This window comes from Lynx canadensis, chromosome B1, assembly GCF_007474595.2.
Source record: "Lynx canadensis isolate LIC74 chromosome B1, mLynCan4.pri.v2, whole genome shotgun sequence".
NCBI classification, from domain to species: Eukaryota; Metazoa; Chordata; class Mammalia; order Carnivora; family Felidae; genus Lynx; species Lynx canadensis.
The window spans coordinates 121,054,580-121,198,758 of NC_044306.2; the positions used below are offsets into that span (position 1 = coordinate 121,054,580).

Here is a 144,179-nt window from a genome sequence, read left to right on the forward strand (position 1 = left end):
AAACTGTCAATACCTGACTTCTGTCCCCTATTTTTCTACTTGCAGTCATATACTTAGTTATCTTTTGACACTATGGAAAAAAAATACCTAACATTCAGAACTATCAATAACAGAAAGAAGACAAAATTAAAAAAAAAAATTAATGTGTATTATTTCTTTTATAGGGAGAGAGATAGAGTGCAAAATGGGGAGGGGAAGAGAGAGGGAGACACAGAATCTGAATCAGGCTCCAGACTCTGAGCTGTCACCATAGAGCCAGGTGTGGGCTCGGACCTTCCAACCACGAGATCATGACCTGAGTCAAAGTCAGACGTTTAACTGACTGAGCCACCCAGGCACCCCAATAAATTTTTTTTAAGGAATGAAAGGTTTTTCACCATACTGGATTCTTAATCATATTCTCCACGTATGCGGTGTGCTAGCTGGATGTCTTTTGGCACAATTGTTCTGTGTTTGGCGTGGGTAGCACACAGGTTGGTGTCTTCAAAAAGGCCCACCAGATAGGCTTCGTTTGCCTTCTGCAAAACACCAGTAGCTTCAGTCTAAGAGCACAGATCTGTTTTGAAGTCCTGAGAAATTTCTCGCATCCGACGCTGGAAAGGAAGTTTGTGAATCTGATGATGTCTAATTTCAGAGTGCCACAGTACTAGGTCTGTAACGATGAGGTTTCTTTACCCCTCCGGTAGAGGGAGCACTCTTGTGAGTGGCTTTTGTAGCCAGTTGCTTCCTGGGTGCTTTATCACTGGTGGATTTGAGGCAGTTTGCTTTGTACGGGCCACGGTACAGAGACCTCCTACTTAACCCCCTTCTCCTTCTCCTTAGGCTGCCGCTTAGCTGCAAATCTCCATATGTAACTTTCGACTCCCCCCAAATTTAACTACTACTAGACAACTGCTGGCTGGAAGCCTTGCCAATCAAGTTGATTAACAAATACTTTGTATGTTATATCTATTATATACAGCATTCTTATAATAAAATAAGCTAAAGAAAAGGAAATCATAAGGAAGAGAAAATACATTTAGAGTACTGTGCTTAATTCTTTTAAAAATGAATCCATGTATAAATGTATTTCAAACCCTGTTCTTCAAGGGTCAGTAGTATAATGTATTTCATGTCTTCTTGAAGTTAGTCAGAAAACCAGGTAAATAGGCCCTCCAAAATCTAAATATTGATTTATTTGAAAGCAAAAAAATAAAAATAAAAAGTTAATGTTTATTTTTGAGAGAGATAGAGAGTAGGGAGAGAAGCAGGGGAAGGGCAGAGAGAGAGGGAAATAAAGAATCTGAAGCAGACTCCAGGCTCTGAGCTTTCAGCACAGAGACGGACATGGGGTTCAAACTCACAAACCGTGAGATCATAACCTGAGCCAAAGTCAGACACTTAACCGACTGAGCCACCCCGGCACCTCTGAAAGCAACAGAAATTTAACATTATGAGAAATATTCACAATCATATAGGGAAAAAAAAGTTATCTCCTGGGGCTATCTCAAGAAAGGAACTGTAATCCATTAGTGCAGAGTTAATTACAATTTTAATTCTCTTATTGCCAGAGAAAACATTTGTTGTCACTTGCAGCATGGCAGTAGCTTAGCTAATTTAAATTGTTTTCTTATGACAATGCATAATGTTCTGTCAAGTTAGTTTAATGTTTTTACTTATTTCTGAGACAGAGAGAGACAAAGCATGAGTGGGGGAGGGGCAGAGAGAGAGGGAGACACAGAATCAGAAACAGGCTGTAGGCTCTGAGCTGTCAGCACAGAGACTGACGCAGGGCTCGACCCACAAACCGTGAGATCATGACCTGAGCCGAAGTCTGTCGCTCAGCTGACTGAGCCACCCAGGCACCCCAAGTTAGTTTAAAGAAATAACCCGGATAAAAATTGCCTAACATGGAAGAATGACTTTCTAATAGTGAAATTTCAAGCAGAAGCTAAAGTAGGTTGTTATTCAGCAAGTTTTTCCCCAGCACTCCTCCTCTAAAAATCTCTAAAATGCTAGTATAAGATAGACATTTGTGGAGAAGGAAAAGGGAGTGATCCAATAGTGCAAAACTGCTCTAAAGGATTTTATTGTATGAACTATATGTGTCAGAGGAGCTAGCAAACATTGCCATATAGCATAAAAAGAAAAATGTACGTATAAGCAATGCAACCAACTATCAGAGTGTCATGCCAAGTAAAACACCAAATAAACCTTGAGCAATGAAAAAAAAAAAAGAGAAGAAAGTACACACAAAAAAAGAGAGAGGGAAAGGGGAGGAGGTGGAGGGCCTGGTGGGAAAGAACCACTGAGCGCTCATCTTTATCTTAACGGACTACATGGTCTAATCACCACTGAGCACTCATCGTTACCTTGGTTGCCTACAGCCAATGGAGCAAGATGGGGCCCATGTTCTCAAAAGTGTGTCACATGAAACTACAGCATTAAGCCTTTTCAATGTACTCTCTCCACATATGACAACCCACCCCATGCTTACGCTGAAAGGTAATGAGTGCCTCTTTTATGACCTCTCTTCATTGTTCGTGGCCATACAAAAACTTGTGTTGGTTTCTTCTGTTGAAAGTCAAAACTACGAAGCAAATTGGACAATACTGGGGGTACGTTTTAAAAGACAGAAGGTCAAGAAGAAAGGCAAGAAGAAAGAACTGAGGAGACAGTAGTTTTGTGCACTGTCCATGTGCATCTTCCATGGAGGTTTAGAAGATTTTTTTTAATTTTTAAAACTTTTTTTAATGTTTATTTATCTTTGAGAGAGAGAGAGAGAGAGAGAGAGAGTGTGAGCAGGGGAGGGGCAAAGAGAGAGGAAGACACAGAATCTGAAGCCAGCTCCTGGCTCTGAGCTGTCAGCACAGAGCCTGGTGCAGGGCTCGAACCCACAGTCTGTGAAAACATGACTGAACCAAAGTCAATTGCTTAGCCGACTAAGTCACCCAGGTGTCCTTAGAGGAGTTTTTGTTTGTTTGTTTGTTTGTTTGTTTGTTTTAAATAGCTACCATAGCTACATGGATTCTTCTCATTCACATGATGTCAACAAAGAAAAAAGTGATTTATATTCATTATGATATTGAAAACTTACAGTTATAGAAAAATAAAATCATAACTGATCTTTTGTTGATCTAAAGTTACAGGTCATGTCTTTACATATAACTCTTAGCTGAGGAATGAGGTTTGAATATCCTAGAAGGAGCCAAACTGAAATAAAAAAGACATAGCTGGGAGACAGAGATGACTGCTAAAATAACAAGAAGAATATCCTAGGTGATCACCTGCCAAAGTCCCAAATAGACTATGATGAGTAGAGTCAAAAGAGGGAGTAGATCAGCTGCTTGATCTTATCTAATACCTCTAACATCTTCTTTGGATAGACTAATAGGAGAGCTGGAATTAGAGCATGGGTTCATGGACACCCAGTTAGCACCTCTTTCCACGGCCTCATGCTGCAGTGCCTACATATGATATATTTTTTAAATCCCCCCCATCCTTGTCTAGTATAAGTGACAAAAGTGGAATAGATGTAAGATATATGACTTGATATTTTGACACACATATACATTGTGAAACAAGAGCTACAATCAAGCTAATTAACATATCCATCACCTCACATAATGAAATGGGGAGATGTTGCTACAAAGTTTCTGTTATGCAAGATGAATAAGTTCTGGAAAGCTAATTGCAGCAATGTAAATATAGTAAACAATATTTTATACTTGAAATTTTCTAGGAGAATAGATCTTAACTTAAATGTCCTAACCACAAAAAAACATTGGTTTTAATATTATATATATATTTGTATATATACATATATATAAATGTGTGTGTATATATATATATATATATATATTTGTATATGCCTACATACATATATACATACATACCTACATACATATACATACATATGTTGCTATTAAATATGTATGTTACTATTATGGTTATTAAAGTACAAATTTACTTGAAAGCATTACAACATTTTAAGTAGCATTTTGTATTTTTTCAACAAATGGAGTGATTCTGTGGAAATATTTGAAATTTGGAGATGTTAAAATTGATCTTCTTGAGTAATAAAAGTTGGACCGTTTTCCTTAGGTCTAGTCAGCATGAAAATGTAGACCCGTATAATGTATATACTTTTTAATTGAAGTACAGTTGAAAAACAGTGCTATATTAGTTTCAGGTATACAACATGGTTATTTGACGAGTCTACGTTTTGCTATATTCACCACACGTATAGCTACAGTCTGTCACCATACAACACTATTACAATACCATTAACTATATTTCCTATGCTGTATCTTTCATCCCCTTGACTTATTCATTCCATAATTAGAAGTGTGTACTTCCCACTCCCCTTCTCCCATTTTGCGCATCCCCTTACCTCCTTCCCTTATGTCAATCATCAGTTAGTTCTCTTTATTTATGGGTTTGTTTCTGCTTCCTGTTTGTTGGTTTTTTTCTATTTGTTTTGTTTTTTAGATTCCACATGTAGGTGAAATCGTATGCTATTTGTCTTTTGCTATCTCACTTATCTCTCTTAGCATAATACCCTCTAGCTCCATCCACGATGGTGCAATGACAAGATCTCATTCTTTTTTATCTATCTATAGATAGATAGATGAGAGATGATAGATAGATAGATAGATAGATAGATAAATAGATTCACACCACATCTTTTTTTCCCCATTCATCTGTCAATGGCACAGGTTGCTTCCATATCTTGGCTATTATAAATAATGCCACAATAAACATAAGGGTGCATATGTCTTTTCAAATGAAATGGTTTTGTTTTTGTTGTTGTTGTTTTTGTTTTTTCAAGACAAAATTTGTCTTTTCAAATGAAATGCTTTTGTTTTTGTTTTTTTGGTAAATACCGAGTAGTAGAATTACTGGATCATATGGTATTTCTACTTTTAATTTTCTGAGGAGCTCCCATACTGTTTACAAAAAAACCTAAAATAATAAAAATAGTATGGTACTGGCATAAACATAGACACATTGATCAATAGAACAGAACAGACAGCCAGAAACAACCCATACTTATGTGGTTGATTAAATCTATGACAAAGGAGGCAAGAATATACAGTGGGGAAAACACAGTCTCTTCAATAAATGGTTCTGGGAAAACTGGACAGCTACATACAAAAGAATGAAACCAGACCACTGGTTTACATCACACACAAAAATAAAATAGATCAAAGACCTAAATGTGAGATCTGATACCATAAAACTTATAGAAGAAAACAGGCGATAATTTCTTTGACATAAGCCTTAGCAAAATTTCTCTAGATATGTCTCCTCAGGCAGGGGGAATAAAAGCAAAAATTAATTATTGGGACTACACCAAAATAGAAAGCTTTTGAACAGTGAAGGAAACCATCAACAAAACAGAAAGGCAACCTAATAAATGGGAGAAGATATTTGCAAATGATATATCTGATAAGGGGTTAATATCCAAAATATAATATAAAAAAATATATAAAGAACTTATACAACTCAATACCAAAAAGAAACCCCCCAAAAAACCCCAATCTAATTAAAAATGAGCAGAAGACTTAAAAGGACATTTTCCAAATAAGACGTAGAGATGCCAACGGACAAGGGAAAAGATGCTCAACATCACTAATCATCGGAAAAATGCAAATCGACCACAATGAGATTTCACCTTGTACTGGTCAGAATAGCTAGAATAAAAAAGACAAGAAATAACAAGTGATGAGGGTGTTGACAAAAAGGAACCCTCATGCACTGTTAGTGGGAATGTAAATTGGTGCAGTGACTGTGGAAAAAAGTATGGACATATACCTATATAATATTAAGTATGAAATGATGTTAGAGACATATTCCTACTCAAACTGTTTCTGCTGCTGAATTTAAAAGATTTCAGTGGAGAATATGAATTTTCAGTGACTCCAGAAAAACTTATTTCTAGCAACAGAATAAGAGCTAAATATGCAATACTTTATTTTACCTCTCATTTAGTTTTCACCATTGTTTTCTGGAGAATATGCTAATATTTCTAATGGATAAATGTATCCATTAGAAAGAATATGGTCTCATATATTAGATCATTTGTTGATATGTCCCAAGCATTCACTTTCAGATTCCTCCTTCTCCAGAAGAGCTCACTCTAGAAGGGGGGACATACTTGAAATGAGAGATCTGCCACCTGACTTCCTTAGCTCTGGTCTCTCTCATGCCTATATCTTTTGGGCTTATTGTCTTCCAAAATAATCCTCATGAGTTGCCATAGTTTAAGAACTTGTTTTTTAAAATCTCTTCTATTTCTCTGTAGAATCTCAGACATTTAGAAGAGACAGAGACAAAAATAAAAGCACCCAGATCTTCATATAACAAGGGATAAAAAAAGAAGAACATGGGATTCCCCTCCACCACTAAGCCCACTATCATTCCTGGTGATGTCAACAACCACAAAGAAGTCATCACATACTGTGGCTCCTCACACCTGCTCATCTTTTCCTCTGCTTCCCCCTTTGCCACATACTCTCATGTCATCACTAATAACTAGAGTAGCACCTCTGAAATCTCAACGGCAAGCCAATACTGATTGCCATCTTCTATTTTCTTGCTTATTAGAGAATCCAAACTGCTGTAACTCTTTGACTGTGTTGATTCCCCTTATTCATTGAACTGCCATTTTTTGTCTGCCCATCTCATTCGGTTCTTTGGCTTAATGTACTACCTACCTGCTGATGACTTCCAAATTTTGAATTTAGTTTGTGTGGGTGACTGCAATGGGAGAACACTCTTAAAGTTTTTAGATGTCCCCCTCTTCCAGATTGCACAAGCAATCCCCTTGTGCAATACCCTTTAGCAAAGTGTTGCCTAGTCACTCACACAATTTTGTATTTATCCACAGGCCTCATTTGATTGAGAATTTTTTACCAGCTGGAAGAGAGGGGATGAGAGGTGATTTACTTTTCAACCCAGCAAGTCTTGGGTCTTGTCTATTTTCTCTAATTTCTGCTTGCAAACTGATTAGTTCCTTCTACCTTATATGTTTCTTCCTGTATTTTATCATATACCACTAAGAGAAACAAACTGATGGCTACCAGGTGGGGGTGGGGGATGAAAAACATGGGTAAAGGATAGTGGGAGGTTCACACTTACAGTTATGGAGTAAGTCAAGGGAATAAAAGGTAAAGCATAGGGAATATGGTCAATGCTATTGTAATAGTGTTATACGGTGACAGATGGCAGCTACACTTATGGTGAGCATAGCATAATGTATAGAGTTGTCCAATCACTATGTTGTACACTTGAAACTGATGTAACATTGTGTGTGAACTATACTCCAATTAAAAAGGGGGAAAGAAAATACAGTCTGGGGGCACCCTATCGAGATGAGTTTTCATCTCCAATGGCAACTCTCAGAGTCTCCTCAGATAAAGACTATCCACTTTCCCTCAATTCTGTTTAGTTCAACAAATGTTTATTGAGTACTCGCCATGGACCAGGAACTTTATAAGGATCCTGCATTTAAGTTTTATGGGTGACGAGGGAGAAAGATACAGCCACAGATATGGGTTAAAGTTGAGACTCTTAGAGTAGCAAAGATATGCAACAGTCCATGTGAGAGATTCTGAGACCCATGGTAGGGATGACAAGTGAGTAATCAGACTGAGAAAAAAATTGGGAAATCTTAGATTATTGGGTATTTGGTGAGGGAGGAAAAAATATTCAAAACTGAAATTGAGATATTTTTAGCTTGGGGTATCTAAATGTGTGGTATTGTCCCCCAAAACAGTAGGAAGTATAGACTGAGAGCATGTTTGGGGTTTGAGTTTATTTCTGGACAATGTCGAATATACGTACAGCCATATCCAGGGGAAGAAGTGTGGCAAGCAGTTCCACAGTGGGATCTAGTCTAGATGTGTACCTTGGAAGTTATCAGTTGGCAACATGACAGTTACACCCAAGCCCTCCAGAGCTCTGATTTAAACACCCACACATAGTCACACAACTTCTTTGCCTGGTGTAAAGGAGATATGAGAAAGTTGTGGAGATTCCGGGGGTGGTTCACTCCCTGGTGCTTCAGGCAGAGCCCAAGTACCCCGTTTAACTAAATTATTCCTGCTGTTGGCACTGACATTTTAAGTTACATAATTTTCCAATTCGACTATCCTATTCTTAAATTTATGTTTCTGTTGATAGGGATAAATTGAAAAGATGATATTGGCTATTTTCTAATTTAGGACCAACTGCTTTTTTTAAATACTTAAACGACATGATGTGAGTATTAATTATGGAAAATATAGGGCAAATTTACATTGGTTTTATGCTTGTCATTATGATATACACTTTCCTACCATATTAATTAAACTCTTCCTAAATCTTTCAAGGCAGGCATTATTGCCACCACTTTACAAATGAGGAAACTGAAGTTAAGGGAAATGATTTAACTTTCTAAAAATCATAATGTGTGGGCAAGATACTTAAAATATCGGCAAAACAACATATTTCTAGAGCTCTCCCTTTTTAAAAAATTAGTTGCAATGTTTACATTTCATAGACCAAAATTTACCATATGACTGAATACTGCTTTCCCTTAACTGAAATGTCACTCTCCCATCAACTGTTTTCCTTCACTTTCTTCCTTCTTTCCTTCACTTTCCTTCACTACGTTTGCACTGCTGACTTTTATAGCAGATTCAAATTCTTCAGGTGTCTCAGTGTCTACCGGACATTTCTATTCTGCTTCACGTTACATCTTCATTCTTTTGCTCACTGGAAATTTCTGCTGGAGGCCTCACAAACATAGTACAGTTCCCTAAATGAATCATCAAGCTGTCCATGCCTTTGATACCTCAGATCCAATGGCCCGTCTCTTTAAATGCATTCTTGTCTAATTGATGACTTACCCCTCCCTTGTCATTTTACCACATGTGTATAAAACATAATCTCAGCTGCACCAATCCACCAACTCACTTTCTCCCTTCCTAAACAATAGCTACTTCTGAGTCCTACTAGAGAGATATATACAATCCTGCACATTGGTTCCCTTACAAATCCAGTTTCCAATAGAAGATGGCATTTGAGGCTCCTCAGAAAAACCTTCCGTGTGGCCTCACTTCCCTCTTCCATTCCTCAACATCTGTTTTCCATTTATTTTTTAAACCTTCTATCCTTTTCCTTTTACCTTCAGTCTCAGCAGATAATCTCAATACCTAATTCACAGACAAAACAGTGATGTCCTAAGTACCTACTTCTTGTTCCATTTATCTTGCCCACAACCTGCCTATACCATCCCCATCCTTTAGACAGACCTCTTTCCTCATGTGTTACCAGATGTGGTTCTCTCTTATTGATGGCTAACCCCACAACTGGGCACTGGATGGCATTCCCATCTCCATAACTCACATGTCTAGATTTCTCTTTGACACGTTCCTTCAAAATAACAGTTTTTGAAAAAGCAGTCTAGACTTTGCTTTCCACTTTCTAACTCCCCAATGACTCTTCAAACCATTACAATCTAGCTTCTATCCTCACCACATCAAGCTAAAATGTCTTCATGATGTATTCTTGTTTCTCAAAACAATTGGATTTGGTATGGCTTACCCCACCAGCTTCAGTTACAATATGGGCAACATTTTTCCCTCTAAAAATAGCTAAATACAATATTTCTGTTTGTAAAAACAAACAAAACAACAACAACAACAACACAAACAAACAAAACAAAACAAACAAAAAAATCCAAAAACAAAATCTCAAAATCAGGGGCAAAATTATAAAATCCAGGTAATAAAAATATTTCCCAGAATCCATCTGAGTTTGTTTTAGAGAAGCAGGTGGCTTTTGTTTTTTCTTTAGACTAGTAATGTACAACTCTACTTGAATTATAACATCATAGGAACAAAAAAAAGTGTTTGCTATAGAATAATTTTTTCACTTTTGGGTAGCTAAGTATAAATTAAGACCTGTGTGATTAACCATGACAACTCTGATAATAAATTTAGATTTAAAATGATTTTTTGGGCTTACAGATAGAATTTGTGTCATTTATTTTGTCTTCCAGCATTGGAATAATTTTTCCAATTGTATTATCCTGCAATATGCACAAAGAATCAGTTATTCACTCTAGTTTTCCTAAGTAGCCTGTGTTTGCTTCTTTGGAGAGGTTCTGAGTATTTCTTTCAGGGAAACATAATCCATTGGAGGTTGCCAATTATAAAAATCTGAAAATCTCAAACAGTTATCCTGAAAACGCAGGATAAGTTGGGATGTGACAGGTGGGAGTAAGCTTGATGTCCACGTAAGAAGTAGTAACCTAGTGGGACACTGACTGTATTGAGATTAATAATATCATCTTACATAAGAAGTAAATCAATTTCTGTCCCTCAAGATGGGCAAATTCCTGGAGTACAAAGAGTTCCTGAAAACAGTTTGTGGCATCTCTCAAGAAAACTAACTGACTACTGTAACAAGGATGGCCCTAAAATAGATCTCATTCCTGATGAATAAGATTTTACTTATGGGATGGTAATAACATTAGCAGAAGCATTTGTTGACATGAAGTCAAAGTCTAATTTTTATTAGCCTGAAGTTTGTGATGTATGAAGTCAACATAAGTGCCAAGAGGTACCTGTGAAAGTGAATCTACTTCTGAAGCGTTTAAAAGCATGGCTATTAAATTTTGTCAGTAGTCAGTTAAATCAGAGCAGTAGATACAGTGTAAGAAAAAGACACCACCTGAGACTTCTGATCTTTCTTAATTGGCAGAAAAGAAGGATCAAAAGTAAAAGGGTAGAGATGATGGTCCTATTGAGAACTTTTAGTTGGTAAATAGAGAATGACAAAAAACAACAATAAGCAAGATTGGTGGTAAAGGGAAGAAGTGCTGAAAAATCAGAGAATTAATCTTGTTCCATTGTTTTGAGCAGAAACTGCCAACTTTTGTAGTCAGCAGTTTGTCATTTTGGGCAGAGGTTGTCCACTTTATATAGTCAGCAGCTTCAGAATTCCTAAAAATCATCAATTTAGGGTCTCCTGCTGGAATGGAAGTCCGGTAGTCGGAAGGAATTGCTGTATATATTTCAATTTGAGAAACGTGACCCCAAGGATCAACACCTTGGAATTTTACTGCAGTACCAGTTGTTAACAGTACCTTTAAGTTTTTTTTCTGTTGAGGTTTAAGGGCAGGTTTTGTTTTTTTTTTTTTTCTGATGCCTTTTTCAGAAGCTCAGATCTCCAGGTTTCAGATCATGCAAAGGCTGCTTAGCTAGGCATTTTGGAAATACGGTTTTACCTATTGGTGATAAAGCTAGAGGTATCATTTGAGTCTCCTGCATAATTGGTCACCTCAGCTTCTAAGAGAGTAGAATCTAGGCTAATTTATTTTTTCTAAGTTTTTTAATTAAATATTTTTAATTTATTTTATGTTTATTTTGCTATTATAAGCCATACCATGAAGCTTTTTTGGTACATTCCTTTATCATGACAATCTCCTTAAATGATAGCAAACAAGCTCCAATTTGTTTAGTTTGTCATTCATTTTCTAAGGGTTTCTGTAGCAGTCACAAAATTTCAATAACTCAAGCATTTCAAAGCAATGGACTAACATAAAATCTTATATCCCCTTAAGTATAAATAGTCTTCTACCTTTTTTTTCCTCCAGAAGGCAGGTCTGAGCAATAGCAACTAATTTAGCTACCTAAATTGACTTAATTCTGTGAGACACTTAAATTTTAAGAAAAATTCATGCCTGATAAAATAACCTACTTGGAAAAAAATTTTTAAGAATCAAACATTCATAAACATAAGTAAATCAGAATTGTCCAAGAGAGTCTCAATCTAGGAAATCTGTACGAGGTATGGAATGTTCCCTGAGATAAGCTAAATAATCATGGGATTCTTCTTCCTGTAAAGAAATTGTGGTTTATATACACAATGGAATACTACGTGGCAATGAGAAAAAATGAAATATGGCCTTTTGTAGCAACGTGGATGGAACTGGAGAGTGTGATGCTAAGTGAAATAAGCCATACAGAGACAGACAGATACCATATGGTTTCACTCTTATGTGGATCCTGAGAAACTTAACAGGAACCCATGGGGGAGGGGAAGAAAAAAAAAAAAAAAGAGGTTAGAGTGGGAGAGAGCCAAGGCATAAAAGACTGTTAAAAACTGAGAACAAACTGAGGGTTGATGGGGGGTGGGAGGGAGGAGAGGGCGGGTGATGGGTATGGAGAAGGGCACCTTTTGGGATGAGCACTGGGTGTTGTATGGAAACCAATCTGACAATAAATTTCATATATTAAAAAAAAAAAAAGAAGAAGTTATCCAGCTTTAGAGCATTGCAATGCTGAGCAATTGCATGTGAATGGAGAAAGCAACATTATTTCATAGTTTGACACCTGGCCAAAAAGTACTCAGGCATTTTGTCAATAGAAGAATTTGTATAATATGGGAAACCATTAAGCTTATTTGGAATTTTAAAACGAAATCAGCTCTGGTTTCCTTAAGTTTTTCTATTCCTGTATCACTCTTAGTCAAGGGGATATGTTTTGGTTATTGAATCTAAAGAAAGACTGAAATAACAGGCTTCTGATGATTTTCATGTTATTGAATCATACCCCTAATGTTTATTCAGACTTTAAATGAACAATAACAGCAAAACAAAGAGAGACAGAGAGAGAGAGAGAGGAGAGAGGAGAGAAAAAAAAAGTTTTTAAAGTGAGAATCCTGGAAACAAATTGCTTTGGTGACTGTTATATACCTATCTTTGAGCTGAAATAGGAATATGTTTTATTTTTTAATTTGAAAAATATTCAATCATTAAAAGATCATTTACATCCACATATTTACTAAAAAGTCAAGCTTTCTTTGAATTATCAGTTTTTTAAATATATATTAAGTATGGTAGACAAAACCTTTCAAAACAGCTTTGAATTAGTTAATATTTGTAGAATTTTTAGGCAAGCCTGATTACTTTTATGGTCCTTTCTTTTACAGGGTGAAAGGGGAAGCATTGTGTTACCCAATGACCATTTTGAAAACCCAAAGATAGTGTAGTCATAAAGCACATATTTATCTTTATTTTATTTTATCAAATATTTTGAAATATTTTACTTAGCCATTGTTGATAATTTTGCTTCTTAGGGCTTTGTTGGTATTTAATTATTAAGGCAGATCAAAGGCAGTGAGTAGTCAGCGAGGGCCCTGGGGGGATAAATCAGTATTAGCTCCTGAGGCAACTGCCTGCGATATGGTAACTTTAGTTCAGAGGAGGACTGAAGGAAAGAGAAGGCCCTTCCTCCAGTATGCCTGGGAATTTCAGGGGAAGATGGAGATTAAAGATCTCAGTCTCAGCCTGTATTTTCCCAAGTGTCTTCGACCCAGATCTCATGGTCCCACTTCTTTCCACCAGTGTCCCTGTTTTAGGGTGAGAGATCTGCGGGGACTGAGCATTTAATTTGGGGCTGAAACTCTGCAGGCATACTTCCAGATATACAACCTCAGGAGAGGAGGAAGGCATTCCAAGTTGCCATGGGGCCTTCCAATCCCATGTTCTTATTTATATGTTTATGGCTCCTAATTCCCATTTACGCTTGCTGAGGCCCAAAGAGGAAAATGACAATGTGAGGAAGGGAGATTCTACCACATGCCATAGATTACTCATGTCCCTTTTATCCTGGCCAGGAGGTTATCCCTGAGCTCCTTCAAATGTGAATCACCCAAATCCTGACACCCATCTTTAAAGAACATTTCTTGGGCCCACTTATAGTATGAAATACCGTATCAGCCAGGTTCCCACCAGGAAGCAGTTGGTATGCTCATGGTAGAATAGCTCAAGGAGTGTTTATCTACTAAAGGAGTATTTACAAAGATGTTGCAAGACATAGTGGAATTATAAGGGCTGGTGCAGGATCCTGGGGCAAATAAGAGCTCTTATCATCCCTCAGCCTTAAAGGATGAGAAAAGGGAATAGTTACCACAACCTGAAAAGAGGATGTTGGGAGAAAGGACCTGTAGCCATAGGACACAGACTTTCTGAAGTAAGCTTGAAAGAAGGGAGGCAGGAGAATAATTCTCCTAATGTCACTCTTCTCCCCACCCCTAATCTACTGGTACTCTTCATGGGCCAAATCCCACTGGAAACGGGAGGACAAGGAGGACCTCCAGTGCAGTCCATTCAAGTCGGCGTCCTGGGACAGAAAGCAGGGAAGGGGAGATGAAGAAAAGATCTGGAGAGGAAAATAGATGAAATGTGGCTCACTTATGTTATGGGCATTTCACTGTGGTCCTATTTCATCTCTACTGGCAACTAAAATCATTGTTGGGGGCTTCCATGAAATCCTATACTTATAGATCTCCTGAAAGAGCCTTTTCAGATCCTTGCTTTTGCAGCTCTTCCAATAGTTATCTAGCTCAAATTCTTGATATTAATTTTCTTTCCACTAACTATATCTTGAGTGGCTTCTGCTTTCCCAACCAAATCTGTCCGATCCAAGAACATTGCATCCCTTAAAAAGGGCTCCATAGCCAAAAAGTAAGCAATCAGAGAGAAACGAATCCAATGTTTCTTTCTCCAATCCCTTTGGTCAGAAAGATGAGGAAAGCTGAACAGAGAGATTTTTTTCTTTTGTTTCCTTGGACACTCATGAAGTTCATGGGAAGTTTGAAATGACATTTTTAACCATATTTAAGAACATAGCATTTTAAGATCAATACATTCAAATGTGTATATATAACACTAACACAGATAGAACAGAGTTTGTTAAGGCAAGTTTCCTATAAAGGAATGTTACTTTTTAACTCTTCCTCTTTCTGGGCACCAAAATCTAGACTGCAGCAAGTATATGGAAACTAACCCGAATGGATCTTCTAAACCTGGAGAAGTTTATTAATTCAAGACAGATGAAAAGTAAGGACTGAAAATAAATAAACACATACTTTAGAATAAGAACCATCTGTAGGACACGCTGCAGTTAATCTTGATGTAAATCTAGACAACAAAGAACAAATCTTATGTTAATTTTTAGGGACACTGCAAAAGCCTTTAATCCTATCTCTAGTTCAATCCATGCTGTTTCTCCTAAATCTGAGAACACTTTTGTTTGCCACACTTGTCCTTCCTCTTAGTGGTCCATATTTCAGTGGAAAGCTTTTGCTTTCAGACAGTGCACATGTACTTGCAAAAAATTAATTTTAGCTATAGCCCTTATCAGTGATTTGTTGAGGCAAATAAGAGCAGCCCCAAACTCTAGAGCCCTTGTACGCATAGCCTTTAATCAGGCATTTAATTAAGGATTCTACATGCATTATACAACTTAACTCTCACAGCAACTATGTTAGTTCATTTGCTGTCTTTTTATTTCCAGTTTATAACAAAGAAAATGGAGGCTTGGTGTTCCTGCCTAAATCCATAAGTTAGAATGTGAATGCAAGTCTGATCTCAAAATCATGTCATTAACCTTTATATTGTGCCCCTTCTTCCAAGCAAACCCACAACCTATGCTGGGAAATGCTTTTTCTCTTGGCTTCTACCATGGTGTTGTATTTCTCTCCACCGTGAACTGATAATTCTATTTCTTATGTCTTTTCTCCTGTATTATTCTATCTGCACTACAGCGAGGGAAAGGATTACATGCCTCCAGTGTTGTCAGGAAGAATAACTTACTGATTGGGACCAAGGCTAAAAATCTTTTCTCATATTAGGAGACATTTGGGTGCACCCCTACTTCCTGTAACACTGCAACACTTCCCTGGAGACAGAGCTTCTTCATAGCCATTGTTATGGTGGATCATGAGTTGAATTTTTCTCATCCTCTAACACCTTTTCTTCCATAATCTAGAGCAATAGCCTACTTGCATGGACTCTGTGAGTTCACAGTGAACAATGATAACTATCATAGCTTACGGCTTACATGTCTCAAAGGCTTGCGATTCCCGCTTCACCTTATTCGTTTCTAGAAACGGATCCCATCCTCATCACTTGCTTTCTAGGAAGGGAACACCTCATATTTATCTTTTGTTTCCCCCTATTTACCACAAAGAGTAGTTATGAACTAAAATAAAAATAAAGAAAATCCATACATGAACACATACTCTAACAACTAAAAATGTTTTCTGTGAATTGCTCCTTTGGTCCAAAGATCTTTAAAGTGTTTATAAAAGACAACTAACTAAGCTTTACGATAGTCTTATATACTTGCCAGCTGCTCTAACGCACCTTCTTCTTACAAGTTTTTGAAATGTTCAAGGAGAGCTTTTAATCCCACTGAAAGCCAAAAAATACGCTGTACCTTCATGCCACTTATTGGCAGAGGTGAAAAGTAAATATACTCTGAAGTGTACCTGAAATCTTTTTCAGTGATTATGTGAAGCTTTCTAAAGATTAAGAGATAGGGCCTTCCTTTCTAGCCAATGGAAGGTCACAGAACACCACTCTGCCATCTGCCTCTTTTCCTTTTGTTTAACAAGTTTAAAAGAAATGTTTTATGGGGTACCTGGGTGGCTCAGTCAGGTAAGCATCCAATGTCGGCTCAAGTCATGATCTCACAGTGCATGCGTTCGAGCCCTTCATAGGGCTCTGCATTGATGGTGTGGAACCTGCTTGGAATTCTCTCTCTCCCTTTCTCTACCCATGTCCCACTCATGCTTTCTCTCAAAAAAAAAAAAGTTTTGTGTTGAAGAGTTTGACCAAGATCTCCTGCAAGTGATTCAAAATCCTCTCCAGTTATCAGAAAATGATGAAAAGTTTGAATTCAGATTGAAATCACCTTGGTTAGATATAATTTAAGTCCTTGGTTTGGGTTTAATTCATTCAGTCTTGGTAGAAAGATTTATGTATCCTGTTTGGGGAAGCCTGTTTGCAGAAGGCTTTTCTGGGGCGTTTTTTTTGTATGCTGTTCCACATGCTGGTGAATTTGTAGATTGAAATGTCTTACTTGGAGGTGATAGCTTTCTTATGCAAGTAGGGAGAATGAAATAAAGACTTTGATTTGTGCACATTTCTCAGGTTTCTTATCTGATTCCACTGAAAGTTCATATTTCTGTACTACATTTTTAAACGCGATGGCCTTAATTTTACACTTATTTAATAGGTAGTGCAGAAACCCTGAATAAATTATGGATAGGACAATAAGTCCTTACACTCAGGGAACTGTTACATATACACTTATACTCTCTTCCAAACTAATCTAAAGTGGAACTTTCCCAGCAATAAATAAATTGTACCAGTAATGAGTTGAGTAGCTTTATGGCTTATTGGTCATTTTCTTGGTAATATCTCTGATCATTTCAAATACCCACACATAAAATGAGTTTTCAAAATTGGAAATAGCACTGAACATTAGGGTAATGGGTTCAAAAATTGAAAACCAGATTTATATAAGAAAAAAATATATTACAATTGGTTTAAACCTCCACATTTAATTAAAGGATGTTCTTGAAGAAATTACTACCATATCAAGAGCTACTAATCAATTATGCAAGTATTTGTTCCCAAAGGTGATTAATATCTAGTACAAGTACTTAATGCAGATGTATAACTGACAAATTGAAGCTAATTGGAAATACCAACTCTAAAAAGTTAAACTGGTATAATCCAGATGGCCTACCTAAGAAAAAAGCTTTGTTAAAAACAGAAACATCAAATAATATTGTTTGAAAGATGGACCTATGAAGAGCTCATTATCTATTTGTAATATTATTTTGAGAAAATACCATTGAACTGGAGGTATAGTGAGTCATATCTTGATGATCAGCACTATAGAAAAGCTAAATAGACCATCAAAATTCTCTTATATTTGAATATATATATATATTTTACTTTCACTTGAATATGGACTTAACTTCTGAGAATTCACAAATGTTAAAGTAATTCACATATTAGTATATCAGAGTTCTTGCTAATACAGATCTGAGCTTGGATGAAGTTTATCTATACACTTCCTATAAAAATAGAATTTTATTAAGCAAATTAAAATCATAAGTGAGATTATAGAGGAATAGATAGCATGCTAAATACATTGTCTTTAAGTGTTTTATAATTATACTTACCTACAAGTATTTTATTGAATGTTCAGCATTTTGCATTTATTATATCCTTTAATTCTCATAACCTATGAGGCATACCCAATTTACAGTATCCCCATTTCATAGATGAAGAAACTTCAGTTTAAAAAGTCTTACTTCCACCAAGCCATTCAGTCACTAGATAATGGAGTTGGGATTTGGAGAGTGTTAGACTCCAACCCCTCGCTTGCACCACACTCCTTTTCAGCAGACCCTGAAAAGCAAGCAAGCACTAATGGTGTGAAAATGTGGGTGGAAAGGGTACTAGAAATAGGGAGCATTTCATTGCTTCCCTCTTTACTCATATACTATCACAGCCTTGTATGAACTATGAGAGCACCTGCCCAACCTGCTGTCAGTGTGAAGAGGTGATCTTCTCAGTAAGAACAGTCATTTGTTCATTAAATGCCCACACTGTCAGGCATAACTCTAAATGTTTGGGATACATTAATCAACAGAATGGGTAAAGGTACATATATAGCAAGGGGATACAGACAATAAACATTGAAACAATAAATAAGGAGATTACATAGCAATTTAAATGCTGATAATTGTCAGAGGAAACAAGGCCTGGTGGAGGGAATAAAGGGTTATGGGGTGGACTGTACTTTCAATAAGGTGATTTCCTTTAAATGCTTAAGCAAAAGAAATGCCGGTGCAAGGGCATTGCTATTAGATCATGCCTGGCTGTTCCACGAACAAGGAAGCGAGTATGACGTGGTAGAGGGGTGGGTGGGACAAAGAGAGCTGGAGGAGAGCAAAGATGGTGGTGGTGAGCTAGCAGGCTCCTCGCGCCTTGGATTTTGGTTTCTTTTCTAAACAAAATGAGGAGATATTGCTGAATTTTGCGCAAAGAAGTGACCTGATTTTTCCAAGATTGCTGTGGGTGCTGGGTTGAAAAGAGACCACAGGGAACAAGGGAAGAAGTAGAAGGACAGTTGCAGAAATCCAGGTGAGAAATGATGGTGGCTGGGATCACGTAGTACCAGTGGCAGTAGTAAGAAGTGGTCAGGGCTGCACTAATTTTGAAGGTATGAGGATTCCATAACAATTGGATGTAGACTGGGAGAGAGATAAGTGAGTCCAAAAAAACAAAGAAGCAGCCTTAAAAAGGAAGGACATTCTTGCATATTTGATAACATGGATGAACCTTACACTAAGTAAAATAAGCCAGTCACAAAAACACATTATACTGTTTGATTCCATTTATATGAGGTACCTACAGTAGTCAGATTCAGAGACAGAAACTGGAAGGCTTGTTGCCACAAAAGGCATGGCTTGGGGTGAGGGAAATAGAGAACTGTTGCTTAAGGGATATAGTGTTTCAATTTTTCAGGACGAAAAGAGTTCTGGAGATGCTTTGCACGAAAGTGAATGTACTTACCACTACTGACCTTTACATGTAGAAATGATTAAGATTACAGGTTTTATGATATGTGTATTTTACCATAATTAAAATTTTTTTAAGTTTGTTTTGTTTTGTTTTTTTAGGAAGCAAACTAGGGGCACCTGGGTGGCTCTCGGTCAGTTAGCCATCAGGCTCTTGATTTCAGCTCCAGTCGCAATCCCTGGGTCATGGGATCCAGCCCGGCATCAGGCTGTGCTGAGCATGGAGCCTGCTTAAGATACCCTCTGCCCCTCTCCCCCACTCATGCTATTTCTTTCTCTCTAAAATATCAATCAATGAAGGAAGGAAGCAAGCAAACTCTAAGTCAAAGATGACACCCAGTAAGGCGCCTGGGTGGCTCAGTCGGCTAAGCATCTGACTTCAGCTCAGGTCCACGATCTTGCAGTCCATGAGTTTGAGCCCCGTGTCAGGCTCTGGACTGATGGCTCAGAGCCTGGAGCCTGCTTCCGATTCCGTGTCTCCCTCTCTCTCTGCCCCTCCCCCGTTCATGCTCTCTCTCTCTCTCTCTCTCTGTCTCAAAAATAAATAAACGTTAAAAAAAAACAAAAACAAAGATGACAGCAAGGATTTTAGCACAAGCAAATGAAAGAATGGATATGCCAAGCTTAGAGAAAACCTAGCCCAGGTGTTAGTATTCATCCTTTCCAAGAAATTCTCAGAAAAATCAGAACAGAATTCTCCACAGTCTAAGGTAGGGTGATTCTCCATCAAAGTCATAGCATTGATACTTTTAGTTAAATTCTCCTCTAAGAGGAGTTTAATATATTCTTTCTGGGCATTCCTTCTTGGTGCTGCTGCTCATACCACACTTTGTCATTTTCTACATGCAAATAGTGAGTAAGTATATGCTCCTATCTTAAACATTCTAGTTTAATATGAGCATGATCACGTGGTTCTTCATTTCTATAAATACATAACAGCAATCACTATGCTTTATTTCTCTATTTTGACCACTTATTAACATCATGGGCCATTACCTCATATTCCAATCAATAGCTTATCCAGTCCTGTTGCTTTACACTGCATCTTAACTTTTCTGCCCCTTACAGTGACTTGACAACCTTTATTAGAAAATCTCTTTGGGGCACCTGGGTGGCTCAGTCAGCTGAGCATCTGACTTCAGTTCAGGTCATGATCTCATGGTTTGTGAGTTCAAGCCCCACGGTGGGCTCTGTGCTTACAGCTCGGAGCCTGGAGCCTGCTTCGGATTCTGTCTCCATTTAAATAAACATTAAAAAATAAAAAAAAAAGAAAATCTCTTTAACATTATTACTTCCAAGAACCAAATATTTTATCAAGTGCCTAGCATCTTGGTATTGCTTTCTCCCCTTTTCCCCACTGTTTTTACCTTACCATGGGCATGAGGCTTTAATATCACAGTCTTGAATCTCACTGCTGCTTTCCTGAGTGAATCACCATGGCTTGAGCTATATGTGTATATGGAAGCTCCCCTGACTGTTTGCTCTGGAGGAAACTCTGTTTCTTTGGGACCATCCTCTTTGGCTAAAGGGAACATGTTGGTCAGGTTGCTGGGGAGGAGTGGAGGTGGGTGTTGCTCTGACCCACGGTAGTCAAAAATGTCAGTAAAAAACATTCATTTCAATTAGTAATATTAATGAAACTTTTATCTTCAGTGTTTCTGTGTGAGATTTTCTGAATTCTTTAGAACAACATCATCAATTAAAGTGACAGTTGTGTTCTCTGTTGGATTGACTCAGACACCCTTGATTCCTCCCTTTTTTTCTAGAGTGCCTTCTTATATTGCTGCACACTCTAGAAAACCAAAATCCTATTTCTCAGACTCCTATGGATCAGGGTCCTGAAAGCAAATTGGGTTCCATCAATTATATGTGATCAAGTAAATTTAGAAGGCAGAAATGCACATGAAGCCGTATTTTGCTTCTTTGGACTATTCTAAGGAAAGGCAGTTTCCGTGGTGGCAACTTTTTCTTGATCTCAGCCTCCTGATCCCTGAGTGACAGCTATGAGATATGTTTTGGAACTCAATATTGCAGGAATAGCTGGAGAGCTTGCAGGAGAGTTCCCATGGCCTGTCAAGTCTGAGATGCTCCTCGAGGATCACCCTAAGAGCTCTAGCTGTGCCAAATAACCTCTAATGGTTTGTAAGTACAGAGCTCGCTGTATGAAACCCCTGCCTCCCCAAAATGCAGTGGTTTCCGTTTTCAGAGATGAACATTGAGTAATGCATGCCCACATATGTGCAAAGAGATGTATTCAAAGTTGTTCATTGCAGTGTTGTTAGTAATGGCAAAAAGCTGAATATCAACATGTAGAGACTATATAAATAGGTATCATAGCAACTAAATAGATAATTAGGGGGATTCTTAGGTATTAATGTGGCATAATCTCCAAATTGTCTATTTAAAAATTTTTTTAATGTTTGTTTATTTTTGAGAGAGACAGAGAGAGAGAGAGAGACAGAGAGACAGAGCATGAATGGGGGAGGGGCAGAGAGAGAGGGAGACACACTCTGAAGTAGGCTCCAGGCTCTTAGCTGTCAGCACAGAACTCGACGCGGGGCTCAAATTCATGAACTGTGAGATCATGACCTGAGTCAAAGTCAGATGCTTAACTGAGCCGAAGTCAGAAGTTTAACCGACTAAGCCACCCAGATGCCTCCAAGTTATGTATTTTGGATGAAAGAAGGAAAATGTAGTGCAGAGTATATAGTATGCTACCATTTGTGAATATTGATATAAGGAAAGATACAGATGTGGAAGTGTATGAGTAATCTACACTTCGAAACTAATCACTTTGCTTCTGGAGAAAATATCTAGGTGACTAGGCAGAGATAGGATATAGAATTTTTACTATGATTTTCTTTTGGCCTTTTGAATCATGTTATTATAGTTAAGTACACGACATCTACATCCATCCTTTCTCTCTTATTATCCAACTTGTGAATATCGTTTCTCTAATGTGTCCCGGTCAAACCATGTGTTTTCTTGCCATTCCTTTCTCATCTCTATCCTGTAGTTTTAGTAGTTTTCCAGGCCAAAGGTTAGGAAAAGTTCGAGGAGCAATGCCTCAATAGAGTAATGGCTGAAGAATTTTGAGAAAGGAAGAAAGCTCTAATTTCTGGGACTTGGTGGAAAGAACTGTACAAGAAAAGCTGAATGTTTGGTGAAGTTTGCTCCACTGAGTCTAATTAGAATGCAGAAAGAGATCCTTGAAGAAAGAATTGGGTGGTCATTGTTTTATTGAATGGAAATCTGAACCCAGTCTGGGTCATTAAGAACCATTTCTAATTCTGTTTCCAGTTCTTATTTTGTGGTCAAGTACACTGACCCACACTACGCTTCTTTTCCTACACAGATGGCAATCTGTTCTCTTTATTTCACCAAGATTTGTAATTCAGTGAGCAGGGTTTTCACCAAGGGCTAATATGATATATAATAGATAGCTGAAAAGTTTTAAATTTAAAGAATAGTATGAAGTAACTACCTTCATAGTTCCTCATGAACTATGAAGTTCATTTTTTTTTAACATTTTTTTACTTATTTTTGAGACAGAGAGAGACAGAGCATGAATGGGGGAGGGGCAGAGAGAGAGGGAGACACAGAATGGAAACAGGCTCCAGGCTCTGAGCCATCAGCCCAGAGCCCGACGTGGGGCTCGAACTCACGGACCGCGAGATCGTGACCTGAGCTGAAGTCAGATGCTTAACCGACTGAGCCACCCAGGTGCCCCTGAAGTTCAATGTTTCATGCAGATATTGTGTCCTCCGAACAATGATCCATGCTATTAGAAACAGGAAACAATAGGAGCACAAGATAACTTAGAAAACATTCTAATTACATGCCCAGTTAAAACCAGATAAGAGCATATATAGGAGTGGAATCAGTGGTGATTGTGACTAGACAAATCACTTAATGCAGAATTTCATCGCTGTGCAGTGCACACAAAATAGTATGTATGTAGATACAAGAAGGGTGACCAATGTCGTAAGCCATTAGATTCAATCTCCTAATTTTAATACAATTATGCTGGTAACAACAACAACAATAATAATCTAGCTAACGTTATTATATGTTAGACATAGTGTTGTTTGCTTTATTTATTTCATCTTCCCAAATTCCCATGCAGTACATAATATCATCGGTACATATGGGGAAACTAAGATTTGGGGAGGCTAAATTGCCTAGTGTTGCACAACTAGCTAGTCGGTGGCAGCCTAGACTTTGCTGGATGTCCACGTTTGAACTCTTAACAACTACGTCTGGATAGCAGCTATGTTTCTTTGCTTTCGTTTATATGACTTCTTCCATGTTCTAGAGTGACAATGTTATAGGAGGTTAAGAGATGCCCTTACAATCTTCAGGCCATCCTATAGGGAACCAAGGGAGAGAGTCCATTTCCAAAAAGCTTTTTCTTCTGGGGATAGAAATGTTTGCACCCAGGGGTACCTGGGTGGCTTAGTCAGTTAAGCGTTTGCCTTTGGCTAAAGTCATGATCTCATGGTTCACAGGGGTCGTGAGTTTGAGCCCCGTGTCAGGCTCTGTGGTGACAGCTCAGAGCCTGGAGCCTGCTTCAGATTCTGAGTCTCCTTCTCTCTCTGCCCCTCCCTCATTTGTGCACTGTCTCTGTCTCTCTCAAATATAAAGAAACATTAAAAAATTTTATATATATAAAAAAAGAAATGTTTGCACCCACCCCTACCGTTTGACAGGTGAAAAGCCAGATTACATAAAAATTCATCATAAATATACTATTTTTAGTTCTGAGACTTAGATCATAAATCATATACATCTGGAAGGACATAAGGACTGCACATAACAGAGACACTGTCTGCTACCCCTTTGGGGAAACAGCATGTTGAGCCATTTGCAAGAACATACACCTACTTGGGATATTGTCTGGGGAAGGAAGATATAATCCAGGGTTTGCATTCTTGGCAAGTGGGAAGTTCCTGGGCTTCTGGATATTTTGCATTTTCAAATGAAATAGAAAGAATATGGTTATTTTCTTTCATTTCCCTTCATGGATTGTGTAAGTCTTTACTTATTTAAAACACAGTTTTCTTTGGGTGCCTGGGTGGCTCAGTCAGTTAAGTGTCTGACTTCTGCGCAGGTCATGATTTCATGGTTCATGAGTTTGAGCCCCACATCAGGCTCTCTGCTGACAGCTCAGAGCCTGGAGCCTGCTTCAGATTCCGTGTCTCCTCACTTTGCCCCTCCCCCACTCACACTCTGCATCTCTCTTTTTAAAAATAAACATTAATAAAAATAATTTAAAACACTGTTTACATATAGGGTGCTTTCACTGTCTTTTAAGATTCTGGAAACTCACATATATGACAACTGTAAAACTTGGCTAAGGGAGTGACCAACCTCATTCCTTGTCCCCCATGCACAGACATGCACAGCCCACAGAGCTCTCAGAAGTCAGTTATTTAAAAAAATATATTTTTTAAGTTTATTTACTTTTGAGAGAGAGAAAGAGAGAGAGAGAGAGAGACAGAGGCATGAGTGGAGGAGGGGCAGAGAGAGGGAGACACAGAATCCAAAACAGGTTCCAGTCTCCGAGCTGTCAGCACAGAGCCCAACACAAGCTCAAACTCAACAGACTGCAAAATCATGACCTGAGTGGAAGTCTGACGCCTGACTGAGCCACCCAAGTGACCCTCAGAAGTCAGTTATTTCAAAGTTTACTTTGACTTGTATTTATCTTTTACCAGTAGCTAACTCGGAAGTCATCAGAAAATGTAGCGACTTTCACCAGAAACACTTGCTAATAAATAAAGTAAAGCCACAAGGGAGGTTGTATCTCAAAAGTCAGTTTACCCTATGATTGGCATCTTGCTTTCTTGAAGCTTTCCAGAATTCACAAATAGGAAAAAGGAGCAGGATCTGTATCCAGGAAGATAGTACCTACAGGCTTCAAGATCTAAGAATTTGGTTGGCATGCTGGATGAATGTTTCTGGGGTAGAGAATTCAGTGTTTTCATGTTCCTTAATATGAAATTGATACATCATAATTCGTTTTTCAGAAATTTTATATATTTATTTATTTTGAGAGAGAAAATGTAACACACATGAGCAGGAGAGGGGTAGAGAGAGGGAGAGAGAATCCCAAGCAGTCTCCGCACTGTCAGTGCAGAGCCCAATGCAGGGCTCGATCTCACAAACTGTGAGATCATGACTTGAACTGAAATCAAGAGTTGGCTGCTTAACCAACTGAGCCACCCAGGCATCTGATACATCATAATTCTTGCTTACTTCCTTTTGAAGATTACTTTGATAATCAACAGAAAATATGTCAATAAAGAGAAATCAACTACTGATTACTTCCCTTCTCAGAGCTCAGATGAGCAAAGCCATGTGCCCTTGCACAGGAGGAAAGAAAATATCCCCTCCATATGATTCTCTCTCTCTCCCCTAAGCCTCCCAAAAGTTAAGGAACACGAATTCACTTGCATTATTTTCTTGTTATATTCGAATAATTTTGCTTTTGGAGAAAACTCACAGTATTTATTATGAATAGACTTTTTTGGATTTTGCACCTATTAGTTCTACAAGAAAGTACAAGAAGAAGAAACCAGAATGCTAGAAGATAGTATTGGCACAGTATTGGTAAATGCATCACTCTCAGTAGATAGACAAATTGATCTTTTCAATGTCAATCATTGTATAGTACATTCTTCCTTTCTAGGAAACATGATAAGCTGTTCCTAGCGATGAGAAGAGGCACTTCAGCAAGAAGACTGTGGGAGCGACTAAATTCATGTGTATGATATTGCTCTAAAATATTTTAAAGTGAAATGTATAACAAAGTCTTTGGTGGTTGTTAATCTGCCCAAAGCCTTTCATCCTGAAAAACCTAGCTTCATTAAATTAGAAACATTACTACTGCTCCTGTGTATTCTCTTGGGCTAAGCACCTATGCACATTTTATGAAGAAAAACTATGAATAGAAAGGAAGGAAATTAATGTTCTGTCAAGCACTTTGTATAGTTAAGTGTTAAGTATAAAACCTCTGAAAAATATTAGGTCTTGTTCAGGTTTAAGATTCAAGTTCAAGTTTTAGGGACTTGATTTTCTCACTTGGGGCAGGAAAATCTTACTGCGAAATATTAGTTTTAGCCCATCTAGTTTGTGCACCTCTTCTTAGTAATGTCTAAAAAAGTAAACCCTAGATTAAACAAAGTCTTAAGAATAATTAGATACATCCACTGTAATTTAGTCTTTATGCTTTACCAAAGTCAAATACAACTGTATGCTTATCTGTATGCACATACATATCACACGTAGAAGTAACAATTATCCCTGCATACCATATCAGTGCTGCTAACACTCCCTCACATATTTCATGACAACCCACTTGACCTCCACATGAAATGGCGGAAGCCATGAAGAATTTCTTACTAAGGATGTGGAAATCTGAAGGGAAATACAAGTGACTGAAAGCCTAATGAGAAAAACATAAGTCTCTGATACTGAAGTCCTCAGAGCAGGCCCAATTCCTGTCAGTTTCTCCAGTTTGACCACCCATTCCAGACAGACCCTGACGTCCTGTCTATATACTCTATGGTTTCCGTAAGTAGTTGGAGTCAGGTTGTTGCATGCAAAGAGAATTCCTCAGCAGAGCCGTTATCCATATAGATGCATAGATGTGCCCCTATATTATGTATGGCTGTCATTACAAAATCGTTTTCTGGGTAAGTAGAGTTCTGCTCACTAAAGAAATGATTAAATGCTGAGCCAGGAGTAGCTAAGTGGGATTTTGCTGTGAAAACAAAAATGGTAATAGTCCTTAGGTTTTCAATAAATATTTTAATCTCTTTGAGCCTCAATTTCCTGAGCTGGAAAGTGGGCATAATAATACCTGTTTCAAAGATTTCTTATGAGGATTAAAGTTCTTCAGGTAGTAGACTCTCCCTCTGTACTGGAATCACTTATTATATCATCTCTTTCTTCATCATTCTTATCCTGTGTGCTTCTATCTAGTCAGCGTTACATACCAGACTGGAACCATGGTTACTCTATCAGACCAGAACTGATACTGCATTTGCTCAAAGTTCAGACTTCAAAAAGAACAGCTTAATTAAACTCTATTTTGAAAACTCTAACTACTTCATACCCTATAGCTCTCCCTATCTGCATGGAATGCTGATACTCCAACCAAGTAAACTAAATAAAATCACTTGAAGCAATTGTTCTGCACCTCATGCAGCAGTGAGCATTATTTTTTAGACCACTTAGGATTTTAGGAGGAAGAGAGCAACTTCTGGATTAATTACTACCAGGGAAAGTACTCTCTCAATACTTGGTGACATTCTGCTCTTTCTTTCTGGATTTTGTTTCCAAGTTCCCTCTCATTTTACTCCAGCAACAGTCTCTGTCCTTGCCCCCCAAGCCAGCCTCAGAAATCACACAAAGCCAATGGAACTATGACTACTGACTTCAATATTTTTGGCATGTTGATGGATCCACCCACAACGTTCGCTTAACTTTGAAAATAATTTTACCCTATCCTAGATGGTTGCCAAAGACATTTCTGCCCCAAATCTTTGAGTCAGTGGCTGTATGTAGGCACAATTTAATCTGCTGTATGAACTCATACATGTTAATTGACACTTTTGAGTCCATGACTCACCATGTCATGTCAATTTCTATGAATACTCCTTTGTTAGTGTATGGATTGAAAAGAGTGATCAATAGGTCAATTGTAATATTGGGTCATTTTATTTTGCTTTCACTTCCTTTTTTTTACACTGTTTTATCTATGGTGAATGACCACTTCTATTGTTTCTAGCAAAAGAATAATGTAAAATGAAACATTTCTCTTCAAGTTCTAACTGCCAATTTTTTTTTCCTTAAGCTTTTGCTGCTTTTTAAAAAAGTTTATTTATTTATTTTGAGACAGAGAGAATGATAGTGAGTGAGCAGGGAAGGGGCAGTGAGGGAGGATGAGAGAGAATCCCAAGCAGTCTCCGCACTGTCAGCACAGGGCCCGATGTAGGGCTTGATATGACAAATCATGAGATCATGACCTGAGCTGAAATGAAGAGTTGGATGCTTAACTGACTGAACCACTTGGGCTCCCCTTTTGCTGCTTTTAAAAAAAAAATGCCAGCACAAATTGGTTTTTTGTTTTGGTTTTGGTTGATTTTCCTTAGGGAAAGCAAAGATTAGTATTGGTGAAGGCAGGTCATTTGAAAAATGGCAATGATTATTAACTAAGTTTGTTTACCTTAAGTAAAAGAATTGTGTTTAGAATTAGATCAGAATGGGAGTAGGAAATCATAAAGCATAAATCATCATTGAAGCTATGAAATAGAAGAATTAGAAGGAATTTATTAGTTTTTCAAGGAAATTGTTCAAGGGGGAAGATGTTTTTGTTCCATTGCTTTCTTCCATCTTTATTCTTGAAAAAAAAAATCTTAGAATAGAAATTGGAAATTTTGCAGGTAACTCCCTTGCTTTAAACCTATGTTTAGCAAACAATCCTTCCTAATTATTATGTGATTTCCTGAATTCACGTACATATTCAAATTCCAGATCAGTACACAACACAGAGGAGGGTCTCAATGAATATTTGTCAACAGGAAAAAGAAATAAAGGAGGATATAAAAAAATGACCTCATTTGTTATGTCATCATTTACCAAGTGGGAACTGTAAGTAAAGGAGTGAGAAAAACTCAGTGGACTTCCTCATCATTACAGATGACTAAAAGTAGGTGACAAAGAGTGATCTTCAAGTTAAACAAATTTTTAAGACATTCTGAGGGAGTAAACATTGGCTACTAAATGCTTATATAAAACAACATTTATTTACCGCCTATTGTTTTTAAAGCATCATGAAAAGAAACTCAAAAGAATGAATGGGCTGCTCTATGCCAAGCAAAATCTGTTGGAGATGGCAAGCAACAATTACATATAAAACACAACAAAAGCAAAAACCTATATGAAATATTTCCATTTAAATATATAAGAGTCATAGTAAGGAAGGAATTGTTAAATCTGAGATTAAGGAAGAATTCTGGAAATACAATAGTCAGCTTGTACCATACTGAGTATTTTCCCCAAAAGAAAAAGAGGACTTATGGAGAAAAGCACTGTTAAAGTATAATTTCAAAAAAAAAAAAAAAAGTAAAAATCAGGATTTTCATACAACTATGAAATGAACACATGTCAAGGATTTTATTCAATTCATTAATTAGTGAGAGAACTTGTAAAATGTTATGACCAGGTCAAGGAGCATTTGAGAAGCTACTCAGATGTGCAATTAAATATAGAACTGTTAGGTTAGACTAGCTGGGTTAGAAACAAAACTGATTTATTTCTTAGAAATCAGTGAGCCATATCCTTTGGGGTTGTCTCTTCTACAGGAAAGAAAGTATCTGCATCTCTACCAGAGAAAAATCTATAGGCTAACCTCAGCCCTACAGAACTGTAAAAGAGGGGCGCCTGGGTGGCTCAGTCGGTTAAGCATCCGACTCTCAGTTTCAGCTCAGGTCATGATCTCGTGGTTTCATGGGTTCGAGCCCCACTTTGGGCTCTGCGCTGACAGTGCCAAGCCTGCTTGAGATTCTCTCTCTCCCTCTCTCTCTGCCCCTCCCCCACTCACACTGTCTCTGTGTCTCTCCAAATAAATAAATAAATAAATAAATAACTTAAAAAAAAAAAAAAAAAAAAAAAAAGAACTGTAAAAGAGCCCAACCTCTAGAAATCCAGCTGGCACTATCGTGAAAGCACATTCAGCATCTCCTTTGTTTACAAGTTTAAAAAAAATTTTTTCCCAAATATAACCTCTACTTAAGTGAATTAGGTGACCCAAACACACACGCACGTACAGATTAGAGAACGTAGAGGAAGAAGTCTCAAAGACAATCCCCTCTGCTATCATGCACTCCAGTAGCTCTTAGTACCACATGCCTAAACAAGTGTAAACTAAATGTAGTATCCAAGGAGTGATTGTATCTATCAACTTTCCTTCCCATAACTGAAGATGACCACTTGGCAGTTTTGGGCAGCAAGGATGAAAGGTTTACATAGACCACCTTGAGGATATGTATAAATTAGAATTGGCAAACTATTAGGGCAAGCCATTGCTGGAGATGGAGATGAACCCAAGCTTCTCCCTCTCTTCCTCCGTCTCTTCTTCCCATCCTCCCTTCTCATGTTATCTTTTTCTCTTGGCCTCTCTGCCTCTTGTTGAGTGTATGATCTGTCTTCTCAACATGAAAAAAAAAGGCCATCAATCTAACACATTCCGTATAAATTCCACAGAGAACAGGAGTAATTGGGATATCTAAGTACCAGTTCCTACGTTAAGAAAACCCTTTATACCCTGACGAGTTATGGATTCCCACAGGCATGTGTTGAACACATTTGGATCAGGTACATTTCCAGTCCAATCAGTGCCTATTTGTGTGCAAAAGAAACAGTGTTGCTCCACTGAGATATGGAAGTGAGGTGCACTTTCGGGTAGAGAAGGATACTGAACATGGTGGCCTTGTGACTGATGGGTCCAACACAAAAATGTAAGAAGTAGGTTTCACTCCATGTTACTTTCTATAAATTTAAAAATAATTTCTTACAGCATGTATATAACACCTCTCGTATTTCTTTTCATTATAAACAAAAATACATATTCATTTTACAGAATGTAGAAGTTACAGGTAAGAAGTCATAGCTTATAATTCTTTCACACAGAGGATGCCACTACTGTTAAAAATTTGTTGAGAATATATGCATATGGATTGCATAGATAAATATCCATATATATGTGTCTATGTGTGTTTGTATATGTATACATATACAAAAATAATTGCTAACCTGTTCTTTCACTTAACAACAGAAAAGAAATTTACTTCATCTCATTTAGCACTCATCAATAACATAATCTTATTGTCTGGTATCCCGATGTGTGATTCTAACTGAATAAGTTTATCTATCCCATATTGTTGACATATAATTGGAGCCCAAATTTTTGCTATTATAAAGATAATATAATTAAACAATTGATGGATGTCTCTAAACATTAATGATTATTTATTTAGGTTTCATTGATAGAATTGCTATGTCAGAAATAAGTCAGTTTTTAGACATTTGATATATTGCCAAATTGTTCTCTAAAAAGTTTATGCCGATTTACATCCCCACAGAAAATGCATAAGAATGGTATTTCCCACACATTTAATTCCCACACATTTTATAGGTTCCATTTTAAACTTGAATTCTTTAATCAAACAGTATGAAATATAAATGTAAAAAATACAAATGATAATAAACCGATGAAAAAATATTAATTTTTTTCTCCTGTGAGTTGCTTAGGCATACTTTTTTTTTGATTTGTGAAAGGTCTGTTATCATAATGATATTGATTCATTATCTAACATTAAAGCAGCAGGGATTTTTCATAATTTATCATTTATCCTTTAATTTATCTACATAAAAATAATTTTTAATTTTTATGTAGTCAAATAAATCTGTTCTATGGATTTTATCTTTACATGTTAAAGAAATATTTGACTTCTCTGGCTTTAACAGAAATCACTCTTTAATTTTAGCTAATGCCTTTGGCATATTTTAAAATAACATTATATTTTAATTTCATCTATTAAAGTGATGTTATAATAATACAGATCCTATTGCTTAATAATTCTTACATATCTTGAAAACAATCTCACTTTGTAATTATTTATTTTTCTTTACACTGTCAAATTAAATGTTTTTTAAATGTGTAATTAAGTGTAACATATAAATGTAAAAGTGCACAACTCATAAGTATACAATTCAATGAATTTCCACAGGTTGCATCAGCTTTGTAACCAACACCCCAACAACAAAAAAAATGAACATTACCTACAGTAAAGAATTCCCTCCATGTTCCTTCCTTTCCAATATGCCTCTCTTCATGAGAAATCAAAATCCTGAATCTTAAGACTAAAATTTTGCTTATTTTTGTACTCAGGCACCACAGTTTCTTCCTTTTACCAATGAAAGTAAATGTTTACACTGATTAAAAGAATACATAGAAAATCAGAATTGGTTTGTAACCATGCTAAAAACTTTGATGAGTAATTGAAATATTTTTACAAAGAAAACACCAGGCCCAGACAAGTTAAAAAAAAAATTATGCCAAATATTTCAGGAACAGATAATCCCAATCTTAAGAAACCTTCCAGAAACTAGAAAAAGAGGAAAATGCTTCAACTTTTTTTTACCAATACTCCAAAATTGAAAAGCCAAATACAACAAAGGAAAATTACAGGCAGTTGACTCCGGTGAATATAGATACAAAAATCCTAACCAAAATATTCTAAACCAAATCAAAGACTCTATATAAAAGAAAATATGTCATGAACAATTTAGATTTATCCAAAAACTTAACACTGGCTTGATACTAAAAAATTTGATTAATTTAATTTACACATTAACAAATTAGAGGAGATAAACTTGGCAAGGTCAAGAGATGCAGGAAAAGAGTTTTGATGAAATTCAAAAACATATTCATGGTAGAAACTTTGAGTAAATTAGGAATTAGGAAGAAAAGCTTCTTAAAATGTTTATTTATAAAACTATAAAGATCATAATTAACAATATTTGTAATGACAAAGCATTTTGTTTAATATTAGGAATACATTAAGTATATCACCACTTTTTTCATAATGGTCCTGGAAGCCCTGGCCAGAAAAACAGAAAGAGAATAAGGTTAAAAAAAATAAAATTACAAAGAAGGGGCACCTGGGTAGCTCAGTTCATTGAGCGGCCAACTTCAGCACAAGTCATGATCTCATGGCTACCAAGTTTGCGTCCCTCATTGGGCTCAGTGCTGACAGCTCAGAGCCTGGAGCCTGCTTCAGATTCTGTCTCCCTCTCTCTCTCTGCCCCTCTCTCACTCACTCTGTCTTTCTCTCAAAAATAAATAAAAACATTAAAAAAATTTTAAGTAAAAAAAATTACAAAGTGCTATTATTTTCAAAAATGCAACCAAGGATGTAGAATCCTAAAAGAAACTTAAGAAAATATTTGAATATGCAATAAATTGCCCAAATAGTAAATCAATATACACAATCCAATTATATTTGTATATAACTTAAAAAAATCATTCAGAAAATATCATTTTTAAAAGATGACATTTAAAAAATAACAGAAAATAAAAAGTAATCAAAAATAAATCTATCAAAAATATGGTTTGTGCTTGTCATAAAGAAAATTATAAACTTTATTAAAGCACATTAAATAAGGCACCATAAAAAAGCAATGCTTAACGTACACTAGGATAGAAAATGGAGGTCTTAAAAATGTCAGTTCTTTCCAAACTGACCTTAAAATACAGTTAAAATTTCAACAGGGTTTTTCAACAGGGTTTATATAAAGCTTGAAAATGAAATATTAAAATTAATGTTGAAGAGCACATATCCAAGAATAACCAAAAAGCTCACAAAAAAAGGAAGGATAGTCTGAAGAAGACTTCTTTTTCAAGATATCAGGGCTCATTTTCAAATATTGTTGCATAAGACAGTGTAGTATTGGAACAGAGCAAATGAATAAAGCAAAGGGTAGAATAAAGAGCCTAGGAAAAGAGAGAGTCATGCATACATATAACTTGGTTTATGGACAAACCTGGCATTGTAAATCAATGGTAAAGGGACAGGTTATTCAATAACAAGGATAGCAGATGCCTAAAAACTTTGAATTTTAAACATAGCTTATTATTAAAATGTTTGAACATACTTAAAAACTAAAATATAGTAAAATGATCACCTATATCCCTGTATTAGTTATTGTTCCCCAAATAAATGGAACCAACAGGATGTGGGGAAAGAATGAGAGAGAGAGAGAGAGAAGAAGAAGAGAAAAGAGAGAGAGAGATTTTAAGGAATTGGCTCATGCAATTATGGAGACTTGGTGTGTCCAAAATATGATGGGGGAAGCCAAAAGACTAGAGACTCAGAAGAGTTGCAATTTGAGTCCAAAGGCAGTCTGCTGGCAGAATAACTTCTTGCTCAGGGGAGGTCATTTTTTGTACTATTGAGACTTTCATCTATCTGATTGGATGAGGTCCACACTCATTATGTAGGGTAATCTGCTTTTTTTATAGTCTATTAAATGTTAATCTCATCCAAAAAAACACCTTCACAGAAACATCAAGAATAATGTTTGATCAAATATCTATATACTGTGGCCCAGCCAAGTTGACACCTAAAATTAACCATCACTGTAGCCCTCATACAAATTTTCCTCTATCTTTTTCTTCATAAGTTATTATTTCTACCTTATCTGAGCATGTAAAACTAACACTATTCTGCACCCATACTTATGACAATAATTGTTTTAGACATTTATATTTAGTACTCAATACCAATTTTTCCCCCAGTTATCACTCTGGCAGGTTTCTCAGGAAAAGCTCATCAACATAATATTTCCTTAGATTCTGCATGTTCAAAATAGTTTTTCTCTAGTCTTGAACCTGGAAGGATAGCTTGACTAGATATTATATCATTAGCTTATTATTTCCTTTCACATATTGTAGATGTTGCTATACTATTTTATGATAAAATATTGTTGCTAAAAGGTCAGATGCCAACTTGCTTTGATTTCCTTTGAAAGAATTTGGTCCTTTTGTCAGAAACCTAGAGAAGTTTATTGTTATTGTCTATTTAATGCTAGGATATTCTCCAAGTTGACAATTCAATGTATAGATTCAATCTTCCATAATTTCAGGAGAATTTTCTTGAATTACATTTTGAAATATTAGTTCTGCTCTATTTTTTTTTCTTCTTTAGGGTTTTCATTTACATATTTATTAGGTTTACTTTGCTTTTCTTGCATATCTATCAATTTTTTCTCAGATTTTTTGGTCTCTTTCCTTATATCTGCATAGTTTTCTTGACCTTCCTAATTTCTGTCATGCATGTCTGTTTATTGTATAGTTATATTCATTCATCTTTGTGTGTCAATAATTTATCTTAATTTTGGAGATGATTTTGTCCTTTTAAAAATATTTTTAGTTCTCTAAGATATTCTTTTACATCTTCTTGATGTTTCAGCCATTCTTCTAATTTGTTTGCATTTTTCCTTCCTAATGGTTTTCTGTGTGTTTGAATGCTTTATTTTTATTTCAGTTTTATTTTTGTTACAATTTTCTTGTGTTTTGTGTCTGAATTTCTCTCATGTACTTTTATTTGCAAAATAATTTTTAATTTCATTATCTACTATTTTCTTATAGTCTTTCTGCAGGATTTGCACGTTAGTTCGGGCTTTTTGGTTTTTATTTTTTTAAAGATGTTAGATATTCCTGGTATTTTAGTTGGAAAGGGGATTCTATGGATTGAAGTATAGCAGGTGATTGAAGTGGCTTTTCTGATTTTTCAGCTTGAAGATTTCCTCTTCTGTTGCTACAACTAAGGGAAGTTGTTATATTGCATGTCATTTTTTGTGGCCAGCCTTTCTCTGGCCTTTCTTTTTTCATTCCTATCATATTCTAGAAAGGCTACTTACCTTTTTAATCACTGCTTGCTGTTTTCAAAGGACACCTCCAATTTCCAGGTTGTTACTCTTTCTACCCAAGAATTGATTCATTCCTAGGATTGCCAATTCCAGTCCCATGCACTTAGAAGCCTGTTCCATTCAACTCTTCCATTGTAAGTCCTCTGAACCACCCTATCACACATTTGCTCTTAGCAGTTCCCTTAGGGTGGGACTCCTACCTTCTAGAAGTAAACCCCTATAGTGATGTTTTCTGGCTTCTACCACTGCCGGTATGCCTCTGTACTTCACAGTATTCTGTGAAATTTTTTCTGGGTTCTATGCAATATTAGGGGTTCTGGCAACAACTTTGTCTTGTGTGTTTTTCCCTAAGTACACGCAAATAGGAGTTTATAGTTGTCTCAGTCTCCCAGGTACCGTATGGTAGTTGAGAGAGTGTTAACTTGATCTATTTTTACTGTGTGTGGATTTTGGTAGGATGTTTCAGGTGATTCCAATGTAGGTTGCTGCTATAATCTCAGACAGCCTGAAACTCCTAGAATTCTTCAGCTTCATTTAAATGAAAAAAAAAATCCATAATATTTAGAAGAAAATATAGCTGATTATCTGTACAAACTTAGAATACGAAAGACTCTTTAGCAAGACTCAAGAAGTTTTATTAGTTTTCTTGGGCCTCCATAACAAAATATCATAGACTGGGTAGCTTAAACAACAAAAATTAATTTTTTCCAAGTTCTAGAGCTGGAAGTACAAGACGGGGGACCAACATTGTCAGCTGGTTCTGCTGAAAACTGTTTTCCTGGTTTGCAAACATCCACCTTCTTTCTGGGGCTTCAAATGGCAGAGAGAGAGACAGAGAGGAAGAGAGAGAGAGAGAAGTCTCTCTGGTGTTTCTTCTTATAAGGTCACTAATCCCATCATGAGGACCCATCCCTGTAAGTCATCTAAGCCTAGTTACCTACCAAAGGCCTCATCTTAAACTACCATCACAGTAAGGAATAGGGCTTCAACATATGAACTTGGGGTGTTGGGAAGACACAACTTAACCTATATCAAAGTGGAAGTCATATAGGAAAAGATTAATAAATTCAACCATATTAAATTCAAGAATTTTTGCTCTCCAAATGGCAGCATAAACAGATGAAAAGAAAATAACTGAAAAAATATGTCTAATACATGTCACTGACAAGAAATTGGTAGCTAAAATACATAAAGAACATCAAATGAGTCAATCAGGAAATGGCAAAATATGACAGAAAATTGGGCAAAGACATAAATAGTTTTTTTTTTACAAACAAAATACCATGGTCAATGAACATGTGAAACAGATTCTAAACCCCATTTTAATATAACCCATGTAAATGTCATCCATGTAATAAGGAAATACTACTTAAAACCACAACGAATATAAACATATACCCACAAAGATCAGCAGAATGTTTTATAAGTGAGGGACTGTGCAGCATAAAGAAAGGAGGTATTAAGTCAAAAAACAACACGGAGGAAATAGAAATCAGGACAGTCATATATTGGGAGTGGGGGAGGAGAGCAACTGTAAACGGGTATGAAGAAGTCTTCTGGGATAATATTCTGTTTCTTCATCTATATGCTGATTATTCAGCTATAAGTAGTAATGTACTTCATAAAAATTTATTGTGCAGTAAAATATGATTTGTTCATTTTTCTCTATGTGTGTTATACAATAAAAATGTTGAAAAGTTTGAAGTTAACTTTAGAATAGAAATAAAGTACAAAACTACAAAACCTCAAGGTTGGAAGAAAAAAATAGCTTATTAATTCAACAGAAAATAATACAGGAGTAAAAAATCAGGTACAAGTAAACATAAAAATATGACAACAATTTTCAGTAAGTCAATAAGCACATGTCAGGTTGATGGAAATCCATTTCATATAATTTATAAAAGGTTAATTTAAAATAACATGACAAAGAATAATTGAATGTAACATGAAAATGCTAAGATAAAGAAAGAAAGAGTGGCAGTTATGACCATAAAACAAAATATAATTTAATTTTTAAAAGCAAGCAAAAAAGACTCTTAAATACAGAGAATAAACAGGGTGGCCAGAGGGGAGGTGGGTGAGGGGATGTGCTAAATGGGTGATGGGCATTAAAAAGGGCACTTGTTGGGATGAGCACTGGGTGTTATATATGTAAGTGATGAATCACAAAATTCTACTCTTGAAACCAATACTGCATTTTATGTTAACTAACTTGAATTTAAATAAATAAATACAATGAAAATAAAAAAATAAAAACCAAAAACAAGAGAGCAATTATACATTGAAAGATAAGTATAGTCTACTAAATAACATAATAATAATAATAATAATAATAATTAATTCTATGGACCAATATGTTTCTGTTGTTGTTGTCTGGGAAGAACATTTTAGTTCTGTTCTCCTTGAACCAACTTGTTAAGATGCAATATTGCCTAGTCATAGCACCTTTCTTCTCTGAACCAATTCAGAAATAGAAAAAGATCAGACAAATGAAGATTAAATTATCAAAGCTGATATTAGGGAAAATGGCCCTTTTCTGTGGACATGTAGGCTAATGAATCCCATTAATAGATACTCATACCAAATCAGTCATCAGTATCATTAGACATCATTGCAGGCCTACCCTGAAAGGTCTGATTCTTTACCATAAGCTGATCACACCTCCATGAGCAATTGAGCACATACTATGTTTACAGAAAAGGGGAAAGGAAGAGGCAGAACTGTGCGTGGCCAGTTCTTCATCTCTAAATCATCAATTACTGATGTTCCTCCCCAAAAGAAGGATGAGTGAGAGGGGTAAAAGAAGGTCATTGGTAATATGCTAATGGCTTAGCCTCCAATTGGCAGAGACTAATTGTCAAAAATATCCACACACCCTTTCTTTAATAATAATTTAAAGACATACCTTCTTATTTTTACTGGGTAGATGGATGTCCAAGTAGACATGACATTTCCAAAGTCTTCCCTGCAAGTTGATGAGGACATTTAACTGACAAATGGAATGAAAAGGGAAGAGATATGTGCCACATAGTGATCAGCCTTTCCATGTTCTTGTATTGTACTGGCTGGGAGTGGATGAAAACTATAGACTCAGAGTTGCAATAGCCCAGAAGTAAGTGGCTCAGCTGCCTTCAGCCCTGCCACCCTCAAATCACATGTATCAGCCACTGGATTGTAGGCTGCCTTAGGTATAGCTACTTAGCCTCTACCTTAAATACCGCGATAAAAGTACCTGAATGTATAGTGATGTCAAAATGTAAGCCTAAAAGCATTAGGCTGGCTATTTATTAGTTGGTAGTGAAGGCAACAATACTGCACGACGGCAAGTTGATATTTATCGTGCCATGATAAATTTACTGTCATTTTCTGCAGGTTGAAAGGTGGACTATATGTCCACAGAGTTCTATTAATTTTAGCAGAATTTATTGGTGAGTGTACTGGAAGCTCTTTACTATTTTCAGCTAATTTCTACTCAAGCTAATTATAAGTAGTTGATTATAGAAGCTATATTATAAGAAGTTTGGAGAAAAAGTTTCAGCTTTCAGATCCTTGAATTAAGAGGGTTTTTTTTCATTTCTTTTCTTTCTTTCTTTTTCTTTTTTCTTTCCTTTTTTTTTTGTGTGTTTAATCAGGCAATGAGAGGCAGTAGGAGGCAACTCAGCACGAAAAATCAGTTGAAGAGTGTTGTATGCCCAATGAAGCCTAAGTTTGCACATGGCGTCAAGGTAGTCCAAATAAAATTCAAGTAGAAAATGAAGGGTCAGGCAAAAGGCAATATAACAAAACAGGAATGTTGGAAGTTTTAACAATTTTTTTAAAGGACATCTTTGAACACATAAACCGGGACCTGAACGAAGTCAGAAAGGGCAATTATATTACAAAAAAAATCATATGCCTGACCCTCAAAAGCATGTGACAGTTTTATCTTCTGAAATAATCCCCTAGAGCCAAACCAAATCAGCAGGAAGCAGATGGTGACAGCTGTTCAACTTCCAGTACTACTTCTGATGCAGCTACAAAAGATAATGGAGTAATGTTTGCCCTCAGAGGGCACATCCAAAGGCCACGCGGAATAATGGGTTACAGAGTTCTGCCCAGGGGGCATAATCAATGTCGAAAGGGGGAAATTTCTCCATGATCAGAGCAGGGAGTCAATGCAGGTCCTTTCCAGCAAGATTTTTTTTATGGCTATGATGCAGTGACTGCTGTGTGCTTCCTGCTTTCCCTCTTCCACATAAGAATTATTCTCAGCTAACTAGTTCAAACTCTCCATTGCGTGTTAGATGTTAGGAGGCCACAGATAACACATTAGTCAGGTCATAAGTCACAGGGTCACGGGGGGCAATTCTTTGGACACAATCAATGTATAGGACTTGGGTTGTTTTCTCTGGGAGACTTGAATGTGTTCTAGGTGTGGAAAGCTCTGATTTTAATTGCAGTACAGGTTTAATGCAGTTTTTCAAAGTCTTAAAGGTTAATAAGTAAAGAATGGAAATAAGATATGCACCTTACAGAAACAGAATATGGAAGCTCAATAGACAGGCAGTGTTCTTGTGTCTAAAGATGACCACTTACACTCATGCATTACCATTGAGTTCCCATCCTCCCCCCCCCCCCCCACCTCACCCCTCACAGTATTAAGGAAACAAGAGTGAAGGGATAAAAAGGAGAGGAAAAGATGCAACCCACTAAGGCAACAGGGTTGGGAGAGGAGACTAGCAACTGCACTTTGGAAGCTGGAAAGCCATGGACAGTGGTAACTGATACAGTAATCCTAAGTAAACTGAATCCTGACTGAGCAGTGGGGAAAATAGGAAAGCATCATTATTAATGCTGCAAACCCCCCAAAAGGCTTAAGAATAGCAGCTGGAGGTAGCTCAGGAGGGGGTGGGGAGGTGAGGCTAAAGGTGGAGTTAACGTGGAGGGTTGTTTAAAAGTTGGGGTAGGAATCAACAGTTGGCCTTGACAACCTTTTCCTTCACTTCAAGCATCAAGCAACTGCTCCCAGACCCAGTAAATGCACTGGCTTCTCCCTTCCTCCCACCTTTTAATCTCCCGCCAGGCCTCCAGTAAACACTGAAGGGTTATCCTCTGGATAGGGTAAAGTGGAAATCTCTAGACCAGGAATTGCCAGGTATTGCTGAAAATGGAACTATGCTAGACCGATGTGTTTACCTTGTGATTGCTGAGATCTACTAACTGCTTTTTATATAAAATCTCGGTTTCAGGACACTGCTGTATCATCTGGTTTACTTTTATTTTTATTCATTTAATAAATATTTATGTGTGCTTAAATATATTTGCTTTTGACCCAAACTGAGATTTTCTTTTTTATTTCACATGCTGGTTTAATTCCTTTATGTTTTTAAAAATAAGTACTTTACTTCTTGCTTTACTTCCATCTGTTATGTTTTAATACATACTTTAAATGCTGCCTTGATATTATTTTTGTTGCCGTTTTCCTTGTATACAAATATATTTTCTTAGCCTCCTTGTTCTGTTTCTGTAAGGTGTATATCTTATTTCCATTCTTTACTTATTAACTTTTAAGACTTTGAAAAACTGCATTAAACTTGCACTGTAATTAAAATTGCAACCAAGAGCAAAATGGTATAATTTGTGTATTGACTTCCTCCTTCAAATGTGTGAAATTCCTGTCTGACTACATGTGTCCAAACGGTTTATTCACCAATGCCCTCTTGATCTGTGTTAGACTTATCTAGAGTTTTAATTCCAGGTAATTGTTAGTTCATCTTTTCTTTATATAATATCTGTTTTTGTTTTGAGAAAAGTTTTTTGTTGGTTTTGTTCAGTTTTTGAACAGATTTATAACAATTTTATTTTTATATATTTAACTAGTTGGTCAGTCAAAGTAAAAAAGAAAAAAAAAGTAGAAACCACTTTGCCTTAAGACACAAAGAATTTAATGCAAGAAGGTGGCTGCACAGGTAAAGAGCTGGCTGAGAAACCAAGTAAAAGACAGTGAAGTAACCCTGAGATTAGCAAAAGCAAGGAGACACTACTGTCCCTAGGCTGAATGGATATGAGGGGGAGGCAGTGATCCTGGCCTAGGTCACCCATGGTAATTATGATAGGCCTGTCCAGACAGAGCTGGACCCATCCTGGAGATGCAACCTTGGCTAGTTATGCTGTGGCAGGAGCTACTTACCTTCATTCTTTAAATCTTCTACTGGGGCCTAGCATTGGCTAAACCTGTGGAAGAAGACAGCTGAAAAGAGTTGTTGATGAGAGTTAGACCCATGTGATATATGACAGAACAAGGAGATGATAAGGAATGTATCTGAGGACCATGAGGCACAAGGCTTTCACTGTTCACTTTCTTCTATTATTCAGCATCTATTTTCATCCTACTCATATTTAATAACTCTATGTTTCCACCAAGTTCCTGACCAACAAGCACTTTTCCATTGTACAAATATAGATAATCTCATCCACTTCCCAACAAGGGGACACACTACGAACCATCAGCCATTGAATCAAATTCAAGTTTATGATCTCCAAGATAACTAGTCCTTATCACTCAGGTCTAGATATGGTTACCTATGGACCATGACCTATGAATTAAAGTGTCAATATCACATCTACAAAATAATATTGGAAGGAGGAGTCATATATACTTTTAGGATATATACATATATATGTAATAATACATACATATATAATAATAATAATAATAATTCGTGAGTGTGTACCTAGTTCCAAGGCCATATTTTTAAGTTTCTTATTCCTACTGTCATTATGTTCCCCTAGCCCTCAGCAGAGCCTCTGCTTATTGGTATTTTTAACTAGGAGGATAATCTAAATCTTAATTTCTGAAGTGTTTGAGTCCTTAGTGCTCCTGTCTCTGTTGAGCTGCTCTATTCTTCCACTGAATTTACTATCAGACATGAAATTACTAAGAAGTGTCTCAGTTCATCCCTAGGTTGTAAAATAATATCAACTGCTCCCATTTGCAAAAGCAATTCAATTGTCCCCTTTATAATTAGGACTAACCATCTCAGTTCCTTTTCTAGCTATGAATTCTGTGGTTTAAAAGGTGTCAAAAACCTAGGCAGTGGTCTGAACTTCTAGTTTGGTGGAGCCACTGTTGCTTCCTCTACTGGAGACATTCTACCGTGGGAATAAAAACTCACTGCTACATAACTTGTGGTGGGATGTCATTATGATGAATAAGGCTTTCTCTAAGTCCTCAGTTGTTGTTGCTTTTAGTAGTAGTATTGTGAGTAAGGAAGGAATATTCAAACCCAGAATAAATATCTAGTCCAGTGAAGACAAATCACTGCCTTCTCCACAATGGAAGAGAGGCAGTGTAATTAACCTACCACTAGAATGTAATTGGTCTCCCTGGGAGACAGAGCCATATCAGGTTCTTAGAATTGGCCTCTGCTATTGGTAAGTTGGGCAGCCAGCATAGGCCATAGCCTTATCACCCTTGGTGGAGTAAGGACCATGTTGTTGAATCCATGCAAAGTTTCCATCCCTGCTACATAGCCACTTTATGCATTGTTATTGGATGCCTGGAGAAAGAAGCCAGCATTCATAAAATGAGCTATCTACCTTAATGATTTTTGAAAGCCTCCTCTACAGTGGCTATAGTTTTATGAGAAATCACATGAGACACAATATCATCCCACTTTGTACATATTATAGAAGTCCATCCACATACATCTTCTTCAGACCCTCTCACCATCTGATCCCGTTCTTTCCAAGTTCCTTACCAACAAGCCAAGCTATTTGTTACCACCCATGAGTAAGATCCTTAGGCCATGTGTCCTTCCAAGCAAAATGGAAAATTATATATATTGCCTCTTTTTTCCTTTACTAGACCATCACCTTTGAGTGGGCATGTAAGGTAGCAATATATCATTCCCAGCTGGTGCCAGCTCTTTCTTTATATGTCAGCTACTTTCAAGAAAATCTCCATGAAGCCATAGGTATGGGTGAAAAGAATCATGACAATTCAGCATGAGTAGGTGTCATGAGAGTCTGAACCACCTGCCCATGAAGTTTTCTTGTTCCTTCCATATATTCATGAGTCTAGACCATGATACTAGACCACAGTCACCCAATAAGTCATAGTGATTGATCCTTCACAGTCTTAAGGATAAATCTAATACCTAATGCATAGTGGACATCTCAGGTTACATAGTGTCTTGGTGTCCAATGAGCTAACATTCAGCCTCTACCAGGTCTCAATAACAAGCCAGGAATTGCTTCTCAAAATCAAATCCTTATTAGCAGAAGACTTTCCTGCCAATCCTCAGGAACTGTCCATTCATCTTTAATGTAGATTAGCAGAGGTTTTATATGTCATCATGACTTATTATTAATACTGGGAACATCATTGAATTTGATGGATGACAGGGAAGCTTGCAGTAGCCTGAACCTGTTGTAGAATCTTCTTTTGCTTTGCTTCCACTCAAAACATGCAGAATTATAGGTTACTCATTAAATGGAATAAAGCATTGCTCCCAAAAGCCCTCCAGAAAAGTCTGATAAGCACTATACTACTTTGTTAATAGTAAGCTGTGCAAAGTACAACATCTCACCTTCTATTTGGGAGAGTTATCACAAAAAGCCTAAGACTTCTGCACTCCCCAAATTTACTGAGCAGGCAGGTCCCTGAATAGAACTTGTCTCTCAAATTCTAGTATACATGTATCCAACTAAGGAGTCTAGAACACTAGTTATTTCTCAACAGCTCAGTCTGCATGATGTCATCAATATAGTGCACCACAGCATGATTTTCTAAAAGATGCTTATATGATCAGTGTTGGAGCAGATTACCATGCATCAGTTGCCAATCCCAGAGGGGGTCTTTAAATCTTTCTGCCCATTGCATCTTGGTATCAGCGTCACCAAGAAGAATACAATCCAGTCAAGAACTGGGTGGAAAACTTTTTAAGTTTTATAGGGAACAGGCAGAGCAAGATCAGCTTCAGTAATGGGTATTATTCTCCCATGGCTTCAGGACTTTTCCTGTGGCCGATACAGAGCAGTTTGCCTGCAGTACCCCTCTTGTACCATAGTTGAAAAACTTTGTCTTCTCCTTGCAGAGGACAGATGTAACAGTGGGCTCGGCCAGGTGCCATATATCTCACATACTTTGAATAAAGACCCAAAAAAAACCATTATTTGACCCTGAAAAAGGGAAACAGATTCCCACACAAGGTGATAAGCCTGCTACAGACTGTGTAGACTATTTGTCTCTTGGTAAGGAGGTGTTCCAAGCCCAAGACCCATTTTTACATGGTGAGAGGGAGTGGAAAGACTGAGTGTGGGAGACTGTTCTTTCCAAGAATCAACATTTCACTAGACTATATTAAATAAAGAGATTTGAAAAGACAGCTTTGACAGTGAAGGGACACTTCTACTTACGTCAGGTGAAAATGAAATGCTTCCCATCATCCTGCCAATTCCTGTGATGGGGTAGATTTCTTGCAAACGTAAAAGCAATAATACCTCACATCCCTATACAACGCTTCTTGGCAATAGGATCTTGTGATTCTTCATGTGAAATAGCATGTATTTATTTCTCCACCCCTTGCTTGAATCAGAACTGGCTTTGTAACTTGCTTGGACTGGCAGAAAGCCACAGAAGTGATGCTGTGAGACTTCTAACTCTAAGCCTTAAGAGGCCTTGAAGCTGCTGTTCTCACCTGCTACCTAGAGTCTGACTTGTAAAGAAGCCATAAAAAGGATATCGAGGAATATAGCCTTTTGTTTTACCGATTTGGAGGTAAGGGGCAGTTCCAGGAGTTTCTCTTGTCCCATCCTCCTATCATGATAGCCCTCACTCCACACATAGGGAGGAAATGTAGGGATTTTTCAGTGGCCAAGAATGTTTATTCCAACTCTCAATTTAGGATCTGAGATCTCCATAAGCTGGATCTGTGGGTCTATTGAAACCTTTGTGAGATTAAGTCAAGCTTGTAAAATTTTCAACACAGAAGGGACTTTTACTCAGAGCCCAATCACTTGCCTGTGCCCCATTACAAGAGGATTAGACAACATACAGAAAGACAGATATTTGTTGGGCAGTAAATTCTGTGCCACAACTATCTACTGCTGTTTGTCAGAAGAAAAAAAAAAAACTAGCTTCAGTTTCATTCCTCCGTAGGTAACTTTCATTTGTTTTTGTTTACTTACATATTTTATACTATTTTGTTTTATATTTCTTGTTTTGGTGTTTCCCAAGGTGAATATCAGTATGGATTTATTTTCACTGGCTTTGCAGGGAACATAACCTAGTACATAAGTCTCTATTTACAATCTGCTGGTTTTCTGAAAGTCACTCTCTCTGGATGATTGTGTCAGTGTTAGTAGAGAAAAGGAAGGTGGAGAAAGCAAGGGGGAAGAGGCAAAAAATATTTAGCAGAGTAGAGAAAGAATGATACTTGCTCTTGGTTGACTCAGACCTTGAATTTCCAAGTCCATTGACATTGTGGAAAAATTGTAAATCGTTTTCTGCTTTTTTTTTTTTTTTTAAGAAGCAAGGCAAAATTTAAGGGTATTATAATATCAAGCCAGATTAGGTTTTCTTAACTTTAGTTCTATTTGCCTATAAAGAAGACTTTGCATAGTTTTCAACAAGTTGCTTATTGTTTGTACTTTTAAGTTCTATAATGAGTTATCAGCTTTTTCTATGTTTTCTTTAGTTTTGTGGAAGGCCGGAAAAGACTGTACCTTTTTAATTCAGAGCACAGCATTGAAATTTAACAGACCATTGATCACACTATATCCTCAAAGCTAGTGATGACAGACTGGCACTTTGAGAACATGAGATTTGGGTTGGTCGAAGTATCCTGCTCTGTGACAGTAACAGTTTCACTAAGTACGGGAGTGTATGTAATACTTACTGGCTCCCTTATGCCTTCTGTAAAATGCCAAAATTTCCAAAGCCTCCTCAGAAATACCAAGTCGACTTGCACTCTTCCCGCTGCCTATATGTTCCTAGCCCAGCTAAATCCTATATATCATGGAAATTAATCAGCATAACGTGCAGAAAGAAAGAAAGGAAAAAATAAAAAGAAAATAAGGGAATGAAAATAAAATAAATGCTTTAGATTGAAATTTCTATTTAAAGAGGTCTGAAAAATTTATTTCCTTATTGAAAGTTAAAATGCATGTAGAACAAAGCAGTTTCTGACCTGTGTATTTTCTTTTTCTATTTTCCCTATATATTGTCTATTTTCTTACTTGAGCAATTGACAGAGAATAAAGAGAGCCCAGAGATAGAATCTATCATAGGGTAAAGCAGAATGAATCATGAAAATGTCTTCTATTGTACAATTGTCAGGCTCCAGATCTGTCTACTGGTTCCTGGCATAGCAACATGAACATTTCTTTATGACTAAGGAGGGGCAGAGTGTCTTTTTATTGTTTATTTAAAATCCTTGCACATCAGTTGACGATCATCTGTGTGTTCGTCTACCAGGGATATATCAAGTAGAAATAAATATTTAAGTCTGATGTATATTTTTTACATTCTCTAACCAATTTTGAAATAAGAATAATATAGAAAATGTCGTATAGCTGCTTGGTAATCTCTCCTTCTATTTAAAAGACAAAAAGGAAAATTAAGTGTTTAATAAAACTGCAAAATTCTCTAAATTTCTGCCCTTATTCACCATACCTTCACTCAGGAGATAGCTCAAAATGTAAGAAATGGTAGCAAATCAGTTGTAATGTATCTTTACAAAAACGAAAATCAGTGGCCATGATTTGTCATCAAGGGAAATAGTCCCTTTTACATAAGACTGTATTAGGATATGTGATAGAATAAGACTCTGCCAAGAAAGGAATGGTATTTTCAAGACATGAAAGTTCATTTCTGCTATTATCTGCTACCTTTACAGTGTTATAGATAGGACTAGAGTGAAGATAAAAAATGATCTAGTCAAAGGAGTACAAACTGTAAAAACAAAAAAAAACCTGTATATATTTTTATTGATCTGTTATTCAGAAAGTAGGTGGAGATTTGACTATATTTATCAGAATATTGATAATAGATGAATATCGTCTGCATTTTCCTCTTTCTTGTGAAATATATAGCTATTACAATTCTTAAGTTTAGTATGACTGCTTTTCAAATGTGCAATGTAATTTTCTAGCTTCTTTAAAATCATATACTCATATCATATATTCCTCTTTTTGTTTAAAAAAATTTTTAATGTTGATTTTTGAGAGAGAGAGAGAGAGAGAGAGAGAGACAGAGCATGAGTGGGGGAGGGGCAGAGAGAGGGAGACACAGAATCCGAAGCAGGCTCCAGGATTCGAGCTGCAGCACAGTCAGCACAGAGCCCGAAGTGGGGCTTGAACTCACAAACTGTGAGATCATGACCTGAGCCGAAGCCAGACACTTAACCGACTAAGCCACCCAGGAACCCCATCTTATATTCCTCTTAAGGATTTAAGGCCAATTACAGAAATAGATGTAATATAAGAAGGTTGTATGCCCAAATTTTGGCATAAAATGGGACTTAAACATAATTAACTGTACTTGATTGTTCTAGGACCAAAATGATAAAATCAAAATATAAGATAAAAAGAGGGGCGCCTGGGTGGCGCAGTCGGTTAAGCGTCCAACTTCAGCCAGGTCACGATCTCGCGGTCCGTGAGTTCGAGCCCCGCGTCAGGCTCTGGGCTGATGGCTCAGAGCCTGGAGCCTGTTTCCGATTCTGTGTCTCCCTCTCTCTCTGCCCCTCCCCTGTTCATGCTCTGTCTCTCTCTGTCCCAAAAATAAAAAACGTTGAAAAAAAAATTAAAAAAAAAAAAAGATAAAAAGAATGAGCACTGGAAAGTAAGCAACAGGCTATTAATAATCATAAAACTCGAGAAATAAATCAGTGCTGAGGGAGCCAAAAGAAAAGAAAACACTGTAAGGTGATTTATTTATTTATTTATTTTAATTTTTTTTGTCTTTTTTTTTTCAATATATGAAATTTATTGTCAAATTGGTTTCCAAACTGTAAGGTGATTTAAAAGTTTACTTATGAGAAAGTAGTGTAGCATTCAAGGAAGTAAGCTGACAGTTTACTGAAAAAATGTAAACTCTCTATTAAATTTTTAAATAAACCACACAAGAGAAATAACAATACTCATCTACTTTAACAAAGCAATCTAGAAAGGTTAAATATAAGAGCAATTGAGAAACAAACATTATTCAAGAATAGAATCTATTACTGTTTATTTATTTTTGAAAGAGAAATAGCACAAGTGGGAGAGGGACAAAAAGAGGAAGACACTGAATCTGAAGCAGGTTCCAGGCCTTCAGCACAGAATCTGTTGTGGGGCTTGAACCCACTAACCATGAGATCCTGATCTGAGCTGAATTTAGATGCTTAACTGACTGAACACCCAGGCACCCCTAGAAAGGTTAACTATAAAAGGAATTGAGAAACAAATATTACTCAAGAATAGAATCTATTAAATAACTCTTTACTGACTAAAGAAGAACAACCACGTGTTTAAACTACTAAATGCCATTTGGGGATTTGAAAAAATTAAAGATTCATTTCCAATGTTAGAAAAAGTAAGAATAAACTAAAATAGAAAAATGTTTCACTAGCACAATCCAGTATACCTATGTAAAACATCAACCAAATTGTACATATAAGAAATTGAGCTAAAAAATACTAAAAGAATACTCACACTTTTATTTAATATTTTTTAAAGTGATAGAGAATGAAGTAAGACAGGAAAAAAATTTCAAATTTAAAATAGTCCAATTATCACCAACTGAGAAAATCCAAGAAATAAACTAAAATAATTTTTAAATAATTTATGTGTATTACCCAATGAAGTGAGATTTAAAAACACTTGACTAGAATTATGTTTAAATAATTTCATAAGCACCAGTGAATGAAATAAGATTTTTTTTTTCAAATTTATAAAAGAGAAAAGTCATTATCTACCTAGGAAATATAAGGTAATTGACTAAAAATATTTTTACAAAGAGAATTTAGTGAGATAATTTGTAATAAAACATGTACACAAAATCAAACACTTTATATCTACAATAATTATAATCATTAGAGCAGAAACTCCCAGGTAAATCACAGTTTAAATGTACTTGTTTATTCTCATATTCTCAAAATGGTGATAATTAAAAGTTTAAGGCATTAACTTATAAGGACAAAAGTACTGAGGCTAATAAGAAATGAAAGCAAAGAAAATCACAGAATTTTAGAACCTGAAGAGCAAGTGAATCAGACAAGAAAATTAAAAGGCCAAGTGCATCTGGGAGACCAAGAAACCAAGAAACCAAGAAACAAAGACTGATGCTAAGTCCAGTCAGGAACCAGAGTTCTCAGCTGCCTCTGAAGTTAAGGGAGCAGTTGGAGATGATAATGGGCTTGATAGAATTTCTATTAAGAAAAAAAAAAAGGCAGAGTCATATATATATATATATATATATATATATATCCACTCTGTCAACCTATGCTTGTGCAAAAAATATTTAAAATGAAAATGAAATCAGGGAAAACAAAGTGGAGGCAGAGAACTAAAGAGATTTTCAAAGTAAATATTAATTAATATTTTCTGATAAATATTTTTAAAAGGTAATGTATTCTTGAAAAAAGAAGAGGATATTGTTCAAAAAGACTCGTGGAAATCTAAAATATTATAAGAGAATTGAAAATTAAATAGAAGAATGAAAATATAAATTTGAAGAAAGCTCTTATAAAGGAAAGAAATGGAAAGTAGGAAGCAACATACTTTTAAGTAGATAATTTTTCAAGAAGTCTATTATGTGTAAAATAGAATTCAAGAAAACAAAGAGCAGATAAAATGTAAGTGGAGAAAAGGAAACTGTGAGAAACTACATAAAATCTCCAACTAGAAAAGGCCATTGAAAACAGAAAACATTGAATATACAAAATAGAAAATTCATGCATTCATACATTATCATAAAATTTAAAAATATCTGAAGAGGGAAACTTGCATGTCCAAGAACATTTAGAAAGATAAAAACATAATTTGCAAATAAATGGGAATGAAAATGCCTTCATTTGAGATACTACAGCTATATAGTTGTTCCCATTAAGATGGAACTCTGTATGGGGCGCCTGGGTGGCGCAGTCCGTTAAGCGTCCGACTTCAGCCAGGTCACGATCTCGCGGTCCGTGAGTTTGAGCCCCGCGTCAGGCTCTGGGCTGATGGCTCAGAGCCTGGAGCCTGTTTCCGATTCTGTGTCTCCCTCTCTCTCTGCCCCTCCCCTGTTCATGCTCTGTCTCTCTCTGTCCCAAAAATAAATAAACGTTGAAAAAAAAAATTAAAAAAAAAAAAAGATGGAACTCTGTACAATGTTTTCAACTTCCTGTGATTTTATAATTATTATTTCAAAATTAAAAAATTTAAAAATAGCATCAGACTCTTCAACAGCAACACTGGAAACTGTTGAGTTTGAACAGCAATACTGGAAACTATAAGATAAAGAACTAAGCTAGCAAAGCCTTCACAGATATGCTGGGAAGTGGTTTCCAATCTAGAATTCTATACCCAGCCAAACAATTACTCATGTGTGAGAATGAAGCAAGGATATTTTTCAGAGGTACAAAGTTTTAAACAATTTTACTCCAGTGACCTGTTTCTTATATTACTAGAAGACATTCCTTGACAAATCAAGGGAATAAATGCAGAATAAGACATGAAATACAAAAAATGTGGGATCCAGACAAAGGAATCTTAGGAAGTCTTCAGAATGATGATAAAGGGGCAATTCTGGACCACATTTTTGCAAAGCCAATAAGTGAAAGACCAAATTGAAGGGGGTGGGTATGGGTACAAATCTTCTCTATTTTAGAATATTTCATATTTCTCACAACTAAGGCAGGTTTTTTTCTCTCTCAGAAACAAGATCTCAAAAAATAAAGATAGCTGCTCTGTTCCTGACATGTTTGGACTCCTTGAGATTTCCATTTCTGGTGAGAATCTGGAGGTAAAATGATAATAGGTGTGTAGAAGAATGCAAAACAAAAGAAAAAATGAATCATTTACCAACTCAAAACAAAACAAAACAAAACAAATGACCATGGAAAGTAATGTGAAATATATATATATTTATATGTATGAATTATAAATAATATTAATGGGTCATAATGTAAACATCGAAAAATAATTCTAAAAACTTTGGGGTGTAGTAGAAGATATAAGAGAGCTATATATTCATCTTTCACAGTAGGACTCTGTGTATGATACCTGAAGTTCAAAGGTCATAAACTAGCAATCTGAGCATGCTATTTAGAAATGTAATAGTACAAACAACAACAAAAAAAGTTAAAATACTGAAAATGGTTTCCACTGGGGTATAACAGTCAGATCATGACAGAATGAGCCTAGGGTTTTCATTTCCCATTATAAGCCTTGAAGAACTTTTCAACTTTTCAAATGATATACATGAAATACTTAGAATAAAATTAAATTAAATTTAAAATAAAAGATAAAGAAGGCTTTAGTTTCTCTTGACAGAAAGTAAGCAATACCTAATTCACGTACCCTCAACTTTTCATTTAAATAGTTGTGGAAGTCTTTTTTTTTTTTTTTTAAGATTCAAAATTCCAAAAGCGCTGGAAACTTACTTTATAAAAGCCAGCTGTTTTTACAAAGTCAGATAGTAATGGAAATAGTAAAACGTTGGAAGAATCTGAGGGGAGGAAATGCAAGCATAGAAAACAGATGCGGGACATCGTCTACACTTTGGACACAGATTCTCTTTACTCATGAGAAAGAGAAAAGCCTCCAACTTAGGATGTAGGAACTGCTTTCTAGTAGAATTACAAGTCTTCCATAACCTCTCCACCCCCCTCCCCATCCTCTCTCTAATAACTTTTTGACACCAATTCTGGAAACAATTTTGTCCCATAATGCACTTGGGCTAAAATTCATTTATATGTGGGTATCTACTTGAACCAAAAAGATCCATTGAATTGAAGACTTGAGAGAAAATCACAATTTGGTTTGTTTGGGGGTTTGTCTTATTTTTTTTAAGTTTATTTACTTATTTTGAGAGAGAGAGAGAGAGAGAGAGAGAGTGAACGCATGCGAGAAAGTGGGGAAGGGGCAGAAGGGAGAGGAAGAGAAAGAGAATCCCAAGCAGGCTCTGCACGTGTCAGTGTGGAGCCCCACCGTGGGGATTGAACTCATGAACCATGAGACCATGACCTGAGATGAAGTGGGATGCTTAATCAACTAAGCCACCCAGGTGCCTCCCCCCTCTTTTTTTAAAGTTATGTCTGTGTTCTAATTTTTTCATGCTAAACCTGTCATCTTTTGTAATTAAGAAAACTGGCTTCCAAGTTTTCTCTTCTTCATCATTCCTTTTCATACCTCATTCTATTACCCTTTCTTATCAACTACTCTTTCTTATTGTAAAGACTTCACAGATACATTTCTAAGTTTTAAAAAGGAAGACTATTGGAAAAGAGAAGATGGCACACACATTTATATTATTGTTACATGTATTTCTAGTTATTTATATTTAAGAATTACCTACAAAATTAAAATTTATGAAACACAAATTCCTGACTTTTAAAGCATGTTTTTTATATAAAACTGATCGTCTCTATTTTAGTTTATTTTTTATTTAATTTTTTAAACATTTCATTTTTTAAAATTAAAAAAAAATTTTGACAGAGAGAGACAGAGGGCAAGCAGGGAAGGGGCAGAGAGCAAGAGGGGGACAAAGGATCTGAAGCAGGGTCTGCACTGACAGGCTGACCTCAGCAAGCCTGATACGGGGCTCAAACTCACAAAATGGGAGATCATGACCTGAGCTTAAGTCAGACGCTCAACCAACTGAACCACCTGAACCAGGTGCCTCTGATCTTCTCTATTTTAGAGTATTCCATATTTCTCATGACTAACGCAGTTTTGTTTCGTTTTGTTTTTTCCTCTAAATCTGGGTTTACAAACCTATCTGCCTGCCAGAATCATTGAAAGAACTGTTAAAATTACAAACCAAGCCCTGGGCCCACTCCCAGACATTCTAAGTCAGCAATTCTGGAGCCCATTTAGAAATCTGTCCTTCTAAGAAGTTCTCAGATGATTGTGATAATAAGCCAGTCCAGGAAAATGCAGCTTTAGGTGACTAATAATTCCATTCTATGAGCCTTTTCCACCTTTCATTCATGAATAACACCAGTAAATCTAGGCAAATTGCAAAGTGAAGTGAATGTCTTTGAAAATTGACATAATTGAAACTAAGTTGGTTTAAAGGAAACTTACAAAGTCACCTGTCTAACCAACATGTGTATGTAGCTAACATTGTTCCACAGAGCAACTCAGCAAAATTATGATGATAACCTAACTCCACATCAACAAAAGTTTTGTAAAGAAGTACCCTTCTTTCATAGTCTTAGAACAGCTAAGTGGTAAATAAAGACTGTCTTTGACCATTAGTGGAAAAAAATAACCAAGAGATGACATCTGTACTATTCTAAAAGTACCTTGTTTCCTTTATTTTGGAATTTTTTAATATTGTAAGAAAATTACATCCAATATTTACTATGAATGAAAGGTCTAAGAGAAATCTTAATCACTGAATCAAAAAAATACTATGACTTTTGTTGAGTTATAAAATTCTGTGGGTTAAAAGAGACATAATATGTGCATCTAGAAGAAATGTTTGCATGCACAAATTCCCTCAGAAAACCAAATTTCTTTCTTTGGGTGTGTAATTTCTAATTTCATAATTATAATTATAATAGAAAATATTCTATGTAATATTGTGCATTGGTAGTTTTACAAGAAAGTAATTGCAAAATGATTTTTTAAATTAATTTATTTTTGAGACAGAGAGTGGGTGGGGGAGGGGAAGACAGAGAGAGTGGGAGAGAGAATACCAAACAGAATCCATGCTGTCAGCACAGAGCCTGATGTGGGACTTGAACCCATAAAGTGTGAGATCATGACCTGAGCCAAAATCAAGACTCAGACACTTCATCAACTAAGCCACCCAGGTGCCCAACAAAACTAGATATTTTTTTAATGTATTAGCAGAAAAAATGGTGGCAATTGAGCCATATTTAGTTGTTGCTTATTTATTTGATTTAAATAGAGCTAGTACAGCAGGGCTTGAACACAGATTTTACCAGCTGTCTAAGACTAGACAGCTTACATCCTAGAATTCCTAAAACCTTTGAGTCTGGGATTAATAGAAGGTTTGAAGTATATTGACAGAGATGATATTAATGTTTAGAAGAAAGCTGGGGGATAAAAATAGAAAAGATTTCAGTCAAGTGTGGTATGACTACTACACTATTCAGGAAGAATAGCAATTCTATAATGAGAACTTTGATCTAAAACTCAGTGGTTTTCAAATTGTGTTAAGCTATGGGGCCTTGGTTCAAATGAAATGCCACATAGATATCTAAATGATCATGTAATTAGAGATGTTTTCATTGGACAGACACAGATGAGTTGAGACTCATGCCCTCCATCTTTCCAACCTTTCCCAGGTGACCCCCTGGACAATATCAGGAAACCACAAAATGAAGAACACAGTTTAAAAACACTAATGAGACCTTCCAAATCTGTTGTATGTTGTTTATCAGTTGGGAATTATGACTACTAATAAAAATCTGACAATAGTGGTTTAAACCCATAAGGATTTATTCTACAAAGAAGAAGTTCAGCAGCGGGAAGCTAAGGCTTATATGGCAGCTCTCCAGTGCCATTAGAAAACCAGGCTCTCTCTGTCCTCTAGAGACCTAGTCATCATCTTAACAATAATGGCAGAAACTATAGGAAGGAGTAAGGGAAAAAATAGCTTTCTAATAAGCCTCATCCTATACCTTCTGTAAAAACCTCAGCCTTCATCCTTAGATACAAAGGAGGGGGAAATGTAATCTTTTAATTGGATGTGTGTCTACCTAGAATTAAGTAAGGAGAGAATCAAAGGAGAGAATGGATTATGGTAGCATATGCTTCTACATATTAATTTAAAAATACCATTGTATTTTATGGGTAAAGGAATGTTAAGGCTGCTTCCTGGATCAAGGAAATTGGGAAAAGAATTGTTCATCAATCAAAATCTGACTCTTTTAATTGGCTTTTAATCACCCTTAATTTTTATATGGTTTCTAAAAAACATGTATTAATCCCTCAATTAAAATAATTCTCAATGAATGCATGCCAATAAGTCTGAAAGTATTTTATTCTTGGCCAGGGGAGTAAAAGGTTAAATAGATGTCCATCTACAAAATAGAGGTTATCTTGAAATTATAAAATAGATGATGTACACATGGAGTATAGCATAATATCCAGGACATGTTCCATTTACAGGAGATGATAATTCTCTTTTACTCCTTTATTACACTGAATTTCGATGTCTTCATTAATTTAAGCCAAATGATATTTAAGGTTTTATAAATCTCAAACATCCTGTGATACAATAAGAGAGGCGCAGAAATTGAAAAACATTTGAGGGGAAAAGGGCTTTGGATACCTTCAAAAATAAGCATTAAGTATATGACTTTAGGAATTTAAGCTCTTATAGAAAAGGAAGACCAAAGGGACTACCAGGATATGACTAAAGCTAATTAAACCTCAGAGTTAAGCCTATTTGGGGAGTATATTTTGCCCCATTGCCAAACTAAATTTATAGCACTGGAAAAGAGAGGGGAAAAAAATCTTTTCACTCGCAAACAATTCATTTTGCCTAGTCCAGTTAATTAGAAATGATCAATGCTCTCCTTAGTCAGACTCTTTGAGCCCCTGATCTTTACAGGGCCACTGCAATTTATATGACTTTATGGGAAACACAAAATATAAAGTGAAGTGTCTGTGCTAGATAGTCTTGAAGCATAGCAAGCAAATATTCACTGAACTTCTATTCTGTATCAAGTTCCATACAAAGAACTGAGTATTGAATGTAGAATAAGACCCAGTATTTGACATCAAGGTTGGTCTGGCCATCAAATTTATGCCCAGGTTCACTGTACCCCAGGTACAAACAATGCTACATTGTTACTCAAAACCTTCCCTAAAACATTATCTATCAAATAGCACTTCCTGTTCCACTTCTTCTGTTCTTGTCAAGACTTAAGACTGACTTAATTTCTTTAGACCAAAGAAACCTCCACTCCTGTGCAGAATAGATCCTTGGGAAGTTTTCGTAGGCTATGTGTTGTACTTACTAGTTCTGGAAGCAAAGGATCTTATTGAATAAGGAAGTTTCTCTTTAGGACACATATGAAAATCAATATCTGAATTTATAAGAACATCAAATTAAAAAAATAAATAAAAGACTGCCTAAATCTTAGAAAAAACCCACTAACAAAGTCAAATTCCAGTTTAAGAAATCAAAGTGAGAATTAAGCTATTTGCCAAGGTCAGTCCTCCAAGAAAAAGATGGGAAACATAGTTTGTGTGGTATGCCAAGCTTAGCTTTTACCATTATATGTTTTCTATAGCACCCTCTCTCTTTTTCCTTTTTACCTTTTTACCTTGAATTTTTAGTTTTGAGTCTCTAGAAAGTGAAAAACAGCTGGCGGCACCAGGCAGAGCATGATGTACATTTCAAGTCGTGTACTAAATGTCAGAGTCATCCCCTTCCCTCCATGCAGTACCTCAAGGAGGCCTGGAAGATGCCTTTATCACTGTCCTTTGATTTTCATCACGTATTTTATGCTTTAAAATCAATACTTGAATCTCGGAACAAGTTTGGAGTGCTGTGGTTTGGTTAGAGGTACTCTGGCTGAGGAAATGATTTATTCCTGGGTAATGGAGAATAGAGCCAGAAGAAAAGAATGGATACTCCCCATCCTGGAATAAGAAGATCATCACCAATGCAATGTCTTGCTATTGTCTGCTATCGTGCACTGGACAAATCTAGCACCCTTCTGGGAGCTGCTCACTACCAGACTTACAGATTTAGAACTGCATCTTCTACCCATACACAAAATTTCTGAAACTGGGTCTGGGAGAAATATGTTACTCTGTGCTTCAATCCAGAAGCCAAGCGCCTAAGAGCTCAGAACTACTTTTTTCTAACATTTGATTTTGATATTCTGTTCTCCTCAAGAGTTAGAAGGAAAAGTAAATTTTGAAGGACGAGAAATACCAAAGAAATTACTCAAAAGGAACAGTTAATAATTCGGTGGTGGATGTTAGGATCAACCCCCCCCCCCCCATGTAGGAAATGGGTTGAAGACATGACACCATTTAATGAAAGTTGGGGTATTGTGAATAACCTACATCAAAAGGTAGGTGCTAAGGTGTCTGAGAAAAGGACTTTGGAGGCTAGTAACTAGCTGAGTACCATGTTTTGGAGAGCAAAATTCTCCTATTCTAGGAAATGTATGTATGTAGAGCATATTATATGGATGCATGGTCATGGTAACACGTGGTATAAATATATGTTGCAGTACAAAGCTTATAATTTGGCTTACAAAGAGGTTGGGGTTATAGTCCCCTAAAGTTAATATTATATTTGTGTTTTGTGAGACTATGATCAAATATAATGAGACAATTCAGAACTGGTAAAGCAGAAGCCAATAAAAAAGGCTACATTCAGTGAAGACAAAGAAAATTGCTATAAAGAAGTAACAGAAGAAAGATGAATAGTTATTCTTTAGACTGAGGGTCACATTTCAACATATTTCTAACTTTAAAATGTAGGCCTATATAACAGAAAACCTTAGAAATACTTAGAAACAGGGGCTCTGGGGTGGCACAGTTGGTTAAGCATCTGACTTCGGCTCAGGTCATGATCTCACGGTTCGTGGGTTCAAGCCCTGTGTCGGGCTCTGTGCTGACAGCTCAGAGCCTGGAACTTGCTTTAGATTCTATGTCTCCCTCCCTCTTTCTGACTCTCCCCCACTTGTGCTCTGTCTGTCTCTCTCTCTCTCAAAAATAAATAAGCGTGTAAAAAAATTAAAAATAGAAATATTTAGAAACAGAAAAAAATCAGCTTAATACAATATCATAAGACTACAATCAGGAATAAATCAGCTATATACCAAAGGCATGACTGGCAATAAAGCACAGGAAAATCCTGCTGCACCCTGCTCCTCTAACAAAGTGCCAAAATAAAGCATTTAGAGAGGAGTGCAATTGTCCATCACCCAAATTGTTTCCAGTATAAATTATGTTTAATTAGGAATGTTATTCTCTTTGGAATCCCTGTGAAAATAAAAAGTTTATGGAAAATATTAATCTTTCTTTACACATCTGCTAAAGTGACCTAGAAAGAGCACTGATCTTGGAATTGGTCAGCTAGGTTTGGAACACAGCTTTAAACTAAAGGTAGTAATAATAACTGTTGTCCAGGGTTAGTCCTATAAAGAACTTATAAGTGCTGCGTAAAAATACCCATAAGCATCCTTTTGTTACATTCTAAATTAAAATCCATACATTTTGTTTGAAGAAGAAGGAGGAGGAAGAGAAGAAAAAGGAGATTCTTATTGCGATAAGTATGCTAATTCACACTTGTTAGTTTTCTAAAATGGGAACTCTATGGACATTACATTTTTGTCTTGGAATAGTAAAATGGATTTCTTCCACTTGCATCATAGAAACATTTTTCTTCTAGAAATGACTCTACTGCTAAGCCTGCTGTGTTCATAGGAGTTGCAAAGATTGGGGAAAATACAGTTTTAAATGGATCTAAGGCACTTAAATATACATCTAGCATTTTGTTACTAAAAGGTTCTAACTTGAAGAGTAGTTATAAAATTGGTTACTTGTAGCAAACATTATTTCTATAATTTTGGTGAAATAACAATATAATATATACAATATAATATAATCCTTAATATTTAGAAATGACTATCATACAAATAATTTAGAATGTTATAAGGATAGCATATCATCAAATACTCACCACTTCTTTCGTATAGCCAAAATATCTGTTTTCTCCTAATGAGGGGAAAAAAATCAAGTCTTATAAATTACTGAAATAAAGTAGAATAATAGTGTTAAAGATAATCATAGACACCAGAATATATATATATATACATATATGTATTAAACTCATATATATATATATATATGAAAGAATATGTCCTTTTGTGATGAGTCAGAATTAGAGAAACTCATTAAATGACCAGAAAAATGTTAGAACTTCATCAAAAAAGAAACACACAGGAGGTAACACACAGGGAGAACTAGGTTTCTGTCAATATTTAACTCTCTTCTCTGGGAAGTCCGTGGATTTTTAAGTTCATAATCGAAATAAGGAAATCTTGATTTCTATTGAATAGATGAGATGGCTCACAATCTGACCAAGATACCAGAGAAATACACCGATTCATAGATAAATAATTTCTTATTACTTTATAACTAGACAAATGGACTTAAAATTCCTCTTCTATTAGTTTCATTGATTATCATATAGGTTTAACGAAATTGCCTGGTCTCTCAATCCAAGTGCCCATAATAGATGAATGGATGAAGAAGATGTCACACACACACACACACACACACACACACACACTGGAATATTACTCAGCTGTAAAAAAGAATTAAATCATTTGCAACAACATGGATGGATCTAGAAGGTATAATATTAAGTGAAATAAGTCAGAAGAAGACAAATACCATATGATTTTACTCATGTGGAATTTAAGAACCAAAACAAAGATACAAAGAGGCAAACAGCCAGACTTAAATATAGAGAACTGGTGGTTACCAGAGGGGAAGTGGATGAACTAGGTGAAGGGGTTTAAGACTAGCCTTATCACGATGAGCACTGAGTAATGTATAGAATTGTTGAATCATTATATTGTACACCTGAAACTAATATAACACTGTACATTAATTATACTAGAATTAAAAAATAAATTAATTAATTTAAAAAAACTGTCCGGTTTCTAATAGGGATGATGAAAGTCATCTTGTAATTTATGTAAAATACATTGTAGTATATGTAGTTATAAGCTGTTACAAGTCCTATACACTGAAATTTGAAAATAATTAGCAAAGGGATAGAAACACTTTGATAAAGAAAATGGTAACAAGGTCCTTAACATCTGGAAAAAAAGCAAGGGTGGGACAAAAACAGCAAAACAAAGAAAAGAGCAACCTGACCATAAAAAGCACGTTAAACCTTTGAGAAAGAAGGAAAGTTCTGCATAAAAGAAAAAAAGGGAATAGTCCCTCAAACATGGATTGTAAGTACCAAAATTCATAAGGCTTAGAATAATTAAGGTGTACAAATGACTGATTATAATGCTGAGACTTATGGTCCCTTTTTAAAAGGGAAAAAAACTGAATCTTATTTTGTAGTTATGCTCATATAAAGTTTTCAAAGCTAGGATTACCACATGGCCATCTGAGAACCAGGGAAAATGTAAATAAAGCAGCAAAGATACAGTGGTAAAAACATGGAGGAGAGGAATAAACATGATCGGCACAGGTGCCACATGGAAAAAAATAGTTTTGCTTGTCAGGAACAGGTGAAATAAATTCTTCAAAGACTTGTTAGAAAAGAAATAACCCTGGGGTTGTAGTTATACTCATCTGGAGAGAAAGGATTTAATGACTTTTTCGTATTCACTGTCAGGCATACATATTTTCTAAGGTCTTGCCTAAATTTAGAGGGTGTGGCTCTAACTCTCATGGAATATATAATTCAAAGTTCTCTGTAGTCTAAAAATTGAGGATGGTTTGCAAACACTTGGAACATTAACCCTCGAGATTTCTGACAAGAGATGGCACAGTAGGAGTGACAGTAAAGACAATTTACTGAAGAACCTATTTACAAGGCATACACAAGCTTAAAAGAAACAAGAAGGAATGGTGAAAAATCCCAGGACCAGTAACTATAAGAAACCATTGCAATTCCTAAAAATGGAAAGATGTGATTAGCAAAACTAGTAAGATGCACACTTGTCAGGGAGAAACCCACCTGTACAGCTGTGGCCCTTTAGTATAGGAGCAAAGCCACAAGCCGACCCATATCGAAACGAGGATGGAGGGAAATAGGACAAGGATGTATGCCAGCGCCATCTTTCCGTCATCTGAGTTACTGCCAGTAATTCCCACAGGCTGAACCCAGCTGGAAACCAGACAATGGACCCCCTTGTTTCAGTCACTAAAGGACAGCCTTCTAAGCACAGAGCAGGATGGGAAACAAAAGTATAAAGTGGATCCAAAGTGTCAAGTGGAGAGTATCTAGCACAAACTGCCCATTCTAAGCGTCTTCAAGTTGCTCCAGTGATTTGCTGGATCAAGAAAACATTCGGGCAAAAACAACGTCCATTTAGTCTATCGTTCCTTTTGGGCATTGTTCATGACCAACCAACACAATGAGAGAGTTGAATTGTCAGTACATGAAAAAAAAAAAAAAGAAAGAAAAGGTAAATACATTTAAAAAAATGGAGGATTGAATGCTCCAAGGATAAAAAAGATGATTAAAAACAATGAGTATTTTCCAGTATGGACTGACACTTTCATTTGTATACTAAAATTAAAACAATGGCATAAAATGCAGATTTAGATGTCAGAATGAATTACACTGGTATAAAATGGCACAGAGAGAATATTAACAAGTGACCTTGAATCTAAGGTGATAGAGAACACTGCAATAATCCCAAAACTGATCAGAAAACAAAAGTACCAGAAAACTGGTAACATTTTTACATCCAATTTAGCCAAATTTAGTACTTGCAAAGTGATGAAGCAGTGAAATAAGTCTTTTTGAAGTAATATAAAAATACTGATTGACAGCCACAGAACAGTTGAGAAATTATTAGACACTAAAAGACTGGGATAGTTAACACAAAGATATTTATAAATATGTAGTTCTTGTGTTTGCAAGTCAATGTTCCTATATCTGAAATACACCTGAAAATAAGCACCAGGTGGTGTAAGTCATGGGAAGGAAGATGTCAATATAAAAATCTGTTCAGGTTAATTAATTAATGAGTTTTAGTTACGAGTTTGAGGACATAGCATAGCCAGGCTTCTAGTTAATTGAAGCTAGAAGACAAATAAATTGAGTGTGCTCTTCAATGTTCCAGCCTCCAGTTTAGTTCCATAAATTTCTGCTGAAGATTAAGTGACAACCTCTTCCAGAAGCTAGAGGCAGATATGCCTAAGCCATAATTACTCCCTCCAGGAGGCTATGGGCTTTGTGGGGGGAATGCGTACATAAACACATAATCCTTTCCTTTAAAAGGCCCAAATGAAAATGGTTGTGATGAGATGGGAAGATCGAGAAAATGGCCAGCACTGAGAATCATGAATATCTAAATCTGATTCTTCTACAGCTTCCTTCCTCAAGTTCCCTGAGGGAGGTTTATGGATAAAGAAGGTCTGATGAGGAACAAGCTTATTGAAAGCTTTGGCAAGCAAACCCCATTGTAGAACCTTAGAAGCATATCAGAATTAATGAGTTTCTTTTGCCCCCAGGTAGCTAGGCAATTCTTCTCTTCCATCTGATGTTGGCTAAGCCTGCATTCATTTGATGGTTCCATTGGGCTGGGACATCCAAGATGGTTCACTCACATAGCTGGCAGTTGAAGCTTGCTATTGGCTGGAAGCTCAGCTGGGGTCTGGAACACATGCATGTATTCTCTTCGTGGGGCTGAGGGTTCTCACAGCATGTTAGCTGGTGTCCAAGAGAATTTCCCCCCCCCCCCACAGAATGCATTTGAAGAATATACTTAAAGCCTAGGCCTAGAACAGACACAGTGTTACTTCTAACTCATTCTATTGTTTAAGCCGTCATAGAACCGGCCCAGATTTGGGAGAAAGGAAAATAAACTAAAATAGAATTCCCTGAAATTTGTACTTCACTACAATTCTTGAGCATAAAATATTCCATTCCTAAGAATGATGTAAGGGACAGTGGTCACGTGGTGGTGCAGATAGTGGTCTTAAGTTCTCTCCAGAGAACAGTATCTTTTTTTTAGTGACCTTGAGTAGCAATAGGTAACGTTAATTGGCCAATGTTGTCAATCAGTTAGGAGTCGGAGACAGCTGCCTACTTACTGACTGATTAAATATATATCAGAATTTGCAAGTGTAAGAATACAGAATAAAAAGAGTCAAAGGAAATGCATGTTCAAAATGAGATGAGTTCAGAGAGTAAGTGAAGGGAAGATCAGACCTCACTAAATCTGGATGGTAACACTTAACTCACAAAGTGAAGTTCAGCTGAGATTAATTTTAAAAACCCTATAGAATAAATATGGTGTTTAGCAAAATGTCTTTTCAGAGAGTATGATCTATGGGATATGAATATGATGAATTCAGTTTCTTGTAACTTAAATGTCATTCCTTTGGTGCGTTTGGATATTCGCCCTTTCCTTCAACCAGATAAGCATGCTTATTATTTTAAAAAACAATAACAATAAGCTAGGAATATTCTTAAACTACTAGGAAACCTAATCTTCCCAATCAAAGGGAACTGTAGACAACAATCTGTTACAGAATGTGAAGGAAATAAACACTGAAAGAAGTTGGAAAAACTTTGAGCCAAATGTGTTTTTTTTTTCTGTTTGAACTGATTAATTTATTTCTCAAATGTAAGCCAGCTTAAGGAACACAAAAACAACTTATTATTTCAAACTCATTGTTTAAATGTTTATATATAGTGCATTAATTGGTTTTAAATATATTTTTAAAATTTGTTGCCTTTAAATGTGTTTCTACTTTATTTGTCAGAGATTTTCTAGGGGAGCAAGTCTCCAATTTTATAATGGAAGTCAACAAGAAGATCAACTTTCATGTGTAGAGAATTGCTTTCATAGGCAATATTTGTTTCTAAAAGAGAGGCCATCTGCATTCTCCAGCTGACAGTTCATAGCCAGTAGCTGTTCTTTGGGACTACTTTTCTGCTATTACCTTAACATCAATTATTTGAGATTAGTTTATTTGGACGGGGCGGGGGGGTAGGGGGGGCAGAGAGAGACTGTGAGACAAATAATTTTTAATGGCTGAAATAGGAGTAGTCCGGCAAAGTTCCAGAAAGCAGCCAACGTTGTAACTGCCCAGGCCCAGAGACATCAATATGAGTAATAAAACCAAATCCTCTGGAGATACTTTGAAATTTTAGCCTGCAGTATCTTTGGAAATGTTTCACAGTGAAATTGTGTTTCCAATTCCATAGCCAATAGTTGTCACAACCATCTCCCCCACATTCTCCCAAACATGCAATGGCTTCTCACTCTGTTCATTTACAGCAATCACTTCAATTTATACCAGCAGTGCAAGGTGGAGGGTAAGTCAGACAGCCACTTCTGATTCACTCGTTTAAAAACAGTGCTGTGATGTCTTTTCCCCTTGCACATCTGACAGAGGAACTGTGCAGTGCTCACCAAGTGTTCTAAGCCCTACCTGAAGAATATTCAAAAAGGGTGATTGATAAGCACTGCAGGAGTGGATGGATTCTTAAGACTTAACATATGAACCTCACTATTCTTTGTGGACAGAGGAGGGAAAGAGAAACGAGACAGAGAGAACATAAATGTGGTCTCTCTCTCTCTCAGTCTCTCTCCCTCTCTCCCCTACCCCTCTCTCTTTGGTTTTCATTTTCTTAAACTTTTTTTCCCCCCAAAAGGACCTAAACCTCAGTTACCATTCAAAAAAATGCACTACATGCATATTTAACTTCTTAGGACCTCCCTGTGCCTCATCTAATGAGGATATAGACATAATCCTTACTCTACAGGATAATTGTAAAGATTAATGAAAGTGAAATACGTAGAAAAAGTATCTGGTAATAGTAGTCATTCAGTACATGTTATCTGGGCTTATAAATCTTTACATAGGATTTAGACTGATATGCAACATAGTCTAGCCTTGGGCCTCTTGTGAACTGTAATTTATACCACGTTATTTCCCCTACTCTTGCCTACCCTTTCGCTATACACATAAAGTCATTAAATCTTATATCCAGACTTCTAAAGTAGTAAGAAAAGAGAGTTAGTGCTACCAATGATTGATAGGATGGTAACATACTAAAAACACAAAAGCCAAAACACCTTTGAAAATAGCCTCCAGAAAGGATGATGATGGTGATGGTGGTGATGGCTCACATTGACTGAGCACCACCCATTTTCCAAACATTGTGCCCAAACATTAGCCTTTTGATATAAGTATTCCTATATCTTTTTCATACCTTAAACTGAAAAGAGCAGGTGAATAAATATAAAATAACTTTGAAACAAAAAGAAAAGAATAAATGATTCCATATAAATTTAACCCAGCATTCAACCGGGGGAGAAGGGAGAAAACTGAACATATATCAGTTGAATGAGAATTTTATTTTTATATCTCATGTATAACATTCTAGTCTTACAATGAGAAGTCATTTTGACATTTTAAAAACACAGGCAGTTATAAAAGCTATGGTTGGCTTGCATTTTTGTCAGTGTCTGCTTTTCTCATGAGGCAAAATGCAGTGTAGACCAAAAGTCTGAATGACTGAAGATCCTTTGAGAATATAATTATTCAGGTAACTTGAAAGAAAGGGGTGGTGGTGGAGAGACCTAGGGAATAAATTCTAAGAAAAATAACCAAATTATAAGTTAATTATGTTTAGCTTTATAGAAAATATATCTTCAATTGGAAATATATTTTTGATTATAGGGAACTTTAACTTTATCATATTGGAGAATTGAGCATGTTTTTGTTATCAACATTTGAAAACATCCTTGTCTGGTAAGAATAAATGATAACTCGTAAACCCCTCTTCACTGAGTACCCTCCACCTCTCATCTCAGGGAAGAAACAAGAAGTTAGGTAAACAACAAGTGACACCTAAATCACTTTCTAAGTAATAGGAAGTAGAACTTTTTATGATTCTGGTGGATCCCAAGGTAAAACAAAAGAAATCTTACGATCTTCAGTGAAATTATGGGGCCTTATGGGCTCAAAGCTGTGATAATTACAAGAGACTTTCTTCAATACACATTTCAAATATACTTTCATGATGGGGAGCATATGATTAAGCTGGGACACCAAAGTAGAGGAAATGCTGTTTCCAAAGAAGTGTCAGACAAAATGCCAAATTTATAAAGCAGTTAAACTTAAGAAAAAAAAGTTATGTGATTCTTAGACTTGTCAGCCACATTGAGTTGATGAAAGAGCCAGTTGTGAGGAACTTGTGGGGAATTTTTTTGGGAAAACTCTTTGGAGCTACAGAGAGAGTAAACAACCAGATAAAGTAGTAAAGTCGGAGGGCATTTCAGGTAAGAAAAATCCAGAAATGGACAAGGACTTTCACATAGCCCTTAAAAAGTGCTCCACAGAAGAATCAGCTTCAAATAGCTGTTGGGATTAGAGAGCATAGAGCCATCTGTTGTCAACATAGTCAAAATAAGAACTTTCCTGCTCCCCTTAACTACTACTCCCCTTCCTTTATGTACACCCTGCCCTTAAACTCAGCTGAGACAGAAAAAGTAGCCAATAATTAGGGATGGAAATTTAAAAAGGAACATTTAAAAGAGAAGAACATTCTCAGTGGCTCAGTATGTTAAGTGTTCAACTTCAGCTCAGGTCCCATGATCTCACGGCTCATGAGTTTGATCCAAGCATCAGGCTCTGTGCTGACAGCTCAGAGCCTGGAGCCCGCTTCAGAGTCTGTGCTTCCCTCTCTCTCTCTGCCCCTCCCCCACTCATGCCCTGTCTCTCTTTCTCTCAAAAATAAATAAACATTAAAACGTTGAAAAAAAGAATTAAAGAGAAGAACATTCTCCCTTTCTGGCAGGTATAGAATAAGAATAAAGAAGGATCATGAAGCTACTGTAGGTGAGCAAAGCTAAAAAAATATAACAATAGACTTCTTAGTGTAAAGAAGTCTCCTCCAAATAAGTAGATATATATTTAACTGTCTTTATGCATTTACAAATAAATTTTCATTTTTCAAGTTATCATTTGCAAATCTATTTGATGTAGTCTTTACTGAATCACCATATAGCACTTACCAACTCTATTAGGGAAACAATTTTTGGGTTACTTTCTGTGTGCTAATAGTAACATGCCTAGAGCTCAAGAGGTAAGAGTAGGAATTTGAAGAACCAGAACATCACCACATTCTTGTGCACAATTCCACCTTTTCATGATTTATGATTCCACATTTGTAGTAGAGTGTAAATGTGGGCCCCAAATTTAAGTTTCTTCATTACTCATTATATGGAAAAAATGAGGGTGTCAAAGACCCCATTTCACATAACACTGACAACTCAAAGAAGAAATTTGTACAAAAAAGCAGTCTTAACAAGTAAAATTTATGAACCGTCACTAACAATAATTACTTAATAATAAAGCAATATTGGCAATGTTCTTTTTGAGGTGAACTTTAGGATAGATTTGTTGGCATTTAACTTTTAAGGAGGCAATTTTAAAAGAAATTTTTATCGGATTAATTTTATTTTGATCCGATTCAATTTTCCACCTCACTTTAAATTATTATTTCCAAACACAGTATGCAGTACTTGCAGACTCATTCTATTTTTATTAGAAAATGTAAGTTTCCTGCAAATGCTACTGGATTCAATCACCACATTATAAGTATTCTTTAAATGTTCTTTAAAAGAATATTCTGTTCTTATAATTGTGTTGTAATGATGGTCATCTATGTGTCACTAAACAAATTTTAAAAATTCCAGTTCAGCCCAAATTCATGGAGCATTTATCCATTTTGCCATTCCTAGACTTTGTGTTAAATGAAAACTTGCAACAGAAAAATTAATCATTTACCATGAGTACGCCCTTCGTGGCACTGGAGCAGTGACACTAACGCTTATGTATTACCTTCATCTTAGAAACTCATGAGAATCCAGTGGTCCTGCAGGGGACTTGGATTGGGTCTTTTTGAAAAAGCCTTCCCTAACTCATAAATCTTATAGAAGTTAAAGATTTTTTACAGTAAGCCAAAAGAAAGGTTATCTTTTTCAAGTAAAGAATAACAAGCAGTGTTAGGCTAGGAGATGTTGAGTAAGTGTGCTTGGCTTAGGGTCCAGCCAGTTCAGAGAGAGCCCTTGTTAGGCTACAGAAAGCCCAGAAGAGGTGATTAACAGGGTTTTATTGTAGCCTAAAATACATCAACCTAAATCTTCAGCATAATTATCTGAGGTGTTGAAAAGACTGCCTTCAACTGGCACAATATTAAGCTTTCTCATTTGCGTTTCAGGTAAACAGATGATTCTTCCTATTATATAGTGAGTAGGTATCACACAGGCTCAATCATATGGCAATCATTTAACAATAACCAAACTGTAAACATGTCTGCTCAGTGGGAAACTCAGAGCCTTTAAAGATAGGACCCACAGAAACTATTGCACTCAGGAAATGAATAACATCACAAAACCACTTTTCTAATAACATTATTAGAAATAAACATAAATTAGAAATGAGGCATAAAGAACCCTTTGAGTTCCATCCAACAAGACAAAGAGATAATTAAACACACGCACACACACACACACACACACACACACACACACGTCTGCCACTGAAAGCAGCTTCTGTTGGCTTAGAATGTTAAGATGATCTCTGTGGTGAATGGAGTGGATAATGGGCCTTTAGGATCACAGTAGGCAAAGCACCGTGTTATTCCACTGACTGAGAGACAATGGTTCCCAGCAGCAAGCCTGCAACAGAATATAACTCAGACAGAAGAAATGACACCAACAGAAAACAATGAAATAATCTGAAATGGATTTTTCAAAAAAGTAGATTTAGAATATTCAGAGATAATGAGGAAGCAATATCTTTGAAATAAAACTAGGAGATAATCTTATTCAATGAATGGAAGACCTGAATAATAGCCTTTGGAAATTTTGGAAAGAAAATAATGCAGTCACAAAATTAAATACAGAACAAGTGTATTTATTTCTTTTTATTCTTGAACTTTTTATTTATTTATTTGAGAGAGAGAGAGAGAGAACAAGCAGGGGAGGGGTAGAGAGGCAGGGGCAACAGAGGATCTGAAGTGGGTGCTGTGCTGATAGCAGAGAGCCTGATGCAAGGCTTGAACCCACAAACTGTGAGATCATGACCTGAGCCAAAGTTGGAGACTTAACAAACTGAGCCACCCAGGCACCCCAGAACAAGTGTATGTAAACTAAAATTTAAGGAGTCACCTATAACAGAGCAGAAAGACATAAGAAGTTAAACTCCTCCCAAATGCAGTCAGCACTCAGATTTCCAGACTGCCTTGAGTCTTGGATTCAGTTATATATATTTCATTCCACTAATCAGACATGCTCATTTGAGACTTTGATTTGGAAGTGAGCCAAGAAAGGAATTTGTCTGTTTATGCAACTCTCACTTTTTCTGGCATGAGTAGAGAAAGAGCAACTGGTATTTTATGGCGGCAAAGCCAGAGTGGCTCCAAGACAGTCTTCCTGGTAAAGAAGGTGTCTCAGAATTCCAGGAAGGGTTGCTCTCCCCTCCATATACACTGGGGAAACAGACATGGCAGTTTGCTCAGCAGAAAACTGGAGAAAAAAAGAAAGAAAAGTTCTCTGATGCAGTTTTGGAAAAATGTTTTTCTGCTTAAGATTGAGAACCATAATTACAAACGGTGAATTGAAATATTGGCAAACTTCATTAATACCTAAATAATTTCTGCAAATAATAAACTATTGCTTTTTATATTTCAAACAGGATTGTATTAAATACCCTAGAAGTCCACACTTTTAATTATCTTAGCAGAGCATCATTATGTACTCTTTGAGTTTCAAGGTCAAGCCAACAATATTTAAACTGGAACACAAGCTCTTATGTATTTTTCACTAAATTTGCTCTACAGAAAGTCCCTCACTTAGGGGAAAACTATATCCTAAAGCACATTTTAGGTCAGATATAAAAAACAGATAAAGATATAAACATATAGGTATATATGGATAGATAGATATAGATATACACACAAAAGTTAGGTTCGTTTCCTATTTTAGTCCACAGATGTCAAAAAGAGCATAGATCTGAGTAATAATGTCACCAAGAGTACAACAAGAAAGAAGCTAGTTGAGCAAGAGCTCAGGAAATATGTGATCAAGAAATATGTTAATATGATGGTCTGAATCATTGGGCCAAGCAAAACATCTCTTAAATAAGAATACTCCAGACCTTTGGGGTGCCTGGGTGACTCGGTTGAGCGACCGACTTCAGCTCAGGTCATGATCTCATGGTTTGTGAGTTCGAGCCCCTCGTCCAACTCTGTGCTGATGATAATTCAGGGCCTGGAGCCTGCACTGGATTGTGTCTCCCTCTCTCTCTGCCCCTTCCCTGGTGGTGCTCTGTGTCTCTCTCTTGCTCTCTCAAAAAGAAACATTAAAAAAAAAAGAATACTCCTGATCTTTAAAAAGAGAAAATATAATTCTATCTTTCCTGTGATTTTAAAACATTATAAACCTTGAATAGTTGATAGGAGAACTATGTTTTTTAAAAGTAAAAAATCACCCTAAATTCCAATACATAGAAATAACCCCCATTAACAGAAATGGCCTCTGATTTCCAAATGCCAATAATTCTTCTATGTATAAGTAAGGATATATGTTACAGAAAAAGCTTGTAGTATTCATGCCACTTAAATTTTTTTTAATGTTTATTTATTTTTGAGAGAGAAATCACAAGTGGGGGAGGGGCAGAGAAAGAGGGAGACAGAATTCAAAGCAGGTTCCATGCTATCAGTACAAAGCCTGACATGGGGCTCAAACTCACAAAATGTGAGATCATGACCTAAGATAAAGTGCAACAATCAACCAACAGAGCCATCCAGGTGCCCCAGGCCACTTTTAATTATTAGTAAATCTTTCTAATTATTGATGGTGAACAAAAGTATGTGTATTCTGATCTCTTTCTAAAAATTCAGTGAAATTTAATTAAAAAAACTAAAAATATTTTTAAAATATATAAATAAGGAAAGTAGGGGATATGCGAACAATAAAATTGCCTAGTTGTATATATAAAATAAGGTAGATAAAAGAAAATGGTTGGAATCTGTTAACATAATTGAGTTGTCTGACTTTTCCTTTCAAAATACAGGTACTTTCAGTTTGCTTCAAATGAAGAAAATCCAGCTATTTACTAATCCAGCTATTTACTAATCTAGCTATTATGAGCTATTTACTCATAATGCAGAGTACCAAGAAAGATTTAAAATGTAGGTTTGGTCAAGAATATATCAAACGGGAGAGGAGCCAAGATGGCGGAACAGCATGGAAGTTTTTTGTGTGTCTTGCGTCGATGAAATACAGCCAGACCAACACTTAAACCATCCCACACACCTAGAAAACTTATTGGAAGATTAACACAACAATCTGCACAACCTGAAACACAGAATTCAGCAGGTACGTGGGGAGGAGAGGTGAACTTGGGGAGCAAGAAACCGCGGGAAGGGAGGTGCTTTTGCAGGCGGAGAGAGGATGGAGATGGGGGTGGGGGGGAGAATACAGGAAAAGCACCCCTCCCCAAAAGTAGATGGAGAAAAAGTGGAAAATTGGAAACAGCCACAGGGACTAAACTAAAAAGGGAGAAAGGAGAAAGGAGAAAGGAGAGGGTTTAAAGCCCATTAGGACTGTAAACAAGGGGAGTGCAAAGGCTGCAACTCCACAGCTCGATACCTGGCGGTGCTCTGGTGGGAAGGGTGAATCCCCAGGAACAGAGTGGGGTTCCAGAGGTTCTTGGGCCACACGGGGAAAAGCGGTTCCACTGCTGGAAGGACATTTGGTAGAGACTGTTGAAGCCACCTGATCCCAACAGACCCCAGAGAATGGCCACATTCGCTGGTGCTGGAACAAGGTCATTAAGGGTGAAGACTGGTGCCAGATGTGTGTTGTGATCTTCCATAATCCCTGAAATGCTGCTGCTGCACTATCTCGCAAACTTTTTCTGGGGCAGGCTGGCACCTGGCCGCAGTCTCGGGGCACCGGCAGTAGCAGGGTCCAGCAAGCATTCCTGGGTGAGGCTGACATTCGGCCATTGCTCGGTGAGACCCTCCCACAGAGGGGTGGAACAGGTCAAAGCCGCAGTCCTTCAGAAGTAAGGGGCCGGGGAAAACAGCCGCATCTGAGACAAAACTCAGCAGAGAGGTACTGCCTGGGGCTTGGTCAAAGATAATGAAAAAGCAGGGGAGTGGATGAAAGCTGAAGACAGAGGACTGGTGTGCAATTGCTGATCATGGAGAACAGAGTTCTGACGCTAGAGACTGGGTAGCTGGGTGACGCCATTTTCACTGCTCCCACGCATGCGTATACATACCTATGAGCGCCACAACGCTCCATGCCAGTAGGAAAGCAGCGCCATCTAGTGGAAAACGGAGCCATTACACTGAGCCCTGCCCAATTGGGCCAACCTCACCCGTCAAGAACACAAGTCTTACCGCCTACTTAGTGTATGGACTATAAAGTGCTTCATAGTCTGACTTCTAGGGGAAAATGAAGTAATTTCAGTCCTATTTCAATCTGTTAGCAGGTCCATCTATTCACTTTTCTTTTTTTTTCTCTTTTTCACTTATTTTCTTTTTCTTGAATACAGAAAGAGAAAAAATTCATTTCTTTTTTCAATTTTTATTAAAAATTTTTTCTTTAAATTTTTTTACTGTATTTTTTACTTTTGTGTAAACTTTTTCAAATTCTATTTTACTCCCATCATTTCATTTTAGTCTACTTCAGTATATTCATTTTTTCAAATTCTCAAACGATTTCCTTTTTATTCCCCCTTTTTTCTCTAATCTATCAAACCACTTTCAACACCCAGACCAAAACACACCTAGGATCTAGCATCATTTATTCGATTTGTGTGTGTGTGTGTTTCATTTTTTAATTTTAATATTTTATTAATTTTAACTTTTTTACCTCATTAATTCCTTTTCTCCCTTCAAAATGATGAAATGAAGGAATTCATCCCAAAAGAAAGAGCACGAAGAAATGACAGCCAGGGATTTAACCAACTCAGATACAAGCAAGATGTCTGAACCAGAATTTAGAATCATGATAATAAGAATACTAGCTGGAGTCAAAAATAAATTAGAATAAGTTAGAATCCCTTTCTGTGGAGAAGTAAAAACTAGTCAGGATGAAATTAAAAATGCTATAAATGAGCTGCAATCACAGATGGATGCCATGGTGGAAAGGATGGATGGGGCAGAACAGAGAATCAGTGATATAGAGGACAAACTTATGGAGAATAATGAAGCAGAAAAAAAGAGGGAAATGAAAGCAAAAAAGCATGATTTAAGAATCAGAGAAATCAGTGACTCATTAAAAAGGAACAACATCAGAATCATAGGGGTCCCAGAAGAGGAAGAGAGAGAAATAGGGTTCTAATAGGGTTCTCCCAGAAGAGGGAGAGAGAAATAGGAAGAGAGAGAAATAGGGAAGAGAGAGAAGGGTTATGTGAGCAAATCATAGTGGAAAACTGTCCTAACCTGGGGAAAGACACAGACATCAAAATCCAGGAAGCACAGAGAACCACCATTAGATTCAACAAAAACCGACCATCAACAAGGCACATCATAGTCGAATTCACAAAATAGTCAAGCAAGGAAAGAATAATGAAAGCAGCAAGGGAAAAAAAGTCCCTAACCTACAAGGGAAGACAGATCAGGTTTGCAGCAGACCTATCCACAGAAACTTGGCAGGCCAGAAAGGAGTGGCAGGATATATTCAATGTGCTGAACCAGAAAAATATGCAGCCAAGAATTTTTTTATCCAGCAAGGCTGTCATTCAAAATAGAAGGAGAGATAAAAAGTTTCCCAGACAAACAAAAATTAAAGGAGTTTGTGACCACTAAACCAGCCCTGCAAGAAATTTTAAGGGGGAACTGTCTGAGGGGAGAAAAGATGAAAAAAAAATATATATATATATACACCAAAAAATACCAAAAGCAACAAAGATTAGAAAGGACCAGAGAACACCACCAGAAACTCCAACTCTACAAGCATCATAATGGCAATAAATTCATAATTTTCAGTACTCACTCTAAACGTCAGTGGACCCAATGCTCCAATCAAAAGATATAGGGCAACAGAATGGATAAGAAAACAAGATCCACCTATTTGCTGTTTACAAGAGACCCACTTTAGACCTAAAGACACTCTCAGATTGAAAATAAGGGGATGGAGAACCATCTATCATGCTAATGGTCATTGAAAGAAAGCTGGAGTAGCCATACTTATATCAGACAATCTAGACTTTAAAATAAAGACTGTATCAAGAGATGCAAAAGGGCATTATATCATAATCAAGGGGTCTATCCACCAAGAAGACCTAACAATTGTAAACATTTATGCGCCAAATGTGGAAACACCCAAATGTATAAATCAATTAATCACAAACATAGAGAAACTTATCGATAGTAATACCATAATAGTAGGAGATTTCAACACCCCACTCACAACAATGGACAGATCATCTAATCAAACAATCAACAAGGAAACAATGGCTTTGAATGACACACTGGACCAGATGGACTTAACAGATATATTCAAAACATTTCATCCTAAAACAGCAGAATATACATTCTTCTCCAGTGCACATGGAACGTTGTCCAGAGTAGACCATATAGTGGGACACAAATCAGCCCTAAGTACAAAAAGATCGAGATCATACTGTGCATATTTTCAGACCACAATGCTATGAAACTATAAATCAACCACAAGAAAAAATTTGGAAAGGTAACAAATACTTGGAGACTAAAGAACATCCTACTAAAGAATGAATGGGCTAACCAAGAAGTTAAAGAGGAAATTAAGAAGTATATGGAAGCCAATGAAAATGATAACACCACAACCCAAAACCTCTGGGACGCAGCAAAGGCAGTCATAAGAGGAAAGTATATTGCAATCCAGGCCTTCCTAAAGAAGGAAGAAAGATCTCAGATACACAACCTAACCTTTGGCCTTAAGAAGCTGGAAAAAGAACAACAAATAACACTCAAAACCAGCAGAAGACAGGAAGTAATAAAGATTACAGCAGAAATTAATGCAATCAAAACCAAAAAAAAACAAAAAAAACCGTAGAACAGATCAATGAAACCAGATGCTGGTTCTATGAAAGAATTAACAAAGTTGATAAACCACTAGCCAGTTTGATCAAAAAGAAAAAGGAAAGGACCCAAATAAATAAAATTGAGAATGAAAGAGGAGAGATCACAGCCAACACAGCAGAAATAAAAACAATAATAAGAGAATATCATGAGCAATTATATGCCAATAACATGGGCAATCTGGAAGAAACGGACAAATTCTTAGAAACATATACACTACCAAAACTGAAACAGGAAGAAATAGACAATTTGAACAGACCCATAACCAGTAAGGAAATTGAATTAGTAATCAAAAATCTGCCAAAAAACAAGAGTCCAGGGCCAGGTGGCTTTCTACCACCTGGGGAATTCTACCAAACATTTAAGGAAGAGATAATACCTATTCTCTTGAAACTTTTCCAAAAAATAGAAATGGAAGGAAAACTTCCAAACTCTTTCTATGAAGCCAGCATTACTTTGATTTCAAAGCCAGACAGAGACCCCACTAAAAAGGAGAACTATAGACCAATTTCCCTGATGAACATGGATACAAAAATCCTCAACAAGTTATTAGCCAACTGGATCCAACAATACATTAAAAAAATGATTCACCATGACCAAGCGGGATTTATACCTGGGATGCAGTGCTGGTTCCATATCTGCAAAACAATTAACGTGATTCATCACATCAATAAAAGAAAGGACAAGAACCATATGATCCTCTCAATAGATGTGGGGAAAGCATTTGACAAAATAAAGCATCCTTTCTTGATAAAAACCCTCAATAAAGTAGGGATAGAAGGATCATACCTAAAGATCATAAAAGCTACATATGAATGACCCAACGCTAATATCATCCTCAATGGGGAAAAACTGACAGCTTTCCCCCTAAGGTCAGGAACAAGACAGGGATGTCCACTCTCGCCACTATTATTCAACATAGTATTGGAAGTCTAAGCCTCTGGATTCAGACAACACAAAGAAGTAAAAGATATCCAAATAGGCCAGGAGGAGGTCAAACATTCACTCTTCACAGATGACATGATATTCTATATGGAAAACCCAAAAGATTCCACCAAAAATCTGCTAGAATTGATTCATGAATTCAGCAAAGTTGCAGGATACAAAATCAACGCACAGAGATCGGTTGCATTTCTATACACCAACAATGAAGCAACAGAAAGAGAAATCAAGTAATCAATCCCATTTACAGTTGCACCAAAAACCATAAAATACCTAGAAATAAATCTAACAAAGAGGTGAAAAATCTATGCACTGAAAACTATAGAAAGCTTATGAAAGAAATTGAAGAAGACACAAAAAAATGGAAAAAGAGTCCATGCTCCTGGATAGGAAGAACAAATATTGTTAAAATGTCAATACTACCTAAAGTAATCTACATATTCAATACAATCTCTATCAAAATAACACCAGCATTCTTCACAGAGCTAGAACAAATAATCCTAAAATTTGTATGGAACCAGAAAAGACCCCGAATAGCCAAAACAATCTTGAAAAAGAAAACCAAAGCAGGAGGCATCCTGCTATCCCATCTCAAGGAAAAGAAACAAGAAAATAAACAAACAAACAAACTGAGGGGCACTTGCCTGGCTCAGTCGGTTAAGTGGCAGACCTTGGCTCAGGTCATGATCTTGTGGTTCATGATTTCGAGCCCCACATCAGGCTCTGTGTTGACAGCTCAGTCTGGAGCCTGCTTCAGATTCTGTGTCTCCCTCTCTGCCTCTCCCCTGATCTCTCTCTGCCTCTCTGTCTCTCTCTCTTTCTCTCAATAAATAAATAAATAAACAAATAAACATTAAAAAAAATTAGAAACAAAAAAACTGAGAAACACTTGTGAAGTTCACAGTCCAGAGGCATGGGCTCAATAAAAGAATGAGACATAATCATAACACTATAGAATACTTCCTTCCACATCCCTCAAAACCTATTTACAGTAGGTACTTTTACCTGTAATAACTTTCCCTGTCATCAAAAAAAAAAATTCTGAAGCATAACAAAAGGGAAAAAAAACACCGCTATCTGGAGAGACATAGCTAGCAGAAGAATCAGACGTGGCAGAGATGCTGGGATGAACAGACCCGGAATTTAAAACATTAGTTAATATGCTAAAGTCTCTGTTGGGTAAAGTATACAGCATGCATAAATAGATGGGGAATGGAAGCAGAGAAATGGAAATCCTAAGAAAGAACCAAAAAAGAGATGCTAGAGATAAAAAAAAAAAGGAAAGAAATGAACCAAACCAAACAAACAAACAAAAAAAACTACTGTAACAATAATGAAGAATGCCTTTGACACGCTCATTGGTAGACTGGATGTGAAAGAGGAAAGACCCTCTGTGCTATGCAATAGGATACTAAAAAATTGAAAAACAAAAAGAACAAAGACTTTCTCAATCAACAGAACAACAATAGAGTATCCAAAGACTGTGGGTGGGAAAACTACAAAAGGAATAACATATGTATAATGGGAATACCAGAAACAAAAAGACAGAAAGGAACAGAAAAAGTATTTGATGCAATAATGAGAATTTCCCCAAATTAATGTTAGACACCAAACCATAGATCTAGGAAGCTCAGAGAATGCCAGACAGGATAAATGCTAAAAACAAAACAAAACAAAACAAACAAACAAAAAATAAACAAAAAAACCACACCACACACAAACAAAGAAAATCTACATCTAGGCATATCATTTTCAAATTACAGAAAATCAAGGGTAAGGAAAAAACCCTGAAAGAAGACAGAGTAGGGGGAAAAAGTAATTTCTTCCAATGATTGGGATCAAATTCTTGCATGGCTGACTATGGGTGACTTTTAGTGGCTTTATGACTATTAGTGCAATGGCAAAAGGACCAAAAATGTCCAGAAGCTTTTTCAAAGCCATAATTTCCTTAAGTGCTAGTTTCTGTACATCTACCGTGCTTAAGATCATGATGGCAGAAAGTCAACCCTCTTCATAATTAACATAATTAACATCTTTGTACTTATGTAAGATACAAAGATATTTGCTCATTATTCCTGTTACAACTAGTATAACCATATATATTTCCCCACACTTCCTGGTCACTAATTTTCCAATATTCTTTTTTCCAGGTCACTAAAAAATTAGTCAATTAGCCAACGTCCACACATCGACATATATACCAATCTCAGTTCATCTTTTTTTTTCTTCAAAAACATGGACAAGCAGATGTATTTCCAAAGACCATATTCTTGAAGAATTTTTCATCACTACACTCTTTTAGGGTCACTTCCCAAAGGAGTCATAATACAGAAGCTATCGACTTCTACCTGACAATGATTACCATGCACATCCATGCGTAAACCAGGCCCATTCTACTTTCTTCTCCATTAATTGGCAACAGAATACTTCCTGTGAAGCTATCGGAGTTAAGTAGGAGAAAGCAAAGGAATAGATAGAGCAGGAGTCTGAACCAATGTCCGTGCAGTTTACTGTTACAGTTCCGATTTGCTTAAGCCAAGTCTTATGTAAACTGCTTCCATTTTATAATGCAACAGAGCTGTGCATGCAGTTTTACGTTTCAATAGATCAGATAATACTAAGTTCATGATAGAAATTACAGGACCCGCAGTTACTTGGTGTCTCAGGGTCCGGTGTTCTGTCTCTACACAGACCCAGCAGCAACGCAAGAGCCACTTTTCAAACGGAGAATGGTTGCTGGCCAAAGAAAGCACGGCTTTACTCTAAGACCCTAAAGGCATGAGACGTTATTCTCTTCCAGAGCTTTCCAATGGCTGTATATAGCATCTTTTTTTTTTTTTTTTGCCTTAGGTATTTCTAATATAATTGCATCTATAATTTCTAATATAATTGCATCGGTTATAAGGGGTATTGCCGGGCGGTATGCACCACACATTGGAACTGTTGCAAAACCCTATTTATGTATCCAGGCTGCACTCAAAACTGGCATTACTAAATGTATTGTAAATGGGTTAATTAACATGTCCAAATGTTTTATATGTTTCCTCCAAAATGCCAAAAGACCCAGGAAGTGGTATGTCTCACTATTCATACTAGGTGCTACGAGGTATAGAACCAATCTGCCACTTTAGACACTATCCATATAAAGTATATATATATTTTTAATTTTTTCAATGTTTATTTTTGAGACAGAGAGAGAGAGAGAGAGAGAGACAGAGCGAGAGCAGGGGAGGGGCAGAGTGAGAGAGACACAGAATCTGAAGCAGGCTCCAGGCTCTGAGCTGTCAGCACCAAGCCCGACGCAGGGCTCGAACACATGAACCACGAGATCATGACCTGAGCTGAAGTCTGGTGCTTAACCGACTGAGCCACCCAGCTGCCCCTAAAGGGTATCTTGATATGGCCCAGAACACTGTGTCCCAGAAACCTCATCGATGTGGCAGACTTCTGATGTTTTGCAAGGATTATTACCCATTCTCTGGCCTAGATTAATCTTATTAAGGCATCTTAGATGTTTGCTGTTTTATTCTTGCAGGGTCCAATGATCATACTCTCCCTCAGCACAATAAACCTTTGCAATGTTCTTTTGTTTACCAAGATGATCAAGGACATTCTAAACTATATTACAAGATCATGAGAGAACATAAAGTTTGGCAACATCCTTGCACCAGTCAGTAAAATTATACTGTTGTCTGTCTCTGCCATGTAAATGTGAACTGCTTCTGATTTTATTAATTAATGGGAACTGACAAGAGAGTGTTTGCCAGGTCAATAACTACATATTGATTTTCACAGACTGTTAATTTACTCCAGTAAAGACACTGCATTTGGAATTTCAGCTGTGGCACCCACAGTTACTTGATTATATGTGTTTTGTCTGGCTTTCCATGGACCGTCTGGATTTTGAGTTAAATTTTCCACTAATGGTCAAATAGATGGGATATATGTATCTCTCAAGTCTTGGATGATGGAACTAATCTCTGTTATTTCCACAGGGATGCATTATTGCTTTTGATATACAGTTTTGGTGAGGGTTGTTGAAAACAGCTGTAGGGACTTCCACTTGGTCCCTCCTACACTAATTGCCTTTACTCTATGAGTCAGGGAACCATTGTTGTGATTCTGACAGATATTAAATATATGTACACCTTCTGGGGCTGGGAAATAATAATAGGACTGGTCTGTAGTCTGTCTAGCCATACTGTGAATAGAGCCAAAATTCCATTCATTGCTTGACTTGTGTTAAGTGCCCGCTGTGTCCAGTTGTTTATAGGTACATTTTGGGTCTTTGAGAATCAACAAAAATTTAAAGCCAATATATGATCACTCCTAGAGATTCAAGGCTTTTTTTCTTTTTCTTTTAAATTTTTTTAATGTTTATTTATTTTTGAGAGAGAGAGAAAGCAGACAAGCGGGAACAGGCAAGGAGAGAGAGGAAGACACAGAACCTGAAGCAGGATCCAGATTCTGAGCTGTCAGCACAGAGTCCGACGTGGGGCTCGAACTCACCAACCACAAGACAATGACCTAAACCGAAGTCGGATGCTTAACCGACTGAGCCACCCAGGCACCCCCTCAAAGTTTTTCTTTTACCTAGTGCTCAGTCTCTTAAGTTCATGGCTGAGGTTCTTCTGGGGAGAGCTTGGAGAAAATATCATAGTATACATTGCAGTCTTTTCTTCAGAGTGTTTGGCCTCCCTCTCAGTCAAGTCTATATGGATCTGTGAAGTGATATAGTTCTGGAAATAGGATATAAAACTATAGAATATAATCTTCCTACTCCTACAGCAAGTTAGGTTTCTCGAAGCAGCCATAGAAGTTCTTGTCTATAAGTTACCAATATTTTATCTCTAAGGATAGTATATATTCTTTCATGTACACCATAATCACTTAGCCTAGGCCACAGATTTCTGTGAGTGAAAACACTGATTCAACTCCACCTCTATGGCTTATTGTGGTAATGTGGACCACATAGTCTATGGTGATCAACCATTGACGTATAACATCTGACACTCTGAGTCATTTATTCCTACTGAAATCAAGAAACTTCATTCCAATGGGGCAAGTACAACTTAATCTCTGGCCTACAGACACGAGTCACCACAAAGTTCAAGGTTGCTGGTGTCCTCCTTACTAATGCATTTTTTACTACTTTGATAAAAGTAGAGTCCTCCAGGCCCTTACAGGGTTAAAGTTGAGGGACGTGGGTGCTGCACATATAGATCCACTACCACATTGACATGTTTCTGAGTCTTGGACTGTTTCCTCTATGGATACCATGCCAAGAACGTTCTTGAACTGTGTGATTGTTTACATGAGGTATCATATAAAGTAGTTAAATTCATAGAAACAAAAAGTAGAGTGGTATTTATAGAGACTGGGAAGAGGAGGAAATGAGGAATTCTTTAATGGGTATACAGTTTCAGTTTTGCAAGAAAAAGTTCTGGAGATCTGTTTTATAACAATGTACGTATATTTAACATTACCGAACCATACACTCAAAAATTGTTGAAATGGTAAATTTTATGTTACGTGGTTTTTACCGTAAGAAAGAAAGAAATTTAATATTTTTGATAACGTGACCTTATTACCACTCCCAGGTGATTTTAAAAATGCAATAAATGCCAAATCCAGGCTAAGTGCACTCCTGCCAATGAATTTGGCCTGATAAAATCTTCTGTTTCTACCCCTTTGGTTTAATACTCTGAAACATATTACCTAGGCTCTTTCTGATAAAGATCACTGAAGTCTTTTAATTGTTGGTGTATACTTTATCTCCTCCTAAAGATCTTATACATCCCAGCCTAAGCTCTCTTAGAATGTAATTCTTACACTTGCCTTGGAAGCCATGACAGTAGGTGAAGGCAAGTCAGAAAGAGAATTGCCATCAGCCTGTAGGAAAACTGTCCCAAAGAGAGCGATTGAAAAGGTTTTTACAGTGAGGACTGGTTCCCTCAGATGGCAGAGATGGTGTCTGCCAACAGGATGTACCAGAGGATTTTGAAGTTTCAAAGTTCGCAGCTTTATCCATGTCGGCTGAAATGTCTCCATCCCTGAGCCTCTTCCTTTCCCACCAGTGCCTTCACTGTAACTTAAAAACTTAGCATTTAGTTGTTGCTACAGTTATCTAATCCTTCTTGTCAGATAGAACTTGGGTGTTGTCCTAAGCCTTATCTGCCCTGCACCTACAGCAGATGACAGATAATTTCAGACCTCCAAGCGGGACTGAGAGTCTCCATATTTTTTCTCAAATGTATATTTGTAGTTTTCAATATCGCCATTTACCCTACTTCTCTAGGGACACAGGAAGGATCCAGTTAACTCCTCAATCTTTATCATTACTGTTATTATCACAGAAGCGGAGTGCTTGCAGCCACTTGAGCTCTTAGTTCCTCCTGCTTAATATTTGGTATCATATTGGCTGCATCAACATCACCTGGGAACTTGTTAGAATTGCAGCCTCTTAAACAGCATCACATACCTCTTTTATCAGCAAAAGCATCTTAACAACAACAAAAACTGCAGTGGTTTGTGTGTATGTTAAAATTTCAGAAGCACTGTCCTAATTCCTTGCTTTCCTCAGGCACTACCAATATTGATAGTTTGAGTAATCGAGACACCACAGCGTGTCATAGATTTATCTGTGACTCATTTTCTCTTTGCAAGGAAGTTATCTCTGCATTTCTTGATTTTATGGGCAATTCAATCTCAGATACTATTTTAACAATCTGTTTTCTGGGACTACTTCTGGTACCAATTACTTTATCAATCAGGATCTTGGCAGAAAGTAGATGACAAAAAATTATAATAACTTAAGGATGGCAATAAAAGGACTATTCAAAAAAATGTGGGCAATGACAGAATAATATATTATGAAATTGTCAGAGCACACACACATACACATACCAGAGAGTTCCTTTCTTCAGGAATTTGGCCCTGTTAAAATTACTCTTAACTTTTCATGTAAGTTTTACATATCTATTTATTATATTTATGCTCCTACTTTGCTTCTAATAATTAAGAGAAGGAAGCAGTAAAATGCACAAAATCAAGACAGAGTAGAATTGAAGAAGAAAATAGAGTAGAAAAGCAAAGGACTATAGCGTGGAATCAGAAATGAAAAAAAAAATGAGACCATTAGAAAAAAATGTATGCCATATACTTGAGATCAAATATGACTATAAACGTGTAGCAATGAACGAGAAAATTTGCACAAAGCTAAGTCTTCAGAAGTAATGCCTTTTCCTACTTAAACACCAGAAGTAAATATCTCTTATTCAGAGAGAGAACACTATGTAACATAGCAGCCATAGTTCTTAATAATGGCTTTACTTTATAAAAATGACAAATACCTAAAGTTTGTGGATTGAAAGATTAAATCAGAATTGAAACTTTAAAGGTACTGTTGAGCATTTAAATACTTTGTCTCAGTGTCAAATACTTAGCAAGTAAAAAACAACAACTAGCAACAAAATGTAAATACAGATCCATAACTCCTTATCTTAAATTATTAGGAAAATATGTGCTCTAAACTTTTCCAATTTTAGATACCTAATACAGGACACATAGCATCTATTAGAAGACATTCCCAGTAGGGATCTGAAACACAGTAATACATCTGCAGTGAAATATATGAATACTCACATGCAATGCGATTAAAAAGGACTCTGAATGCCTTCATTTCAGGCCAAGGTACATTTTATTGCTAAATGTCAAAGAACTTAGGGTTTTGTTTGGTTTTGAGGTTTTGGATTTGAGAATTATAATTAAGGGATTGCAGCTCACCTATTAATCAAAGTAGATAATATTTACTAATATATTAGGGGGACAGAATAAAAAATAATTGCGAGTGTTTAGAATATTTCCAATAAAGATCATTCTTACATGGTTGAAATAGGATGGTCATAGTAATCAACAGATAAACGCTCCCAAGGTGATATATCCTAACTCAAGAACTTGCAAAGCTGCTACAAGAAATCTTTATTGCCAGTATCTTTTTCCTGTAGATTGTGTGAAGGTATGGGATGAGATGAATTCTCTTTTCTTTTGTTACATCTCCAGACACAAGAGGAGATAGTCTGAACCTGGTATAGTAACTACTGTACATTATCTATAGACTTTGCCCTTTAAGCTAGATGCAGTGACAGGATGAGATTTTGGAGTTGTCTCCCATGGAGAAAGGTGGAGTGTTTTCTACATTTGAAAGGAATACCACAAAACTATTTTGTATGAGATGAAAGAAGTAACAACGTACCAAATAATTATTGAAGTGACTCTCCTATTTCTCTTTTCCTCTGATGCAGCCATACTGGAACCCCCAAGTTCTAAAAGGATGAACATTAATATAAAGGTTGGGGGGGGCATTGTTTCATTCCACAATGATCATTAATAGAGAAATAAAACTGTCATGTATGCCTAGTGGGATTTGAGAATTTCTATAGACCAGTGACCAGTGTGTATCTCCCATTCTTTCCATATCCAAATGGGAACTTCATGGTGTGAAGTCACTGAGATTTTAGGGTTAGTCTATTGGTATTCATTATTATACAAACGAGAAAAAAGAGCAAGGAAAAATCGGAGCTAGTAAAGATAACATTCCCTTTAGGAAGACAGGGTGGTGGGATGAAAAGAAAAAGTCAAAAGAGTCTCACACAGTGATACATGTTAGTGCAAAACCACTGCTGCTGGGAGTAAATTGTTACAGTCTTTCAACTGAATGATCTGGAAATGTCTATAAAATTTAAAAAAGCCATAATTTTGATTCAGAAATCCTAACCAAAAAATCATTTTCCATAAAATTTTATATAACATGTAAAATATATGTAGGGAAGTACACAAAACAAAAATGCACAGCTTAATGATTTATCATAAAGAAAACAGCTATGGCTCAAGTGAAAAATAGAACATTTTCAACATTTTAGAAACTGTTCTTATGCTTTCTATCAATCACTATGCTTTCAGTCCACTTCAAAGTGTTTTACTATCTAGATTTTTATGTTCATCACTTCCATGCTTTTCTTTATAATTTTTTCAACTAAGCTTGTAGCACTTAAATTATCATTTTTCCTACTTTTTGAATGAAACATAAATTGAATCACCAAATATATATTACTTTGTTTATACCTTAGGAAGATTCATCTATGTTCTATGCATTTGCAGTTTCATTCATTTTTATTGCTATGTTTTCATTGTAGGAATATACCACAATTTATTTTATGATTGATGGAAATTGGGTTTGTTATCAGTTTGAGACTATTATAAATAATGCTGCTATGGACATTACTGCATATGCCTTCTTGTACACATGTGTATACATTTCCCTTGGGTATATATGTCTGACTCCAATTGTCAGTTTGTATGGTATATATAATTTCAACTTTGGTAGATAATGCCAAACTGTTTTCCAAAGAGGAAAATTCAGGTGCCTGAGTGGCTCAGTCAGGTAAGCATCTGACTCTTTTTATTTATTTATTTATTTATTTATTTATTTATTTATTTTTAACATTTATTCATTTTTGGGGAGACAGAGAGTGAGTGAGGGAGGGGTGGAGAGAGAGAGAGAGAGAGAGGAAGACACAGAATCCGAAGCAGGCTCCAGGCTCTGAGCTGTCAACACAGAGACCAACGCGGGGCTCGAACTAACAGACTGTGAGATCATGATCTGAGCTGAAATCGGACACTCAACTGACTGAGCCACCCAGGCACCCCTAGCATCAGAGTCTTGATTTTGGCTTGTGTCATGATCTCATGGTTCATGAGATCAAGCCCCACATCGGGCTCTAAGCTGTCGGTGCACAATTCTCCCTCTCACTCTCTCTTGGTCCTTCTCTGCTCACACACTCTCTCAAAATAAATAAAATAAACTTTAAAAAAAAGGAAAATTAAATTGATGCATATACCAGTAGTACTGCTAATACAGGATATTACTTGATGTTTTAATTTTATGTTATTACTTAGTAAAACTATGGAAATGGAATTTATTTTCTGTATCACCTTATATCAAGCAACTTTGCAAAAATTCCCTTATTAATTCTAATAATTTATCTGTATTATTTGTGAATTATTATGTACCCAATCATATCATGACCCTGAGATTACCATTCAAGAAATAAAGAAATGTCACTCTCAGTAATGGTTAAGGCAGAATCCCAAATTTTTATCCTGATCATTAACTAGGAAGAAAACCAGAGGAAATGATTCTTTTCTGAGAACAGCCTCACTCAGTGACCAAGGAAATACAGACCAGGAGGAGATAAGAAGAACAGAGTCAGAAAACTCTGAGTCAATTTTGAGGAGGCCTTTCTGAGACAACAATAATACAAGATGCTCTGGATGTTAGGGAATATGGAAGCTCTGTCAGAGATCTTGACCATTAGCCTGTTGTTAAGTAGCTTTTGCAAGAAGAAGCACACCACTGACAGGATGTAAATGGCATAGATTTTTTTAACGAGCCACAATGGTTTGGATGGCAATCTGAAAAAGTGTCAACATTGGTGAAGCACCACCAATAGCCCAAGAATGGTTAAAGATCTGATATAGCTATTCTGTCAGGAGCACATGTGAACAACAGTCTGTGCAATGTGACCTAGCCTCTCCATAAAACAAATGGGTCAACTTTGGGCAGATTCCTTTAAGAGATAAAATAATTGTCAATCTAGAATTCCATAACCAGCAAAGATATCTTTCAGGTATTACAATGCTGCTGCTGATGAATGAGGAATTGTCCCTGAAAGAAATTCCCAAGGATGTACTTCAGACAAAGTAAAGTACTCCTATATGGAAGTCTGGAATTCAAAAAGAAAGAATAAAGCACTTGTTGGATATGAAGAAATTATAAGTTGCCTATATAAAATAATGATAATATATGGTTTTATAAAAGGAAAAAGACAAAGACATTGATTAATTTTAGGTATGTATGTTGTAATTTCTAGAATATCTACTAGAAATAAACAATAGTGTATACAAATTCCAAAGTAGCCAAGGGAGAAAAGACATGGTGGCTAGAAAATTCTTAATCAATCTAAGGATGATAAGAAGGAAAGAAAAAGAAAAAAGTAGAAAAAATTGAAATCACACTACCGAATGAAAGATTAACAAATTCATAAGTTATTATATTAAATATAAAAGAGCCTAATTCTTGTAGTAAAAGACAAATGTTGCCAGGCTGGAATTTTTTAAACTTAATTTTGTTAATTTGTTAAGTGTTAACTTAATTTGTTAAGTGTTTCAGGTAGGGGCTCCTGGGTGGCTCAGTCAGTTGAGCGTCCAACTTCATCTCAGGTTGTGACCTCACAGCTTGTGAGTTTGAGCCCCACGTAGGGCTCTGTGCTGACAACTCAGAGCCTGGAGCCTGCTTCGGATTCTGTGTCTCCTTCTCTCTCTGCATCTCCCCCTCTCACTCTCTCTCTCTCTCTTTCTCTCTCTCTCAAAAAGTAAATAAACATTAAAAAAATTTTTTTAAGTGTTTCAGGTAAACTCTAAGATTAAGAAAAGTCAAAGTAAAAATATTAGAATATATATACTATGTAATACTATCAAAAAAAGAAGATAGCAATACAAATAAAACGGAACTGAAAGCACTAGTATGCATAAAGAAAAACACTTCTTAATGATTAAAAAAATTTAATTCACTGGAGATATATTAAATTTTGTATTTGAACCCACCTAATAACATAGCTTCAAAATCCATAAAGCAAAAATTAACAAAATTGGGAGACAAATAGACATTTTAAAAGACTTTACTAGTTGACAAAATAAGCAGACAAAATGTCAATGGAGATATTAATAATTTGACTATATGATTTTAAATTTTTGCCTAATATAAAAATATAAAATATCTTATCCATACATATAACAAACATGACCTGAGAGTTACATGTAAAACATTGCATGCATGCTAAACACATACTTATTTCCAGTACCTGGAGAGATTTTTCAAACATTGACTAAGTTGGGAGCCAAAAGACAAGTCTCATCAAGTTTCAAATGATTGAAAACATACAAATTACTTTTTATTTAACCATGATGCAACTGAAGTAGAAATCAGTAATGTACACATAACCAGAAAATTAACATTTGATAATAAACCATGGACCAAAGAAGAAATCATAATAGAAATTAGAAAACATTTTGAACAGAATACTAATAGATATACTTTATATCAAGACCTGTCAGTTGCAAACAGATAATGGCTTAGAGATGTTATCTTGTATTTACCTGTATCAAAAGGAGAAAGGCAAAAAAACTTTATGAGGTAGAGACATTTTTAATAAGAACATTTAATGAAATGCAAACAAGAAGAGAGAAAACATAAACATGAAAAACTAAATAAAAAACAAGTGAAAAATAGAATTGGCAGATTTAAAAACTGAGCTTTTCAAAAAATGAAAAATTACAGAAAAATACTGGCAATGTTGATTTAGAAAACACAGGAAAAGAAGCTCAATAATCATTATTGCAAATTTTTGAAGGACATAAGTACATATTCTGTAGACATTAAAAATAATAGAATAGTATTATGAACAACTTTACAGTAATAAATATAATTAAAATAAAATGGATGAATTCCTAGAAAATTTAAACAAAAATGGCTAAAATAGAGAGAAATATCTTTCATAGTCTTGTGATATTTAAAGAAATTGAGCCAGTCATTGATAATCATCCCAGAAAGAAACCCCCTAATCAGACGTAGGTCTTCATAAATAAATCCTGTAGACATTCAAGAGAGAAAAAATTTCTGCTTTAATGACAGGGGATCCTATAAAATACTTGGCCACAAACCTACAAAACCATCAATGTCACAAAATACCAAAAAAAAAAAAAAAAGAATCTGAGAAATTGTTCTAGATCAACAAGACTAAAGGGACATAACAACTAAATACAATTCCTAATACTGGATTGGATCCTGAATCAGAGAGAAAAAAATAGAGGACATTGTTGGGATAATTGGCTAAAATTGATTATGGATTATAAATCTTAATCCTAATTTTCCTAATTTTTCTAATTATGCATTAGTAACATAACACAGTACTCTTATGAAATATGTGATGGAATTTTTAGGAGTAAAGGGCATGATATCTGCAACCTATCAAATAGTTCAGGAAAAAAAATAGAGAATGATAAAGCTGCTGTGATTATACAGTTGACTCTTGAACAACATAGGGGGAGGGGTGCTGAACCTCCACACAGTCAAAAATCTGCATGTAAGTTTTAATTTCCCCCAAACATAACTACTAATAGCCTCCATTGACTGGAAGCCTTACTAATAACGTAAATAATAGATTAGCACATATTTTGCATGTTATATGTATTAAACATTCTTACAGTAATGTAGCTAGAGAAAAGAAAATGTTATTAGGGAAATCATAAGAGAAAATACATATACAGTATTGTACTATATTTGTCAAAATCCACATATAAGTGGACCCACCCCGTTCAAATCTGTGTTGCTTAAGGGTCAACTGTATGTTCACAATTGTGAAACTGGGTGAAAATATACAAGATTTCTTTGTTCTATTCTTATAGTTTTCCTGGAAGCCTGAAATTATTTCAAGATAAATTTTTTTTAAAGAATCACAATTTTACATAAACAAATCTGAATGAAAAAGAGTTAACACTCTCCCAGTGTAAGCATCACTTCATACCTTGATGTGCATAACTTCAATCTCAAATGTCAAAAATGGAAGGAGAAAAAAGGAAAATGACAGTAAACACATGAATGTGAATGAAAAATTTTCCAAGCAAAATATTAGCAATCTGAACTCAGAAATATATAAAAAGATGATACATCATGACTAAATTTCATGTATCCCATTAATTAGGAGTTAATATTTGAAAAATCAATCAATGTAAACCACCACACAAATAGGAAACAGAGGAAAATCAAATGATCTTTTCATTAAATGGCAAGAAAGATAAAATTTCACACTGTTTCATGATATAAATTCTAGTAAGCTAATGAAGGGGGATTTTCTTTAATTTTTTTTTAATTTATTTTTGAGACAGAGAGAGACAGAGCATGAGCAGGGGAGGGGCAGAGAGAGAGGGAGACACAGAATCCAAAGCAGGCTCCAGGCTCTGAGCTGTCAGCACATGCAGGGCTTGAACTCACAGACTGTGAGATCATGACCTGAGCTGAAGTCGGACGCTTAACCGACTGAGCCACCCAGGCACCCCAAGAAGGAGGATTTTCTGAATTTGATAAAGGGTATTTACAGAAATCTGAAGCAATCAACAGTTAATGGTAAAACAGTAGGAGCTTTCCCTTTGAGATTAGGAATAAGATAAACACGCATCTATCACCACTATATAGGGGATAGGTCTCATAGGAAAGTAATATTGACCAACATATGACCACCACAGTCATGCAAACAAAAAGAAATAATGCTTTAAGAATTGGAAAGAAAAACAAAAACTGCCATTATGTGAAGATAATATAATTCTATGTATCTTAAAAATCTCCAAAAAATCACGGAGATATTGTTAGGATTACTAACAGCTTACCAACTTTTTAAGATAAAAAAGTAATATATATCAATTTGCATTTCTATACCAGAAATAATCAACTAGAAAAGCACATTTTAAAAGATAATATTTACCATTACATTGAAACATATATAGTACATACGTACAACGTCAAGAGTCAACCCTAATATAAGTTGTGGCCTTTCAATAATTATGATGTGGCAGTGCAGGTTCATTAACTGTGACAAATGTACTCCTCTGTGGAGGAAAGCTGTACATGTGTAGGGACAGAAGTTATATAGGAAATCTCTGTCCTTTCTGCTCAGTCTTGCTGTGAACATAAAACTGCTCTAAAAATTAACCTGTTAAATTTTTTAAATGCAGTATATAAGAATACGTTTAGAAAAAGAGAGAGAAAATTCTTACGGAGAAACTTAATTGAAGAATATTAGAAGAACCTAATAAGTGAAAACATCTCATAAACGTGGGTTGGTAGACTTAATATATAGTTGTTAAATCCTTTCAGGTTGCTCAATAGATTTGATGCGACCCATATCCAAATCCGAAGCCCCAAACCCCAACCCTTTATCCCCTCTCTAGAACGTAACAAGCAGATTCTAAACTTTATATGAAAGGGATAAAGGACAAGAATAACGAAGGCCATAAAGAAAAAAACATTTGGGGTAAGTTGACTTACTAGACACCCAGACATAAATTCACAGAAATTATGACAGTGTCATATTGGAACAAAGACCAACAAAGACCAAAACGCCATTAAAGAGTGCCCAAGATATGCACCAGTGCGACTTGCCAGACAGTTCAGTGAAGAAAGAATGGTAAACAGAATTATGAAAATTTTGTATCCAATTGAGCAAGCACAATTGGATTCTTACCTCTATCGTATGTAATTATTAATTTTATATAAATGACTTAAATATAAAAGGACAAACAAATAAATATTAATGTAGGATATATCTTCATGACCTCAGAATAGGGAAGGGGTTTTTAAACAAGTACAGAAAGCAATAATGATGAAAGGGAAAATTTGATAATTTAGACTAAATTATAATTAAGAGCTTCATTCCTCAAAAGACAACTAAAAAGAGTAAAACTAGGACTAAAAGTGGGGTAAGCTATGTTCAACACATATAATTCATAATTGCTTGAATCAGAAATGCATAAAACTCAATAAGGAAAAGACAAACATCTAATAGGAAAATGGGAAAAGACTATGAATGAGCAATTCACAAAAGGGAAAATTCTAAATTGCTAAAAATAAGCAAATATGCTCAAGTTCACTGGTAAAAGAAAATGCAGATTAAATGACATGACATTTCAAATTTCAAAATAACACAATGTGATAATATTTATCTGAATTTTAAATATATATGTACATATGCATTTATTATTATTATTATTATTATTGTTATTATTACACCTATCTTTAATCTCAGGGCAGAAAAATTATCCAGTTTGGCAATGGCTATACTACAACAAACTCACCAATTATTTGTACAATTATTGCTTAGACACCTCTAGATATAAGAAAATCCATTCAATCTTTGAACTACTCAGCAAGTTTCTATTTTTCTTTTTTTGTGATTGATTTTTTAATTTTAAAATTAATATTTTCCTCCCACTGTTTTCTTCACTTGAATTTTGTTCTAGAATGAATCAAAGCCCCTGTTTACCTGACACACACACACACACACACACAAACAACTACGAATTAAAATAACCCAGTAATAACAAAGGTTAATTCACTAAGCAGTAGGCTACTACTAGATGTGCACAAGGAGAGGACAAATTCCCATTTTTCACGATATTATGGAAGGTCATGTGCATTAAATGACTTCCCAAGACCCTTCTAAGACTCTGTTTCACATAATTCAAACAAATTCAAAATCCTTATACTCTTTTCTTGGCAAATAATATCCCATGAACAGAGACCTTCCTGTCTGCCTCCTGCACCTGCTCTGGTAGCTGGGTGTTGAAGCATGGCAGCAGTAGCTTGGTAGATAGGAAGAGGGAGAATCCTGGTGCAAGAAGACCATGACACTTTATCCAACCAAGGACTTGCTCACTGTTTATGTATATATAAGAGTAGGCACTCCAAACCTTAGAGCTATGCTGTCCAGTATGGAGCCACTAGCCATATATGGCTGTTAAACATTTAAAATGTGGCCAGTAAAAAGTGAAATGTGCTGTCTGTGTGAAATACATACAATAGTGCCCCCCCCCATGTGTACAATGGAGGGTAAGTTCCAATGACCCCCAGTGGATGCCTGAAGCCATGGATAGTACTAAACCCTATATATACTATGTTTTTCTTTACATATATACTTATGATGGAGTATAATTTATACATTTGGCAAGAAATTAATAATAATAAAATAGAACAATTATTAACAATAGACTGGAGGCACCTGGGTGGCTCAGTCGGTTGAGCGTCTGAGTTTGGCTCAGGTCATGATCTCCCGGTTTGTGAGTCTGAGCCCCCCATCGGGCTCTGTGCTGACAGCTCAGAGCCTGGAGCCTGCTTCAGATTCTGTGTCTCCCTCTTTCTCTGCCCCTTCCACACTCATGCTCTGTCTCTCTCTCTCTCAATAATATAATAAATAAAAATGTTAAAAAAATCTAAAAAAAACAATAGGCTGTAATAAAAGTTATGTGAATGTGGTCTCTTTCAAAATATCTTATTGTACCATACTTGCTGTTCTTGTGATGCTATGAGATGATAAAGTGACTACATGATGAATTGAAGTGAAGTGAACAATGTAGGGGTAGTGATGAAGCATTAAGCTACTGTTGACCTTCTGACAATAGATCAGAAGGAAGATCATCTGCGTCTGGACCATGGTTGACTTCAGCTAACTAAAACCATGGAAAATTAAACTGGATAAAGGGGGGACTGATTTACTGAGTTTCAGACGAGGCACAAATGGTGTGAAATAGCCCATTAATAATTTTTCTAATAATTACATGCGAAAATGACAACACTTTGAATAACTGGGTTAAATAAAATGTATTATAAAAATTAACTTTGCGTATTTCTTTATGCTTTTTAATTTTTTTAATATTTATTTTTGAAAGGGAGAGAGAGGCAGAGCACAAGCAGGGGAAGGGCAGAGAAAGAATGAGACACAGAATCGGAAGCAGGCTCCAGGCTCTGAGCTATTAGCACAGAGCCCAATGCAGGGCTTGAACTCATGAACCATAAAATCAAGACGTGGGCCTAAGTCAGATGCTTAACCAACTGAGTCACCACCCAGGTGTCTCTCTTTATGCTTTTTAATGGAGCTACTGGAAAATTTGAATCAATCTGGACATCTCTGCTTAGGAACTAGGTAGGGTTTACAACTTGGCACTTTATAAGATAAATATTGTTCACAAAAGTGTTTTGTCCCTTACAACACATAAATTTAAACTTTGTTGCTAATTTTGAAATTCATCAGTATTATCATAAAGCTGAAGTTTTTAAAATTAATTTTACCTTAGGCGTGCCTAGGTGGCTGAGTTGGTTAACTGCCCGACTCTTGATTTTGGCTCAGGTCATGATCTCACGGTTCATAAGTTTGAGCCCCACATCAGACTCTGTGGTGACAGTGAGGAACCCGCTTGGGATTCTCTGTCTCCTCTCTCTCTGCCCCTCCCCTGCTTGCTCTCCATCTCTCTATCTCTTCTCTCTCTCAAAATAAATAAATATGTTTAAAAAGTAAATAAAATTAATTTTACTTTAAAATCTAGGAGATTGGGCATTTCTTAGGCTATTTTATGATATGGCAACAATTGTCTGGAGCCGAAGAGCTGCCGGATTCTCTTCAGAACAGGTTTACGACTTCACCACAGTCCCCAACCTTCCCTATTGTTAGTCTTTTCTCCCTTCAGCATGAGTGGTATTTAGTTATGTTTACCTACCTGAGCACTGTAGGCTTCTGAATTTTTAAGCTCTATCTATTAAGAACAATATTTGGCATTCAACTTAAAAATGGGGAGGGGATTGTTGCCATGTTTGGGAGTAGACAAGACGGATTTTAGTACTGTATTATCCCACTGGCTTATTTTGTGACTCGGGTGTTAAAAAGCAGAAATCTGTATTTGTATGTGGAGAAATTACCTATGAGAATAATTATTGTCAATTAAATCATTTGAATGAATGAAATAGATGAGAGTCCCTATCTACTTGCTGAAACAGAGGATTTTGTTCAAAAGGTGTGTGGGGATTCCACATCCTGAGATCAATAGGGAGTAGCGATGCATGTGTATACTAGAAAAGAATTCAACATTAAGTGGTTTGTTGATTCTTCTTGAAGAGAAACCAAATGGCAGTCACCCAAGCCTTAGAAAGAAAAGTCAAAGGAAGTTACAAATCAGAACAAACAAGGAAACCTTAGGGAGGTGGTGCCCCAGGTTAGAGACGCCCTCATTCCTGCTTGATAATCAATTTGTAATGTGGCCACCAGGAGAGACCTAATACTTCCAAACATACTTGGAGGTTCCAAACATATTTGGCGTTTACAATTACTTGGTAGTCAAGATGGCCTGACAATAGTCCCTTATATAATCTGTTCTTCCCAACATTTCAGCGTCTTCTCAATTATTAGTTGGCCATTTTGAGAGCTGGTTTTCAAAAAAGGCGCAATTGTACATTGTTTTCTAGCTCAACACTCTTCCTGACAGAATTATTGAGGAAGCATTATGCAAATCTATTGTTTACTAAAGCCATAAAACCATCTGGTCCTAGCGGTTCATTTTTTGTAGCTGGGTTCTGGAAACCAGCATGGATTTAACTTCCTCTGTCCTCCCTATTCTAGCTGCCAAGCCACTGTTGACACAACACAGGTGTTTTAAGTTGCTCATTTTTGACTGAGCTTTCCATCCTGCTCCTTGCTGTATTTACCTTTGTTCTATTTTCTGTATGATCACCTTATCTTCCGCATTTAAACGCTGCAGTCCGGTTCCATATGTCGCACAGGTTTCTTTTGAAAATCTTCTGAGGATTTCCAGACTTAGTCAAATATTTATAAATAATATCTCAGAGACACAAAGCACATTTGTAGAAAGTCACAAAACAACCTTGGTAACGAACCTAACATTCAGGTGACAGGACTGGACAGGACCTTCAGGTGACAGCATCTAACACCACAAAATATCAACCATCATCTGAAGGATTTTAGGTTTTCCAATTCAGTTACGGATCCTATGCATATATCCACACATAGTGAATAACAGATATTAGGAATCTAAGACTTTATTGCCATTAAGTAGGCTTAATAATTCGGGGCGCCTGGGTGGCTCGGTTGGTTAAGCGTCCGACTTCGGCTCAGGTCACGATCTCGCGGTATGTAAGTTCGAGCCCCGCGTTGGGCTCTGTGCTGACCGCTCAGAGCCTGGAGCCTGTTTCAGATTCTGTGTCTCCCTCTCTCTCTGCCCCTCCCCTGTTCATGCTCTGTCTCTCTCTGTCTCAAAAATAAATAAATGTTAAAACATTTTTTTTAAATAAGTAGGCTTAATAAGTGGATTTAATTTTCAAGATCACCATATAAAATTATACTCTTTCCCATTTTTTATGGGAATTTGGGATATTTATTTTTGGGAAGATATTTCTTTTAATATGTCACTGTTCCTTAATGCAAATGGATTCCTCCAGGTCATAGCCTTTTCTGCACTTACTTAAGGAGTGGAACTCTATTTCCGTCCACAGAATTTCTCCAACATAAGCTATAGAGTCTGAAGCAGATCACAGCATAGAAATTGAATGATGCCTCTTCTTAGTCTCTAAATACCTAATTGACGGAGTTGTGAATTCGGAGCAGTTGGGACTGTCCCCAGATCTTGTCACTATATTAACATGAGCAGGAAGCAAAAGTGAAGTGATCTTTTTCCAGTAATTTAGACAAGTAGAGATACACTTGCTACAATATTTATTTTCTGTGGCATTTAAAATGTTTCCAACACTTAAGCTCTTTAAAACCCATTGTAAACAATGTTAGATTCACTACATTGTCCAAGTACTAGTAGAACAGGTTGAACCTTCTGTGTACTCAAATAGTTGCAATTAAAGTCAACCAGAGAAGAAATTTTGATGGTTTTTCGAGATAACGAAGGAAAGATAATTTTTAACATGAGATGATAAGCAACTGTTGTTTGTCACTTTCTCTTGGTTCCCCACCCCAACCCTTCCCCCGCGGCTGCTGGAATATTTTGGCTAAATGAGCACAGCTATTTGAAATACCTAATGTCTAATATTGCTGTAATTTCTATACCCTGCTCTCTGTACTAATATTAATGTGAGAATTGCTGATGAGAGAAGGGGGTATGATAACAATACGAAGACATGAACTTTGGTTAACGTCAGAATCCTGGGAGTTGCCATTAGCTAAAAAAAGAACCAGTGGGAGGAGGATGTGGCTGGTTGCTCAAAGACTTATAGCTCTTCTCTGGTAGCCACATCCTGCCTGTGGCTAGAACAACCCAAGTACCACATCTTACCATTTTCCTCAATGATAAAACACCATCTGTTGTTAAAGAAGGGGGCTCTCTTTGCAATAAACCAATGTCATCATGAAAGGTTAATAAATATTTAGGGTTATAGGAAACTTGGGGCTTTGCACATTATATATACATACCAAAATGTGGCCAAGATCCTTTAATGATAATAAAAAGTAACATGCCATCACAGGAAAGACTTTCGAAAAATATGTAAGGATTCAAAGAAGTAATCCAGGGTCACTTCCTCTGATACACTGAGAATAGCATTTTTTTCCTGCTAGTATATATATATATATATGTGTGTGTGTGTGTGTGTGTGTGTGTGTGTGTGTGTATGAATATGCATAAACATGAAGGATTTTGATTTTACAAAAATATGATATGTATGCATTTATAAAATGGAAATCATATGATGAATAATTCCTATAGTCTTATTAAATATGAATAATTTTTATTCACTTATATCAGGTTATGAGAATTTTTCTTTTTCTAAGTATTTTTTTAATGTTTATTTATTTATTTTTGAGAGTGAGAAAGAACAAGCGGGGAAGGGGCAGAGAGAGAGGGAGACACAGAATCCAAAGCAGGCTCGGGGTTCAAACCCACGAACCGTGAGATATGACCTGAGCCAAAGTCGGATGCCCAACCTACTGGCCAGCCAGGCACCCAAAATATTTTTCCATGTTAAGTGTTCTTTGAGAACCCTTTGAATGTCTGTAATATTTCATTATATCAGTGATTCTCAGGCCTTAGTATGCGTCAAATTATCTTTAAGGCTTTGTGAATATGGGGCCCACCCACCGAATTTCTGAGAAAATAGGTGTCAGGTAGAACCCAAAACATGCATTTCTACCAGTTTTCCCAGTGATGCTGATCTTGCTGGTGTGGGAACTACACAGTGGTTGACTAGATTATATAAACATTCTCTTATAATTGAATATTTGGGTTGCTCATAAATAATACTGGAGCAACATCTTGTATACATGAAAATTTCCATAAGAGAGGTTTCTATAATGGAAATAATGGACTAAAATTATGAACTTTTGGAGACTCTTAATACGCATGGCCAAACTGATCCAGACAGAAAACTGCCTCAATCTATACTGTATGTGGATGCTTTTATTCTACTAAATCATTTTTGCTACTTAGTATATTTTGTTTTCTAAGTTTTTGGTCAAAATAACATCTTATTTCAATTTACATTTTTTTTTGACTACCAGTGAAGTGAAATAGTTCATCATATTTTCAATATCTATTTGAAAGAACTATGGGGGTGCCTGGGTGGCTCAGTAAGTTAAGTGTCTGACTTCTGCTCAGGTCATGATCTTACAGATTGTGAATTCGAGCCCTGAGGCCGGCTCTGCTCTGACAGCTCAGATTCTGCCTCCCTCTCTCTCTCTGCCCCTCCCCCGCTCACACCCTCTTTCAAAAAATAAACATTTAAAAAAGAAAGAAAGAAAGAACTATGAGCAAAACTCTGTGACTATTGTCTTCAAGATTTTGAGATCTTAGGAATTTTTTTAAGGTTTTAATTTTCAGAGAGAGAGAGAGAGAGAAAGAGAGAGAGAGAGAGAGAAAGAGAGAGAGAGAGTGTGTGTGTGTGTGTGTCTGTGAGTGTGTGTGCATGTGTGTGTGTGTGTGTGTGTGTGTGTGTGTGTGTGAGAATGGGGGAGGGGACAGAGAGAGAATCTTAAGCAGGCTCCATATTTAAGGTGGAACCAACATAGGGCTCAATCCCACGACCCTAGCATCATGACCTGAGCCAAAGTCAAGAGTTGGATGTTCAACTAACTGAGCCAACCAGCCACCCCATCTACATAAGATTTTTCTTACGTATTTCTAGGAACCATTTATAGTTTCAGGGAATTAATCCCTAGTTTGTCATATTTTCCATAGATATAGTCTCACTTTATTGATTGTGCTTTATTAACTTGCTGCTTTTGACAGAGTAGTCTTTTTCTTTTCTTTCAGTTTTTATGTAGCCAAGTCTACTTTTTTTCTGTAATTTATTTTACTTAGAAAACACAAGTCCTAAAACTAAATACTTTCCCAATTTTTTTTTCTTATGGTTTTATGTTTAGCATTTGCTTCCCTAACCATTCTGGAATTTCTTACCTTTCCCTGTCTTCCTTCTATCCTTCCTTCCTTCCTTCCTTCCTTCCTTCCTTCCTCCCATCCTTCCCTCTTTCTTTCTTTCTTTCTTTCTTTCTTTCTTTCTTTCTTTCTTTCTTTCTTCTTTCTTTTTTTTTCTTTCATGTTCATGTTTCATAAAATGTAAAATAAAGCCCAAGTACTTAATTAACTACCCAGCACCATTTATTAAATAACCATCTCTTTTCCTACTCAAATATGATGCATGATCACATTTAAAAGTTAATCTGCAATCTGGAAAATTAGTTCTTGGTTGGCACCTGTAGGAAGTGTGACCTGATATAAGATAATGTTTTTGGTAAGCATAACAGGAAACACATGTATGACATCTAATGAGAAAACCAGAAGTTGAGTCACGATGAAGCAATGGAAGCCCTAATTTCAATAATGTCTTAGTGTCAGCTTAGGTTTCCAATCAGTTGTTTAGAGGGTTTCCTTGTTTTGTTCATTGACTGAAAGGTAATGCCCTCAAAACTACAAAAACAAAAAACAAAAAAACCCGAAAAACCTCATTGCCTTCAGGAAATATTGAGAGTTGAGTGTGTTTCCCAGAGTATTACTTGAATAGGAACTTTTATTTTAAAATCTCAGTGCATTAAAAAAAAAAATTTCAGTGCATCATTAAACAAAGAACATATTTTTATTGTCTGACCTTACTTTTTTAGGTCCTTGTCGTTTGGTCTGCCAAAAACTCGGCTTTTCTCAATCCATTACATTAAACTCTACTCACCCACTCCACCCTTGTTCCAGAATATATTGGAAGTACATTATGAGGTGTGACAGAGGATAAAATAACCTTTTGATATTTGCTTTGGTAAAATAAAGTTTTGTTTACAAATGTAAAAGTCCCTCTCATATGTAGCTGTCAACAATTCATTAATATTACTGTAGGTCCCTCCATTAAAAGCATCTTGATGCAGTGCTAGCAGAAAAATATCACTACAAAATCTAATCTCTGAAGCAGTGACAATTATTCAGCACTTTTTCAGTTCGCTTGTACAATAAATGTAATTATCTTTAAAACACTAAGTCTCGGTTGTTACAATGGTAAAACTGAGTAGAAATGCCAGACTTTCAGACTATGAACCAAAGTAATGACCAATTTCCAGGTTCGGATGATTAAATGGCAAAGTAAAAAAGTGTTTTTCCAAATTGGTTTTCCTAAGAACTGACATCTTATGGATTTTGAAATGAGGAATAGCGTTATTAGTAGAGACAAAATTACATTTATCATTCAAAGCCCATTATATTTTTAAAATGCATTTAACAGCTGTATCCGACACAGTTTTCTGGTTTTTTTTTTTTTTTATTTCTAAAATTTTGGTACTGTAGAGATTTGTGAAGGGTTAAGTCTGGGTCTCGTGGAACTTATATCCAGACAGTTCATACCATTCTTCTCGTCCAGTTCTTTTCTTTTCCAACCTTCACACTGATAATAGCAACATCAAACCCAGTATATTTTTGTTTTCTCCCCGCTTCACCACCGTTACTGATGTGAATCAAAGATGACAAATTTACTAACCATGTGCTGCAACTTCTGAACTCTGGTCACTATTCCCTTGCAACATTTTTTCCTTTATATTCCTTATATTCCTTTTCCTAACCTTTCTAATGGCCAGGAGGTAACTGAGCGGTTCAGCGATCTTCCCTGATACGGACTGTGGGCAAGTCACTGACCTTCTGCATCATTTCTTTTGACTCTAAGTGGACACAGGAATTCCCAACATCCACAGGAGTGGAAGGCCAAGTAAGAATTTGTTGGGGATCCCAAGAGTTTATTCAATCTGCCACAGATTATCTGCTGATAATGACGGAAATGATGAGGATTGTAGGAAACCTGATTGTTAGTGTGACAGCAAGAAGCTCTAAGTTCAGTTCTCCTAGCCTAAATGAATCCCACATATGGAGTGCACCCTTGAAGAAACCCACATCGTTGTGGGAAAATAAACCCTAACAGGAAACGTTTGTCTGTAAATGGCACAGCTTTATCCACCTCTTCCTAGGAATATATCTAAGTAATGACAGCCACTGTATCTCCTTAGGTATATTTTTATCAGACCCACCTTCCAGGCTGTTTCTCCAAATACCATCTACACAACTAATGCTACATTTTAGTAATAAGATACGAAAACTAAGCATACACAATTTAGAATTACAAAATACATTTGATTTCTCCCTGTAAGTTTTGAAATAAATATTTGCTCAATTGCTAAAATACACAGAGCCATTTTGTTGTTGTTGTTGTTATAAGAAATGAGATTGCAACAGAAAGAACATGAACATAAGGCAGTTGCTCTTAACACAGAGTCCTAGCATTCCTGGCACAGGCATTTCTGTAGGGCTGGGACACTGGAGGAATCCACTATTTTGGAAATTTGTGAGAGTATTTTGGCTTCTCTCCTTTATTTGGCTCTCTACACTGTGGTCATCACTAGTATTTTTCCAAGAGCTACATTGAAGTTTCTTATATAGCTAAAAGGGTTACATATAGCTGTATATAATATTCAGTATTTTCTCAGGCAGTTTTTAATAAAAATATAACTGATATTCTCTAATTTCCTTTTTTTTTTTTTTTTCCTTCTCACCCACCTACCAACTGTCACTATCTAGATCACAGTTAGCCAATATTTGGCAGTGGAATTCTACTCCCTCCATCTGGTCATTGCTAATGGACCACAGAATATCTCCGCATCAGCCCCAGAATCCAATATAGGACCCTGAACTGCTTTTTTTCAATCTATTTCAGTAGATGCAAAAGGTGAAATCTAGTTAACTCCCTGAACCACTCTGAAGTCATGGAGTATGGAAAAGATGTTCCAAGCTAAATCTATCAAACTAGAATCTTCAAGAGTGAGTGTCCTGGAATTTATATTTTAAAAACATTTCACCAGGATGATTATCATATGACCAGCGCTACTCTGCTCACATTGGAAGAAAAGAAAAAGATTAATCAAATTATTTAAGAAAATGAACCTCAGTTTGCTAATCTATAAAAATAACATTATAATACTTTCCTCAGTGGGTTCTTCAAGAAACAAAATAAAATCATGTGCTTGGATGCGCTAATGTCAGAAATGAAAATGGTGACATCATCATGGACTTAATGGGCATTTAAGGGATAATAAAAGACTACTATGAATACCCCTATGCACACACATTTGATAACTTAGGAGAAATGGACCAATCTTTGAAAGACACAATTTGCCAAAACTCCTACAAGAAGAAATAGATAATCTAAATGCCCTTTATTAGAGAAATTGAATCAGAAATTAATAGCTTCTTGGGGTGCTGGGGTGGCTCAGTTGAGTAAGCGTCTGACTTTAACTCAGGTCATGATCTCATGGTTTGTGGGTTCGAGCCCCACATCAGGCTTTGTGCTGACAGCTCAGAGCTTGGAACCTGCTTCAGATTCTGTGTCTCCCTCTCTCTCTGCCCCTCCCCTGCTCATGGTCTCTCTTTCTCTCTCTCTCTTAAAAATAATAAATAAAACATTAAAAAAATAAAAAAATTAATAACCTTCTAAGACAGAAAGGACCAGGCCCAGATGGGTTCACTGGTGAATTCTATCACATATTTAAAGAAAAGGGGCGGGGGCGCCTGGGGGGCTCAGTCGGTTAAGTGCCCGACTTCGGCTCAGGTCATGATCTCACGGTCCCTGAGTTTGAGCCCCACGTCGGGCTCTGTGTTGATAGCTCAGAGCCTGGAGCCTGTTTCAGATTCTGTGTCTCTCTCTCTCTATGACCCTCCCCCGTTCATGCTCTGTCACTCTCTGTCTCAAAAATAAATAAACGTTAAAAAAAAATTAAAGAAAAGGGGCGCCTGGGTGGCTCAGTCAGTTGAATGTCAGATTTCAGCTCAGGTCATGATCTCACAGTTCATGAGTTTGAGCCCCATGTTGGGCTCTGTGCTGACAGCTCAGACCCTGGAGCCTGCTTCAGATTTTGTGTCTCCCTCTCTCTCTGCTCCTCCCCTGCTCACACTCTGTCTCTCTCTCAAAAATAAATAAAGAGTAAAAAAAATTTTTTTTAATATTTAAAGAGAAAATACCAATTTTCTACAATTTGTTTCAGAGTTTAAAAGTAGAGAAAATACTTTCTAACTCATTCCATGAAGCCAGGATTACCTTAATTCCCAAACTGGACGAAGATGTTACCAGCAAAAATAAATTAAATTAAATTAAATTAAATTAAATTAAATTAACAAAAACCCAGACCTATATCTTTTATAAACACAGAAGCAATTCTCAACACAATATCAACAAATTGAATCTAACTATATATATTTTTAAAAAATCTGTATACCACAAGTGAGTAGGATTTATCCCAGGTGAGCAAGGCTGGTTCAACATTCAAAAGTCAGTTAATGTAATTCATCTTTCAATAGGCCAACAAAGAAAAATTATGTGATCTTACCAACCAATGAAGAAAGCCTTTGACAAAAAGCATGCATTCCTGATAAAAACTCAGCAAACTATGAATAAAGAACTTAATTAAACATCATAAAAAATCTACAAAAAAATTATAGTTAACATCACACTTAATTGTGAGAAACAAGAAGCTTCCCCCTTAAAATTAGGCACAAAGCAGGGATGATGTCTCCTTTCACCAGTGCTTCAGTATTGTACTGGAAGTATTAGCTAATGAAAAAAGGACAGAAAAAAAAAAAGGAAAGGAAAGGAAAGAAAAAGAAATAAAAGATTGGAAAGAAGAAATAAAACTGTCTTTGTTCACAGACAGCCTGGTTGAATATGTAGACAATAAAAAAATTTTTCTTTTGACCAAAAAACCCTTCTGGAGCTAATAAGCAACTATAGCAAGGTTGCAGGATGAAAGGTAAGCCCATAAAAGTCAATTAGTTTTCTATATACCAGCAATGACAAGTGGAATTTGAAATAAAAAAGATTACCACTCATATTTAGCAGCCAAAGGAATGACATAGTTAGGTATAAATCTCATGAAATATGTACAAGTTGTATATGATGAAAATTACAAAATTCTGATGAAAGATATCAAAGAAGAACCAAAAAATGGAAAGATATTCCATATTCATGAGCAGAAGGACACAGTATTGTCAAGATGTCAATTCTTCCCAACTTGATATGTGGATTCAATGCAATCCCAGTCAAAATCCCAGCAGGTTATTCTGTAGACATTGACCAAGTGATTCTAAAACTTAATATAGAGACAAAGATCCAGACTAGCCAATTCAATGCTGAAGGAGAAGAACAAAGTGTGAGCACTGACACTACCCAACCTCAACTTACTATAAAGTTGATTATTACACAGTAATACATTTATGTAAACTTTATTAACTTTATATAAAGTTATTATTATACAGCAATCAAGACAGTGTGGAGGGGCGCCTGGGTGGCTCAGCCAGTTGAGCGACTGACTTCAGGTCAGGTTACGATCTCACAGTTTGTGAATTCGAGCCCTGTGTCAGGCTCTGTGCTGACAGCTCGGGGCCTGGAGCCTACTTTGGATTCCTTCTCTCTGCCCCTCCCCCACTCATGCTCTGTCTCTCTCTGTCTCAGAAATAAACATTAAAAAAAAAAAAGACAGTGTGGAATTGGTGAATGTCTAGAAAAATTGACAAATAGAACAGAATAGAGAGTTCAGGAATCGGACCACACAAATATAGTCAACTGATCTTTGAGAAATGATCAAGGGAAATAAAACAGAAACAAGATAGTCTTTTCAACAAATACTGCTGGAATAACTCTATATTAACATATAAAAAAAAAGAATCTAACTTTCCCAAAAGTTACACTCTTCCACAAAAGTAATTCCAAATGTATCATACACTTAAATGTAAAGCACAGAACTATAAAACTTCTATAGGGTAACATAGGAGGTAATCTAAATGGCTATGGGTTTGGTGATGGCTTTTTAGATACAATTCTAAAAGCACAATTCATGAAAGAAGTAATTGATGAGCTGTATGAGAAGACAAGCCACAGACTGGGAGAAAATACTTGCAAGAAGACATCTGATAAAGCACTGTTATCCAAAATATACAAAGAACTCTTAAAACTCTCCAAGGAAAACAAAACAAAACAAAACAAAAACCTTATTAAGATATGCAGATATCAAATAAGCATGTGAAAAGATGTCCCACACTATATGTTATTGGGGATTTGTAAAGTGAAACAATGAGATATCCGTACCTATTAGAATGGCCAAATCCAAAATAATGACGACACTGAATGCTGGTGAGGATTAAAGCAACAGAAACTCTCCTTCTTTCCTAGTGAGAAGGCAAAATGATGCAGCCATTTTGAAAAACCATTTGACAGTCTCTTATAAAACTAAACATTATTTTTTAATGTTTATTTTATTTTATTTTTTTGAGAGACAGAGAGAGAGAGAAGGGGATGGACAGAGAGAGAAATAGAATCTGAGGCAGGTTCCAGGCTTTGAGATGTCAGCACAGAGCCCAACGCGAGGGTTGAGCCCACAAATTGTGAGATCATGACCTGTGTCAAAGTTGGACGCTTAAACAACTGAGCCACCCAGGCACCCCACAAAACTAAACATTCTTCTAGCAGATGAGCCAAACTCCTTGGTATTTACCCAAATGCATTGAAAACTCATGCCCACACAAAACCTTCACACAGATGTTTATAGCAGCTTTATTCATAATTGCCAAACTTGGAAGCAACCAAGATGTCTTTTAGTAAGAGAATAGACAAACTGGTACATCCAGATAATGGAATATTATTTAGCACTAAAAAATAGTAATTAAAATAAGGGTTACCAAGCCATGAAAAGACCTGGAAGAAACTTAAAAGAATATTGTTAAGTGACAGAAGCTAATCTGAAAAGGCCGTATGATTCCAACTATATGAAATTCTGGAAAAGGCAAAACTGTTGGAGATAGTTAAAGGATCAGTGGTTGATAGGCGTTGGGGGACAGAGGGATAAATGGATGGAGTACAGATGATTTTTAAGACAAGGAAACCATTCTGTATGATACCTTAATGGTGGATACTTGGCATTATACCTTTGACAAAACCAGTAGAATGTGTAAGACCAAGAATGAACTCTAATGTAAACCATGGACATAGAGTGGTAACAATGTGTCATTATAGGTTCATAGATTGTAGCAAATGTACCACTCTCAAAGGGATGTTGATAGTGAGGGAAGATTGTGTGTGTGTGTGTGTGTGTGTGTGTGTGCGCGCTACACAGGAAGTATATGGGAACTCTGTATTTTCTGTTCAATTTTCTGTAAACTTAAGTTGCTCTAAAAACTAAATTTTAACAATTAAAAAAAAGTATTGACAAAGATGTGAAGAATTCGCAACCCTCCTACATTGCTGGTGGGAATGTAAAATGGTGCTCATTTTAGGACACAGTTTGTCAGTTCTTCATGATGTTAAACATAGAATTTCCATATATGATAAACAAAATAATAGACCACAAAGATGTCCACATCCTAATTCCCATGATCTGTGAAGGTTACATTACATGACAATAGGAACTTTGCTAATATGATTAATCTAAGGTTCCTGATCTGTAAAGATTATCCTGGATCACCAGGGCTGGAGGATGTAACCTAAGCATCTTTATAGGGAAAAGGAGAGGCAGGAAAGTCAGTAAAATAGATGTGAAAAAGGAAGTAGAATTCATTGAGAAAATTTGGAAGATACTACACTCCTGGTTTTGAAGATGTGGATAAGGGCCATGATCAAGGAGATCAGGCAGCCGCTAGAAGCTAGGAAGGCAGAGAGTGATTCTCTTCTAGAGCCTCTGGAAACAATGCAGCCATGCCAATCTGTTCTAGACTTCTGACCTCTATGGCTCAAGATATTAAATTTATGTTTTTTTAAGCAACCAAGTCTGTGGTAGTTCTTTACAGTGGCAATAGGAAATTAATATACTGTATTGCCCAGCAATTCCACTCTTTGGTATGCACTCAAAGGAATTCAAAATATATGTGCACACAAAAATGTGAATGTTTATAATTGTATTATTTATAGTAGTCAAAAAGTGAAAATAACCCAAATTTCCATCAACTGATGAATACATAAACAAACACAAATATGATTTTCCATACCATGGAATACTATTTATCAATAAAAAGGAATGAAGTGCTAGGTGCCTGGATGGCTCAGTTGGTTAAGCATCTGACTTCGGCTCAGGTCATGATCTCACAGTTTGTGGGTTCGAGCCCCGCATCGGGTTCTGTGCTGACAGCTCACAGCCTGGAGCCTGCTTTGGGTTCTGTGTCTCCCTCACTCTCTGTCCCTCCCCCACTCAAGCTCTGTGTGTGTCTCTCTTTCTCAAAAAAATAAGCATTCAAAATAATTTTTTAAAAAAGGAATCAAGTGCTGATACATACAATATGGATGAATCTTGAAAACATTATGCTGAGTCAAAGAAGACAGACACAAAAAATTACATATTGTATGATTGCATGTATATGAAATGTGCAGAAGAGGCAAATCCATAGAGACAGAAAGTAGATTAGTGGTTACCAGAAGTTGGAGGGAGGAAGAGGAAATAGGAAGTCACAGCTAACAGGTACAGGGTTTCTTTTGGGGATGTAGGGCAATAAAATTTTCCTAAATTAGATAGTGATGACAGTTGCACAACTCTGTGATTATATTTAAAAATTCAGTTATACACTTTAAAAAGGAGAATGTCATGAGATGTGAATTATATCTCAATAAAGCTGTTACTTTAAAAAAGTTAGGTGCCTGATGCACCTGCTACCTAAATTTTTTACCCAGACATCATATACTAAATTAATCTTAAATACTGACACCTTTAAATAAGGTAAAACATGGCTCACAAATTGCATTCTCTTCACCAACTTCACATTGCAGAATATTGTATCTGGGGGGAAATGTTAAAATTATTGTATGTATTTGAACTACAGAGGTAATATGACCTTCGCAAGGTTACTGAACCAAAAACATGAAAGCCCAGTTCAGAACAACACATATTCTGCCCTTTGCTTTCCCCTAAACCATCTTTACCACTATGTGAATTAGAGAACTTCCTGAAAGGAGATTAAAAAAAACAAAATTTGAAGGACTTGAGGTAGGACATAAGGGAAAAACTTAGAAGAAATGGAAGCTAAATGAAAAATAAGTATTAAAAACTACTAAGCAGAATCCTATCAATTGAGCCACAGAAGATGACAATCTACATGGGGAAATATTGTATAGGTGACCCAGACATTGAGGTGACCCAGACTGTCTTCATTTTATGGGACACCTGTGGGTTTGAAATACTTGTCTTACCTATGACAAATTCTCAAATGACATTCACTAATGCATTTTGTTCCTTACCAGGCCCTCTACTTTCTTTTCTCTCCCTTTCATTCAGTTCTCTATTTTTGTCTCACCATTTTCAACTTAAATAAGAATCTTCAGATTTTCCATAGTTCCACCCTTTGTGCACAATTTGAGAGGTGAACCTTGTCTTCTGGGCAAATATATTTACTCTCTGACCAGTCTCACTTTCATAAGTTAGACTCATTCCATTTGCCAACACCCTACATGCTCTACCTGTTCTCGGTCCCATACTCTTAGTCACAGGCCTTAAGTTTCCCTCCACTTCTTTATCATGTAATTGTCTCTTGGAAATTTATACAGCAGGCAGAGAAAAGTAAAAGACAGAAAAGTGGGATGGAATTTTCTAGGAAAACAGCCTGAAATTCTCCAGAGAAAGAAAGAATGACTATTTGAGAAGATGGATTAAGAGAATGTTGATGAAATATGACAGTGGACCAGGGGCGGGGTGGGGGAGGAACTGGAGATTGAGGAAAATGAGAGAAAATAAATATTGTAGCACACAGAGAAATTACATTTTAATGTGGATATTTCTCAAAAGGTGACTTAAAAAAAAAACAAGTATCCTCTTAAATAATTTTCTAGGAACGTTTTCAAAAGTGACTTGGATATGAAACGTTGGAAGATGGAAAAAGCCAGGTCAAAATATGACTATTCAGGAGCGCCTGGGTGGCTCAGTTGGTTGGGCGACTGACCCCAGATTTCGGCTCAGGTCATGATTTCAGTTTATTGGATTGAGAGACTCATCGGGCTTCAAGCTGACAGCGCTGAGCCTGGTTGGGATTCTCTCTCTCTCCCTCTCTCTGCCCCTCTCCCACTCATGCTCACTCTCTCTCTCAAAGTGAATAAATAAACATTAAAAAAATGTTACTCTCCATGGCTATTAAAGTTGTATTTTTTAGTATATAAAAATACTCCCCACTTGCATTCATTCGCACAGATATTTTGAGGAAATAATTTAAGTCCTCTATAATATAATTGGGCTTTTAAATTTCAGAACATATATTTTACTAATTCTCCCTTGTTTTTTCCTTGATACCTTATCTTCATTGACCTAATAATTACACAATTGCAATTGAAGTCTTTACCTCTGAATTGATAAAAATCTTGTGAAGCAAATTTAGAAGATTAATTTCTGTGAGTGGTGAGCACTCAACAATGTTTGCTTTAATAACTGATTTTGGAGAATTATTTGAAATTGAGGGTTTGGGAAAGGAAAAGTGCATAAGCCATCCAACAGGAACTATTAAACTACATGTGCTATCATATAGCCTAAAGGTTTCTCACCAAATGGGGAATCAGTGGAGAGTAACATTATTGAAACACTTGAAATATTCTGAATGTCTTTTTACTACTATTAGAAGAAGAAGGATTTAAAGAGAAGGAGGAGGAAGAGGAGGGGAGAGGAAGAAGAGGAAGAGAAGGAAGAAGCAGAAGAAGGAGAAGGAAGAAGAGAAGGAGGAGAAAAAAGGGGAGAAAAAGGATTCATAGTAACATAGGGAGTACATTAAAAACACCTGCTAAGATTAGAAATAGTAATTGGGGGGTGCCTGGGTGGTTCAGTCTGTTAAGCGTCCGACTTCAGCTCAGGTCATGATCTCACAGTCAGTGAGTTCGAGCCCCGTGTCAGGCTCTGTGCTGACCACTCAGAGCCTGGAGCCTGCTTCAGATTCTGTGTCTCCCTCTCTCTCTGTCCCTCCGCTGCTCATTCTATGTCTCTCTCTGTCTCAAAAAAAAAAAAAAAAATTAAATAAAAAAAAAAGAAATAGTAATTGGTCAGGTGATTTAAAAAATGAGGTTAAACAAAATAATCATATAAAATATGCATATATACTATCATGAAGTGTATATTTATTTATACTGTTATTAAATAAATGCCTCAGTTGAATCCATCACAAAGATCAGGGGCTCCAGGGTGGCTCAGTTGGGTAAGCATTTGACTCCTGGTTTTGGTCATGATATCCTGATTTCATAGGTTTGAGGCCCATGTCAGGCTTCATACTGACAGTGAGGAGCCTGCTTGGGATTCTCTCTCTCTCTCTCTCTCTCTCTCTCTCTCTCTCTCTCCCCCCCTCCCCAGCTTGTACATTCTGTCTCTCTCAAAATAAATAAATAAACCAAAATAGAGAGAGAGAGAGAGATTCTAAAAATTGTGGGCAAAATATTTTGAAAAGTTTTAAAATTTACTCCTGAGGTGGCTAGAAAGTAAGGGATGTTTTAAAAGAAAAAATGAAGCAAAAGTATGGATCCAACTTTGAAGCTGTGACAGTCTAAACACATTTTACAATCCCTAGTGACATTGGTCAACACAATTGGTAGGTGAGAAATATGCAGATATAGGACTTGGGAACAAGGCGGAAGTCCCATTTTCAGCATGGGAGTATCTCAAAAGCAGGTTATCATGCAGAGGAGTAATTGTGGTTATTGTCAGGTAGAGTCTGGGGGACTAAGGGTAAGCCCAAGTCTGCAGGTAGGTATTAGGGTTGAAGAATTTGTGACCAACCCAAACCTAGTGACTTAATAAATATACACTTTAATTCTCCCATTTTCAATGATTTCTTAAAGACTTGGGTCAATCGATTCTACCCAAGGTATATAAAACTGCAGGTGATCTCAATATTCTAGAATGGTGTTATTCTAGCTGGCACCTTATTTGTTGTAAATAAAAAGCCATCGCTATCAGACTCGAACAAAACATGTTATATTTATAATTCAGAGATCAGTTCTAGCGGCAAGGCTTACTCCATTTTCCCCCAATATTTTGAGAAGTTCAAATCATTTTATTTATAGTTTGCTTGTTTGTTTATTTATTTATGTATTACCAAAAAAAAAAAAAAAAGAGAGATGGGAAAGGGTTACATTTTTTACCTTCTCTCAGAATTAAAGGATATTTGTATATTTATCTGCACAAGCAAAAAAGTAAAAGTTAGTTGCAAAAAGGTAGAAGTGAGGTAAAAGTGAGTTGCATAGAGGCAGGATATGACCCCTCCTTTTTTTGTCATCAGATTACATTGTTATTATCCACGTGGAGAATCTCCTGAACTCTTTCACTGTCATTGGCTTCCCTACTGAAAGAAAAACAGACCAGTTTCTTGGATTTGAGCTTTGTGGGCTCACTTCTGACACGAGGTAGAACCCAGCTTGCTTCACATAGCTGGGTTATTATGAATCTCTCAAAATTCCTCTGCCAAATTTGTGGGAGCTTTGCACATCAGCTGGATAAACATGAGCCCAGAAAAGCAAATTTTTTGATCACTATTCCACCTCCATGCAAATTCTGAAGTACAAAATAATTAATTCATCTGGGAAGACACATTGCATTTGCAACTGTTGGTTCTGACAGATACTAATTGATCATAAGATGCTTTGGGAAGCTTCATTAAATATTGTTACCTAATTTGTTGGCACAGACAATTTCACTACAATGTGACGAAAACCGATGAAAATGTCTAGGCCTCAGTAAGGGGAGTACCGACTTTGTGGCAAGGAAGGGCTACAATACTTTGTGGCTAGGCAGGTTACAATGTGCTAAAGAGGAATATTTATATAAGGCAGGATGTAACTTTTGAGAGGACCGTTTATTTGTTTTATTGCTACATGAAGCATACAAGTTAAATATTACTGGCTGTTTGAACCACTGGGTAACACAACAGGTCTGTTGGAGCAAGAGATTTATTGTTACCTCACACTGCGTTTACCGAGGGCTGCGAGGAAATTCTTCCTAATAATGCAGCAGACACATTTCTTTAAAACATGAAATACTGAAAATCATTTTTAAAGGCCTGTGTTTTGGAGAACTCACTAAAGCCTGAAAAAATCCTAATGGATTTATATCTTTTCAGGGAGTTTTTGTTTTATTTATTTTACTGAGAATGTGCCTGTGTAGTATGTTGAAAATACTTAAAAAATTTATGCCCATCTAAATTACTGCCAAGAGTCATCAATAATATTGGGTGTGTGGGTGTGTGTGTATGCATGAGAGAGAGAGAGAAGGGGGTGGGGGGAGAGAGAGAGAGAGAGAGAGAGAGAGGTACACATGCCACAGGCTCACATATTAAGGTATTTTAAATTAACTTGTTGGGGTGCCTGGGTGGCTCCGTCGGTTGAGCGTCCGACTTCCGCTCAGCTCATGATCCCTTCGTGAGTTCGAGCCTGCATCGGGTTCTATGCTGACAGCTCAGAGCCTGGAGCCTGCTTCGGGTTCTGTGTCTCCCCCTCTCTCTGCCCCTCCCCTGATCATGCTCTGTCTCTCTCTCTGTCAAAAATAAATAAACATAAAAAAAATTAAATGAGCTTGTCATTTTTAGATCATAAATGTTTTCTGAATAAAACAAAAGAGTTGAGGTCAGTAAATTGTAAAAAATAAAAAATAAAAAATCCTTAGTTTTAGTCTGTGGTAATGAATCTATGTTCTTAGCAATGAAATCAACTTACTCCAATACTAAATAAGTAATCACGGGGATACATTCAATGATCAGTACAAAATTTCAGGAGAAACTCTTTTCCTCTGCCTCTTATCCCAATATGCTAGTCTCGTATTCTGAGAGGTTGCAGAAATTATTTTACCAATTCTTTTCTGCAGCAGACTGATATATTCATGACTTTGCTTGGAAAAAAAAAAAGTGAAAAGAAAGAGAAGAAAAAAACCCAAACCACAGAGATCCACACTCCAGAGGAACACTTGATTTTCTTCAGCAGCTCCACATGTCAAAAGATTGATAGGTCAGGAAATCTGACCTGTGAGTGACCTCAGCAAAGCCAAAAGAAAGTGAACTCATGCTAGGACTTGCCACTTCTCTTACAGATTATTAAACCGGTGTTACCTTGACATTTTCAAAGGTAGGTCTAAAAACAATAACTTTGCATTGATTATTTCTCCTTCAGGAGCTGGTCATGAAATAAAGAGATTTTCAGGTTTTTCATATGAAAATATTTAACACAGGATTTGTTATTGTGGTTCATATCCCCCTTTTGTAAAAGGGTTTTTCTCTCCCTGATTGATTCTCTTACCACTTGCCTTTTTATTATCATGATACACCCATAATTTCTTCAGCCTTTATGAGTATACTTCGCCCCGTGTCTACTTAGTATAGGTCTTGGCAAGTTCAAGCATACATGTATTTCTTCTAAAAATTACCATAAAGGATTGAGATATAGTACACCATGAAGTCTCATACCATACAAGCTAACTTGGTGTCAGCTTAAAGCTTCACCCTTGTTTTCCTTTGCCTACTGACCTTTCATGCCAGATCACCTTTCTTAAAATCCTGGACCTAAGATAAGGCCTTCCTTTGTGTCAGCTATCAAGATTCCCAATAGAGCCAAGTCTAGTCAGTCTCTTGGGCCAAACTCGTCAAGGTCACTCCAGTTAACTTGTTTTTCTTGGCACCTCCTTACATAATCAGTGGCCTTGCAGTCAAACGTAGTCTATAAAAACAGCAGCAGCAGCCGTCGCAGATTTACCCCAGGGGCTTCTTAGACATGCAGACTCTGCAGGCACACCACAGATCTGCAATTCTTGTACATGTCATGTTTGAGAAGCCCCACTCCAGGACGTTGTCTGTCCTTTCATAAATGGACCTAAATCTCTATTGCAGTGGTTTTCAAACTCTGTCGGCATTAGAACCACTTGGAGATTGAAACACAAATTTCTGGATCTCACTCACAGAGTGTCCGATTCAGTAGGTTTGGGGCAGGGGGATTAAAATTTTCTAACGAGGGGGCGCCTGGGTGGCTTGGTTGGTTAAGCGTCCGACTTCGGCTCAGGTCATGATCTCACGGTCCGTGAGTTCGAGCCCCGCGTGGGGCTCTGTGCTGACAGCTCAGAGCCTGGAGCCTGTTTCAGATTCTGTGTCTCCCTCTCTCTCTGCCCCTCCCCTGTTCATGCTCTGTCTCTCTCTGTCTCAAAAATAAATAAACGTTAAAAAAATTAAAAAAAAAATTTTCTAACAAGTTCCTCCCAGATGTGGCTGCTGCCGACCTGCGTACCACATTTTGAAAACCACTCCTCTGACTCTTCCTGGGTTCTCTCCTCTTCTGAAGTCAAAACTTCTCCAGAAAGTTGTGGGAGAACATTCCCCCTTAGTGATGCAGACACGAAATTGTTCCAGGAAGCTATCGTCTGGGAAGAAATTTTAGGCTGATGAGAGGTGGGGAGGTGGGGGTGGACATCTGGGGTCCCTGCCCTGACCCTGATATGGAAACCATTGTTTCTTCTAGTGTGGGGAGGTTTCACAGAATAAATTTTCTTCCATGTTTAATTTATAGGTTCATAATTACAAACAAAGTGAGGCAAAATATATTTTGAAGAGTCTGCTATAGGACCTTTTAAACTAGCAATAATTTCATAAAGAGAATAATTTGGTTAAGAAACCCATGAAATTACTTGAGTATCACGGACTCCAAGGAGCATTTGAGATTGAAAAGAGAAAGGAACTAGAGAATAATAAATTATTTGTCTGAGTGTGACTGGGGGAAAGTTTAGGAAGGTCCTCACTCCTGAATTGTTTTAGAAATTGATTTTGGAATTTCTAAGTTGTATACAAGTAAAACTACAGGTTATTCTACAGCAAATCACTATGAACATATAAATGATTCACTTGGCTGTCACCGACATATAAGACTGGAAAAATTTAAGATGTACAATTATGGAATATTTCCCCGAATGTTCAAGTTGTTATATAAGACAGCTGTTGGTTGTGCAGTGTAATGATCAGGGCTCCGTAGGGGGTACTGGGAACTACCGTTTACTGAATATCGCTTTCATTTCACAAAGGTTGTTAGAATTTACAATAAAGGATTTGGAGCATAGAAAATATAAGGGTATAGAGCACCTGGGTGCCTAGTCAGCTGAGTGCCCGACTCTAGATTTTAGCTCAGGTCGTGATTCCAGGGTTGTGGGACCCAGCCCTGCATCAGGCTCCGCGCTGAGTGTGGAGCTGCTTAAAATTTTTTCTCTCTCTCTGCCCCTCTCCCCCACTTGCACGCATGCTCTCTCTCTCAAAATGCAACACAATAAGAAAATATAAGGATATATATATGTACTATATATTAGGTATTATATATGTATTACATACATATATATGTATACTTATGCAAAAGCTAACATGCTTTCTTTAAGAAAACTCATGTTTATTTGGAATAACATGAGAAAAATGAGAACCTGTAGTTTTATGATCTATTTAGAATTTCAGACTTCTTTATATTGAACACTATTAAAATGCACTGAGTTACCTAGTAATGAAAGGCCTGGTTTAACAGTGGACTCGAATAGGAATTATAGGATAATGATAAATAAACTCATCTCTGTAGTCTTCTTTTATAGATTTATAAGTGATTTGGAGGCGGCAGTCCATAGCCAAGTCTCTAAGTCTGTAAGTGGTGTAGGCTTTTTACTGCAGTGAAATTATAAGGGAAAAGAGATAAACTCCAGAAATCTCTTTTGGTACGAGGGGCATAAAAATGGCAAATGAGTCTCTCCCCAACAAAATCCAGAAAGAAAGTCGTTTACGGAAAGGTAATCCAACTTTACTCATGGAATGGTAAAGTCAGAGACAACAACAATCCAGATAAAGGGCTAGGCAATCATTATAAACTATCTTCTGAAGATGCTGGCTCTCTGTGATATCTGGCGGGGGGGGGGAGATTAAAAGCTAGTTATTCTTCAAAGAAAATAAAACAATAAAAACTGTCTGGATATTGCACAAAGTCATTAACAAGGGCATGGTAGAAATGAAGCCCAGCAACGGGGATCTGAGAGTATTAGCAGGTGGCAAACTGTTTAATTAGATTAGAACCCAAAGGTAAAATTTACAACATGCAAAAATGAGACACTGGCACAAAGTGGAACTCTTGGAAATGTGAAATATGTAACCATAAGATGGGGGTGAGAAAGGAGTTATTTTAGACAATAGGGAAACAATATTATATCCTGAGATTTAGAACAAGCTGCAAGTAACTGGAAACATTCTGGAAGTTTTTCGATGCCATGGGTAGTGGTCACACAATCACTTCCCTTCTAAGGAAAAAAATGGGGAAAGGGGGATTTTTATTGGCATCTCCTCAGTCTTTGGAGTGAGGACAGCCATGGATGACATCACAGTCTCCAGGGCCCTTAGTTACCAACAAAATATGAGGCTGGAAATACCATGCTAACTGTGTTCTTGTTGTGCTCACTGTTCTGTAAGAGTAGCTCTCTTTCTGGTAAATTAAAGAAAAAGAGTCTCTTCATGTGTGCCTCAGTCCTCCGCCCCCTTGGGGTATCTGTGCTGGTTTCTCTCCTGATGTACTGCTTGTCTTCCCTCTCTCATCTTCTCATTGTGCTTTGTTTCCTGTTCCACAGCAGTGTATTCTAGGCCTCCTTTATCACTTTGTCTCTCATCTCTACCCCATAATGTCTTCCATCTCCAGTGTTCTGGCTACATTGCACCTTCTCTTTCCTCGGATTTTCTCTCAACCCTTGCTATTTGATGTCTTGGAAATTCTTAAGGGGAGAAAAGTTGGGGGGGAGTGCAGAGTGGGACTATAGGAAAAGGCAGAGAAGAAGATTTAAACTCAGGAAGGAGCCTTGTAAACTTATGCAATGTCTATTATTTCTATAACTATAGGACTGTGGGGACGCACAACACATTGGCATAACCATCTCTATATCCCAACTGCACACTGTTCCAAACCAGGGAGCCAAGGGCTTGGGCCATTCTTATCTGTATTTAGTGGACGAGAAAGATGTTGAATCAAAGAATATTCATGGTGATCTGAAAAGTTTATTAAGAAAAAACTCTTCCCTTTTCCAACTACATGTCTCCGTGAGATGAGATTTTCTTCAGACACTTGCAATATATGCACCCAATTCTTCAGTAAATGCAACCAAATATCACAACACATTGAATGCAGAAACGTATGAGAATTCAGTTTTTTTTTTCTATTAAGGACATACGCAAAAATATAAAACAATGCCACTTTCCTCATTTTTTTTTTGTTTTGGAAAATATAATTTTCATAGAAATATCACATTTATATCAAAATGTAATATAATTATGACTATTTAAAAATAAAAACATTAATTTCTTAGTTTTAATTTCTCATATAGAAAAAACATAGTAAGTAGCTATAACCCCACCACACCAAAATAAAATGTCCTTGAAATTCTCGATAATTCTGAACAGTATAATTTCTTCATAAATTATATATTGTTGCTTTTTCATGCTCTCCAATGAAAACAACAGTTTGTTTCATATAGTTTAATGTATCAAGCCATTTCCTTAGCTAAGCAGTGTTTATATTTCTCTGAGGTGATCATCAGCTACTGAAAAACCTAGTGTATGGTTTTGCATTGAAGAGTTTTGAGAATTTCAGCTTTTCTTTCCAAGAATTGTGTGTATTTTATGGTGAAAAGGTAAAAGCCCTCTTAAGGCAGTCTGCCAAAATCCTGGATAAACTTCTTTAACATAAGTGTCTGAGTTCACAAGTAACTAAAGGACACCTCTCGTGTCTCCAAAAGTAGGAGAAATTGAAAACCAGTGTTATAATCAGGCACTAGCAATTTGGCAATCCTAGAGCTTTTTCTAGCCTGAGTAATCAAGAGGCTTGGCCTTTAAAGGGCACATGAAGCCCGGGGCACCTGTGAGTTGATAATTTGGAATGAAGACGACTCATACAGCTACGACCCTTGAAGGACATCATCCACGATGAAAGTGTGAACTTCATTAAAATCTCACCACTTGAAAATAGATATGACAAACGAACTCTGTATCATCCTTGGCTCTGGGTGGAACAAAAACAAAACGCCACCCATAAAATGTTGTATCCATAGGTCTGCTTTAATAAGGTTAGGAATTTAAAGTCACACAGTTCTTCATGGTCTGGAAAATTAATATAAAATGTACTTCTCAAACAAAGTTGTGAGGTTTCTAAGCCCAACAGATGCAAACCTAAGACTTCTCTGTAAAGATTAAAAAAAAAAAAATCACGCCATCCTTCTAAGATTCTAATAAAGTCAATTGAACATGATTTCCCAGTTCAAAATTATAAAATATAGAAAGGAAAAAACCCACAATGAGTCAAAGTCAGCAAAACAAATAACTTGTAGACATATATACCTAAAACATTCAGATGAAAGAGTGATAGGTGTAAGTTATATAATAATGTTTAAAATTGAGGAAGAGATAAAATAAGAAATTAAACACATGGGCAACATATTATCCAAAAAGAGCAGGCAGTTCGGAATAATAAGCAAATACCTATTTGAGACATGAAAAATGTAATGGGTGATTTAAAAAACTTAGAGGAAAAGTATTAGGTTATATAAAACAGATTGAAAAGAAACAAAGTAGCACATGCATCTGAAGAAATTAGTCAGAATGCAACACGTGAAGGAAAAGAAATAGGAAATGGAAAAGAGAAAAAGGTAACATGAAGCATAAAATGGAAGAACCAACATAAATCTAACCAGGCATTACAAAGGAAGAGAAGAATGGGAAACGACACTATTCGTAGCAAGGTAAGTCAAGAAAACAGAAGGCACAAATAAAGACCATGATACATTAAAAAGAGGCAGAACTATACACATAGGAGATTTAATAATATATATTTTATGCCAATACGTTGAAAATTTACACAAAATGGACAAATTGCTAGGAAAAAAAAACATCATACCAGAGTTGTTTCAAGAAAAAAATAGGCTTATAGTAGAATGGGTATGGAACAATTAAAGTAATTGAAAGAGGAGTTAAAAATCTACAAAGAAAGCACTACAACACAGAATTTTACAGTGGTGTTCTTTGAATAATTATATAACAGCTACTTTGTTCCATGTAATAAAAAGAAGGGATATACTGTATGTTAACTAACTGGAATTTAAGTAAACACTTTTAAATTGTATTTTATTCATTTTATTCACTTTATTTTTATTTTGGAGAGAGAGAGAACAAGAAAGAGGGACATAGGAGGAGGAGGAGGAGAAGGAGGAGAGAGAGAGAGAGAGAGAGAGAGAGAGAGAGAGAGAGAGAGAGAGAGAATGAGAGAATCTTAAGCAGGCCACATCACACTCAGCCCAGAGCCCGACACAGGGCTAGATCCCATGACCCTGGGGTCATGATCTGCGCTGAAATCAAGAGTCAGATGTTCAACCCACTGAGCCCATCCAGGGACCCCAAAAACCTTTTTTTAAGAGGGAAAAATTCCCAATTAATTTTATGAGACCATGATAATCTTGATACCAAAGCTAGAAAAAAGATAATAAAAAATAAAAATTAGAACTTAGTTCATATATAACATAAATATAAAAATCTTTTAAAAAGTCGAATACTGAAACTATATATACACACATACACATATTTGTGTGTATGTGTGTATATATATATGTATATACACAAATATGTGTGTATATATATGTATATATGTATATATATATGTATATATATATATACATATATATATATCATGACAAATTTGGATTTATCCCTGGATAATTCATATAATCTATCCATTTAATAACAATTGAATTATTATAGTAATAATTTCAAGGAGAAAAACCACATAAATATAATAATTAGATAAAGATCAAACACTTAACACTACTTATAAGAATGATAAATTCTGGAATTTTTTTTTAAAAAACGATTTTTTTTGAAGAAAGATGAGAGATAGAAATATTTGAAGCAATCTCCAATTTTGAAAGGAAGGAACTGCCCTGGGTCAAATTGGCATTTCTATGGCTTTTTGCCTAAGGGAGCTCCCAGATGCTCTCTGCAGCATCTAGGACTAAATCAGAAAGCTGATTTTCTTATTGTTGGGGTGCTTTAACCGCCCTTTCCACCTTTTGATAACCTCCATGGAAGAACTCCCCCACCCCTACCCAACTCTTAGCAAGGCCTTGCCCATCTTGACCTGGTGATTCTCACGCCAGCTCCCACTTATGGCCAGATTTCAGGTGTTGGCAGAAATATTGCCCGTAAATATTTTCTTTTTAAAGTTATTTTTAGGTGGGGTTCATTCATGTTCATGTCTATGAAGTATTCTGTTGTATGAATATAGCAAATTTTGCCCATTTTGTTTAGTGGACATTTAGAAAAGTTTCTGTTGAATGCAAAATAAGGCAGGCAAGAATGTTTTTGAAAAAAAAATTTTTTTTTCAACGTTTATTTATTTTTGGGACAGAGAGAGACAGAGCATGAACGGGGGAGGGGCAGAGAGAGAAAGAGACACAGAATCGGAAACAGGCTCCAGGCTCTGAGCCATCAGCCCAGAGCCTGACGCGGGGCTCGAACTCACAGACCGCGAGATCGTGACCTGGCTGAAGTCGGACACTTAACCGACTGCGCCACCCAGGCGCCCCGGCAAGAATGTTTTTGAATAGGTCTTTTAATGTGTTCTATTGAGTATGAATTTAGATGTGAAAATGCTGGTCTTTGGGAATATGTACATTCACATTGAGTATACAATGTTAAATGGTTTTCCAAAGTCCTTATACCAATCCCTTCACACCCATATATGATGGATCCAATTAGTCCACATCTCTTCCTTACAAGGCTTGATGAAACATCATAATTCTAAACCATTCTGGTAAGTATAGAGGAAAGTCACAATTCCAATTCCAATTTTCCAACTGGTTAATATGGCAAAGAGCCTTTTCATATGTGAATTGGTCACTTGGTGATTTTAAGTTTGTAAAGTGGCAGTTAACCTCTCTCCCCCATTTTTCTATTGGTGTCTCTACATTTTTCTTACTAGTCATATATTTACATGTTATTAGTCCTATTATAGCAAATCTCTTCTCCCATACTTTGTGTCACTCTCTCTTTTTTTAAAAAATATTTATTTATTTATTTATTTATTTATTTATTTATTAGGGGATGGGAGAGAGAGATTGGGCAGGGGAGGGACGGAGAGAGAGAGAGAGAGAGAGAGAGAGAGAGAGAGAGAGAGAGAATCCCAAGTTCTATCAGCACAGAGCCTGACAGGGGGCTCCATCTCATGAACTTCAAGATCACAACCTGAGCTGAAATCAAGATTCTCTTAATGGTATATGTTGATGACCCACATTTTAATACAGTGCTACTTATCAATATTTGTGTGTGTTTGTGTGTGTGTCCTGTTTTATAAATGTTCCTCTATGCTCAAAATCCTCAACAGATTTTCCCCTTCAAGCATGTCTTGGCTATTTTCGGCCCTTCGCATTTCTGCACAAAGTTTACTTACATTTTAAAACACGTTCTGATATTTTTATTGGATAGTTTAAAGAATTTGTTTCTTTGAATTTAAGGAAGTTTTCTATGATGATTCTACATGTGACATTCTTTATATCTATTCTGTTGTGTTTGTTGTGCTTCTTAAACATATGACTGTGGATTTTTCATCAATTTTGCATATTTTTCAGCATTATCTCTTCAAATATTGATCCTTTACCAATTTTCTCTTGTTTCCTCCAGGAGCATCATTTGCAGGTATGTTATAACTTTTCACTATGTCTCCATATGTATCTTTATCTATTTTTCCATAATTTTCTCTTGGTGCTTCAGTTCACCAGTCCTCCTCTCTTTTGTGTTAACCAGCTTTAAATTTATCTACTGAGTTCTAAAATTTAATTATTGTATATTTCGGTTACAAAATTTCCTTCAGATATGTTTTTTATGATTTTTAATTCTCTGGCAAAATTCTTCATCTTTTCTTTCATTTGCAAAAATATCTTAATCACAGTTATTTTAAAACCCCTGTTTAAAACTTTGAGGCGCCTGAGTGGCTCAGTTAAGTATCCGACTTGGGCTCAGGTCATGGTCTCGTAGTCCGTGAGTTCGAGCCCCGCGTCCAGCTCTGTGCTGACAGCTCGGAGCCTAGAGCCTGCTTCAGATTCTGTGTCTCCCTCTCTGCCCCTGCCCAGCTCACGCTCTGTCTCTCTCTCTCAAAAATAAATATTAAAAAAATAAAATAAAATAATAGCTCTAATAGACGTACTTCCCGGGTGCTTATTTCTACTATTTTTTAATGTTTTATTTTTTATACAGTATTTTTATTGGATGTGCATAGATTCATTTTACTGAATGCAGAATATTTTATATGAAAACTTCTAGAAACAATTTAAGGAACAGAATAATGCTATCTTTATAAAGAATTTGCTTTTGCTTCTGTCATTTAAGCAATGTAGGACACATTACCTTTATACAGTCTAAGTTTAAATTGATTTGAATCTGGGCTTCAATTTTGCAAATTCTGTTCCATTATTGGTTAGCAATTACTCATAAAGTGCACCTTTTCACTCACCCAATTGGAAACAAAAGTTTCCACCAGGTCTTCCTCTCTTTGGAGAACTCCACACTCTAAGCGTTTTCACCTTCTCTCCCTGCACACCCTCGCTCTAGGAGACTGCCTAAAGGTCTGCTTAGTCCTTGGCCTCCTGGTCACTTTCCACCTGGTTTACCCTCCACTCTACTTTTATTACACTCATCTTCTTGGATCTGGAGCGATACCTATGATTTGACAAACACTTTGAGGCGAAAAGCTATGCCAGATGTTGGTTTCATTTCAGTCCCTGTCTTCTCTTTCAGACCTTCTCTTTTCAGAAGATTGGCTCTTCAAAGCTTCTCGCTTTTGTGTTTGTTGTTCTCTTTGAGAAACTTATTATAGTAGTAAGAGCTTACACGATTAGGCAAAACCAGGAAACGAAGATTCCAGAGAGAGAAATTAGGGAATGAGAGACAAGTCACTAACTAGCTCTCCTGAAGCCAGGGGTTTCCAACTACTAGCAGGGAAACACAAAGGAGGGTTGGTGGAGAAGCCTGTGGAAGACTGTGGCTTCTGAATCTGCTGGGGAGCTTAGGAACATGACTGGTCATTAAAACCAGCCATTATGAAGAGGAACTAAATATAGAGAGAAAGAGAAAGGACAAGGTGGAAACCATGAACATCTCTGCATCTATTTCTCAGCATATCTAATCATGATAACTTTCAAAGCAAAATGGCAGCTGCTTCACCTCCAAATAATCATACAAATTTCTCTTTGGCCAACTCTAACTGGAACTGTAAAGAGAAAGGGATTCTGGGAAACAGGTTTAGCCTAGTCAAGTTGACGTAGTACAAAACTGCCAGAGATATGACAAGGAAACAAAGAGCCAGTAAATATACAAAAAGAGGCTGAACTTCACATTTCCTGAGAAAAATGCAATTTGAGAACACAATGAGATACTCTTTCCCATGCACCTGATTTGATGGAATTAAAAGTGTTAATGAAGATCATGCAATCCCAGTAGAGTGTAAATTGGTTCAGCCACATTAGCAAGCAATCTGGAATATCAAACAAAATTGAAGATGTACATACCTTCTAATCCAGTGATTCTACTACTAGATGTAAACTTTTCACATATGTACACAAACAAAGGGAAGCTAACCAAAATCCTCTGCTCAGCATTGGTTTAATAGTAGTAGTTAGTAGTAGTAAATTAAAAATGAAAAAGGAAGAAAAGGAAGGGAGAAAGAAAGACAAAAAAGAAAAAAAAAAGGCCACCTGAGTAGCTCAGTCAGTTAAGCGTCTGATTTCGGCTCAGGTCATGATCTCACCGTTCATGAGTTTGAACCCCGTGCCTGGCTCTGTGCTGACAGCTCAGAGCCTGGAGCCTGCTTCAGATTCTGCGTCTCCCTTTCTCTCTCTACCCCTTCCCCACTTGCACTCTGCCTCTCTCTCTCTCTCTCTAAAATAAATGAACATTAAAAAAGAAAAAGGAAAATGAAATATCTTCTAGTGGAACTTTACATAGACATCTATTTATTCATACAACAACAACAACAACAAAACTATATGGTAGTTAAAATGAAAGAACTCAACATGAATATATGAGCATGGTTAGAACTTAAAAACAATATTGAAAAACCAAGCTGCTAAAGAATATATAGAGTTTAATAGCATTTCTAAAAATTTTAAAATATGTAAAGTAACACTACATATATTTATGGAATTCATACATATGTAGTAGAAGTATAAAACATTCAGAAGCATGATACAAAATTCAAGGGAACGCAATAAGAGACAGTCCTCAGGAGGCTTCAATTGTACTCATAATGATTTATTTCTTATGCTTAGTGTTGGCTGCATGGGTGCTTATTTTCTCCTCCGAATGCTTTTCTGTCTCTCTGAATTTATTTCTTAATCGCTAAAAAGAGAAACTTGATCTTGCCAAGTATATTTCATCCCACCTGCTCATAAAAGTAGTCAGTTACCCTCACCTACTTCACTGGCCAGCATCTTCCATACCTCAGGTCTTTTCCCTCTTTATTCAAAGATTTTGCTCTCTCTTTGTGTAAAATTAATCATAGTTGTTAGGTGTTTTTCAAGGCATGGTTAAGGCTCAGCTCTTTTTTAAAGTTAGATAATACCATCTCTGCTTGCCACTTTTACATTGTTAAATAAATTTGGTTACATTTGACGTATTTTTCTTTATTCAGGTCGGTCGTATGTTATTTTGGAATTGATTTAAACAAGAAGAGGGCATTTACTCAAAAGGACTTAGGGGATTTATACTTTATATTAAAAATTTTAGAATATTTGTTCATTGGAATTCTAGGTGGTGACTGGGATGGCAGAGAGACCCAGAGGGCTGTTCCACGTGATAGACTCAGTTGGAGAAGGGGGCTGTGATACAGAAGGAGGAACAAACAAGGGATGTCCAGGTTTTGGAAGCTAATAGAATGGAAAGGAAGAAACAAATGAGGAAGCAAGATGGTAGAATGTTGTGAATTGTGTGAACTGGCCCTCCTTCAGATTGCCTCAACTACTCAGTGAGTTCACTAAGTCACAAAATGCTGACTGAGACTGAAATTTTGAGAAAGTAGTAAAGGAGGAGATATTCACATCAGGGTTTGACATGGCAGACAACTAGAATAGCACACGTGGACAAGTGCATGGAGGCATAGAGAACTATGAAAAACCGCAGCAAGGCAGCACCCCTATTTCAAAGATAACTTTGAACTGCTGCTAGACCTACAAGTAGAAGCCAGGCCACGTTTACTCAGATATCCAAAGGCTAGTGGGCACCACAGTGGATATCTCTATCACATTAACAAGTATTGAAAACAGGCCTACCTAGTTCTATTACCTTCAGTGAAGTTTGTAAGTAAAATTAAAATACTGTGCTTATTTTCAGAAGTGTGGCTTCAGAGCAACCAAATTCATATTCAAATTCAAATTCAAAGTTGAATGAACAAAGACAACCTTCACCAAAGGAAAGGATACCCAAATGTGGTTCATGCATGCAATGTAATGCTCTCCTGTGATAAAATGGGAAGAGCTATCAAAATACGCAAGGCCATGAATGAATCAAATAATGTATTCAGTTGTATACATTCTGCTTTGACCTTAGTTGAAGAAAAATGGTAGGAGTATTTTCTTAGAGAGAAATGTGGATTAAAGACAAAATCACATACCAATTTCATTTTTATATCTAGATATTTACTGAGAATGGCTTGATACCTTTTGGCAAATAGACATGTTTTTGCCTCTCTCTTAAAAAAAAAGGAAATACGAATACTTGCAGGGTAACAGTCTATAAATAAAGCATGTAATACTTGAGAAGACTTGTTTACTAAACATTTTTTTACCCTTCACACTTATTTCAACAACATTAAGCATTTGCATGGATGATCATTCTTTTTTTTTTTTAATTTTTTTTTCAACGTTTATTTATTTTTGGGACAGAGAGAGACAGAGCATGAACGGGGGAGGGGCAGAGAGAGAGGGAGACACAGAATCGGAAACAGGCTCCAGGCTCTGAGCCCTCAGCCCAGAGCCTGACGCGGGGCTCGAACTCACGGACTGCGAGATCGTGACCTGGCTGAAGTCGGACGTTTAACCGACTGCGCCACCCAGGCGCCCCAATGGATGATCATTCTTATTGAAATGATTCCTTCGCCTTCTTATATGCTATTTCTTGTTAACTACTCAATAAAAATAATTGTAGTTTATTTTAAATTTTAAAAGTGCTTGTATTAGAAAAATAACTCTGACAGAGTTACAGAACAAGAGATTTTTTTAAATCTCAAATAGTAAGAACTATACTAAAATATGATTTTCTTGCCAGGTAGCAAAATTGTAGTGATCTTCATTTTTATACAAAATATGGATTTCTTTTTAATGCCTTGCTGGTACAAAAACTGTCTCAAACTAGATTATGCCGTTGGTGGTTTTCAGTGAGAGAGTGCAGAAACTGAAGCTGAAAATTCTTGGTTTCAATGACTCTTGTTTCCCAAGCAAGAGAAATGTTTGTCTTCTCTCAGAAATTTCATGGAAGATAAAAGTCAGAACACCTCCTTAGTATTAGCGTTTAGTGGAAAGCTCTGGAGTCCAGACTTTGTGACTTACAACCACTACTTGGGTAAGCTGCTTACCTTCTTTGCACCTCAACTTCTTTATCTCTAACAGAAGAATATAACAATACTTCTTTCATACGACTGTTTGGAGGACTGAATGATGTGAGGTAGGTAGAGCTCCCACCATCATGCTGCACATGTTTTAAAACTCAATAACTGCTAGCTCTTCTCATTCTTAAATGATAGAGGCTAAAAATGGCCATCACAGATGATGAATGCATAAATAGAAACATATATGCATATATACACCTCACTGTGTGTGTTAAGGGGGCAACTCCTGGGGCGCCTGGGTGGCGCAGTCGGTTAAGCGTCCGACTTCAGCCAGGTCACGATCTCGCGGTCCGTGAGTTCAAGCCCCGCGTCAGGCTCTGGGCGGATGGCTCAGAGCCTGGAGCCTGTTTCCGATTCTGTGTCCCCCTCTCTCTCTGCCCCTCCCCCGTTCATGCTCTGTCTCTCCCTGTCCCAAATAAATAAATAAAAAAAAAAAAAAAAAAAGGGGGCAACTCCAACCAACAGAAACAGCACTGGACAAGGTCTGGGTGAACTGAGCTTCTCCACATCTTCTCACTTGCCCCATTTGCAAAATGAGAGCTTACACGACAGAGGATTTTTATGATACTAATCCAGTCCCAATAGTTAGTGATTGTTTTTTGGAGTATACCCATAGTATCAAGTGGGAATACGTGGAGTCATAGGTTAGAGGAAAGTGACTCTCAAGGGAAAAAAAAAAAAAAAAACAACAAAAAACATGAAAGAGCTTTCTCTTACCAAATTCAATGAGCAACAAGAACTCAACAATAGATTTTCATATAACTGAAAAAGAGTTGTTAAGGACTGAGTGTTTGTTTTCTCCAAAGTCCAATTGTTGAAATCCCAACCACCACTGTAATGGTACCAGGAAGTGGGGGTTTTTGGAAGGTGACTAGGCTATGAGGGTGGAGCTACCATGAGTGGGATTAGTCCTTCTCTCAGCAGACACACTAGAGCTTGCTGCCTCTCTCTGCTCTCCATCATGGGAGGATACAATGAGAAGGTAGCCATTTGCAAAGCAGGAAGCAAATCCACACCAGACGCTGGATCTGCGGGCACCTTGAACTTGGACTCCCCAGACTTCAGAAGTGTGAGAAATAAATGTTTGTTGCTTAAGCCACCCGGTCTATGGTATTCTGTTTTGGCAGCCCCAACTAAGACGAAAATGAATTCTCTCGATCTATTCATTCTTCAGACATTCATTTATGTAAAATTAATGAATACCTACTGTGTGCTCAGACTTGTAATAGGTGCTAGAAATACAGATGTAATTATTAGCTCTCTGCATATTCAGTGGGGCAGGCATGCAGTTGCAATCACTGTGGGAAAAAAGAAAAAGATTACCTTGTATGTGATATGGTGATAAAGGCCATCCACATAGGTCTAGATGAGGTGCTGAGGAAAGAGGCCCTCACCTGGAGATAGAGAACTTTATTTCTAGACTATATATCTTTTATATATCATCTATTTCTCAGCTTTTCTCTTCTGTAAAATAGGGATAATTTTAGTAGCCACCTTAAAGAATATTATGAGAACTCAATAATATAGCAAGTAAAGTGATTAGTGAGTTCTCAATAAAAATTAGATTTTTTTAGTTCAAAAAGTTGATAATATATTTTAGTGGTTAGGAGCTTTATTTTTGGAGTTGAACAGATCAGTTTTGAATATCAGCTTTGCTATTTCCTATCTATACTTCCTCAGGGTATTCCTTAACCTTTAAATACATCCTCATTTATAGGGTGAGAATTATGGGTGTTCTTTGGTTTGCTGAGATGGTAAAATTGTAAAATGCTAGTCTATTTTTTAGGGCTTAATAAATGCTAGCTATTTTTTTTTTTAATTTTTTTTTTCAACATTTATTTATTTTTGGGACAGAGAGAGACAGAGCATGAACGGGGGAGGGGCAGAGAGAGAGGGAGACACAGAATCAGAAACAGGCTCCAGGCTCTGAGCCATCAGCCCAGAGCCCGACGCGGGGCTCGAACTCACGGACCGCGAGATCGTGACCTGGCTGAAGTCGGACGCTTAACCGACTGCGCCACCCAGGCGCCCCTATGCTAGCTATTTTTAATAAAAGATAAAAGTGACCAAAAAGGATGCTCTCATTAGCAAAATGCACACATATGTATCATATTACAGAACAACTTAGATCAGGTATCTTAGAGGTAGAGCCCAAGACAGGGATTCTTGTTCCAGGGATTTCCTGGGGAAGTGCTCTCAGGGGAACAAAGGGCGGGAGAAACCGGATAGGGTAGTGGAACAAACTAATCAAAAATGCAGTCCCAGTTAGACACTAGCAGCAGTCTGGTCCCTTGGGAAAAATGTTGAAGCACAAGTTGCATAATAGAGTTAATACCACGTTATGGCAAATGGGCCAGCCATTGTACAGCTGTGTTGCTGTGTCAGTCTGGCATTGGTTGACTTCTTGAGAGAAGGGAGAGGGGAAGTCAGCCCCCTAAGAAAGAAGCTCCTTATCAGCTGAGACCAATTCTCTGGTGTAGGGGCAATGGTGACTTATTATTAGCCAACAATCCAATAACAGGGTGATGGGTACATATGGGTGGAGAGAACCTCAGTGTAACACCAACAGCTTGCACTACACAGCAGAAAGTGAAGATACATGGACAAGGTCTAGAGGTACTGTTGTTAATGAAAATGACTGTTGGATAGTTTGGCTTTCTGGAAGTTAAGACCAATAGAATTTTAAAGTTTTTCTTGATTTATAAAAGTAATACACGGGATGTCTTCTGTTCAGCCCCCTGGAGCCCTTCTGTATTGTTCTCTGCTCTGAGTTGTTATCTGCTGGAGGCTAAACTATATAAACTGCATCAAATATTCTCTTGATTTTTGACTTTTATTTGGGTCAGGCCAGGGGGCTCATTGGAAGAAGAATGAGCAAGAAGGACCTGTTGATACGAAGTTTATGTGTGTCTGTGTTCTTACTCTGAAGGTCACAGGACCTTCAAGGAGCCCACTCTCTCAGGGTTTGATTACTCCCTCTTCTTGTCAATTTAGGTGAAAGAGTGGTAAGAAAGCTTTGCTGTTAGTAGCTTCATGATAGAACATACATCTCGCCTGTACTATTGTGAAAAGTTTCCTTATTAAACTTTCTTAAAACTACTCAAATTATATTTGCTATATGTTTCCTAAGGTGACCCAGAATAACATAGGTGGTATATCATTTCATTACCAAAATGCGTATTTTCCTTAAATTAAATTCTAGACACACTTTACTGCATGAATAAGTTCTTCCTTAAAATACATAGAATATGATAGACTGACTAGGTGAAATGTTTTTAATATGGCCGTTTCTCTGGAAACCTTTTATAATATGAATTAATACTGAATTGAAATTCATCAAAGTTATTACTATGGAAAATTAAAATAACATATCCCAGGAAATTAGCACATTCATAGTAACCTTATTACCTTATGCTTGCATGCAAATGAGCATCAGCCTGAAGATTTTGGCCAGAAAATCAGAGTCAAATTCTAAGTCCCCAGTTTATTCTTCTTCAAAAGTATACAGGGTTACCAAACAATTTCAAACATGCAGTTTTTATTTTTTTTTTAATTTTTTTTTCAACGTTTATTTATTTATTTTTTTTGGGACAGAGAGAGACAGAGCATGAACGGGGAAGGGGCAGAGAGAGAGGGAGACACAGAATCGGAAACAGGCTCCAGGCTCTGAGCCCTCAGCCCAGAGCCCGACGCGGGGCTCGAACTCACGGACCGCGAGATCGTGACCTGGCTGAAGTCGGACGCTTAACCGACTGCGCCACCCAGGCGCCCCAAACATGCAGTTTTTAAAAATCCAAAGAAATACATTCAATACCTCTTCTCCCCAAATATCAAGCAATATTGACCAAAATTAAAGACCTAAATATGTGGAGAAATATACCATGCTCATGGATTGGAAGGCTTCATATTGCCAAAATTAATCTAAAAATAGAATGCCATCCTAATTGAAATCCCAGGATATTTTGGTAGAAATATATGTTAAAATGCAAATAACCAAGGCAACCTTGAAGAAGGACAAAATGGAGCAATCTGCTCTATTTAATATCAAAATAATTACAGAGCTACAATAGGAAAGAAAGTGCGGTACTGATGTAAGGACAGATAGACTAAAAGATCAGAATAGAGTTCAGAAATAGACCTGAATATTTGGACACTTGATTTACGCCTAAGGAGGTACTGCAGAACAGTGGCAAATGCACAGTCTTTTCAATAAACAGTGTTATGTTAATTTGATATCCATATGAAAAAATAAAGCTTCAACACTACATCACACAATAAATAAAAATAAATTCCAGATGGCTAATAGAACAAAACGTGAAATGTAAAAACAAAAACAAAAACAAAAAACAACGAAGTATCTAAAAGATAACAGTATTTTAAATGTGGGGTTAACAAAGATTTCTGAAAACATAAAATATGCTGGCAAGAGATTGACAAATTGGAATACTTTAAGACTATTAGGGGTGCCTGGGTGACTCAGTCAGTTAAGTGTCTGACTTGTGCTTAGGTCATGATCTCAGGGCTCGGCCCATGAGCTCAAGCCCTGTGTTGGGCTCTGTGCTGACAGCTCAGAGCCTGGAGCCTGCTTCAGATTCTGTGTCTCCCTCTCTCTTCCCCTCCCCCACTCATGCTCATGCTCTCTCTCTCAAAAATAAATAAACATAAAACAAAGAATAAAAAAAGAATATTGAAAGACGCCATTAAACAAACAAAAAGGCAAGTTACAGAGGGGGAGAAGATGCAATCAACAAAGAGGTGGTATTCAAAATACAGATAGAAGTTCTAAAAATCAGTAAAAAAGAGACAATCCAATAGAAATCTAGCAATAGACTTGAAAAGCGATTCACATAAAAGCATATCAAAATAGCTAAAAACATATGAAGAGGTACCCAGTATCTTAAGGCATCAGGGAAATGGAAGGTTAAAATGTAATTTGGTAGGTATGTGGTGGTATACCATCAGAAGGGTAAAAAGAGAAACAAAACAGAAAACCAAGTATTGTTGAAAATATGGAACAACAAGAAGTACTATAAATCGCTGGAGAGGAGAGTATTCGTTGCTACAGCCACTTTGGAAAGCTGTTTGCCAGGGTTTACTCAAGTTGACCATAAACATCCTTCATCATCCTGCAATTTAACTCTTACCTTGTGTTCCCCCCCCAAAAAAAATGCACACATGTGATAGAAATGTTCAGTAATACTCACCACAGCATTATTGATAATAGTCCCAAACTGGAAACAACTGAATTTTCATCAATAATGAAATACTTAAATAAGTATATACATACATATATATATATATATATGCGTACTGATACACATGCATATGTACTCATACATACATGTATATATACTCATATACACACATAGGTATGTCCATATATGCATATGTGTGTATATGTATGACTATACACACACAGTAATACTATTCAGCAACGAAAATGAAAAAAAAAGTAACATACACAAAAAAGGTAAGTAAAGGAAGGCAGATACATCATGTTAAAATTGTTTTATTCCATTGGCATCAACTTCAAACTGGCAAAAACTTACCCATGGTATTATGAGCTTTGAAAGTGCTTAACTTTAGGGAGAAGGAAGGGTTGATAACTGGGAGGGGATCCCAGATGGAGGGTGGGCGATTTTAGGCTGCTTGGTAATGTCAGATTTCTTGTGTCTGTTGTGGTTACACAAGTGTGTTTACTTTGCAATAATTCATTACACTGTAGAGTTTTGACTTTTTCATTTTCTATATATATGTTATGCTTGGATGGATTTTTTTTTTTTTTAAATTTTTTTTTTTTCAACGTTTTTATTTATTTTTGGGACAGAGAGAGACAGAGCATGAACGGGGGAGGGGCAGAGAGAGAGGGAGACACAGAATCGGAAACAGGCTCCAGGCTCTGAGCCATCAGCCCAGAGCCCGACGCGGGGCTCGAACTCACGGACCGTGAGATCGTGACCTGGCTGAAGTCGGACGCTTAACCGACTGCGCCACCCAGGCGCCCCCGGATTTTTAAAAGATTGTACACGTTCAAACAGAGGAATAAAGTGATCATCAAATTGTAGTAGTCAATTTTAAAGCTTGTGTGGTGGCAACTTAGACAAGGACTTTCTAGAAAATCTTATCAGTTTGACAATGTTCCCTGTGAGTAACATGTGTATATATTAATGTACTGTCCCTATATTATTTATGTGTTATCCAGTATATTCTCTACATTGCTTTAATGTGTCTATTCATAGATAAAAGAAGAAAGGAAAGGGAATGGATATTTTGTAGCATGTGCACTATGTAAGAAACAACGCTAGGTGCTTTACATGTTTTTTTTTTTTAATCATCAGAATACCATATTAGTTATTATTGTTCACATTTTCAGATTAAGAAGTTGAGACTCATAAATGTTAAGTAACCTTCCTAAGCTTTTATATTCAAAGGATATAGTTCCAAGAATGTGGCTAGTAAAAGAACATAGCCAGTCTGGTTTCATATCAAATTGTTTAGCTCCATAGACTATGGGCACTGGACATGAAGCAGTTTGACATGGGAAAGATCTGAACTTCACTGTATGGCTTTAGTGTCAAAAGACCTGAATCTATGCCATAACTCCATCATTTGCTACCTGTGGAACACCAGAACATGATCCTTAAACATTCTGAGACTTGGTTTTCTTATTCCTAAGCAGAAAACTGGAGATGTTGTTGGTGCCCCTGCTAAATCCCCTTTACCATCCAGAGCACCTGTTCCTCATCAGCTATGAGTATTGGCTGACAATGGCCCTCTTCTCCAGAGAATTGGCCCCAGAGTATTGGTCAAACAGGAACTTTCACCTGCGCCAGAGATTTTGGCTAATGCAGGTACAAAAGGCCATCTCCCTGCATAAAGGGGGCGGGGTCTCATTCTGTGGTTCAGTTCCTGCTCAGAGCTTTTCAGTGGGATAGACTGAAGCTAATGACCAGTTAAGACTTCTCTCTTGCTTAGTTTTTATTTCCTGTCCTGTCCTGCTTCCCTTAATCTTCTTTCTCTTGAGGGCACTTTTGCAGTAAATCATTTGAAAAGAATCTCTCAGGCTAAGACAAAAAATACCCACTGAAATAGTATGAAAAAATAACTGATAGATATTTTATTAACTGCACTATTAAATTTTGAATTTAGTGAATTCTTTTACACCTGGGTCATTCAGCTATTCAGAGTGTTGTGGTCTTAAGGTCATGAGGTGTTCAAGAGTATGAAAAGAAAAGAAATATGTTTGGTCAGCTTGACTTGGTCATAGTGATTTAGTCTGGATGAATCCTTTTTGGTAATCTAGAGGTATTTGATATATCTGCTTGAGCATCTCCTAAAATAATTTTTAAACATTATATTTTTCAGTTGCAAGCTAAAATTGTATATTGAAGTTTCAATAGCTACCCACGATTGTAAGTTCTAGCAAATTGTATACTGTGTGTTAAATGTTTTCTATTAAAACATTAGGGTGGCAAATTTAACTTATTTAATTTAGTGGAGAAATATTAGCCAAAGATTTAATTGGCAAAACCAGTTTCAATTGTGAAACCAATAATTTTAATTAGGCTTTCTGTGAGGAAAAAAAACTCCCAAAACCTGATTTTGTTTTTCAATCATGATAACTATGTAAATGAGCATGCCCACTACATCTCACTTCTGAATTCTAAGTTATATAATAATACATGGTTTTCGAAGGATAAGGTGACAGGAGCCTACCCATAAGTGTTTTACCTAGATAAAAAGGAATACTTTTCTCCAATATTTTCACTGATGCCTTTCTAGCTTTACTCTCTGTGATGCTCCCTCAGCTTCACTTCTCAAACTGTTTCTTTGTTTGGCATCCGAAAGGTTTCACACCTTGGGATAATCACCATACTGATTTCAGATGAATGAGAGGGGCAAAAGAGTCTGTGAAGAGATGCATGGGAAAGGAGAAGGGGCAGATCGTAGGAGATTGCCTGGCACATCGGTTTTAAGAAAAAGGAAATATGAACTTTGAGATTCTGGAAAATGGTTCTCTAAAAAGCGTTCCAGGGAGCCTGGGTGTCTCAGTCAGTTAAGAGTCTAATTCTTGATTTCAGCTCAGGTCAAGATCTCATGGTTTGTGGGATCAAGCAAGCCCCAGGTCGGGGGCTCAGAGATGACAATGCAGAGAGAAAACCTTTCTCTCCCTCTCTCTCTGCCCCCCGCCCCCCCCCCCATCTCTTTGTCTCAAAATAAATAAATAAAGTTTAAAAAATGGTTCCTACTTGGTAACTTCTGGAAAGCCTTCTTGTACTGGTAGGGTTATACATTTTGCCACCTTAGCCTCTGGGCCACCTCCTACTGGGCCAGATGCCTGGAGGTAGGGAATACCCTCAGGATTTCTCCTAGGCAGAGTCCATATCTCAGAAAATTTGCTACTTTTAGTTTCCTCTTGTTATTTGTTATTCTTTGGTTGCATATAACTAAACTTCAACCCAACCCCGTTAGCACAAAATGGGAAAGAACTATAAGAATACACTGGAGTCTCATGGGCCCCGAGAACCATCATGCAGTGGGGCCTCAGGGACATGGAAGCATCAGGGAATGGAATACTAGCAGTCTTTCTACTGTCTTTCAGCTCTGCTCTTCTCTGCATGCCTAATTTGTATTTCTTTCTCTCTTTCTACAGAAACCCATTCTCTGCTTTCTTGATCTATAGGATAGAATAAAACAGCTGCTGAAAATGCCTTTGTATAAATATGACCTACCTTCCAGAAAAAGACTGAACCCCAAATTCTCCAAATAAATGAGTCTGATGGGGGAAGATGGCATCACGTGTCCAATCTTTATCCATAGAATTATGGCCTCATAGTTCATGTAGAATATAGGAATGAATCAGGTTTGAAGTGCAGCTTCTGAACAGATGAAACGGCCAGCATACATTAGGCTGAACACAGGACCTAACCACAAATACCCAGGACAGATCTCAGTTCTAAGCTGAGTCAACATGTTTCCTGTCTTAGGAGTATTTTCACATTCGTCGATCCATAAAGGGACTAAGTTCTATGTTCTGAGACTTAAGAATTTCATACAACAGAAGGGACATTATTGGGGGATTGGAAATGGGGCAAGAGTGAGACCATCTGCTCATGAAATCATATCAAACTTATTCCCAAGATGGTAGGCCCATTGTGGAGGTGGGAAAAGGAGACTAATTTGAAGTGGTATAAGAAGAGGTAGGATTTTTCTTTTAATGTTTATTTATTTTTGACACAGAGAGAGAGACAGAGACAGAGCATGAGCGGGGGAGGAGCAGAGACAAAGGGAGACACAGAATCCCAAGCAGGCTCCAGGCTCTGAGCTGTCAGCACCGAGCCCCACACAGGGCTCGAGCTGACGGACTGCAAGATCACGACCTGAGCTGAAGTTGGACGCTCAAACGACTGAGCCACCCAGGTGCCCCAGGATTTTTTTTTTAAACTACATGCCTTCAAAGAAGTGATTTGGTTGTTTTCCTAGTACCATCCTTCTATCCATGGGGTTTATAACCCTGATCAGCAGATTCTCTGTTTCCACCCAGATCCTCTCCAAATCTTGCCATTTCCATGTACAACAGCTCCCTGCGTGCTTTCACCAGCATCTCTGTCCCAGGGCTTTCCTCAGACTTCCCTAGCCTTTCCCTGAATGTGAAGAGAGTTGTAAGTACCTAGGAATTCCCATCTCCAAATGATAGAATGTGGCCCACCAACATTATTGAGGGTAATCTCCTTACTCAAAGTCAATTGACTGTAGATGTTAACCATGTCTATAAAATACCTTCACAACAACACCTAGACTAGTGTTTGGTTAAGTAACTGGGTATTATAGCCTAATCAGGTTGACACAAATGACCTCCCATCACACTATAGGACTAACAAAGTTAAGAACAGAAAAAAAAAAAAAAATATATATATATCTATATGTTTTGCTATATCAGAGCAGTACCAAAACATAGCATTCATAGAAAATTCTTAGCATTTATGCTGTATAATAAATTTATATATTATTAAACTGGCTGTATTAACTTTTTATGAAAGGCAGTGACTCATAAAAGAACTTGATATATGTTATATATCTGTATGTAGCTATATTCATGTTTCCAAGTAATCTGCTCACATCTTTAAAAATTAGAAAAAAACTTAGCACTTCTAGCTGTGCTTAACACACGTTAAGAAGGAATTTTTTTTCCAGTCTGTATAATATTAGTAACTGTCCATTCTGGCCCAGCGCTGCCTATCTGCAGAGGGAGAAATCAAGCCTTGGCCTAAGGGAGAGCTGGTGAGATGACAAGTGGTAGTGATACCAGGAACCTGCTGTGGGACACCAGGCCCAGGGAAGATGTAGTGATACCAAAACCGGTCCAAGTGGAGTGAATCCCATTCAGTCCAGTAGTAGGCCACGGAACAGGGACAGAAGGAGAGGTTCCATACAAGAAGCAGATCAGGGTCCATAGTCATTCAGGAGTACCTTGGTGCCTTAAACAGGAAAAGGGTATGTGCCTGAGTCACTGGGTGTTAAACAGTAGCCTGGAGGGCCCACAGGGTTAGATGGGTTATTTAGAAATGCTGATTGCTATTATTACTCTGTATAAATATTTGATCTCCCTCTAATTTTGGGTAGTGGGAGGATCACACACCTCTCTCCCTCTTGAAATTAGATGTGACCAAATGAGTTCAGGCCAACGAAACGCAAGGATAGTCATTTGTGAGTGTCACTTCAGTCAAAATCAGGTGATTGCTGGAGCCCAGGTCCCAGGGCTCTCCTCCCCTGCTGGGTGACTGTGAAAGCACAAGCTGAGAGGGTGTCCTCTGATCCTCTGACAGGAGCAGGCCTGACTGCTGAGTCAGCACAGGGAGAATGGCTGTCCTGAGGGGTGGCTCAGACCTGCCTAGGAAGGATCTCAAACTTTGTTAAGCTGCTGAGATGTTTCAACTTTTATCGAAGCATACCCTGTAACCTGCCCAATGGTGACATGAAAACAGGCATAGAGAATCTTCACCATTAAATAGCTCGAAAATTTACCAAGTCTCCCTAGTCAGACTCACTCTCTCTCTCTCTTTACACTTACTGCTTTGGTCTTTTTATTTTGGGCATTGGAGTGCTATAGAGATGACTGGGATGGGCAAGAGTGGGAACATGTTATAGTCAATTTTTGAATGAAGAAAAGGATTTGTATAAGCACCAGAATCAGAAGGTGTCAACTTTTGAAACTTTACAGAGGGCATGGACTAAGAATCTTAGCTGCTCTTTATATCTTCTGTATGATTTAGTAATGGGTCTTTGGGTTGTAAGGAATATAACCCTCAAACCAGCTCTAGAAAATAGGGTTTATTATAAGGACGTTGAGAGGTCTCATAAGCCCAGAAAAAAAAAAAAATTAAAGAACCAGGCCTTAGGAAAGACAAAAGAGAAAACAGATGAAGATATTCTCTCTCTCATCCTCTCCCTCCCCTCTGCACCACTCTCTCCTCCCTTCACCCTTGTGGAATCTGACCCATGGCCCCTCTGGCCTGAATGGCTTCATCTGTTTATTCACCTTGCACATGAGTCATTTCCTAGTGGGCATCTCAGTCCCGGTTCTGTAAGATCTTTCATTCAAATAACCACCACCGATGTTCCTCTGAATATTTTAAAAAATTAAGTTTATTAATATATTTTGAAAAAAAGTTATTTTGAGAGAGAGAGAGCGCACAGCATGAGCAGGGGAGGGGCAGAGAGAGAAGGAGAGAGAGTATCCCAAGCAGGCTCTGAGCTGTCAGTACACAGAGCCGGACGTGGGGTTCCATGTCACCAACCGCGATGTCATGACCTGTGCTACAATCAAGAGTTGGATGCTTAACCGACTGAGCCACCCAGGCAACCCCTCTGAATTTCTAAGTCAGGCTCTTCCCAGAGGGTATCTGATGAGCCTAGCTCCCTTTTCCAGATTGGGTTTGGAAGTTGAAGATCACCGGTCCTTAGGTATCTTCTAGTTACATGTTCAACCACCCTGGTCCAATCTTCTGCGAAGGCAGCAGGTGAACCTGTGACCTGATGATCAGTCAGCTCCTTTAGGGGCCAGGTACCCTAAAGCATATCTAGCATGATTTCCCCAACTGTCTAGATTTCTTAGGGCTGGGCATCAGAGACAGCCTGAAAGAGAGAGAGAAAAAAAATTCTTTTTGAGGGACTCACAGTTTCTAAACAACCATAACTGACACCCTGCTCATTTCCTCCTTGAGAATTGCTAATGTCTGGCCTGACTTATCACCAGGGAATAGCTTAGATGTTGCAAACAATAGAACTCCTTGTGTATTTGGAGAAAGAGGAGCTATGAGTAATACTGTGCCCTCCCCTGGACTTACACACATAATTATTCTTACAGTGGGGACGTGTGAGAGGCACACCTCATGCTAACACTAAACTCCTGAATTCCCATTTCATTTCTCATCCTCAAGGCCTGAGTCCTCCCTTGTTACTCTACGAAAGTTGACTTTGTAGCTTAAAAAATTATCTAAACGTGAATTTTCAGTTTTTCCTACAAATGCTTTGAAAAAATGCTTATCTCTTTTTCTCCCCCGTTTTATGCAGATATAATTGACATAGAACATTGTATAAATTTAAGGTGAACAATACAATTTGATATATGTATCTGTTGCAAAATGATTACCACAATAAGATTAGCGTCCATCATCTCACAAAGTTCTAGTTTTTTCTTTGCGATTAGAACTTTTGAGATCTACTTTCTTAGTAACTTTCAAATATTCAATACAGTATTGTTAACTATACTTATGTGGTGTACATTACAACCCCAGAACTTATTTATCTTACAGTTGAAAGTCTGTACCTTTTGACCACCTTCACCTAATTTCCGCCCCTCCCCACGGAAATACTTATTTCAACTATTGAGAAAATCGGAAAAACTAAGCTGGGGTAGCGTTGTAAATATTCATTTTTGAATATTTGAATATTGAATATTGAATATTGAATTGGAATATTTTGAATATTGAAATATTCATTCATTTATGAAAAATATTCATTTTTCCAACAAACATTTATTAAGCATCTCGTATGTGCTAGACATGACAGGCACGAGAGATTCAAATGGCAGTAAGACAAAGTCCCTGCGCTCAAGGATCATATTGTCTAGTTGCAGAAAGACAAATCACACACATAGCACACCCACACATGTAAGGTCAAGTAATTATAAACAGGAAAAAGGAACTAAATCAGCGTGGAGAGACAGAGAATGGTGAGGTCCTATTTTAGATGGTTATAAAGACTGCCTCGCTACAAAAACCAGCGAGCTCCCCTTTTCTCAAAACCAATAACCAGTCCTCAGTTGTCATTTTACTAAACCCATCGGCTTTATGGACACAATTCATTCCATTTTTTTGACCTCACAAACACCACATTTCTCCCTCAGAAGTGGCTCCTTTCCATCGGCTGGCTTTGCTGGTCCCTCCTTTTCTTCCTATCCCCTAACTGAAATAAAGTAATGGTAAGATGCCATGACTTCCATTTTTATGCATCATCAGCCTGGCTCTCTCCTCTTGGTATCTGACTGAAGTATATGTCCAAGTCTCCACATGTCTTTTCCACCTCCACGTATAATATGCATCTCAAAGTTAACATATCTAAAGCTAGTTTTACCTCTCCACAAAGCAAGCTCTCCATTTCCAATGTTCCTTTTCTCAGTAAAAGGTAACTCCCGTCTCCCATTTGCTCAGACCTAAACCCTTAGAATGCTTGGCTCTTTTTTATTTCCCCACATCCTCTATTGAATCCAACAGCAAATATGTGTTAACTTGTTGAAAATCTACTTTTGAAATATATATATGGAATTAGATACTCCTCACCACTTCTAACTGTAATCAAACCACTTTATTTCTAGCCTAGATTAGGACAACAGTCTTTATGTGGTATTCACATATCCACTGCTACTCCCTTCCTACCACTACATCCAGAGTCAGTTCTTATAAAACACTGACAATTCAAGCTTAAATCATATCATGTATCACTTTGGCAACAAATACTTTTTCATTTCACCAGCATCATATTCAGAATCTTTTCTATGGTCTACATGGTCCTACATGATCTGACCTGACAACATCTTTCTGACCTCATCTTGTATTACTTTCACCAATTTACTGTGCTCTAGCTACACTGGCCTCCTTTGACATTTCTTTAAAAATGTCAGACTCTTACTTCAGGGCCTTTGCACATGCTATTCCTTTACCTGGAACAGTCTTTCTCCAGAGGGCTGCATACAAATTGCCACCAGTTCATTTGAATCTCTGTTGAAATATCACCTTCTCAGAGAGGTCTCCCCAAATGATCTGCCTACACCAGTGAGTAGCATCCCTTCATCTATCACTTCTTCCAGTGCCCTTACCACTATATTATTTTTATGTTTTATCTCTTAGTCCACCTATGTGGACCTATGCAGCATGTTATGTGTGCATAATTGTTTTTCATTGTTTCCTTTTATCATCTGTCTCTCTTCATTAGAACGTAAGGTTTATGAAGGGAGAGACTTTTTTTTTTTTCATATTATAGCCCCAATGCTTGATATGCGTAACTATTCAAAAAAGGCCTATTGAATATATGCTTTCCAATAATCATAAATATTAACAGAATAAAACCTCACTGACTACAAACAATAGAAAGATGACTAGTCTAAGCGCAACATTCTTTTTTCTAATAGAATACTTACCTGCAACTTCATGAATTTTTCATCAATAATGGGCAAAACTTACTTCCAGTAAAGTTAAATTTCTGCTAGTTTTGATGAGTGAATCTCATTTCTAATTACTATATTTATTTTTTATATGCAAATGTGCTTTTAAAGGGCTTGATGAACTTTGTTCTAAATTGATTTATCAAGTCTCCTGTAATTGGTAGTAGCTTTAATTTGATTACTAAACCTTTTGCTGTTGTTGTTGGCATTGTTCTCAAAGCACTTCAAATATAAACTTCAGCTCGTTTCAGGTCAAAAACTGAAATTCTGAGTGTAGAAAAGCCATATTATATAGTTTTATGGCATGAATATTTCTTGGATTTTCAATAGAATAGCCCACATATATCTATTTTCAACGTAAACATTTATGATTTGGCACCATTAACTTGTTCATAATTTTAAAATGAATAATGAAATTAGAATTCCAACCATCTAGGAGAAAGGGCAAATAAGATTTCTTTCCAGGATATATGGATATATGTAGATAGATAGAAATACACACACACACACACACACACACACACGTATGTATATTAGTAATATTGAAATATCCTTAAAAGCAGATACTGTGGTATTAAGCCTAGAGCTTTACATAAGAGATGCCAATACATTTTTAATGTTTATTTATTTTTGAGAGACAGACAGAGAGAGAGAGAGACAGAGACAGAGACAGAGTGTGAGTGGAGGAGGGCAGATAGAGAGGGAAACACAAAATCTGAAGCAGGCTCCAGGCTCTGAGCTATCAGTACAGAGACTGATGCGGGGCTCGAACTCACAAACTGCGAGACCATAACCTGAGCCCAAGTCTGACACTTAACCGACTGAGCAACCCAGGTGCCTCAAGATGCCAATACATTTTTAAATTTCACTCAACAAAGTTTGTACCTAGAACTGGGATATGAGATTAAGATACAAATATAAATCAAATAGGAATATATATTTATTAAATCCACATGAATATGATCACCTGAAGTCTTGCCAAATTTTAGGTAAAATTTATCCTCTGTATATTAAACTTAGCATATAATTCCATAAGTTGAATTTTGGTCCCTAAAAGAAAAAAAAATAAATTTATTCCTAATACATTTGGCATAACAATTTTTTATGTTCTTAGAGAAATAACTTTTCTAAAATGAGTAAAATTGCCTTCTGAAAAATATAAGGCTCAACAAAATTTCAAGAACAATCCAAAAGATAAATAATAAAAGCCCTTCTAGTTTAAACCTCAAATAAAATCCACATTGAATAATATATTTTGTAGAGCCTCTGTGGTGAAGAGGGTAGAAGTTCACGTGTTAAAAGTGAACGTCAGAGGAATTAGCTTTACAATCATAAATCAAATTCTCATACACATTCATGGCCCCACCAAGACTGGTTGTCTACTCTGCAAGTTCTCCAGTGATATGCTCTGACAATGCAGGTGAGAATAGGTCAGACGTAACTGCTGTGGACCATCAATTACTCAGAAAAAAAAGTGCATGCCTCAGAAGAGTCAAAACCAGAAGTTATGCAACTCTTAATGTCAAAATGATAGTAGAACCAAAGGAAGTTTACATTTTCCAAAGCAGGTTATTCTCCAGGTGCCTAGGTGGCTCGGTTGGTTAAGAAGCCGGCTTTGGCTCGGGTTGTCATCTCATGGTTCATGGGTTCCAGCCTCGTGTTGGGCTCTGTGCTAACAGCTTGGGGCCTGGAACCTGCTTCAATTCTGCGTCTCCCTCTTGTTCTCTGCCCCTTCCCCGCTCTTTCTCTCTCTCTCAAAAGTAAATGGTTATTCTCAAAACAGGATATAAAATACAACATCTTAATTACTTATCTTCAAA

General features: G+C 36.8%; 1 pseudogene; it reads right to left on the bottom strand.

Moving 5' to 3' along the window:
• Window positions 1-389: 389 nt before the first annotated feature.
• Window positions 390-61,893, bottom strand: LOC115513024 (annotated as a pseudogene).
• Between the last annotated feature and the right edge of the window lie 82,286 nt (window positions 61,894-144,179).